This window comes from Theobroma cacao, chromosome 4 (genome assembly GCF_053813885.1).
Source record: "Theobroma cacao isolate CCN51 chromosome 4, ASM5381388v1, whole genome shotgun sequence".
In the NCBI taxonomy this organism is placed as follows: Eukaryota; Viridiplantae; Streptophyta; class Magnoliopsida; order Malvales; family Malvaceae; genus Theobroma; species Theobroma cacao.
This window is the reverse complement of record NC_142642.1, coordinates 29,499,946-29,642,240: the sequence shown is the minus strand read 5'-3', so window position 1 is coordinate 29,642,240 and position 142,295 is coordinate 29,499,946. Positions and strand designations below refer to the sequence as shown.

Genomic DNA, 142,295 nt, shown 5'->3' with positions numbered 1-142,295 from the left:
ATTTGGTCGTTTATAGCACTAGGAATTAAAGGCTGATGGAAATCCTTAAAGAAAAATTGGGTCTTGATTCTGAAAATGTGACTTACCTAAAAAGCAGAAACAAGGGAGGTCACCTTCCATGTTACAACATATATGGTGCTTTGAGGAACAAGCAAATGCTCTAGAAAATACTTGGTTCAAAAGAAAATTCCAAAAGTTCTTAAGATAGAGAGTTCAATGCATCAGTCATGATCAAGAACATGTTATTAAGGAATGAAACAGATCCTTTATAGCAAATAAAAAAAATGAAAGGAGAAAAAGATTCAAAATACTATTATTTATTTCAAGAAAATTGATGAGAAAAAAATAAAAAAAAGGTGTGGCATCCTTTGCACGAGACCCACATTTAAAGACCCATAAATAAATTTGGTTAATTTCCTAAATCCTTTAAAGATCACGTTTTACAGTAACCCTTCATTTTATTGTCTAAATTTCTACAAAATATGAATTTTCTTGTCTATTTTTAATTTATTTTTCATTGTTAATTTTACTAGGAAAATAAATGAGAAACGACGATGACAGAACGATGATAATGAAGCAAAATAGCCTCCATAAATGACCAAATCTGGGTTCTCTCTTCCAACAATCTAATCCTTCTTTGTTTTCTATAAGCAGCAACGTTATCATTGAAAAGGAGTTTCCTGATCGTAAAAGCAATGCCTCTTTAGCTAGCCTGAGGTATTACAACAGCCCAATGACTAGCGGCGAGGGTTTTATATATAATACTATTAGTTAGCCTAGTACCGTTTAGTTCTACCACCGTTAAGTAACTTTTATCATTCAAGGACACTTGGCATTAAATTAAAGAAGGGGTACCAATGGGGGCACTAGTTAGGGGCAGGAGATTTCCATTTGCTAAATAGTGAATGGAAATCCCCTGCCCCTAATTAGTGCCCCCATTGGTGTGAGAGTTTTATAACACTATTAGCTAACCTAGTACCTTTAAGGTTTAACACCGTTACCTAACTTTTATCATTCAATGAAAACTTAAAAGGCACTTGGTATTAAATTAAAGAAGGGGCACCAATGGGGGCACTAACTAGGGGCAGGGGATTTCCATACTTAACACCGTTACCTAACTTTTATCATTCAATTAAAACTTAAAAGGCACTTAGCATTAAATTAAAGAAGGGGAACCAATAGGGGCACTAACTAGGGGCAGGGGATTCCCATTCCTATTTGGCACATGCATGTGGTGGTGTGCTAGCCCTGATACGTCTCACATTTGGAAAATTTTAAATGACATTTGGGCCAAATCTTAGGTCATGTCTCGCCCGAAATAGTTTGAAACCGATAGTAATATATATTTTTTTTATAAGCCTGATAATAATATATTAAAGTTACATTTTTATTAGTGCATATAATTTTCATAACTACATTTTAATTATAATGGTAATACTGATAAAAATTTGTACAAGGCATTCAAATTTAAAAGTGTTACAAAAAATATATAAAAAATGTTACTAAAAGTATTTTAAATAATATATTTTAAAAATACATAATATTTAAAAAAATTTAAACTATTCAAAAAAATTTAAATAATTTTTTATTCTTTTATTGCATTTAATCAAGTTTTTATATTTTTATTTTGAATCAAATAGGTCCTTATAACTAATGGTTGATTAACTTTTATTAGTTAAAACGTTTTTTGTCATTTTATGTCATATAATGCTGATATTGTAGCTAAGGGTGTGTAAATGCAAATCTAACTGAAAAATCAAACCGAATTGAAGTGAGTTCGGTTTTTTCGATTCAATTAATTTGGTTCTTCAGGTAGTTCGGTTAGGGTAGTTTCAGTTATAAATTTTCTTAATCGAACTAACCGAATTTGAATAAGGGTATAATGGGATTTTCGAATAGGAAATAAATAATAACCTATTTGTTGTCATTTTTATTCATGTTTTTTAATTATTTGTTGTTTGTATGAGTATCCATCTTATTTATTCTAATTGTTTATCATCATTTTTAATATTTTTGTAGTATTGATTTATAAAAAAAAGCAACATAAATAAATATATACAAATTTATTTATAACCCTAATTGATTTTTGAAAACCGAACTGAACTAACCAAATTAATTTGGTTTCGGTTAGTTTGGTTATTTATAAAATTTGGTTCGGTTTCAATTATTTTTAAACATGAGTTCAGTTAATTTGGTTATTAGATATCGAAAATTGAACTAACTGAAATAACTGTTTGCTCTACCCTAATTGCAGCATTAAGCTCGCCTTCACTATCACCTCCATTTTCTTTTGTTTATACCATGATTTGATATTTCGTTATAACTTTAAAGAGATGTCAGTTTTGATGTTGTCTGCATGATTTGGTATTTCGTTATAACTTTAAAGAGATGTCGGTTTTGATGTTGTCTACATGATTTGGTATTTCGTTATAACTTTAAAGCGATGTTGGTTTTGATGTTGTCCGCATGATTTGTTATAACTTTAAAGAAGAAGCTCTTGTTGCTGTGAGGTTAATATTATTATTACTAAAGGTAAACTTGTGCGTTGCACACGACCCGATGCAGCCCACCCAGCAAACATATCACAACTCTCCTCCTCTAGGGTCCACATTAAGAGTCGTATTGAAAACCTTGTTCAAGCTTCACAATCCCTCTTAAAACCTCCACCTGACCAAATGTGAAAGTCTCGTTGAAACTTCTTTTTATATATAGTATAATTTTTTTTTTCTCAATCAAATCTGGTCATTCATTAATAGATAGTGAAGTATACATCTTCTTAAGGGTTCATTTTAAAAATACACCTCATATATAAGGTGTTTTTGAAAATAGTTTTCTCTATAATTTTGACTATTTTTAGCCAAGAGAAATTAATTTTGGATAAAATTACCCTTAATAAAACTGACCCATATATTTAGATTCGTGCCTCAAACCGACTCATATCCTTTGACCTTTACTCACCAGACCATTCATTTTTAGAATATTCCTTGTCAGAAAGAAAAACTTGTAAGCATTTTGAGCATTTTGATGTTGGTATTTCGTTATAACTTTAAAGAGATGTTGGTTTTGATGTTGTCCGCATGATTTGTTATAACTTTAAAGAAGAAGCTCTTGTTGCTGTGAGGTTAATATTATTATTACTAAAGGTAAACTTGTGCGTTGCACACGACCCGCCCAACTTATACTTCTCAAGATGCAACCCACCCATCAAACATATCACAACTTTCCTCCTCTAGGGTCCACATTAAGAGTCATATTGAAAGCCTTGTTCAAGCTTCACAATCCCTCTTAAAACCTCCACATGACCAAATGTGAAAGTCTCATTGAAACTTCCTTTTATATATAGTATAAATTTTTTTTCTTAGTCAAATCTGGTCATTCATTAATAGATAGTGAAGTATACATCTTCTTAAGGGTTCGTTTTAAAAATACACCTCATATATAAGGTGTTTTTGAAAATAGTGTTCTCTATAATTTTAACTATTTTTAGCCAAGAGAAATTAATTTTGGACAAAATTACCTTTAATAAAACCGACCCATATATTTAGATCCACACCTTAAACCGACTCATATCCTTTGACCTTTACTCACCAGACCATTCATTTCTAGAGTATTCCTTGTCAGAAAGAAAAACTTGTAAGCATTTTAAGCATTTTGATGTTGGTATTTCGTTATAACTTTAAAGAGATATTGGATTTGATGCTGTCCACATGATTTGTTATAACTTTAAAGAAGAAGCTCTTGTTGCTGTGAGGTTAATATTATTATTACTAAAGGTAAACTTGTGCGTTGCACACAACCCGCCCAACTTATACTTCTCAGGATGCAGCCCACCCATCAAACATATCACAACTCTCCTCCTCTAGGGTCCACGTTAAGAGTCGTATTGAAAGCCTTGTTCAAGCTTCACAATCCGTCTTAAAACCTCCATGTGACCAAATGTGAAAGTCTCGTTGAAACTTCCTTTTATGTATAGTATAATTTTTTTTTCTTAGTCAAATTTGATCATTCATTAATAGATAGTGAAGTATACATCTTTTTAAGGATTCATTTTAAAAATACACCCATATATAAGGTGTTTTTGAAAATAGTTTTCTCTATAATTTTAACTATTTTTAGTCAAGAAAAATTAATTTTGAAAAAAATTACCCTTAATGAAACCGACCCATATATTTAGATCCGCGCCTCAAACCGACTCATATCCTTTGACCTTTACTCACCAGACCATTCACTTCTAGAGTATTTCTTGTCAGAAAGAATAACTTGTAAGCATTTTGAGTAGTTTGGAGTGATTTTTGATACACGAAGAAAAACTTTTAAACATTTTGAGCATTTTAAGTATTTTGGAGTGATTTTTGATACATTAAGAAAAACCTTTAAGAATTTTAAGCATTCTTTCTCAAATAAGCACATTCGTTGATTATATTATTAAATGGAATATGGTATGTTATTTGAAGTTATTGATTTTGTTAAATGGAATTCAATAGTTTTAGTGGTTTTTAAGCATTGCGTAAATGGTTTTTAGGTATTGCGTAACTAATTTTTAGGTATTGCGTGACTAATTTTTAAGTATTGCGTGACTAGTTGATAGGTATTGCATGATTAGTTAGTGAGGCATTGTGTGACTAGTTTTTCAACACTGTGTGACTTAGGCATTACCTAAAAATCAGTCACACAATGCCTACAACCTAGTCACGCAATGCCTAAAAATCAGTCGCGTAATGCCTAAAAACCAGTCATACAATGTCTAAAAACTAGAGACGCAACGATTAAGTCACGCAATACTTAAAAACCAATATCACAATACTTAAAAACCAATGACATAATGTCCAAAAACCAGTAATGCAATACCTAATAACTAATTCATTTGCTTGCTCGTAATCAATTTTAAATTACCCAAATCATACAGTGTTCTAATTTACAGATATGTCTAATCAATTTCAATCCCTCAACTTTGGAGTTCTATGAATATAAACCAATAAATCCAAGAACCTAAAACATATATCTTAATACCATCTCTACTCTTTGGGATTGCAAGAAAGAGCTGGATGGTGAGACAGACAATATTTGGTAAGAGTGAGAAATTTAGATTTAATTTTAAAATTTTTATCTGGATGATGGAATAGAGAAAACCGAAATCATTTTAATTTGTCTGAAATTGTTTAAAGGGTATTGTTGTCAAGCATGTCAAAAATTGACTAAAAATAGTTAAAATTATAGTGAGTAATATTTTTAAATTGGACTTATGAAAAATATTATCTCTCATAATTTTCTCTCTTCTTAAATATAGCCAAGAAAAGAAAGAAGCCAAGGCTGCTGTACGAAATAGCACCATCCGGCTAGCCATTGGCATCCATAGACCCGAACAAGGCCTCAACTAACAAGAAAAACACACACACACACGCCAGATTCTGACTCTCACATACAATCTAGATACAGAAATAAATAAAAGGCCATAACTGATAAAGAAACCTCCTCCAAAAATAGCCGACAGCAGTGCCGAAAAAATCTCCATTCAATTGTAAAAAAATCACCCATTATAGCAACTGAGCAGAGTTGGGCACCCAATCAAAACAACCATGACAACAGAATCTACCACCAAGGAAAAACACTTCATTATGATCAACACCAAACCTGGCTAGTGAAGTCTGCCATAGTATTAACCTCCTTGAAAAAAAAATGACTTAATGTGACGCTCCCCATAGTATAGGTTGTCAATTTCATTAAGTATACGCCATAGTTTTCATGGTCTTCCTCTTCCGTTTGTTTTCACACCCAAGAGATAGCAACAATGGAGTCTGACACAACAACGAAGTTCTAAATCCACTCACTGCACTGTTATCCTTTCCTGTAACATAATCAACTCCACCATATTCATTTGGATAAGCTTCCTTACCACACGTGTTTAAATGCAGCTTCCCAAACCACGCCCGTTGGATGAAGTTGTCCTCGTAGCCGTAGCTTTTACTTGTAATGGTGTTCAAAACTTTAAAGCCATAGCTTCGTCATCTGTTCTCGACCAAAGATCGTAAGACATTGATTACAACCAGCAGTTACAGGCCATTTTCAATGCCTAATGCAGATAGACGAATGCAACAAGTTAGCTACCAAACCATTGCACCGTTAATACGTTGTCTAATAATTATGATTGGTTGAGATTTTAATTTCATAAAGTCATTGACTTAATTCTCTTATTTCTAGAAGTTTGCAAAGAGGTCTTTTGCCGCTTTGAGTTAGGCTGCCATTTGGTTTTGTAGGGCAGAGACACCTTAAGAGCAAGTGTACATAACTCTGTTTATCCAAAACCAGGAGTCTTTTATGCCATTAAAAGTCTTAAGTCAGACAGGCTTAAGACTGATTTTGGCATGCTGGCTGTATCGATTTAATGAAAACAAAGCTCTCCAGAAAAAAAAAAAAAAAACTCTTACTATCTCTCGTGTATCCTTCAATAATTTTTTTTTCATATTCACATTAACAATGTTAATTTATATAAAACAGTTGTCGATTTAACATCTTCAAACTCAAAATATAAGATATGCAAAAACTGGTTCAAGATAGTAATACTTAAAAATTAATAATACCACAAAATTTTTAGATGACTTTAATAAATAAAAATAATACACACCTTTGGAATTTCTTATAAATAGGGTGTATAATGTACTTAGATATGTATTTACTTGAAGTTTTCTTCAAGCTTATGCTTTCTTCCTAAATTTTCAGTTGTCACATATTTACTTTACAAAGTGAAATGAGAACTGGTAATGTACATGCATGTCTAATCCCTGAACAAGGAAACAAATTTTAGCCATATATTAATACTATAAATGCAAATATATATAACTCCATAGGGCCAAAAACTATCGTTTATTGAATCAGATTGTTAGAGTATTACTATATATCCAAGGTAGAAACATATTTTTAGGCCCAATTCGAGGAAAAAATGGAAAAGAAACAATCTTAGCTTAGCAAACAATTTGTATAAAGTTATAAAACAATTGAAACTGGAACTGCCAGAAAACACAAGATTAAACCTAATTAAAAGTAATGCCTCCGGTGGATGGAATAATTAAATTTGTGTAAAGTTAGGAAAAATTATAAAATCATGTCACACTAGCTTATTACTATACAAATTAACAAGAGTTAATTGGTAAATAATTTGTGGATTTCATTTTAGGACTTAATGGGTCATTTTGATACGTTTAAGACTATATTGCATATTATGATGAAGTTAGAAGTAAAACTATATTTATCGCTTCTATGAGTAAATTACTAGTTATTCCATTCTATTAGAACTTGAGATTAATTAATATCTGGAAAAATTTGAAGCAAATGCCCCAAGAAACGAGGGAAACGGCAGTGAAACACTCAAAAAATGTCTATAAAAAATTCAATTTAAAGTATTTAAAGATAGGTGGATAGTGGTTCAACCGTGTCCATGTGACTTTTCAAAAAAAAAAAAACTGTGTCCATCTGAAGGACGATCTTTTAATAATGAGAAAGTCACAGTTGATGAAATCAAATTCCCTTTCTATACCTGGAGGAGTAATAATTGATTGATATAGCTTACTATCACCTTTGCTTTTTCTTATATAGCTTCAGCCAACGAATGGAAGAGATGGAAAAAGGGACCATTTTATTTTTACTCTTAAAAAATAAGTTATTTTTAAAAATAATTATTTTTTTAATTTTAATTATTTATAATCAAGAGAAAAATTTTTTGAATAAAATTGTTTTTAATGAAATCTCTTTATACTCAAATTACACGATATGTAATTTGAGTCAACTTAGAAATGGCAACTAGAGTAGCTCCACCAAGAAGAAGTGTAGCCGCAGCTGCAGGCATGAGGAGGAGGAGAACAACAAGCAATGCGGCCTACGGAGGGATTGCCGGGACTATGCTTCAATTTTACACAGATGATGGAGTAGGGCTCAGGATCACCCCAAATGTCATGCTTGTCATGAGCATTGATTTCATTGCTTTTGTTGCTATTCTCCATATCATGGGCAAGTTGTACTTTGTTTGTAAAGAGGCTTGAAAAGGGTATTAACATTAGCAAAATTAAGTTCCAATTTGCTGATTTTCAATTGTGCTCTAATGGATTCAATTTCTCTCTCCTTTTTTATAATATCAGTATATTTTAATTTTTTTACCTAAAAAAACAAATAAAATAAACAAAAACTTAATTATCCAAATTAAAGGATTTTGAATAATATCTTTTTATCTAAATTCATTTCATCTGTTAAATAATTTTTCAATACATATTCATATTCTTGTCAAATTCCTTTTTGATTCTAGATGTGAAAGTATTTAACTTCAAAAGTTTATGTCTCGGTGAAATACAACGATAGAGAACAAGTTACATGCTATGTTTAAAAAAATAATGTTACAGTTGAAAAAAACTTGTTACACGTTTTAATTCCAAGAGTTTATATTGCAGTGAAATACAAAAGAACAAGTTATACGTCATATTTAATAACAAAAAAGAAAAACAAAACAACATTGCAACCTAAGCAGATGTTACATGCTTCAGCAGAAGATGTTACACACCAAAACTTTAGTAGCAAATGTTATACGTCAAGATCAAAACTTTAGCACCAAATGTTACATGCCAAGGGCAAAGTTTTATCACTAGATATTACACATCAAAGCCAAAGTAGAAGATGTTACACACCAAAACTTCAACGGTAAATGTTACGCGCCAAGGTCAAAGCTTTAGTACCAAATGTTACATGCCAAGACCAAAGCTTGAGCACCAAATGTTACACGCACCAAAGCCAAAGTGAAAAATTTTACATGCCAAGGTCAAAGCTTCAGTACCAGATGTTACATGTCAAGACCAAAACTTTAGCATCAAGCGTTGCACACCAAAGCATGAATCACTTTGTTACATGCTAAGGCATATTCTACCAGACTTGAATAACTAAAAAACTCAACACCAATAAATCCAAGAACCTGTTATTACTAACCATGCCATGCTTTTTAGTCTGTAGATAGACGATAAGGTTTTGTGAATGTAAACTAATAAATCTAAGAATATGTTATTACTTTTCATATTATACTCTTTGATTTGTAAATCAATAACGATTTGGCAAAATGACGAGAGATATAAAGACATGATCATGGTGGTAAAATTAGAGAGAGCTAGATGACGAGAGAGAAAAATAAAGAGCACAGTAGAATGGGGAGTACAACAAACGAATGATGGGAGAGAAAAATTAAGAGTATTTAATTTGTTTGAAATAGTTTTAAGCACATTTTATCATCTTATAACGAATTTTGACTAAGAACAGTTAAATTCATTTTGATGATGACTTTTAAAATCGTTTTATCAAGAGGGTTATTCCTCATAATTTTCTCATGAAAAAATCATGTGCTTCTTAAACATGGACTGTGTATTATGTGTTCAGTAGTAAAACATTAACTTCATAGCTATTATCCATTTTAAATTGTTTTTATTAATTGGGATAGATTAGAGTTATTTTTAATTAATTTAATATACCTAGTCTATCATCTTGGAATATAGACATTCAATTCAAATAGAAACTAGTTGTTCAACAAAAAGTATTTGTTCTTTTTCACAATTTCCCAAATCATCAAGTGCCCTGAAACGGTGACAAGTTAAATATAGGAAGGTGATAACATAGGATTTTAAGGTTGTCGAATGTTAGTTGCTTTAAAGAAAAGGATAGTTATGAACCTTTATATTTTCTAATATATATATCTAAGAAAGGAAAGAGGGAGTCATGGAGGGAAGCGTTGTTTTTTTCTGCTCCATTTGTATTTCTTTTTTATGAATTTTTTATTTCATAATATAAATATCTTTTTCTGAAAAAAAAAATGTGTAGAAAAACATGATAGAAGAAATGAGGGCTATAGTTGAAAATTGTTTCACGGTAAAATATAAAATAAATTGAGACTAATGTATCTCGCACTAAATTAATTTAAAAGTGATTTGAACGGCACAACTTCTAGGGACCATAATGAAAATTGTGGTGTCCATTTTTTTAATATTTTTTCTTTAACATGCATGGACCGTCCATTCATTCGCTTTCAAATGTCACATGATATATCTCATCTATTTATTTGACGAAAATTATTCTATACATTGATATTAAAATTTTTAAATTTTACAAACAAGATTAGAGGACTTGTCATATGTCCATTGGATTATATTTACAAAAATTAATCTATTTATATAATGATTAAATGAACACTTGATTGGTATAACAAAACTAAAAAGAGAAGAAAAAACTTGACAATTATTGTGAAAAATATATGTTTGTATGTTTAAAAACTCCACAACGTTATATATAATAATAATATATTTTATCTATCAATCAATTTCTTAACCAGATTGATAAACTATTGTAAAATAGCTTGTATAATAGTACAATAATAATATAATACTACTGAAAAATTAAAGCACGTGTTAAGATAGATAAATTTATAGAGTTTATGCTAATCAATTTTTTTAACAAATTTTAACATTTTATTACCTAATCATATGTTTTTTTAAAAATCGATAGTTTATTGAGATCTCACAAGCTAGTGTGTCATCATAAATCTTGAATCACGATGATGGAAGACTTCTAGTAACATAAGAAGACTAGCTTTGTAGCCCAATTTTCCCCTCCATTTTTCCATCTTGAAGTTCCCCTATTTGGCACCCAATTTTTCCTATTTTATTCGGCACAAAGTGCTCCATTTCTATTTCTCAACCAATCTCCTGTTTTGTTCCCTTAGGACTATTCTTCACAAGGCTTTGCCCATCATCAATTTCTTGATTTGGGTATTCGTCTTCAGATATAATCTCTGAACCTTTAAGTTCTCGGCCCAGACCCTTTCCTTTAATTTTAGAACTACCCATATCATTACTCTTATTGAATTCATTTCCTAATTTATGTTGAATTGGGCTTGGCCTTTTTAACTCACTTCCCTTCAGCGGGCTCCACTTTAAATTCCATCTTTTCTTGTCTTGGGCTTGGAGTAATAAAGGCCACCTCATCATCCATGGATCCCACTTGACCCCCCGTTTGACCACCGACTTGCTTTTTCTTCTTGCTTTTGTGAACACGTCTTTTGCCCACTCTTCTTCTCTGTTTTCATCATTCAATAAACCACTCGCAGGTCTCGCCTTGGACCCACCCAAATCCCTCATATTTCTTTCTTTCCCACTGACCCTATCAGCTTTCGGTTCGTTTTTACTTGACCTGCAGCCTCCCTTGTCAGTCATCTGCTTTTGTAATTTCTTGTCCCTTGTTTCCGCTGCATTGTCCCCCTGTTCTAGCTTTAATTTGAAAAGGTCTGAAGTGGCCAGCTTGTCTAAACCTCGATTTTGATCGCCACGGTTAATGGTTAACCTGTCTCGCTCACTTTCCATTACCGTCATCCTTTCTCTTTCATCCTTTCTCTTTCCTCATCGTGGCTTCCTCCCTTCCTTTCCATCGACAGCCATCTAACCTCTTTTGCCATTATTATCTCGTTGCCTTTGCCGTAGCATTCAAGTGGGCAACAACCTTCCAAACCTTCTATGCTCATTACAATGGTGAATGTTTTTCCTTCAACTTCAACAAAAGCTTTGCTTGGGATGTGAGCTTTAGATTTTGCTTTAATCAGCATGAAGGCCTAATCAAATCTTTCACTTGTAAAGGTTCTCTTATCCACCCCCACAAAATCACCCCAACATTCACCAGTGGCCCTGAAAGTATTTGGGTGCCAAACCTGTACTGGAACCTCATGATGTTTGGTGCAAACTCCTTTCTCCCTTTTCTGGGCAGAAGCTAAAGAAGTCACATTCACGGACCAAGTGGCCAAAACCTCCATGTAGTGTTCCAAGGTAGCCTCCATATATTCCCGTTCATCAAAAATAAGTAAGACGTTCATTACATCAAGGAGTCTAACCTGTGCTTCAAGTCCTTCCTTGGCAAGTTCCCTTCGAATAACAGCATATGATGTCGCCCTTCTAAGTCTCCTAACTACGCATGACTTAACGCACACCATTTTCTCATCCGGGATGATGGTTTTGATTGACACGAATTGGTTACCTTTGTGCTGTCCTCTTTCCTTCTCATAGAGCGTCTATGGTTTGGGAAACTTTGCCTTCTCTTCTGGGTTCCTTGAGATGTGCTCATTTAAATTCTTCCTTGTTCCCTCCCCTGTTCAAATTGGTACACCAGTGACCCCTTCTTTAAATGATCTACCATCATTTCTCATCTTCTCAAGTACTGGCAGAACCTTTGTTTGCTTTGTTTAACCATTAAAAGTCCTATTATAATCGAGGAATCCTCATGAAGAGAAGGTATTGCCTAATCATATGCTTACCTTACTTATCTTTAAGTCTCATTTTTTTCTTATAAAAAAAAATTCATGCATGTAATGTCACTATAATTATATAGTTACCCACGTAGTGAATCTTGAAAGATATGAGTCCAATGGTATAGTGTTTGGAGAATTGCATAGATGGTCAGTGAAGGGTTGAGTAGATTTTGATTATCACTTGTTACAACTTCATATTTCTAACTCAATAGTTATATTTATCAGGTGAGAGGAGAATTTACTTACAAGTTCAAAATCTCTTTTGATGTGGGATACATCACACACAGACACATATATATATCATTAAACAAATACTTATGTGTGTATGTATATAAACATCTACATTTCCACACAAAGATAAGTATATGTATAAATCCAAGGTGAGAAAATGGACTATTGAGGACTATCCGATATCTGGAAACTGTTTTGCCTACAGATTGGGCAAGGAAAGCTTTGGTAGGGATTCTGACTTTCTTATGATATGTCAATGGGCTTTATGGTTAGGTCCTGTGTCTTCTGAAATGGTCCTGTGTTGGTTCTTTGTTCTATGACTTCCCCTGTTTTCCGAGCTTCCTCTGAAAATTTATGTGTTGGCAGTTCATTGAAACCATTGGATTGCTTTGTCTTCCAGCTTGGTAAGCTTCAGCTGTGCTTTGCTTTTTGGATTCTGGGTTGGTCTGTTGTTTATATTGCTCGAAAGAGTTGGGAACGGTAAGGCACGATAAGGAGGGCCTTCTGACTAATGATCTTTCTAATGCGCTAGTTTTTTGATGCGTGATGAGGTTCATTAAAGCGCTTTTTGAATTTCTGGGTGCGTCTGTTGTTTGCCCCGGATGTTTGAGTGGTGCTCTGATGGACGGACCTTTTTTTTTTTTTTTAACCATGCTGCGTATCTGTACAGAATACATTTTAGTAACTAGTCCAATCAAATAAATAATAAATTTAAAAATTGACATTTAACATTTTTAGTAATATTAATATCATACGTTCCAATAATGAAACCTAAAAAATTGCCAACAAATTTAATTGATTGTCACATATTCATTTAACAAAAAATAAGTCAATATTAAATAAAATTATTGACATGTAATAAATGGATATATACGTGACAATCAGTTAAACATATTTTTACAATTTCAATGTTTCATAGATGATGTATGAAAAAAATAATTATCATATGTATATAGTTGCAAATCTTTTTGTGGTTCCCAAGCCATAATTTGAATCCATACTTCCATCGCTAATTTTATGAAAATCTAAAATGCTGGTATTATTGAATTACAGCTTGACTCACTAAAATGTTCTAAAATGGAAAATATAAAAGTGTTTGACAATTTGATAATTGAACCACTCATAACAAAAAATATAATTAAATGTTATAAATTTGTTATTTATTTTATCAAACACTATTTGGGAATTGTTAAATAAACCCAAAAAGGAACAAAAATAGCTCTATATATTTGTCCTGAAATAAGGAGAAGAGTACTTAAGTTGATCGGACGTGATTCACAGATGGCTATCCATCAGGTGATCGAGTCTTACAATTGCAGATGGCTGATGGCTCGTGAAACAACTGGTGGTCCAGGCAACGGTGGTTGTGTATTTCATGGAGAAACATCAAATCATAATTCACAACATAGAATGTAAATACCAAATATCATTCTTATATTATTAATAAAGACTCTAGACTATATATGAGCTTTTTCCACTTTATACAAGTAGGAATATTGCCCTCATCTCATCATTATTCGCTTATTTAGAACACTACTTTCGAGGCTCGAGCTACACAATCTTATGCTGCCAACACATGCTATAATTAAGCAAGGTTTTTAACACTGAGGGTATGTCACGCCGCAAGTGCTAGCAACCTTTCTGGCGTTGGGATTGTTAACAAACTGCTTGAGATTGGGGTTCTGAAGGTACCCGCAAAGGCATGGCTTCTGCTCCCTCAGCTTGCTGCAACAAGTGGTTGAGGGAGGCGACGACGACGTGATAGCCGGCAAGCATGAGGTGAGCTCCGAGGGGCTGCAATTCACTGCCTCCACCGTGCGTGTTTCACCTGAAAGCAGCACCACCACCAGTGCCACCACACACAAGGCAACAACCGAAACCACCTTCATTTTCTCCCACCAAAGTGCTAATACTCGTGAAAATACAATAAAGAAAGCTAATGGTGTTTGGTGCATTTTGAGAATGAGCTTCGGCCCAATTTATAGAGGATGGAAATGGTAACTGCTGAGACTTTAGGGCATGATTTACGGGTGTCAGTGACTCAAGCTTTCCGGGTTTAAAGATCCTTTGTGGAATTGAAGAAGGTGGACCCCACATCTACAAATCTTGAAGTGGACGGACATGTGTTAAAATGATGCCACGTGTACTATTTCTTGCCTAAGAGACCAGCACGGTCGGTAGAAATCAAAAACATAAATAATGATATTATGTGTAAATAATATAAAATTAAAAGACAAAGATTTAATGTCTATTGATTTGGATATTTTAAGTGCATGTTTGGCTTAATTTTTTTTTAATCTATGTATTTTTTAAAAGTAAAAGTCAGGTCAAATATATTTTTTTGATAAGCTTTTAAAAAAAATAATTTTTTAAGAACAAAATTTAAAAAAAAAGAGTTTAAATATAATTTTCTCTTCTTTTAAAAACATATTAATTTTCAATAAATACTCATCTCTTAATTAATCTCCCTCTCCTCTCCTTCATTTTACAAATTATCATTTTTCAACATAAATAATGATTTCTCTCTTTTCTACCTCTCTTTACAAAAATCAATAAAAAAACAAAAGACCTAACAACAAAATATCCAAATTTAGAATTTTTTTTGTTCTTAAAAAGATTAAGAGAAAAAAAATTTAAAATTCAAAACTGCATTCAAATACTATTTAAAGATTTTTTCTCTTTTTCACCAAAAAGGATTTTAATATTAAATATATCGTTTTCTCTTTTCTCTTCTTTTTTGAGAATTGAAGTATTATGATCCGATTGCTTGTTAAATCAACAAAAATCTAATACTATTACTACTATACAAGTTTGAAAATTATTTTTTTTTATTGATTTTTTTATTTTAACATCTGAAATTATATACAAACTTGAAGCATTACATTATCGCTTATTAGGTGATTAAAGATAACATGAATACCCTTTATGATAATTTTAACCAAAATTAAAGCTTATATAATTTATTTTGTTAAACAGTTTACCAAACAGTTTTAACTTAATTTTAAAAGTTATTATTTTTCATAAGAGCTTAATAATAGTTTTTAAGTTGAAAAAAAACTAGACCAAACAGGCTCTAAGTAATACTTTTCAAACTCTACAACATTTTTTCTTTAAACTATATCATATAGCAAAAAGGAATATATAGGCATATAGTACAATAAAATATGCTTCAAGCCAATATATATAATGCAGGTATACTATAAAAGCACAAAACATGGCTTATAAATAGAAAATTTCTGCATCTTTCAAATCAAATTAGAAATGTTTTACTTATGTAAAATTTTTACATATGAATAAAAAGACATTGAAAAAAAAAAGAAAGAAAGGAAATAAATTAATGTGGTGTCTCCTTATAGGCTAAAGGGATGATGGATACCAAGAAAGCATTAAATAAGGTGAATTACGATGTATCAAAATATCGTTGGGAAGCAGCATAATTGCAAATGGTGATGGTCCATTTTGCATTATTTATCTGGTTTTACTCTGGATATCCATATTGCATTTATATGCTTTACTTGCCAACCACCAAAACTTAAATGCAAAGTGCATAGTATGTTTTAGAGCCTTCTGAAAGGTTTTTTTTTTTTTTTTTTGAAATTGAAAGAATATAGATTCGAATTTTATTATTTAAACAGGGAGATCAAGTGTCAATCAATGAGCCAAATACTTTCAAAAATTTTGAACATGATCCAACTGCAACATTAACTTCAAAATTTTTTTTGACAAATAAAAAGCACTAAGTGATACAAGCATAAAATTAAAATAATTTTAAAAAACTATAATGAACAAGATCATCCTCATGTAAAATTTCTTCGAAAATTGAAAAACTTTTTATCAATTTTATAAAAATAATGTTGAACTTTTCATATAATGTACTATACCTTTGCTTTGATTTTATTTATTTTGAGTAAATAAGTAGGTGAAAGGTGAGAAGAGTAGAAATAACTCTTCCCATCCTTATTTAGGAGTAAATGGGAGAATTAAGGGAGTGAAGAGGAAGAGCAGATTAGCAATTAGTTTATTTGTAATTAGCCTTATGTCCCTATTTCTATTTGGAAAAAGTTATGCTTCTTTAGTGAAAAATAAAATAAAAAGAAAAACACCAAATAAGGTTGAGGAAAGTGAACTCGCTTTTGCTACTTATAGGCCTTTGAGCCAAAAACAAATTTAAAACAAGCTTGAGATTCTTTCTATAATTCTTTTTTTTTAACACAATTGTCATTATCATTTATTAAATATGTGTAGGATTCAATTATTGATTGTGGTTGTCACATAGATACCTCATTAGTGCTAAAAGATGCATTGAATAATAATGAAAAGAAATCTAATATTTATTCAAAGATAGGTGTAAAATCTTTCTATTTAAAAAAATTAAATTCTAATTTTTTTCGCTACAAAATCTAACTTCATTGAAAATGTTGACTCTCTATCAAATCAAAGATGTTCTGGATAGAACCTCATGTCCAAATGCCAGATAATGATGTCTTAGAAATACATGATCTAGAATCGATGGATACTGATTTATTGCCAAACCAGCAACAACATCACTATTAGCATTATACATCCTCAAGATTCTCAAGATATTTCTCTCTTAAAGATATCCCTCCGAAAAAATGGAACTTGCATTTTCAAGAACTCCATGCATGGCCAAGCATAACTGTCCAACAAGTACTTGTTGCCTACTCCACCAGATTAACTAGAATCCTTATAGAATGTTGGGATAATCTCGTTGAATATCGACAACAGATGTTCTACAACTACCCATTTTTTACAACAGCTATGAATGAATTTACAGCATTATTTTGCGTTCATCAGGGTCACAAGCTTGACAAAATCAGAGAGCAATTCTTCAAGCTAAAATGTTATTCCTTAATGTCAAAAGATCTTAACAAACATTACCAAACCTTCTACAAATATTTCTACCGGCTGAGTGGACTAGATGATGTCAACCTAAAACAAGCCTTCTTAAATTCAGCTCCATAAGAACTACACCATCAGATGCAATTACAAATGAATGCAAGAAGACTTGAATTGAATAGCCTCCCACTTGGTGATATCTACATAATGCCCTTCACAAGATTTGTAATGAGCACAAGTATATTGCCAATATATAATCTAGACTTTTAAGAAGCTTAAAGCTCCATGTGTTTAACAATCAGGACTACGAATCAAATGCTCATTGACACACTCCTCTTGATTTTGCAAATCCAAAAGGAGAGTTACTTCAAAAGACCTCTCAGAAAACAAAACTGTTCATCCTACTTAAACTAGTCTATGAGAACTAAAAAGTTCCCAAGAAAAAAGTAACTTAAAAGATTCAAGTATGGAAGAAAGAAAGTACTACCATGAATTGCATGGCAAACAAGAGACAATATTAGAATGGTAAATTCAACCATACGTTATATGTATGCAAATCTCAAACCATCCTAATCACTTTGGTTAAGTCCATTTAACTATGATTATATACTATTTTCACCAAACTATCAAATTTAAATATTTATTTCTAGCCCATTGATTAACTATATTGTATTTTTAAGTTTTAAGGAGATTAAAAAGATAAAAGTGGAAAATAATACGTTTAATGCTCAAATAAGTTCTTAAATTATTTAAGAAAATTCAAATAAGTCGTTATTCTTTTATTACGTTCAATCAAGTCCATTTTAAGTCAAATAAACCCTCATGATTAATGATTGACTAATTGTTATTAGTCAAAATGCAACTTGTCATTTTGTATCCACATGGCATTGACATAATGTTGATGTGGAGGGTGAGAAATGCCACATTGTCATGTTATCATGCTCAATTAACATGTCATATCATCATCAATTATGATATGTCAGCATGCTATATAATCATCAATTATAATATGTTAACATGCCATGTCAACGATACATGACATTAAATAATAAATGACATCTTGACTAAGTCAATCATTAGTTATAAGAACTTATTTGATTCAAAATAAAAGTATAAAGGTTTATGCAAGCCCCTACTTTCATTTCTTGGGAAAATTGAACAATCAACTTGGTGAGCTTAAGAAATGCTTTTGTTGATGTAAAAACCTTCATTTCATCCTTGAGAATTCATAACTAAAGGTCATGGAGGTTGTGGAAAAGAGTTAGAATGTAATTAAGCTTAAAAATGGGCATTTTTCGCAAGTCTGGACCTAAAGGTTAACCCCATTACATAAAAGGTCGACCTTGTGAAGGAAAAACAAAAGAAGTACATGCATTTTGGTTTAAGGTCGACCCTAGAATGCCTAGACAGCTTCAAATAGGCTTAAAACCCTAAAAACTCAAGCCTTACTCATTTATTTCATTTCTCTTTGTTCTTCCACCCATTTTCTCTCAAATTTCACACTTTTAAAGACCCACAAAATCCATTATCAAATCTTGGATTCTAAGTGCTAAAGGTAAGGGTTTTCACTCCCAAAACTTAGTTTTTTTTTTATCTTTTTTCTCTAAAAACTAGAAACTTTTTCTAAGTTTTTAAGATTTGACTAGATCCCTATGTTATAAGTTCACCAAGAAGGAAAAAATAGGCAAAGTAAGTTGTTTACTTAACGAGTATGATGTTTGGATGAAAGATTGATGGAAATAAATGAAGATTAAATACAATTAGAAATGGGCATCCAATGTATTACGAAATTATTATGGGTTTTTGAAAATATTGATGATTAAACATCATTTAGGTGCTGTTGGAGGAGTTTGAGTTTTTGAGGAAGTCAAGCTTTTGATGAAAGGTGCTAAGAGGAAAGGCACGCTACAACAAGGTGGGTAGATATAACGTTTTTAATTATTTTAATATAATTAAGCATGCCTATTCTACGACCTTGCATTAAAGTGAAGTTCGACGATTTGTGATGTGAATGATGGTTTCAAGTTGTTTGATGAAAGCTAAATATATTATGTAAATATGCTATTATTTATTTAATTTTGAACATGGGAACAACCCTTCAATTGATTGATACCTCAAAATTGATATTTGTCTATGACTTGTTGAATTATTGATGATTTGGAAATTTGGAATGAAAAATAAATAGTTTTGCATAGACTCTAGCATTGAGTCAATTTGTCTTTAAAAGATTTGTATGATTGATGACTTTGATTAATCTTTTGTTTCGATCTTTGATTTTGTTCATGATTGGATTTATCCTTTGTTTGGAAATGAGCTGTGGATACTTTGACTTAGTTTTGTTTCAACCCTTTTGATTTTAGATGGTAAATGGATTCACTCTTCATTTGGAAGCGAACGTTTAAATATGTGGGAATATATATAACGAAAATGTTCTAATGGAGTCTACTTGAGTTTTGGACTTGTAGCTAGCGACACTAGCCATTAGTCATTGTGCACAATGCTTAGTTTTATTTTGTTCAGTAGTTGATACGATCTTTCCTTGTTTTGATTTATGGTCAATGACTATGTTCCGGACCATTTTGGTGCTTCTACATACTTTGTTTTGATTGTTCATACTATCTAGTGCTCTACGATTTTGTAACACCCTTAATTTTTTATGTAGACTAAGAATGATTTATGAAATACGTGGAGTCTTTAGGATTTTGATGATAAGATATGTATGCCAAGTGTTTAAGAGTGTATATATTGACACTTAGGCAAAACTTTGAGGCAATATGTAATAAATCCCATAATTTGAGGTTTTGATCAATGCTTGATGTTATGTTTATGAATTTATGTGTATGGGATTAATTTAAACAGATGATTTGAGGTGTAATATCAATCGAGAATAATATTGGAGTATCAAACTTGGATTTTTGAAGTTTTTGGGAAGCTTAGAATTGCCTACAGGGGTGAAAGTATCAATACATACCCTAATGTATTGATACATTCATGGCAGGATAAACAATAAAGGCCCCAAGAAGAATACTTTATCAATACATTTAAGAATGTATCGATAGATTTGGCTAAAGATGAACATGTATCGATACATTGTCCAAATGTATCAATACATTTGAAGTAGAGAGCACCCAAGGGGAAAGAATCAATACAATTCACACTTGTATCGATATATGTTGGGCAGGATACATTCATTCAAAATTAAGGCAGATGTATACATACATTTTGGCTCGATTTATTGCCAAAATATATCAATACATCAGTAAGGAAAGGAAAAAATAAAAAGGGATTTCGAATCATTCTACCCAACCTTTTCTCTCAACTCCTTCTTTCTCTTTTTCTCTCTAAAAACTTGAGATCTTAAGGGCCTAAATGGATTTTTAAAGTGATTTGAAGCTATTTAAAGCTTGGAAAACCATTCTGGAGGTAAGATTTAACGTTTTTACTAATTATTTTCCAATTTAATCCGTTAAATGCTAAGAAATTCGATTTTCTCTAGATTTGGTAATTTTTCCCTTTAGCTTGGATTGAGGAATTTTGGAGCTAAGACTTGTGCAATCCAACTTCTAAAGTATGGGTTTAGCTCATTAATGAAGAATTTGAACTTAAATAGTTAGATTGCTAAGATTTGGTTAATTATGCAAAAGCTGACATTTTTTGAAAGTTAAGAATAATTAATATTTTGATGTTCTGATGTGTTTGAAGGGGGAATAGAGTTAAATCAACTCATTAGCAAGCTAGACAACAATTGGAGGCTAAGGATCAAAGCTTGGCAAGGAGTGCCTCCTATTGTCACTATAAGTGGGTTTAAATAAAATGCATGTAATGCATAACACATGATAGATACGCTGCCATGGTATTAGAATGATATATGTATGCCTAGACGAATGAACCTAGGCTAGAGAACAATATATGTGAAGTGTGTGTGATTGTGTATTGTGATGTGAGCCACATGGGTGGCCTATGTTGTGTGTGCCTAGACTAAGATGTCTAAAGGCTATGATGAATCCTTAAGAGTAAATTACCCTAGGTGAATGATATGTTGAGATGATTTGATTAACTGATGCTTTGGAAACTTAAAGGCACCTAGAAACTTAATCGAGGTTAAGATGATTGAAGCTTAAAGAATGTGATTTGTGGTTTGATGAGAAAAGATGTGGACGATAAAGGCGTGATAGCCTTATTTGTATATTTATGTTTCCATCTGAGAGATGAATTCTAGACGCTGATTTGATTTGTGGTTGAGTGGATTTTTGTCCCCCTGTGACTATATGTGTGCTTGTAAGGATAGTGGTAAGCAAGTACAGTGGCACTAATCCCGTTTGTGACTTCTCACTTACAGTGTTTTAATGCCATCCATTGAGATTACTTCAGGTGATGTCGATGTTAGAAGATTTATCCGATTGATGATTTGTTTTCTGCCCATTGCTTCGACACGCACGTGATCTGTTTCTCCTCCAACGGCTTTGCCCTAAGCGTGATCTGATTCTCCGCTGGTTGGGCATCGAGTGTAATCTGATTATGTCCAAAGGAGGATCACTGGTTGATTTGATTTGCATATGACGTGAGATAGCTGTGGAGAGGCTTAGATAAATGTGATATGATTTTGATGTGATACTCCGACGACTAGAGTGTGTCGTGGAGAATGATTTGACTAACTTTGATCGGCTTCGAAGATAAGCTTAACGATATGTGTAATGATCTTTGAAAACATTGAGGATAATGATATGCCCTCATATAGGAGATTTAGGAAAAATGATGTGTCTTGTATTTGGAGATGTTTGTTTGAACATCTAGTAGTACAAAAGGTGTATATATTTTATATATGTATTTTATATAAATATATATGATTTTGTTTATCTGCATTACTCACTGAGTATTATAGTACTCACCCATTTGTATACCATGTGTTGATAATTAGGCCATAGGGTTATGTGGTAAATGTTGTCTAACAACAGACCTATTTTGGGCATCCAGTAGGTTCTCTGTTTTGGTCACTTTACTGAATAAGTTAAAGCCTTCCACTGTGGATAATGTGTGTAGGCACTGAGTGCGATGTTATATTGTGTATTAAGGGTTAATATGTATGAACTCATTTTGGATGGCCATCGTATGGCCCTATTATTATTTGTATGGATATTAAGCTAGTGATATTGTATTTTATTTGAATTTATTATGAATATTTGATAATCGAATCCCTTGGCCTATGTATGTTTGAAAACAAACTTTGAGGTTTGCTTAAGTCTAGTGGACTTAACTGTTAGGCTTGTGTGCCAGTTGTGGCCCCCAGATTTAAGTCGTGACAGATCTATTTGAAATGATGCTTTGACACATTAGTTTTTGGATTTGATATTTGTTTCAACTTTAATATTTGGATTTGATATTTGTTTCGATCTTGGTGTTTGAATTTGATAGTTGTTTCAATTCTGACATTTAGATTTGGTATTAGTTTCAACCTTAAACTTTGGATTGGATATTTGCTTCTACTTTGGTGTTTGGACTTGGTTTATTTGATTTAGTATGTATTATGTTATTTTTGAAATCCATTAGTTTTCCAAGGGTTTTTTAAATGTAATAAAATTGTTTTTTTCTAGAACTAAACTTTTGTATTCTTCAACATTTACTACAAAGCTTTTAAACCCAATATTTAATATTTGTTCTCTTGGCAATACTTGAACATTTTACAAATTACTATTTTCATTTCAAAGGCTTATGAATGAGTTTTCAAACAAAACCTTATAAAAACATTTTAGACAAATTTGTATTCGTTGAAATGAAGATTTGAGATTCCTTGAAGGAATGAATGTGCTAGTCATGCAACTTGCACCTTAGGATATTTGATCTTGCTTGGGAATTGGATTCTCAAACTCTTTGGGTATTTGATATGTCTGAAAGGCAACCTTTGATATTATTTGAAAATAGATTACTTGCATTATTTTGAAAGTATCTTTGATAAACACTCTCCCGCTTAGCTTGTTTTCTCTCCCCATATTTGCTTAAAGAGTTATTTATAACTAACATATATAAAATGCATTTGTTGTTGCAGATCAATAGTTTGCTTGGCTTGCTGTCCTTTAAAAAGAGCTATTACTTACTTCGATTAGTTTGATAGGTGATTGACAAGACATCTAGTAGGTGTTAGCCCTTTGCTTTGAGTCGAACTTTGTTAGTTTGTCCGTTTTATTTGTCTATCATGTATATTAGACTTGTCTATATTTTTGTAATAAATGCCATACCTTGAGATTTGTCATGGAATGGCTTACACTTTAAATTACAAAAGGTAGCTTATAATTTGAACTTTGTATTTGTTATGTTTCCACATTTTGAGCATGAAATTGTGCAAATTGATATTTTGCTGTTGATATGAATTCGATTATACATACATTGTATATGCTTTCATGGTTCCCTGATCTTCATTTGAGTAATTCGATATTTGTTTTTAGGCTTGTTTAGGTTAAGAGGGTCACTTCCATTGATACCCTTATGTCAGTCATGGTCCCCGAATTTGAGTTGTGACAACTTATTTAGTTTAAATAAAAATATAAAAAATTATTTAAATTTTTGTAAATAATTTAAGAGTTTTTCTAGATATTATACCAAGATAATACTATAATATATTTATAGGGCAAGTGGCAGAGCACTTTAATTTTGAGATAAATGACATGTTTTGAGTAATTCAATCAAAGAGTTAGTATTATAACATCATACCATTTACATGTATTATTATTTCCCCTTTTTATTACTTTACATGCACACACTAATACATAAACATTTTTTTAATAATAAATGTAATTTAATCTAATAGAAAATAGAGAAAGAAAAAATCGATTTCATGTGATGATTAACATCTTTTGCTCACAAAAACTTTTAAGCATGATACAGAAGTAATTCCTAATGGTAGTTAGAATATCATTTCATTGGCATGAAGACCAAATCAACAAATAACAATAATTACTTACAAGACAAAAATTTTCGGACGGTTGTAATTAGTCAGAATGTCAAATCTTTTTCATAAAGGCCAAATCAAGCGCCAATACTCATGGCAACAAAATTTGTGCTTCATTTGGTTGGAAATACATACAACTAATTTGGGATTGTTGTAGATAAATAAAATTAATTAATTTTACAAAAAGAAAATAATATTATGTGCTTTTTTTAAAAAAAAAAAAAAGAAACGATATTACGTTAAACAAAAAAAGAGGCATCACCTTGATGTTAAGAAAGAAGGCGTGAAATCTTTACGTTTCAAAATCAGCTTCACATGTTGATTCCGTAGTCTAAGATTATGTTAATTATTTCATTGTTTAAATGATTATAATTCAGGGAAAAAAATGCAAAGTACCCCACTCTGAAGAAATTGGCCTTGGGTCATTCATTTCCATTGTACAATGACTTGGATTTGAAAAGCTTGGTCGATGGTAATACATTCAAAAGTTTTCACTCGTTTTCAACAGTTAAGTTAGCGAAAAAGATGTCACCAATGGGATATTCTAATTGTTGGAGCTTAATCATTTCAATTGAGTGATCTTAATTAATTATGAAGGTTAGAATTTTATAAAATGGAAAAATGCTAATTCAAGTCCATTGACTTTTATGTCTACAATAAAAAAAAAAGTTGGAGAAACAGGATTTAAATCCGATATATTGTTTATAGTACTAATTAAGATGTTTGTATTAAAATGTTATAGTAACCACTTTAGCACATAATAAAAGAATGGGTTTAAGTCTAATTATTGAGATAAATTATGATTATCCAGCTCCAAGATGTTTCTTTACGGCTTGATGATTAGAAATCCATAGATTCCGATTAGAGGTGTCCATGCCATTGCCTGCCACTACATTTAAATTTTATTTAGTATTAAAATATTTTAAAAAATTATATTAATATTTTAATATTGTTAAATATATTCTAAAATTGAAATTAAAGGAAATCATTTCAGGAACCTAATTGAGAAAATTTTATCCAGGGTTCAGACTAAAACGAGGAAGCTTACAGACCTGACAAGTCGCCCCATCCGTAAATAGATCTAATGCCACTCACTTAGTTAAAATAAAAGACCTTCATTCCACCGATTAGGCTTGAAGTTGGGTTATTTCACTGGATAGTTGTTGATATCTATAAGTACTTAATGATCAGGTAGCTTCCATTATTCGATGCGATAAAGTAAAATTAAAATATCTTATAATTGAATTCAAATAGTAAAATTATTATCTGTTATGAGTTTAGATAATGATTTTAAGATATCACCATTAAAATTTAATTATATTTGCATGGAGTTTAAGTAACAATTTCGAATAATAGGTTTGAAGTAAGATATTTCAAAAATAGTGAATACTTTATCTATTGATATACCTATTTCAAATAATATCTAATAAATATTTATTTTATTTGTTTATTATACTCATATTGGATTAACAAAAATTTAACAATTTAATAAAATATAAAATAAAATTTTCGTGATCGAATATTTACTCTTTCAATATCTATTTCAATAGTCAAAACCTCTCAAAATCAGAATAAAAAAAATGAAGGTTTCTGGTGTTTTCGTCATCCTACTTGATAAATCATTAGGATTCATTTTCAATAAAATCCTTTGCATTCACAAGTTCCATTATCACCATTGTTTCTTAATTAATGTTGGTATAAGTTGTTCTTTGTGCATATATCTTATTTTATATGGATTTTTACACACTTGTAATTTAGAGGAGTGATAGATTGATCTATATCATATCTACTTGAACTTATACTCGAATATTTTAAACACTATATGTTACTGAAAAAAAAAAAACTACCCATTAAATAATTAATTGAAATAAATTTAAAATAATTTATCTATATATATTATTAACAAAAATTAAATTAATAAATAAAAAATAAATTAAATTTTAAGATTATATTTAAAATAATTAATAAATTTTAGTATTTTAATTATAACAAATTTAAAAATAAAACAAATACAATATTAAAAATTATTATTTATAATTGACTTGCAGGAATATATTTCCACGCTTCTTTTCGAGACAAATTACAAATATTTGTCACTTGCACTTGAATGTTGCACCTATCTATGTATGTTAAAACTTGTGTTGAGAGAGGCAATTACATGTGTCACCTTTTGTTTGTTTGCTTTTTTTTATTATTATTATTTTGTTGTAATTGGAACTACGTTTGATGGTGCGTTTGACCTACCGTACTGGCCTACTTGTTGCGGTCTTTAATGGGGATGACCCACAAGCCAATGACGTATACAACGAAAATGCTTTTCAAATCACAACGATGCTGAATTGACGCCGATATAAGAACAATTGAAAGATGAATACATTTGAGTCATAATTGTGCAACTAACCATCTTAATTACCACATACGCAATCAATGATAAAAATATCTCAAATTGGAGGCCTGTGGTCATTTTTAGCAGCAGGTTTGCTTGATGAACCAACATTAATTCATAAATCTTGTCGAATACTTTCTTCTTCAGCATTTATTATAGACTCTCCGTGTTTACAGCCAGGTAAAAGATCATTGAAAGAGCAAAAGAAATTGCTTGAAATTTAAGACTCAAACATTTGACTTAACAATAAGAGTGTATAAATCCTTTGTTTAAAGAATTGAGTTGCAATATCCTTTCTTCTAAATTTGTACATTGAATTAGTAAACGTTAACATTTGCAGAGGATAACAGTAAATTAGGGTCATTGCTTAAAAAAGCTAGAAGCACAAGAGCCAAGTGAAAACTGTGTGATTTTAAGCCTGAATTTAACATGTTCAGGGTGATGTCATGAAAAGTTCTCCAGCAATGGACATGCTTACACTACTGCAAAGTCTGTAATATATATATACCGGTACAATCCAGCAATCATACTTTTATTATCTACTTGTTGAAATCTATGCTTAAATAGACTTCATCTTGTATACATTACAGAATCCTTAAATATAAAAGTAGATATTCAGTTGTTCATACAGATAGTGGCCAAAGGATGGAGAAGAGTACCCTAGATACTTGGAAACTGATCAGGGCTGATTGTCATGCTGGTTAATCTTTTAATATAATTTTGTTGAAGCAAGGGACAGACCAGCAAAATTTCTAATTCATTCCTTTGTGAGAGCATAACCAGTCAATTTCTGCAGGATGTAAGATATTGGTCAAACCAAAGAGGCTAAAACATAGTTTGTACTGATTCCTAACATCACCCAGCAGTTTGAATCTTAGTGAACAAATAATTCTAAATAAAGGATACAAAATCAACAGAATTAAGCTTCTAGTTGTAGACAAATCACTCTCTTTTCTCACAAACGCACACAAATGAGAAAATGTGAAAATAATCACTTGAATATTTAAGGTGCGCCCATCAGCCTAAGGCTATAAAAGTTCAGAAACATTTGATTACAAGAGACTCCAGTAATGCCTATTTGTGAAATCAATGAACAATGGCGTGGAACCATGGACCAGAGAAGAAGTAGCAACTATGATACCAGTCAGTTTGTTGGCAAGTTTCTTATCTATTTGCTTGTAGAAGCTCATTTCTGAATCATAGTTTAACTTCAGTGCAACTGAAGTTAAGAGTTCTAGGTAACACAAAAGATATCGGGCAAAGGAGTAGAGATTAAAGGATAAACAGATTATTCACCTTCATTAATTTTGACTAATCTATGTTTTCATACACCACAGATGGATACTACATATTAGGTGGCATGAGCAGATGCATGGTAACTCCTTAAGAATCAGTAAAATGGCTAAACTATATTTAAACAAGTTGGTTAATTTTTTTATAAACAAGGTTTAAACTATATTTATACATATTAGCACATGGTAAGATTTGTGGACCGTCATGCAGCTTCTCAGGACTTTGTTATTCTTCTATTGCAATCTCAAGGCTTCATTATCAACTAGTTCTGACTTTCTGCAACACCACCAACGTTCCTCTCACAAGCAATTATCAAATGCCTAAAGGAAATCATCCCAAAATATTGTATATGATCGCCAAAGACCACAAGTAAGAATTACAGCTCTCTCCCCTTCACCCCTTCTTCTAGAATTTCTTTCAGCCTCCTCAAAAAACTTCATCATTCTAATGGCTTTTGTTTAAGTTTACATCCTAAACAAAGGATCGTCAAACACCTCATGTCCTGAACCACTTTTTCTCACTCTTTCCTATTTTGATTTTAAAGAACTGGCTTTACAGAGCTAGTACTTGCATTATAGCTGCCACGTCTTGCATGCAAGATGATCAAGGGTATGCTGTAGAAGGTGCCAAATGATTTCTTATCGATCCTTTAGATTTTTCAGTACTGTCAACTTAGTCATCAGGAACATTGCAAGTACAAGATAAAATTTGAATGTGTAACTAATTTAGTTCCTTTGATTTGAATTTGATTCACTAGGCATTCGGCTCATGAGTTAACAGTTAACTGGAATCTGTGGGTGAAGTCAGTGGAACTAATAAGATTATCTTCCAAATAGATATTTCACATGTAAAAGTTTACCATCCAAACTCTAAAACTGGGATCAGATGAACTAGGGAAGTATGCAACGGCATGTTTAGTTTTCAGTTTAACCAATATTAGTCTTCAGGTTTGCGATTTGAAGATCATGAGAATCAGCTTTTTCTTCATCCTAAGCAATTCTGCCCTTGGCACACTCCTAAAAACAGTATGATGATTCTTCCCTATAGTATGTATGAACTACATAGCATTGCTTCACAAGATTTGTGTCCTTAAAACTCCTCTATTCAGCAGTTAAAAATCCTGTGCCATAACAACCAGGACCGGAGATGTTTACAGTGACAAACAGAACCATAGGCCTCAGCAGTAGAACTAAGTCATAAAACACATGTTATATTGAGCATCAGATTTATAAGGAGAGATCAATTACACTGAAGTATTCACCGTTCCCTGCCTAAATGCTTAATTAGACCATGATCAGGTACACAGAGTCTACAAGGCCTTGACTAGAATGAGGCTATTGAATTGATTTGCGCTATGCAACTTACATGGAAGAAAAGATTCTAATATAGGCTGTTTCCGAAAGTTTAAAGCTAGCATTGTATCTTCCTCTATTTCCTCCCCACCCTTGCCCCTCCACTCTGTCCAATATCAATCCACAGACACATGCAAATAAATAATCTCTGCACGAAGATGGGACAAATACACTATTGCTGCTTCTTGCATTACACATTCTAGCATAGTATGGTAAAAAACTAAAGCATGCACAGAGATCATTAAATTATTATTTTGACCATGGAAATCTGTTTTAAAGTAAAGGAAAGGCTCACCATGAGGCAATATCCCATTTGAGAAAACCTCCTTGCCCTCTGCTATTAACAAACTTGTGATTGGAACCAGAAACTAGCACAAGAAAATTGAATATGTTAATGTGTTCTTTAAAGCTCCAAACCACAAACCTTGCATACAACTAGAAAAGATACAAATTCCAAAGAGATGTAAGATTTAGAGCAATTCTACCTTCATAGCCTCCCACAACTGGATCTTCCGATAGCAAAATGGGCGCACTAAGATTAACATATCTGCAAACAAAGTTGCATCAAAACTTAAACCTTTGATTTGTTAAACTTTCACCAGATTGAGTTCAAACTGCCAGACACAAGAAATAGATAATATTAAACTCAAGTTGCTAATTCACAGAAAAAAAATTTAAGGCATTTAATAGATAAATGGAAAGAAGAGGCATAAATACTTGAAGCAACCAAGTCCAGCCGCTAAATGACCAGCAACACCTGCGGCAAGTCTAGTTTCAGCCACGCTATCTATCATAAGGTTCAATTTTGATTTTTTAACCATCTCAACAATTTCAAGGGTCCCAAGAACCCCAAATTTGGATAACTTAATGTTGATGACATCCACAATATTTTCCTGTATAAGTTTTTGAATATCAACCAAATTCCTGCAACTTTCATCTGCTGCAACAGATATCCCATACTTCTCTCTAGCAACAGTACTCACTTCACTAAGACCTCTCCAGTCATCTCTGTGAACTGGTTGCTCAAAAAGAACAGGAGTTGCTCCTTTTTCTGCAATAAAATGAATGATAAAAGACTTCTTTAATCAGTGAAACAAATTAAGTTGACAAAAAACCTAACAAGGTTAATTACAATTCAACTAAGTCCTTTGTATAACAACAAAAAGTTATCTTTATCTGCTTTTAAGCCCACTTCTCATGTGTAAAATACCTTACCATTTAGCTTTTCAAGAACTTCGATAGCTTCCTTTGAAGTGTACTGCTCATTTGCATCCAAGATAAATAAGCAATGAGGGTGTGCTGCTCGTACTGCTTGAAGAACTTCAATATCAGCATTTAGGTCTCTTCCCACTCTAAGCTCCAATATCTTAAATCCTAGTTTGCAATACTTAGCAGCCAGGTCAAAAGCTTTAACCAGGGAAGCTGTTGGAATCTGCAAATATGCTATAAATAATAAGAGAGTCTTCATCTCAACCATGAAACGGATCATTTGACTACAATTATTAATAGTTAGACATTCATTAAAATATGCTTGTAGCTTTGGGACTTAACTGTAGCAGCAGTCGACAAGGTATTTGACACACCACCAAATAATCTCCATAGGGGGACACCAATGCTGTTAGCAGCTGCATCAATTAATGCCATTTCCAGTCCAGCCCTAACCTTCATATACAGATACAGCTTATAAGGATCGGAATGCATAGTGAGCTTCAAGCCTATTAGTTCAATAAAAGGGGAAGAAGCAACCTAAAGGAGGACCATTAGTAAGCTAAATCTATGACGGCTTAAATTTTGAAGTCGCTGATTTGTCATAACTGGCATTTGATGATTACTGATATAATGCAGAAGTGACAACAATATAATGTGTTGATATTGTTCTTCTAAGAAACAGAAAGAGATATTGAAACCAGTAAGTAACTGACTAAATCATACCACTCGATAAACACAAAAACCTAAGAACTTTTGTCATGCACTTAGTGTCAGGGAAGAACATAAGATCTAAGAATTGCAAGATATCACTCAATAAATACTAAGGATTACACTCGTACTTATTAAATGAACACATTCGCAAGTTTGTTCATAACTTGTTTCCTTTAATTATGAAGAGATATATAAAGATTATTAAAAAATTCTTGTAAGAGGAATTCATTACATCAGAACTTTTCTGAACAGGAAAACCAAAAAGAAGAAGAAGAAGAGAAAAGAAGTTCTTTTCTATTAGGAATTTGGGAATGCTGTGCTCAGAGGGAAAAAGTCCAAGAAATCAGGAAGCTCCACAGAATATATAAAAGAAAATACACACAAGTCCGCAGGACTAGATTTTTGTTCACAACCATCAATGCAACAAATAAATTTGAAAAAGAGGGGAAAAGAAAAACAAAAGGAAGGTATCAAAGAAAAGGACAGGGTCGTAGTATACTCACAGAAGCAAATTCTCTACCAGGAACATTCTCTGAAATCTTATCTAAGACCAAATTCAAAGTCAATGGGGGACCCTGCCCCAGAAACTTGCATGCCTCTTTCACTTTCTCAAGAGCCATAGCCTGATTCCAGTTACCCAAAGGAAGCACCGGCACCTCACCCCACCCAACACACCCGTTCCTCAGTTCAACTCTTATTACCACACTCTCAACCTTTTCAAGCTTTGAAGATGCAAAGGTCAACGATTCATTAAGCCTAACACTCAATGGCCTCCCTTCAGCTCTATGTACATCAACCCAGAAAGTCTCAGTCAAGTTCTTGAACCCAAAGCTTGTTCTTTCACTTTCAGTCTTAGTAACTGCTGCTTCAGTCGTCAGCTCACTGCCGCCAGTACTGGAGCTGGCAATGACACTAAACTGGGAGATGTTCTGTTTAGTTTGCAGGTATATTGGAAGCCTATGCACACATGGAGGCAAAAGCAAAGAGTTTGTGGAAAAAAGAGCAGAGTAAAAAGCAAAAGAAGCCATTGGAGGAGATGGTTGAAGTCAGCTTCTTCCTTTGTTTCTTTGTACTCACTAATCTCCTGGTGAGGCAACGCTTGATATGTCAACGGATCGGGTCTCAAATCTTAACCTTATAAAAAATTAATTATTTTAATTTTATTAATTATTTAAATAATTTTAAAATTACTATCTTATCCTTAACTCTATTACATTTTTATTACCTTATAATTACCCTAATCTGTTTAAAAATTCGATTAAATTAAAAAAATTATTAAAATCTTCTTTATAGATACCCAATTACCTAAACTCGTATACATATATAATAATATTTCTTTACGTATTTTATAAAATTAACTACTAATTAAATTAATAAAAATAAAAATAATAAAATTTAAATTTAAATAATCAAAAACAAAAATCTTAAACATAAACTTAAATAACTAAAAATAAATATACATACAACGATATAAATTTAAATAACTATACATAAATATCCAAATAACAACATAAACTTAAATAACTAAACACAAATATCCAAACAAATAACATAAACTTAAATAAAAAAATATAATTTTTATAATGTTAACACAAAATAAAAATAAATATATTTATATTTAAAGTATATATACTAAAAATATTATAGTGTATATACAAAATAGTAATTATATTCTTTATAAATGAACCTAATGTATATAAAGTATAGATATTAAAAGTCATTGCAATTTAATTAATAATCATAATTTTATTAATTAATTTAATTAATTATATGAATTTGTCCTTAGTTACATAAAATTTTAAAAAATTAACTAAGTTTCAAGACTATTCTAATCTCACAACTTCTTTTTAGGTAATTAAGTTTATATATTATAAATTTATATAAACAAAGGTATATATATTATTTAGTAATTAATTTATATAATAGTAATTATATTTTTTATAAATGAACATAATATATAACATAAAGTGTATGTGTTAAAAGACATTACAAGTTATATACTATAAAGTGTATATATATATATATATATATATATATATATATATATATATATATATTACAATTAATAATTTTATAAGTTATAATTTTTATAATGTTAACACAAAATAAAAAATAAATATATTTATATTTAAAGTATATATATACTAAAAGTATTAGTATATATATAATATAGTAATTATATTTCTTATAATATTACTCAATATATATAATATATATTTAAAAACATTTTCAGTTAATTAATAATCATAATTAATGAATTAATTTAATAAACTATATGAGTTTGTCTTTAATTACATGAAATTAAAAAAAATAGTTAGATTCCAAAACTATTCTAAACTCAAATACTCTTTTTAAGTATGTATATTATAAGTTATAATTTTTGAAATCTTAACCCAAAATAAAAAATAAATACATTTTTATCAAAAATATATATAATAGTAATTATATTCTTTTGTAATATGACATGATATTCATATTATTTAAACATAATTAATAATCTAATAATATTTTTATTTATATATATTCATATCATCACATTAGTGATTTAACTAACTATATTTTCAACATATTTGTCAACATTTAACAAAAAAAATTATTGATCAAAATGATACAGACTTTGGATGTCTTTATTCCTTACTTGGGTTCGAATCAAATCACATTCGGGGTGGGTACCCACCGAACCCAATTTGGGTAATGAAATCCTTACCCGAATCTATTTATTGGATACCCAACCCGGTTGGCATCCCTAAATGTCATGCGTTCTGTTATTAGAAAAAAAATATGTTGCGGCTAGACACTGTCTTATATTTGTTTGATTATTAGATAGATACTCTTTTGTAAGAGCATATTTTGGTGATTGGTGACTCTTGGAAGTAGGAGTAACATGCCAAAATGCGTCTCCATGATTATCAGTTCCCATTAGTTAAATTCGCTTTCCCAAAGATTTATATGCAATCATTATACTATATTATATTCAAGAAAGAGCTTTAAAAAATTTATGTATTGTCACAACATTTGAAATCAAAGAGAGACATTGTCAATATCTTCAACAATCCCTTTGCTTCAATAATTTGCCATGTCTGATTGGAATTCACACTAGCTTTTATAATTACACCCAATAAATTATTGAACTAAATTACATGCTTAAAAATCACTCATCAAGTTGTTTATTTCACATGATCTCGGAATGAATTCATCTACCTTTGGAAGGGTTCTTGATTTCTTTCATGAATGTTACCACTCTGATTAGCTTTGGTAGAGTTTCCAAGGGATTAGTTGTTGGAGGAAATGTGTATAATCATAGAACAAAAGCATAGTAACTTCTTCTTACATTTTGTTTTCTGATGAAGTAGCAATTCATGACATGGGTTGAGAAGAATTTAGCAGCAAGATTCCTTCAAACGATACTAAAATGCATCACTTCGTTCTCGAAATCCGTCTACGGTCTCTAAATCCTAATAATTGATTTTACTTCTCAAATAACTATAAATATTACACATAAGAAGCAGAATCATTCTAAAAACTCGCTTGTCAAGATGGCCGAGTTGGTCTAAGGCGCCAGTTTCAGGTACTGGTCCGAAAGGGCATGGGTTCGAATCCCATTCTTGACAGAGAAAAAGGTTTTTTAGCTGAAGAGAACGAGAGAGACAGATAAGCTTACATATATTATTCATCAAGTTGTTTGTTTCACATAATCTCCGAATGAACTCATCTACTTTTGGAAGGGTTCTTGAATTCCTTCATGAATGTTACCACTTTGGTTAGCTTTGGTAGAGTTTCCAAGGGATTAGTTGTTGTTGCATCTGTTGCGAATGAATCTCTCACTTGGTGTCGAGAACATCCTCCCATAGGTGACGATTTAGTGGCTGCTTCGATCTCTTCTGGTCGAAAGTGTGCCCAATCAAACTTGACTTAGAGTTGTGTTGTCTGTTTGCTGTGGTGTTGTGGTATTGTGTTGTTTGTTGCTTGAGGTCCAACAACTAGTATCATAGCAAGTTACTGGTTTAAACCATGGAGAGTGATTTGGGTTCCATGATAAAGTTCAGTCTCAAATTAATCAAATTGAAAGTTAATGAAGGAAGATCATCTATTTTGCAAGGATTTATTTAATATGATATTGGGTGATTAATTCCACTAAGCCAAAGGATATGTTTGGTGATGGATTGCATAATGTTAGACTAAAAAATATTGGACACTATCTTGCGGAAGTTCTAGCCATAAGGGAGGCCATGGTCCTTTTCGCAGCATCCTCATGGGCTAAGATTGGTGGCATCATCGTAGAGTGTAACTCCATGAATTCGGTGACTTGGCTTACCAAACCCCCTAACGCTCCATGGAGAATAAGACAACTTATTTTTCAGATCGGTGCACTCAGAGACAAAGTGCTGAACTGGCAGATTCGTTACATACCCGGGTCGGGTAATGAAGTGGCTGATAATCTCGCCAAAACAGGGATTGAGAGGCCTAACGATCTCATAAGAATCGTTCTGTAGCTTTTCAGTGATGCTGGTATGTTGCGGCTCCCCTGTTCTGCAGTGTTGTTATGTCTTTAATACGGGACTCAAGGAGGGCCCCTCTCGCTGTCCCTTCCCCTGCTTTTGGTCTCGTTCTATGGATGGGCTGTGTCTGTCATGTTGATCTTTTGGGTCTGTTTTGTTGACAGTCACTTTGTTGTGAATGATGTCTGAAATCAGTAAGGAACTGAAACAGTTCATTGCTGATGTTTCCATTCCTTACTGGCGGTCCTCTTTTCTTTTTGTGGCTCAAGTGCATGAAACTGTTGTACAGATGAGATTCTTGTGCTTGCACTGACTAGTCTGACATTTTTTGTAAGCCAGTAATGTCTCATGAGACCTGATTTCCATCATCAGATCTCTCTTTTGTTCTCTACAGGGATTCCCTGCTTTATAATACAATTAACTTTCAAAAAAAAAAAAAATATTGGACACTATTAGAAAATGGATTGATATAAGTGTTTTTCACCACGTAGCAAAAGAAACATGCCCATAGTATTTGAGTAAAGTTTGCTACATAGCATAAGAAAAAGACTCCCAAAATAAATCTTTTGCTATTAAAAACTTTGTTAATTTGAAATACAAGGAGGGAAGATCAATGGCTAAGTGCTTGAGTGACTCTCAAGATTTAGTGAATCACCTTACTAGTATAGGTATTGACCTGGATGACGAATTACAAGTGTTGTTTCTTTTGAATTTTTTTTTAGATAATTGAGAAATATTGATTGTGATTTTCAATAATTTGACCCCAAATGGCAAATTGACCTTGGGAATGGTAAAAGATAATATGTTTAATGAAGGGGTAAGACGAAATGATATGGAATTTGGGACTAATCAAACTCTTATCACAAAGAGCATGAGCAAAACTAAGAATAGAGGTAAAGACTTTAGAGGTTTTTTTAAGTTCAAGAACAGGTCAAAGATCAAGGATTTGGTGAAGTGATAGCATTGTGGCAAGGTTGGTCACATCAAGTGAAATTATAAGATATTGAAGTAAGAGACAAAAGATGAAAAAGCAAAAAGAGTTTAGATGACAACAATGTTGCAGTAATAAATTTTGATGATGATACAGTTACTTTGTTCTGTACACATGGTGATTATATCCTAGTTGGTATTTAAGGCATTGAATGGATAGTTGATACTAGTGCCACATATGATTGTGTTCACGATCTACTAAGATGGGAAACAAGAGTGTGTCGCAGATTGTAAGAATCGATAATATTATTGTTGAAACAAGTATTGGCCGCACATTGGCTTTGAAGGATGTGAGACGCATTCTAGATTTGAGGATGAGCTTGCTTGCAGTGAATGCCCTTGACAAGAAAGTATATGAAAGTTAAAAATGGGCAATTGGAGCTTCTCAAGAGGTCTGTGCTAGTTGCGAAAAGAAAACTAAGTTGTACCATGTACAAGACTTGGTTGAAATTGTGCAATTGAGGACGATATTTCACCAAACTTGTGGTGTAAAATGAAGGTGCAGATGAGTGAGAAAGGCTTGCTACTTTTGACGAAAGAGTCCTTTATTCCTCCGACCAAAGTATATCTGTAAACTTTTGTGCTCATTGTTTATATAATAAGAATGGAAGAGTTTCTTTCTATATATGCATCTTTTAAAAGGAAAAAAAATTCAAATTAATTTATTTTAATGGATATTGTTATAACGGTTGAGTTCGTAAATTCAACTATTCGACATGAAAGAGAAATTTGCACCAATCTTTTTTGTTTAGTTATCATCTAAGTGAATCTATATTCTTTAATGAGGTTATTTAAAAGGATAAGTTTCGCTCTAGGAAACAAACTAAGTCTCTCACAAGACCTACCAATGTGGTATCTAATTAATTATATGTTATTCTTTTAGTCTTAATAAATCAACTTTAAATTCAATATCTCATTTTTTTAAAATTATTTTTATATTTTATTATTTTACAACAAATAAAAATATTTTGATATTAAAATGTCTTTTGAATACTCCAATACTTATGGCTGAATTTAAGAAAAATTTCTTACCTCAAAATTTATTGATTAAAACTTTCACGAAATACTATCATCGGAGAATTTTTACTTACTCATTTATTTATATTTATTTTTATTTTTTTCAAATAAATAAAAAAACCCTTGAAATTGAAATGTCTCTTGAATGCTCCAATACTTATGGCAAAATTCAAGAAAAATTTCTCCCTTAGAAATTTTCAAGAAAATTATCCTTTATAACATTCTTGAAATTCTATCATCGGAGAATTTTTATTTACTCATTTATTTCTTTGTTTACTTATGTTAAACTTATTTTATCTGTTTATTTCAAATTTATTTTTTTTATTATTTTGAAATAAATAAAAATCTTTTAGTATTGAAATTTCTCCAAAATTCTCCAACCCTTTTGATAAAATTTTCAAGAAAATTATCCCTTATAGCATTCTTAAAATTCCATCATCAAAGAGTTTTTATTTACTCATTTATTTATGTTAAAGCTGTTTTATATGTTTATTTCACATTTATAAAAAAGAAACTAAGAATAAAAAATAAATACCAAAATAAAATAAAACCAAAAGTAAATAAATCCAGACCTTTTATGTGGAAAATGGCCCGTCTCTTTTAGAGTTTACTACTTCAAATAAGCCATGAGCTAAAATTGGATTGAAATGGGCCTCGATCTATGCGGGTAAATGGTCAATTTTTTTTTTTAAACTGTTCTATTGGTGGGACTCAAACACCAAACCTCCCACTGACCAAACTATAATCTAAATAATCAAAACTAGGGTGCAAGCAACCATTTGTTTTCCTATGCTGATTTAAATAGGGTCGTTTAATGCTCTCATTATATAAACCCAAAATAAAACTCTAACACCATTTTTATACCTAAGCTTTTCTCTCTCTTTATCTAGGATTCAACTTTGCCTAGATTCAGGCCATCGGATCGCCACTGTCCACCACTTTTTCTGTCTTTGATCAAAGAAAGCGGCCGGTGACGGAATCTCTCCAAATTTTACCCAGAAATTCTTCTCGACTTGACCTAACACTTAATCGGAATTTTTTTTCAAAATCAACCAAATTTCCCTAGATCTAACTTTGAAATCTCAAAACCCAAAAACCCAAAAACTTAAAAAAGCTTTTTCTCTGCTGAGTTTTTATCTTTCCTTCCCCATTCCGTCCTCGTGTTTTGATTTTGGCTGATTAAGGGGTATTTATACTCATTTTTGTATCAATCTTATCTTAGATTAAGATTTTCCTTTCTAAAAGTTAAATTTTGAATTAGTTGATTAGGATCTTAATCTTGTTATTTTCAATTTCTTTTTGGTTTTGTTCATTATCTTTTTTTCTTTTCTTTTCTTTTTAAATTTCCTTTATATTTATTTTTATTTTTTTTTCTCTTTTTTAGATTTTTTATTATTATTTTTCTTAGTTTTGTTGGTGAGACACCTCGATCAAAATGAAGTGTCTACACATATGGTCCTATGGAGTTTGAGAGTAATGGATGCTCTCTTACTTTTATTGATGATACTTCACAAAAACTTTGGGTATTTTTGTTGAAAAACAAAAGTTAGGTACTGCATTATTTCTGGAAATTTCATGCAATGGTGGAAAGGATGACAAGATTATCCTTGAAATTTCTTCATGTTGACAACGGTGGTGTGTACACTTCTAATGACTTTGAAGAATACTGTTCAAAGCATGGGAGAAGACATAAGAAGACACAACCTAAAACACCACAACACAATGGTGTAATTGAAAGGATGAATTGTACCACTGTGGAGAAAGTTAGATGCATGTTGGGGATCACTAAATTGCCAAAGTCATTCTGGGGTGAAGTGATTGGCATAGCGAGCTATCTAATCAACAAATCACCACAATTCCTTTGGGATTTGACATTCCAAAAGGGGTGTGGACAAGAAAGATTCTTCGTACTCACACTTGAAAGGGTTTTTCTGTAAAGCATTTATGCACGTAAAAGATATCAAAACTTGATTGTAAAGCCACTTCATGTGTGTTTGTTGGTTATGGTGATGGAGGATTTGATTACTAGTTGTGGGATTTTAAGAAGAAACAGTGGTTAAAAGAAAATATGTGATTTTTAATGGATAAAAAACCATAGCATGCTTTTGATAAGAATGTGAAGACTAAGCAAGTCGTTGAATTTGATGACTTGACATTGGTGATGATTCCACCTAGAAGAGCCACAAATGATAAAAATGCACAGGAAATAAAACTTGCAAATACAGATGAGCCAACCACCGTTAGTGATGAGTTAGATGTTAGTTTTAACATTGCACAACCAAATCTAGTGAGTGTTAAGTAGAGGGAGCAACCTTTTCTACAAGAGAACATAGAGTCTTAACTTAGGAGATTTACTAGACAGAATCGATCATCAACTAGGTATTTTGCTTTTTATTATATTTTTATTATTGATGAGGGTAAGTTAGAGAGCTCTCAGGATTTGCAGTCTCATTTTATTGCATTCAATTAAACTTATGTATTTTTATTTTGGATCTAATAAGCCTTTATTACTAATTGTTGACTAATTAACATTAGTTAAAATACCATTTGTCATTTTATGCTCACGTTGTGTTGATATAGAAGGTGAAAAATGCTACATGACCAAGTTATCATGTTATATCAGTATATCACATTATCATCTATTATGACATCTCAACATGCATGTTTGCACCACGTGACATAGAATGACACAAATGATATTTTGGCTAAGTCAACCATTTGTCATAAGGACTTATTTAGCTCAATATAAAATATAAGGACTTGATTGAATGCAATAAAATGATAAGGACTTATTTAAATTTTTTTGAATAATTTAGAAACTTTTTTAAATATTATGCATACTCTTGTCTATTAACTTTAACTATAACTACCAGCTTTTTCTCTTTCTTTTTTTTTATTAAAAAGGTGATTTTAGAGAGAAAATTAATAATCAATGAAAGTCAAAAATCAAATGGAAAGATTTTAAACTTTGTGCAAAGTTTGAATTAAATGCGATATATGAGACAGAAGAATTAATATATATTATATTCCAAAAAAGTGAAACAAGTTTGTGTGTCATATAAGCCTATGAACTAATATATATTATATTAATCATCAATTCATAACATAGCATATCATAGAAAGTCAACGAGGCTAGAAGGATTCTAATGAGACGCGGAGTCCAATTCCTATGGGCCGTCAAGGTTGAGAGGGAACCACTCTGACACACAGAGCACCACGAAACAATGATTCTTTTAACCTTCTTGGGAGGTGAGAGTTATTCAATGGAGTGTCGAATTCAAGCCTCGGACAAAGAGGTGTCCTATGTAATAATTGTGGTAAAGTGCATGGTGGACCATACCTTAGATCGACAAGGTTATGTTTCTGATGCGAGCAGATAGGACACATGATGAAAGATTGTCTAAGGCCCAGACAGTCAATGGGAGATAACCGTGGCTATGTGCAATTGATGGAAACTACACCGTCCAAGGTAACGCCCTTTGCAAGAGATGCTATGAAAGATAAAGGCAAAGGAATAGCCACATCATCTCAAGGCAGGATAAAGCAACAATGTAGCATTAGAAGTGGTCAAGCAAGAGTGTTTACTCTGATACTGTGCGATGCTCAGGCCTCTAATGCAGTGGTTACAGGTATGCTCTATGTTTATGGTATCGAAGTTCTAGTATTGTTTGACCCCAAATCAACACACTCATTTGTATCACCCCCGTTTGTGTCGAGATTGAATCTATGTTATTATGAAATGAAAAAACCTTTAATTGTGAACTAGACGTCAAGCAGTAAGTTTTCAGTCAACTTATTTTGTAAGATGTTTATGAACAGGGACAAGGTGGTAGGTGACCATTGGAGGAGAATTTGGATGGGGTTTCACCTTATAAAGTGAAAATTCTCTACTAGAAGGTGCTTATGTGTAGGATTGTGTTGAAAATGGAGTTAGTCAAAAGAGGTTTTTGAGAGTTGATTTATCTAGTTGTGCACTTTATAGAGAAAAAGAGAGAGGAAATGGTGGATCACCTCTTTGAGTCTTTGAAAGTTGGCAAGTTTGGATAGGTATTGCAAGATTATGGGGAGTTCATTGGATAACTCATGCTAAAGCTATTAATTTTTTTCTTGAATGCAATGATCTTATCCGGATAAAGGACTTGAAGGTTTAGAGGTTGGCTTTCTTTGCAGTCATTTGGACAATATGGGTGATGAGGAATAAATTGATTTTTCAGGGAAAGATTTGGGACAGAGAATAATGCCTAGACCTTGTCAAGGTTAAATTAGCATGATGGGCCAAGGCAAAATGATCGAATTTTTTATAATAGGTTGAGAGATGTCCTTAGTTGTCCATTAATTGTTAAGAACAATAAAAAGGCGAATATAATAAACCAATGCTTAAAGTGGCAACCGCCATGCGAAGGGTTCTTTAAATTCAATGTTGATAGGCAATTTGTAAGGACACGGGACATGCAAGTATAGGAAGAGTGTTGAGTGATAGGGAGGAGTGTAATCAAAATCAAATTTTCTAAAGTGGTAATGGCTACAAATGCTGACATGGCTAAATTCCTAGCCATCAAGGAAGCCTTTAGGATCTTTGGTGGCTTTAAGTGGGTAGGGAACCTAAGCTTGGAAGTGGAAAGCAATATTTTAGATCTTGAGAAATGGAAAAGATTGTTAAGAAAGTGAAAAATTTTAAAGATCCTTAAGGAGATTAATGAGAAAGCATATGAACTCATCAAGGGAAATGTGCAAAGAAGTGATGATTTTTTTATGATATCGGATTAAGAGGATGTTGTGAAGGGGATGGGCGCGTAGATTGGCTTTTCTATTTTAGTGAATCTTTTTATGCTACTTGGAGGTTTTATTTCATCTTTTGCAATTTTAACTTGTTTCTTTTTGAAGGGCTATTTCATTTGTGTAGATGTTGAAGTTTTTCTCAAGCCAATGAGCATGATGCATGATGATGAGGAGAAGGTATTTAGTTTCATTAACAATAAAAAAAAGGAAGAAATAACAAAAAATGAGGAAAAAAAGAAAAAAAAAGATGGAATAGCAATGAATGAATTTTGAGAGAAAAGAAAGGATTTTTTCTTGTCTTTTTTATTTTGTTTCATGATTTCGAGTGATGGTTTCTTTGGGGTGTTGTGTATGTCTTTTTGTTTCATGATTTTGTGTGGTGATTTTTTCCAGTTGTGTTAGTTTAGGGGAGGTTGATTGTGGGCAGTTGGGATTAAGCCTATGTAATTGGAGAGTTCATGAATTAGGTTCATATGGGTAATAACAAATTATTTGTTGATAAATTGATGCAATATTAAAATTATTGTCCTTCCTAAGTGTGTGAATGTTGCAAAAGAGATTGAGTTAAAGTCTTAACGAATTCCATATCCTTTATGGGTAGTGTATTAAACTGCAGTATACACTTGATGGAATCATTTATATAAGTGTGGAATGGGGTCGTTACTATGCAAATTATGGCAAATTCTCTAGAGCACTTATGAATAACTAGGCACATGCATGGCCTATTCGCGTAAAACCAAGTTGAACAGCATAAAATTGTGAGGTGTAATGTAATTGATGAAAACTATATTTCACATAAAGAATTTTTGGTTCATATATGTTATAAATTTCACCAAAATTCTATGATTTATATTTCATTCTCTCTAGGGCTGGTTCATAGCTTAAAAAGCACTAGTCACAATGCACTACACTCAAATAAAATTTGACCCAACAAAACTTCCCATGAAACCTTATGAAATATATGGAGAATTGTTGAAAAAATAGTGTATTTCATAAGGTTCAAACATCCACATTACTAAATTACATAAAGATAAAAGTGCTTTAAATAGGCAAACCCATTATGTGCTTGTTGCAAGGAAGGAAAAAAGAATAGGTTCTCACACACACGATATCAGGCCAGGTCTTGAAAAAATTCAAATTTTCCCCCTTACATGTGAGTATACACGTCAGGTAGACCCAAGTGAATTTTTGTACCTTGGCTTTAATTTTTTCTTCAACTTTTTCAACCTTTGATTGAATTAGACTCAAACTCTACCATGCTGACTGAGTTTTCTTAAGTCTCCTGATTTCTCTTGATTTGGTGCAACGCCTTTCTACAAGTTAATTGGGTTTTATTTTTCTCAACTCTCCTAATTCGGTGCAACGTTCACTTCATTCTTTGCCTATAAATACAACCTCCCTACCTCAGTCACAACACACACCTAGCCACTCATCTTCTCTATAGCTTCTATGCATATTTCTTCCTCTAGAAAAGTTTTTTTGATGTTCCTATTATCCCTTACTAGTTTGTGCAAACTATAAAAAAAAGTATGTTAAATCTAGGAGGATAACCGCTATAGTCTTTTTGCAACGAGTTTTGTACTCCAAAAGAGCTGAAATTATCCTCAAGGATAGTGATACCATGCCTCAAACTTTTTACTATTTTTACTTGTTTCATTATATTTTCATTTGTTTCCCAAATTTTCTAACTCCTCTTTCATAAGGAACCACCTTGTGGGGTTTTGATGATTGGAGTGGAGGTTGGCTTCGATTCCTTTAAGCCATGCTTGCTAATGGTCTGAGGGTAGAGGTGTTTGGTTTTCTTCTTTGTTTTGGCATTGGCAAGGAGAATGGTTGGATTGAAGTCCGAAGAACCTATGAGGGGAAGGTCTTCTTTGCAAAACGTTATGTTGTTCTTCCCTTTTCCTCTTCATGCATTGCTAGCTTCTTTATGGCGGGCTTTTTCGTGTGAAGTTATGTTGAGGAAGAGTTGGAGAAGTTTTGCGCTTGGAACACAGTTGTTCTTGGCCTTCTGCTAATGGTCTGCTTGCGGCTTTCCTTGATTCATGCCCTTTGTTCTACTTTGTGAGGATCTTCTTACCTGATCGTTCTGAGGAGACATCAGGGGTTGCTTTGGTTTCTCCTTAGGCTTTTCACAGCTGATTGATGTTAAACTTTGCTCCATGGGGTAAGCTTAGTTATATGGTTTTTGAGTGTGGCCTTTGTAGAGTTTAGTTCTTTAATGGCAGGATTCTTGAGGTGTTTCTAGTGGCTTTTCTAGCGATTCTGATTTTTGAGTGGTAGAGCGTTTTGTTTTCATTCTACCAAGTGATGGTTTATGAGACAAAACTCATGTTTTTATTTTTTGACATGGGTTTGAAGTCTCGATCCTTTAGCTTTTGATGTTACAGTAACATTTTATAAGTAGTTGGGTCCTTTTGACAATTGTACAGGTGCTCTCATCCTCACAATTTCATTTATGCCATTAAAGTCTTCTGTCTTTCAAGTTAGAGACTTAAAATGGCATGCATGTGATGAGATTAATAAAAACTATCTTTCCAAAAAGCAAAAAGAAACATGTTTACCATTGAGAAAGTTGATCATGTCATTCAACTTTGATGAGGTATATATTTCAAGAAACAAAGCTGCCAATGGTTTAACTAGGCTGGTTATCAAAGAATTTCAAGCAGTCTATACATTAATTATTGAGGAAATTGTGAGAAATGACATTTCTTGATAAAGACATTTTAAAAGTAACCATCAAAATAAATTTAACTGTTTTTAGCCATATTTAGTCATGACTTAACGAAAATATCCTTTAAACTATTTTAAATAAATTAAACCATTCATCACAATTTCTCCATATTTATCCCTATTTGTGCTTCGGATTTCTCTCTCACATCCTACTCTCTCAAATTTTATCAATTTCTCTGTTCGGTATTCGTCTGCTATGCTTCCGATTTGTCTCTCCCGCGTTTTTAGATTTCTTTTTTTTACGCTTTTAATACATCAAGCAATGGTTTTGACATGCTTGGGTGGGTGACTATTTGGAAAATTTGATTTTTAGGTATTTTGGATAAAACTAAAACGGTAGAAATAATCACAAATGTATGAAATAGCTTTTAATTGAATCAATTCAAGACCTAGATACCAATAAACTCAAAATTTTGAAATTTATAAATCTAGGCTTTCAAAGAATATTTTTTTAGTCAAAGTAGGTGTTTTAGATAAAAAACATTTGTATTTTAATTTATGAAAACTTGTTAAAAACACTTTAATCTGTGTCAAATTGTAAAAAAAATAAAACAAAAAAAAAGAAAAAAGTTGAGAGGATTTGAAGTTTTGGTTCGTAAGTAACAACATTTTAGACATTAAAGTGTAATAAAATGTTTTTGAATATGTCGTGTAACAACAATATTTTTTCAACATAACGTGTAACAACAATATTGTTTTTTCAACATGGCATGTAACAACTTTTTTTAACCATGACATGTAACATGTTTTTGTACATGGCATGTAACAATAATATTTTTTTCAACATGACGTGTAACAACCTAATCATAACTTGTCATAGGTTTTTGTACATGGCTTGTCACATATTTTTGTACATGACGTGTAACAGGTTAACTATGACTTGTCATAGGTTTTTGTATATGGCATGTAACATGCTAACTATGGCTTGGCACAGGTTTTTGTACATGACGTGTCACAAGTTTTTGTACATGACATGTAAAACGCTAACCATAACTTGTCACAAGTTTTTATACATGACGTGTAATATCATAACGTGTAACTTCATTAAAGATAATTTTGTCTAATTTAATTAAAAATAATTAAAATTATAAATAAGATTATTTTTAAAAACATCTTATCATTAAGGATTATTTTTTAAAATATCTCTTAGTTATTTTTCAATAAAAACATTGACTAATGGGTGACGAAGGAATTGGTGTATGTAGCTGACTCTCGGGCTAAACTATTCTGTATTAAAGTACCAGTCCCACTATATAAAAGTTTTAAAATCAGCTCCCAAAATAACGGTGATGAGGAGTAGAGAAGGCTTGTTTGGTATTTTTCGACAACCAAACAACTTGCGGATCGTGGAGCATGTCCAGTTACAGGACAAAGTCATTTGGTTTCACTCCCTGGGTTTAGGGTTGGTGGAAGTCCCGCTTATATTTGTCATCATTCTCTTCGTACCATTCATTTTCTTTTGTTGGAATTTTCTGATTAATATGGATAATTTTATGTTCTCCTCTTTATAGGATATAGTGGAATTCATGCTTGCTGTCTGTTAAGGCCTAAAGTCATGTCCACTAAGTAATTTCTATGTGTTTTTTTTTTTTTTTCTGAATTTTAATTTTCTTTCCCTGCTTGACTCTATCCATGACATTGCTATGTTCATATCCGGGTAAAAATTTCATGTCATCAACTCAACTTTGACCGTATAATGAACTTTAATATGTAATCATAATTATAATTAGATCGATAAAGTTTTGTAATGCACCCCAAACCAATGATCCTAACAATTTCTGTTAATAAGATTGGCCAACACTTTTGCATACAATCGTTGCATGGGAACGGTTGAACTTAAAACTTAATTTTCCTCTCCTAGGATCAGCCTGAATAAATTTCTCAAATATGACTATTTATCTCGACAGCAAAGTGGTCAGCATTTTTCCATTCAGTTATTTCAGTCACTAATATAAACAAATTCATTAGTTTCGTCAAAGAATGAACGTTCAACAACTAAAAGAACAATGCGTTGCAGTTTAGAAATAGCAATAGCTACAAATTTCAAAAGATTATATTGCCTTGCTTATGACAAAAAGATCATGCTTAGCCTCTACAAAGACAAATTTGAAGATAAGTAAGTGCCGTGACACAACCTCATCTCTTTCTTTTCTTCCTTCGTATGCGATTAGGAACACCTTAAAAAAACAATTTTAATGAAAAAAATGACCGCATGCTACTAGGTAACATCCTCATATATGACATGAAAAAAGTTTTAAAATATATATATATATATATATATATATTCATCTCATATAGGAGTAAGGAAAGAACAGTCTCACTTGATTTCACTGGGACTGGTGTGTTTCTTCTTGGTTCTTTGCTTTGCCTCTAAGCATGTCAGTGACTCTCATGATCCGCATGAATCTGGTATCCTCTGCTGGTGCAGGTGCCACCACAGCTTTTGGGGATTCAACTGCCTCTGTTGGTGGTTCAGTACTTTCTTTTTTACCTAGCAGCCCACCTTCACCAAAGAAACTAGTCACTGATGATGCAATCCCGAGGTGAGTTCCCATCACCTTACTCAAAGCCTCAAAAGTCCCACCCGACCTTTCTTTCAATATTATTTCAAGGGCTTCTTTGTGTGCTGGATCTAATGCATCAGGGTCTTTTAACAAGTTTTGTATGGTGGGTAGGAGGAAATCCCGAATGCTATTTGCAGAAACATCTGCATAAAAAAAATTGAGATAGCCCAAAATACATCAAACAGAAACCTTTGTGGATGCAAATATATAATTACACAACTGAACCATTTGGGGGGAAACCACAAATAAATTATCACAGATTAACAGCAGCAATATTTTATGTTTCCTTAGTGCTATAGGACAGTGAAGCTTGGCAATTCCATTAAAAAAGGAAAAAAAACCTTGTGGCATAAAAGATGAAACTTCTGCTGAGCTTTTGCTGAAGAAATAATTGATCTAATAAAGAGATTTTTAAAGGTTTTAATAATTTAACTCCCAGACACCTTTCCCCCTTCAATCTTGAGTTTACTAATTTCTATCAAGAAGGGTGGAGAGCGATTCGAATCCTATTCTTCCCATCCCACCCTTTCGAAAGGCAGGATGACCAATTGGCCTGCGGTTCTGCACAAACTTATATATAATCAGTGATTAATATAATGGCAGTTCATCTGAGTTCATTCATTGTAAACTGAGGAAAGTTCAATACAGGCTGGTACTAACAAAAGTGATGTGAATACAGCATGGGTATAAGAAGGGAGCATGTGATGTTTGTCCGACATCAAAGAAAAATATGGGGAAACTTATTCTTACTACAAGCAAAATACCAACCTAATACAGTGATTCTATTATAAAAAGGAAGAACCTTTTTAAGGAAACATACAAACAATGATGAAAGTGTAATCATTTAAATTCCTCTTGATTTGCCTACCAGGCAAGCCAATAAAAAATGTACGATGTACATGGACTTAAACTGAGATTTATCAAAATCAATAGTGAACAGAAATGAAACCATCAACTTACAGATGGTCAAACCACAAATAAAACACAGACATCTTAACCCCCCTTCTCCCCCCCCTTCTCTCTTTTTCTGCAATGACAAAGTGAAATAATGGAGAATGGAGAATGTAGAAGGCAGAGGAAAGATGTCTACAGTTACTTAGAGAAGCAAACCTGTTGCATCCACAGCACGAATGGCTTCACAAAACGCATTAGCTCTCTGTCGACGACGCATCACATCAGTAGCAGAAACAGGCATGCTTGTCAGTTGGAAAATCTTAGATAATAGATGTAAATCATGTTAAGGAAAAATGGCTTCACATAATAATTTGACAGTAGCAATCACTAAAATGGCTATATCACAATGCATAACTCAATGAATAAAGTCCTAAAAATTAATTTTCCCATGAAAGTCAAGGATATAATCCCTAAGTCTCTCTGTTGTATGCGGAACTGCTATCACTAATGAACGGACCACAGCAATGGTTGCTTCATGTGATCCATCTTCAAGAAAAGCATCCATTTGAACACGTATTTTATCAACAATCTGCAACATGATGAGTTTGTGAGTATAATGTAAGGGGACTTCATTAGCATGAATCAAAATAAAAACCCTGTACCATGTCATTTTTAAAATGTTGTGCCACAGCTCCAAATGCATCTATGCTTGCATACTTCACATTCAGATTTTGGTCAGAGCCAAGAGTAATCAAGGCTGGCAGCACATGTGTAGAGGCAACTTTTGCATCAATATATGGCACCTGTTAAGTGTACTAAGTTAATAACTTAGTATCAGGTATAGCAGGATATATTTGTTTCAAAGGAAAGAGAAACACACAATGACTTTCAATATATTGGCAGCACCGATCTTCATTTCTATATTAGAGCTTACGACCATTTCCCACAAAATATTGAATATCATGCCATGATGTTCTTCAAATGTGCTGCATTTTTTAAGAAGATTCTTTGTTAAATATTGAGCAATAAATAGCAAATAGTTAGGACTAAAGGTTTTTAATTACAAACCAAAGGAAGCGGACTGCATTAACAACATCAATGTTGTGTGATGTAGACTGATTCTCTTTCATGGCACCTTCAACTAATAGCTTTCTCAAGTAGTCTGCTAACTGTTCGCGCTTACCAGGACCTCCTAGAACACCAGCCAAGAGAAGTGGCAGGATACATAGAGCAGCAAGTCTCTCAGCCACAGCTGTTCTTGGGCGCAAACCTGCAACCAAGCAACAAGTAATGAACAAGCAATGATTAAAGGTTAACAAAATTCTAAGAATCCAATACCTTTGATTCTCAAATGAATGTTGGGAGGGAAAAATGTCAAATCAGCATCATCCCCAACCGCAACCAAGAATACAGGCAGTATTATGTGCGTCAAATAAGTGTCCCCAAAATGTTCAGACACAGCTAACAAAATCTGCAATATCATGATATAGATTAGCAACAACAGCAATAGCATTGTTTTCAATAGAACAAGCAATGGAGAAATCAGAAAATCCCTTAAAAAATGCAATATTGACAAAAGTACCTTTGTAGTTCGGTTTCTTAAATTATCCTCTTTCTGGGGTAACAAGCAAGCCAGCTGTATCAAACCAGAAAAGCAATCGACATGCATCCATTCAAATGCAGGCCATTCAACATGTCCCCTAGTAGAATATTAAAATATATCAAAATCAAATTTGCTCATAACTAAGCTATCAAGTATCATACCATATTCTCTTCTGAAAATTCAGATATAAAAGGAAATAGAAATCTGGAAAATTAAACAACAAAGGAAAAGCAAGCTTACCCTGCATACAGTTCAAGCAGAGAGCTGGAGAATATTGTCCCATTCGGCTCTGAAACAGAGGAAAACGGGCATGTCTCGATTGCTTTCTGATGCACATAAGGAAGCAATTCAGCCAGCATTCTTAACAAAACATCAAGATTCCAGCGCTCCCGTTCACCTAAAACACGCAGGTGGAACTCCACTGACCCTTCAACTCCAGAAAGAGGTGGGCAACGCTGACATTATTGGGGGAATAATATTAAAAGGGAGAAGTATTGCAAACTGGAAATGTCAGTGCCTGCATGAGAAACCAACGGGCGAAAAGTTACCTGAGCACAGCCTAAGATATGAGAGAGTAGAACTCGCAAAATATGATCTAACTTGTTTCCCCAATTTATTATTGCAGGAAGTAGTTCTTTTATTGTAGTTTCCACCACCACTCCAGACGGATCACAGGCCAATTGAAACATCAACTCCTCAACCTATCAACAAACAAATAAAGGCGTTGGAGAATCGTTATGTATTATTTTATTATACTTTCTCTACTTCCTCCAAGTCATGATATTTTGCTAAGGGCAAGAGGCTCCATCCCCGTAGACCATGGGTCATCAACCTATTCTAGAGCTTACATTGTAGCCAATTCTGTCAAGTCAGAATTCCTCTCCATGATTGCCTCGAAGCATATTTAGTGAGGCTGACCTTGAAATATTTATCCATAAGCGGAAAGAGTGGAAGCAGCAAGGCCAGGTTGTGTGCAGCAGCTTCTCGAACAACAGTTGCAGGATCTTCGATCAGTTGTTGCACAATAGATAAAATAAGAGAATCACGAATCTCAGGTCGGACAAATTCAGCAAGCTCTCCACACGATTGAGCAACCAGCAACCTGCGCTCCTCGTACATGTGATTTATCTCCATTAAAAAAAAAATCAAATCAGGCCACTACAAATATAACTGACAAAACAAGAAAGCAGTGCAGAAACTCACTTGTTCCCAGCACTGGGGAAGCAATTCTGTTTCCGTTCTCATCTCCCCTACATTTTTAGCAAGGCTAACACATGCCTGAAATGAAGTTGAAAAGATTTAGCACCATATTCATACTTGTAGCTATTGAACACGTAATGTGATTCTCAGAACAGTAACATACATCCATTATAATTCGCCTCTGCTGTTCATCTGGTCGTTTAATCAAATTGAAGAGTGTGTGTGTCAATGAGTCTCGAGTGCCATTATCTGGATGCCGCTCAATAGCACACATTATCAGTGGAAGAAGTTCCTGCAGATAAATAAAATAAATTTATAAGAATATTATATAATATTGATGTCAGAGTAAAAACTAATGTAGTCAGAAAGTGAACCTCCCGATGGTTGATCAATACATAAGGAACAATCTTAGGCAAGGCATCTGCAAGGATTTGAATCGTCCCCAAACCCTGTCAAAATAAAAACTCTGCTTCAGATATGATACATAGACTTAAATTTCGGTTATGGGAAACACAAGGAAAGAACAGACAGAGGGAGAACAGCCACGAGTGTGGTGGTTGTGGAGTGAGAGGAAAGAAAGGTTTTCAAGTAAGTGACATAATGCTATTCAATAGGAAACACCTATAAAAATTGTAAACAGACCCAACAGCAATCATACTGCTAAGAGCCCCAATCCACCCCAACCTCCCCACAAAATCCTGAGACAGAGAAACCCCTGCTTCCACCCTTGAGGGTAAGGATATAATGTCATAACGCAGAAATAAAAACTTGCCATGTTCTCAGGAGCAGGTCCACTGCCAAGGATTTCCGATTTTAAATGGAACCCATTACGTTCTGGTGGTGTTTTCTCATCTTGTTCGGATAGGACTCCACCATCTGGGAAACCATCAATATTGTTCGAAGGATTGGTAACTGATTCTGGCAAATTTTCTTCAGGCTTGTGAGTGTTGTTATCAAATGTTTGGACTGGCAGTGACTGTGCATTGCTGTCTATATCTCCTGAAGGTTCAATTGGAGAGATTAGAGTTTTATTTTCATCCATCTCAACAACTTTCTCCTCAGTCTGTATTGATTCTCTCTCAGCAAAGCTGGAATCATCTAAATCTGGAATATTTGTTTTCTTTGCCTTTAATCTTTCAATTTCCATCTGCAAAGACTTTATTTCTTCTTTGTAACTTTCTAAGGCACCTGAATGAGCAGGGTTGACATTAGAATCCGCTGAACTTTGTACAGAACGAGATCCTTCGATGTGCATTTTCAGAGAAGTGATTTCAGCCCTGCAATCATTCAGTTCCTTCCTTTGGTGCTCCCAGGCATGCTTCAGATCTTGTATCTGAAGAAATAAGAACCGGTGTAGTAATTATCATTTTAGCATTATCAAGGAGCTGCTCCAAAAGCAATTAAGTTAGAGAGAATTACCAGCTTTTCCTTGTCCTTCAGATCCTTCTGAGCAGCTTCCAAGGATTTAGTTAATGCATTCATTTGACCTTCAGCCAAATTTTTGTTTTTCATCAAGCATTTGTTCTCATGATTTAAACTTTCATTTGCTTTTTGTAATAACTCGTTTTCTCGAATCATAGAAATTTTCTCCTGCAACAAAAGAAACATTACCATCTTCAATGATAGGAAATTCAATGCAAGAGGAATGATGTACATCAACTGTGACGGCAGCTATTGTTGAAACATTGATCCTTCTTAATCATATCTCAACTTCTTAAATGCCAAAGATACATTAAGTCAAGCAACATATGTCCACAAACAACATGGAGAAGAAGCATCTATGACAAGCAATGTCAGCCACTTCCAAATGTAAAAAGAAAAGGGCATGTGGGCAAGATTTTAGGTCAAGGCTCTGTTCTTATCTCTGATCGATATCTACAGATCATAGATATTTTCTCAATGAAATAATTCCATAAACATAATAATACAAGCAACACTTTTATTAACCAAACTACAATAGATTCAGATTAAGTTGCACTGAATATCATAAACAACAGTACAAATTGATTCTATCACCCAGGGCTTGATAAGATAAGTACAAACACAACACAACAAATGCAAGAAAGAAAAAGCAGGTGACAAAAATGATGCTGTTTCACATGAAGCTAAGTAAACCATACTAAAGGATAGGAGCTATCAAGTACAAATATGAAAAGTATTTAGTATGATTCGATATGAATAGTAAAAAAAAACAGCTTGCCCACCTCAGCAGCTTCTGAAGTTGATGACAGATACTGATAATAATAATGGCGTAAGGCATCAGGTACACATGCTGGTGAGTTTTCCCAAACATCTAAGTTCTGGTCTATAGCCTGAGGTTAAACCATGAACCAGCTATCATAAGTTTTAAAAACTAGCCGTACAATATGCACATTCACCAGATTAGACTGCTTCATACCCTTTCAAGGGCCTAAAAGCCCACTTGTGTAAGAAAAATAAGACATACTGCAAAGAAAAGATGAAAATTAAATTATAAAGACTCAATAAATTATTACAGCTTCTTTCTCCCTCTCTCTGTTTTTCTGGGTTTTTTTTTTTTGGGGGGGGGGGGGAAGAGGTGGGGGAGGGGAGGCGGGGTGGTTGTAGATTTTACCATTCAAAAAGGTGCCAGGGCATCCCTAGGGAAAAGACGATAACTTAGGTTCTAACATTGTATCAAAAGCTGGACCAGCCCCTGCCTGCATTTTTCTGTTTTTCAAAATACCTTCATGTTTAGAAAATTTCTCCTCTAAGATGTTATAGGGCAAGTATTTTGCACCTCTTGTAGTTTCCAATAATAATTTAAAATTTCCTAAAATTTCAGTTTATTGACTTTTCCATGAAGCTTTGAGCAGATGAATTGGCAGGACAACTGCAGCCAAACCAATCACAACAAAAAGTTTGGGTCCTCTAATGCTGGTTGGTGTAGATTTAGAGAATTAAAAAGCACACATATCTCTTTTACTGAGATATTAATTGTCTCTCTTCACATTGTACTAATCCCCCCAAAAAATAAAGAAAAGAAAAGAAAAACCAAAATGCAAGAATAAAGGAAAAGAAATTGTCCTTGCAGTAACAAGAAGAAAGCGCTACCAATAGTTGTATGTACCTCCTCATAAAATGTCATTGCAGTTAGTCGATATCCAGCTATCAGCAAATATTCCTTTACTGCGCAATTAAGATCTTTACGCTCATTAGCCTTCAATGGGCCTAAATCTGAGAAGGGAGCATCTCTTTTTTGCCGACTGATTCCCGGTGTATGATTTACAGAATTGCTTGCGCTTGACTCTACATGTGCATCCAATATAAAAACAATTTACAAATGCCAGAAGCATGATGGCTAACTATAAATGCTGATATTTACCATCGGCGATCATACAAAGCCCACCAAAGATAGTTGTATCTTCTATGCAAAACAGTTGCCAACGAAAAGCAACTGCTGCAAAAATTTGGGTGCCATTCCCAAACAATAATATGAATATCTAGGATGATAAGCAGAAAACCATATGTCCTTCTATGCATAGGCTTAGTCATGGAAGGTGGCCAACCTCATGGAATGCAAAAGAGCCCAAAAAGTATAATTTTCCTATAAATTTCCTTTAGCACAAGCAACTTGCCTATGGTGTACCTATACGATATACGTAGCCACTATTGACCATTTTGGTGCTTCTAATGATTCTTGGAGGCATAAATAGGGACTCTTTCAATTCAGCAACCTACTAAAAGATGTGCCATACAAAGAGATTAAAATTTTTATTTAAAAATAACATTTACAAAAGCCAAGTGCATCAATTCAGATTACCACTCAATTTATCCTGAGGGAGATCTGCTTTCCTCTGTAATTCTGTCTTGAGTTTCATAATGTCTTCTTGAGCTAAACGCAGTTCATAGTCACTAAGTGCTAATTTTTCTTCCATTGCTTCTTTCTCTTCTAGCAAACTCTGAGGGTCTACAACTGCATTTCAAGAAATAAAGGATAGAGTAAAGCACCAGTAAGGTTCATGAGCTCCAGTTATAAATAGAAAATGGACTTTTATATATATATAATTCAAGTTTCTTTTCAAACATAAGTTGGACTTGGACTACACCACTTGTCTAAAACTAAATTTGAGGGGGCTTGGAGAAAAGACATGAAGAATGGTAGCAAATTGGAATCATCAAGGTTTAGATATCTACTTAGCAAGCACTAAATAAGGGGTATATTACATATATGACAACAACAGCAACCCTTACAAATCAGCAACTCAGATGCATTATGCCTTTAAGCAGAATACGATAAGCATACAATATCACTGGAAGCCACAAACTCATACCATAAGCATAATTAGTTAATTACTCATTACTATCTTGTTGAAGCTGATGCCCTTGTTGCTAAGGCAAAATCAAAACAGAACTGCCAACTTTGACAAATTTTAATTAATTCTTACATGAAAATGAAATTATAAATTTCATTCTTCCAAAAAAGATTAAAATTTTTATTTGTTATATATCCAAACTTTGCATTTCAAAAATCTTAAAACTCTGTTCCGTTAGTTACTTTTGCCACTTGCTTTCCCTAAAACACTTTCGGCATCAATGTTTTCTATGTTTTTCACTTGTCATATTGGGCTACATAACGAGAGGTAACCCTCTTACGTCCCATAAATCCCACTATGCCCATTCCAAGATTCGAACTCCAAAATCCAAGATGGAGCTTTAAGCTCTAACCACCAGAGGGATTTTCCGTCGGAAACTTTGACCAGCTAGACTAAAACGGAGTTAAATTTTCTCTACAATTTGATCTAACAATAACTAACACTTAAAAAGGTTCACAATTTTAAAAAAAAAAGAATAAGAAAAAATATAATTGACAATGGTTAAACCATTCCAGATTTCATGCTTGAAAAAGAAATTAAAAAAAATACCTCGCAGAGAGTTGTAGCGAGAGATCTGATCAGCAGGAAAATGAGAAGGATCGGTGAAAAATTCCTTAAGACGAATAGCTTGAGCGTCACGGCCATCGTCAAGAAGCTCGTGGAGTAATTCAAATGCCGTTAACAAGTAATTTTCTTCTAGTAGAAAATTCACTACGCAATTGCACAGCGATGATCTCTCTACATCCATCATCTGATCTTTCCTTTTTGTTTTTCTTTTTCAATCAATTAATTAATCTCCTCCATTTATAAACATCAGGAACTCATCAGTTATATCTCCCAAAACAAATCTAGATTTTTGTTTTTTTTTTTTTTTTACGAAATGGTTGCAGAGGTCGTGGTTTTTTTGTAAGTCTTTGGAGGTTCGAGCTGGAATGAAAGGGGAGGTTTGATTTGGTGCGACGGAGATGTAATAAGGTTTCGTACGGTTTAGCTAATGTGGCTGTTCGATCTGCTGAGTTTTAAGATTTGAATATGGGTCAGGTCAGAGGTGGGGTGTGGGATCTGTTGGATTGAGCACATGCGTTGGTGCATGAGAGTTTGGAGTAGAATCAGTGAAGTCAACGGTAAAACTGCAAGCGCTTTGCCTAAAAGGCTTTTTTTTTTCGTTGTTATTTGGATTTAGATTTTTTTTATATATTTTTAATACATTGTATCATCATCTTAAAAAAAATTAAAATATCTTGATTTTTTTAAAGTTTGATTATAATTTTACACAGATATATTAATATTAAAAATAACAATTCATCTTAAAAGAACATCTTTCACTAGACATATAAATTCAACTTTTAATTAATTATTAATATTTTTATTAATTTAATAACGTAATAATATTTTAATATAATTTTACTTTTATTAATTTTAAAAATTATTATTATATAAATTATAATTTTTTATTTTTAAATTTTTTTCTCTTTTCTTCAAAAAAATTTTCTTTATACTAACTAGCCATCCCACGATCAAATCTAGTGGGGAACGCCAAATTCGATTGGATGATTGGCACTTCCTTTGAGAACACCAGTCTAGTGCTCCTTTAGAGAGCTGATCTGACATTCCATGACCAGATTAGATTATAAGGTGGTCGATTGATGTAAAGAAGTGCAATCAACCAACTTGGAAAAAGACTGAAAAAGAATAAAGGTATTTTAAACATTTCATATTTAAATATTAACATTGTTTACACGTTTAGGATGGAGTGTTCATTTTAAAAACTAATAAATTCAAATGGAGTTATGATCAAAATTTAGAGAGGTCAAAGTATTTTACCCTTTATAAAAATATTTTATTTTTTATTTATTTTAATAAATTAAAAAAGTATCAAAATTAATAAAGAAAATTGTATGAATTTTGTAGTGCTTGGACTAAATTATTTATATTTATTAAATGAAACCTAAAATAAAAAGTTCAATGTCTTTCTAATTGAGTTAAGAAAACTTTAGAAAAATAAGAAATTAAAGGCATTAAGAGAGTTGTTAACAGAGTCTGCCCTTGGGTGAAGCCACCTAAGCAAGGGTTTTAGGTCCTCAATTCGGAGAGGTCCAAATTTAGGGACGATTTATTATTTTATAATAATTATAATATAATTAATTATATTAAAAATATATAAAATTAAAAAATATATATAAAAGTAAAAAATAATTAATAAAATTATTTGTTTCCTCACTTTTCTAATTATGTGCCTAATAAATCTTAATTTTCTATCACTTCTTTATTTCTAAAATGCTTTTAATTTCAACTATATTCTTTTTTTTTTCAAACAACTAACGATCAAATATATTTAATCATCTTCAACAACTATTTTTTTCTCACTTATTTCTCTTATTTCTAATCAACTCATTTAATGGTTTTCAACCGTTTTTTCTTATATATAAAACCAATTATATTTTTAGTTTTCTATATAACGGTAAAAAGTTGAAGTCATTAGATGATAATAGTTTGAAAGAATATTGCCTTAATCTTCAATATTCCTTAAAATATAATAATTATTCTGATATTGATGGTTTAGATTTATTTTCAGAGGTAAAAATTTCAAAAAAAATTATACAAGAAGAAAACAATCCAATTAACATACTTAATCATATAAGAAGACTTGATTCTTTTCCAAATGTTTATATTACTTTTAGAATAATGTTAACAATTCTAGTAAGTGTTATTTTAAGAGAAAGAAGTTTTTCAAAACTAAAATTAATAAAATCTTATTTAAGATCAATAATGTCTCAAGAAAGATTAAATGGATTGGTTATATCATCAATTGAAAAAGAAATATTAGAAAAACTTAATTATAAAAGTTTAATTAAAAATTTTGCATATCAAAAAGTTAGAAGAATAAAATTTTAATAATTTTTTTTAATTTCAATTAAAAAAATCTCATTTGAATATTTCGTTTTAGGGTTTTGAATTTATTGGGCCGTCTCTGTTGGAGATAATTAAATACATATGACCGTTAGTTGATTGGAAATAAAATAATATAGTTGAGAATTAATACCATTTTAGAAATAAGAAAGTGATAGAAAATTGAGATTTGTTAGGCACATAATTAGAAAAGTGAGAGAATAAATAATTTTATTAATTATTTTTTACTTTTATATATTTTTTATATAATTAATTATAATATAATTATTATAAAATTATAAATCTTCTCAAAATTTAGGGCCTCCCCAAATTGGAGGCTTAAAGCCTTCGCTTAGGTGGCTTCACCCAAGGGCCGGCTCTAATCTCCAACAACTATTTTTTTCTCACTTATTTCTCTTATTTTCAATCAATTCATTTAATGATTTTCAACAGTTATTTTTTCTTATATATAAAACTAATTATTTTTTTGTTTTCTATATAGCGGTAAAAAGTTAAAGTCATTAGATGATTATAGTTTGAAAGTATATTGCCTTAATCTTAAATATTCCTTAAAATATAATAACTGTTCTAATATTGATGGTTTAAATTTATTTTTAGAGTTAAACGTTTTAAAAGAAATTATACAGGAAGAAAATAGTCAAATTGGCATACTTAATTATATAAGAAGACTCGATTGTTTTCCAAATGCATATATTGCTTTTAGAATAATGTTAACAATTCCAGCAAGTGTTGCTTTAGGAGAAAAAAGTTTTTAAAAATTAAAATTAATAAAATCTTATTTAAAATCAATAATGTCTTAAGAAAGATTAAATGAATTAGTTATATTATTAATTGAAAAAGAAATATTAGAAGAACTTGATTATAAAAGTTTAATTAAAAATTTTATATCTCAAAAAGTTAGAAGAATAAAATTTTAATAAAAAAAGTTTTATTCGAATATTTCACTTTAAGTTTTTAAATTTATTGAGCCGCTTCTATCTTTTAATTTTTGTGGAAGTGAAGGAATGCTTTTGTTTTGAAGGTAAAGTATTAGAGTGAGGGGTCGTATAAATTCGATATTCAGCTTTGCTCGAGCTATACAAAATGCCTTTAGAATGCATTGGTGAGAAATAGCTTCATCCATGACTGGACGTGAGGAAATTCTTATAGGTTGGTCCCCTCCATCAGATAATTGGATTGTATTGAATTTTGAGGGTACGTATAAAAAATCTGTTGGACAAGCAACTGCTAGTGGTGTACTACGTGACTCAACTGGCCAATCATGTGATGGCTTTACTACTAGATTGGGTGTTTGCCCGGCATACCGAGCAGAGTTCTAGGATGTTTATAGAGGTTTGAATCTTGCATGGGATTTGAGCTTTCACAAGATTATTTTACAAGCGGATGGTCAACTTGTAGCTCGGGCTATTGCTCCTTATCCTTGTCATAACTCAAATTTAATAAATGCAATTCATAGCTTGATGGGGAGACAGTGGGAGATTATTATGCAATATATTTATCGAGAGGTAATCAATTAGTCGACTTTATGGTTAATTAAGGTTTTAGTTATCTTGCAAAAAAAAAAATTAAAGTTTTAGTTCAAATGAGGTGTTTTTTTTATCTTCATTCTCCACCTGTGGGTGTTAAGGAATTTATGATGAATGATAATTTGGAAATACGTTTTCATCATTTGATTAAACTATAAAATTATTTATTTTAAAAAAAATTATGTTAATAATATTGTAATCGTATCGTAATCTAACACTATTATAATCTTATTGTAATTTAATCTCAGTGATTTAACTTATAATTTATACAACTACTAAAATTATGTTAACACGTGAATTGGACAAAATACTCGTTCTTTTTTGCTTTTCCCAATTTATACAGAATCACTTCCAAGTCAGTACTACTCCCAACTAACAAAATTAATTATTTTACTCAATTAAACAAATAATAAAAGTAAACCAACCTGCTTAATCAAAATTAAATAAGGGGCCTAACATGTTCAATCCGAAATAGTCCATGAGCTAAAATCCTTTTTTTACTATAAGGAAAATGACTTAAGCTTAAGTAGTAAAAATGACCTGGATTTTGAATAAAAATTTTAAATTTGAACCGTAATAATATATCTTCTTTTGCCAAAAAAAAAAAAAAGATTGGTGGAATTACCAACAAGGTACAAATAAAATTGAGTGGCTTTGGCTCCTCCGGCCGGTCATGTGGATTAGCTTCTAAAAACGTGGCTGCTCATTTACCTTTGATTGCTGCCACAGTTTCAGCTCTGTCGTTAGCTCCAAACACATAAAATTGCCTTTTGCTCTTTCACCTGATGACAAACCCTTTCTGTGTGTCTGGTTTGTCGTTTTTGCTCATTTGTACCTTTGGATTTTTTTGGGTAAAAAATTTGAATCCATCATTGGCTATGCTGCAAAACTTACCCACATATGTACTATTACTGTTTGGTCCTCCACAGCGTCTTCAATTTATAACATTTCCACTGCCTTAGGATTCATTAATTGGCATCATTGAATTCGGTTAATGCATGTTAATGGTATAGAAATCATTGAAGAAAATTAATTCGTCCAAAAAACAGAATAAAAAAAAATACAATGATTTTCCAGACAATATCATGTGTCTTTATTGTTTGTCCCATCTTCTGGAGTTGCCTCCAACTCCTAGATGCCAAGGTTCCTGGGTTAGATCTTTTATTTATTTCCCTGAATATTCACCTGTGGCCAAAAAGCAGTCTCATTTCTATAGCAAAATATTAAAGCTTTGACAAATAATTGGAGCCAAAAAGGGTAATAAATGGCAACCAAAAAAAAAATGATGGCTACCGTTGCATCCAAGAATATTAACCAACCATCAGGATTCACCCTATTTTCTCTCTGTGTCTGTCCGCCGTTTCATATTTTATTCCATTTCCTTGGTATTTGCCTTATAGAACGTAACGACCTTTGTAACTTAATCCCAACACCTCTTCTTCCTGCAAACTACAATATTATTACAAGTTTCCAGGAACCATTCGCTTTGTTGTAATTCAACTTAAAGTTTCTTGGTATGTTCTCAGTCTACTTCTCTTAAACTCTACATCTCTTGCTACTTAGTTTAACTCTCTGTTGCAGTTTCAATTTGGCAATTTTTTTGACCTGTTTACAGTTGATGGGAAGTTAATAATGTGTAGTTTTGATGGGAAGAAGCATACCAAGATTCTGCTTTATGGGAATTCCAGGCATTTGGTTTAGTATTTATACTTCTTTTTTTTGGTTCAACAAATGGAACAGGTTAAAAATGGATAGGACAAGGTACGAAGGTAGAAGAAGAAATGGGACAGTTAAAGCTGCTGTTAATATTTATGGAGAGAGGATTCTTGATGGTAATTTTTCACTGAAGAAACCCCAGGAGGATTTTCCAGAGGTACGATTTTCCTACTCCTGTGAAAAACCTCTTGCTTTTATGCAATTCAATTTATTTTTCAATTTGACTGACAAAGTTGTCATCATGGGATAACTCTGTTAAGAAGCCTTCTTCAAGAGCAAGAGAGCTTCATATGGCAAGAAGGGATATGAGTCGATACAAAGAGAGTAGAAGAGCTGCAGAATCGGCAAAGTCTAAAGCAGAATCTGAACTCTTCAGTGCAACGAAGACAGTTAAGGATCTTGCTTCTATGATTGAGGAATCAAATTTTAAGGCCAAGGCAAGGATGAGAGATATTGAATCTTTAAGGAAGAGTGGAAACCGTGAAGAGAAGGCATTGGCTGTGAGGAGTATTGAAAGTTATCACTACGCAGAAGTGATGAGAGAATTGGATTTGGTAAAACAAGAATTGAGTAAACTTAAGCTTGATATGGCTTCTGTTAAGGGAGAGAAAGCACGGGCAGAGAAGGAATTTGAAGACTCAAGCTTGAAAATGTGGTCTAATTCTAGCTCAGTTGAGGCGCTTAGGAAGCAAATTGAGGCAGCTAATGAGGAACATGTGTTAGTTGAGTTGGCCCGGATTGAGGCCTTGAAAGAAGTTGGAGAACTTGAAGCTCAAAGAGAAAAAGAGTTTGGTGGATTCTCATTTAGTATGGAGGAAACAAAGGAGAAAATGAAGGAAATAATTGAAGAGATTGATCAATCTAAGGAGTTGGAAAAAAAATTGGCTGTCACTTTGTCTGACGTTAATCTCTTAGAAAATAAGCTAAAGCAAGTTAAGAAACTAGACAAACGGGTTCAGAGAAGCGATGACTTGAAGCAATCTGGACACAGTTTTCGAAGTGCTGCAGAAGTGGAAGGTTCACCTTCGTTACAGTCAATCACAAAAGAGTTGGAGGTAGCTAAGAAAGAATTGGCTTCAATTAGAGAAGAAGGGTTTCAGTATATGTCCTCTATGGATATCATAAGAAATGAGCTGAAACATGTAAGAGAAGAAACAGCAAGGTCAAAGAAAACAGGAGAGAAGGCAGATTTGAAAGTTCAAAATCTCAATTCAAAGCTGCTCAGAGCAAAATCCAAGTTGGAAGCAGTAACTGCAGCTGGAGAAAAGGCTGAATCTATTGTGACCAATCTTTCCCTCACTCTTGAACAGTTAAAGACAGAAGCAGAGGCAGCAAGGAAAGAGAAGGCGCTTATTACTGAAGACACTGCAACTATCAAGGCAGAAATCCAGAAAACTGAGTCTGAAATAGACTTAACTGAGGAAAGGCTGAAGGCAGCTGTGCAAGAACTTGAGGCAGTTAAGGCATCAGAAGCTTCAGCTCTAGAAAAGTTAAGATCTCTAATAGAGACTACAATGCAATCTAGAGCTTCAGCATCTAACCAGAGTTACACAATCACTATCTCAAAGTTTGAGTATGAGTATTTAACTGGACGCGCAGTTGGAGCAGAAGAAATTGCAGATAAAAAGGTTGCTGCAACTCAGGCATGGATTGAAGCTTTAAAGGCTAGTGAGAGGGAGATATTGATGAAAACTGAAATAGCTAACAGAGATCTTAGAGACATGAGAGTAGAGGAGGAGCATGAGGTGCACAGAACGGAGTGGTCACTTTCAGCAAAGAAAATGGTAGAGACAGAATTACGCAACCGGAGACAGACTCATGAGAAAAATGCGGAAGCACAAAACAGGCAATCACCGTTTCGCAGAAGATCCATGAAAAGCAATGGAAATTTAACACCATCACGACAAGCAAAGTTTCGTAAGTCTGCCCCACCTGCAATACGAGCTGGTGGATCGACTCCATTCATCATTAAGAAGAAAAGAAAAGTGATGCCAAATTTGGCCAAGTTCTTTCTTGGTAAGAAAGTTGAAAAGCACGTGTAAAGCTGCTAGTGAATCATTATGGTAAATAAAGGAAAACGTTGCATACTACGAGCATTTGTTGCTAACAGTTCGGGTGGTGTTTTGTCAATAACCGCTTGTTTTCCAATTTCATGTGGCCTTGCTTTTTTTAAAAACTTGAATTTGATCAGATTGAATGAGGCATTTTCAAATGTAATTGTGGGTGAGTTTCTGTGAAGCAGTCATGTCAATGAATGCAGACTATTTGTCTGCAGCAAAAAATAACTTCTCAATCCCAATTATTGATATTTACATGTTCTTTATTACTGTGTTTAATTGTTGATGCGGCTTCTTGGTTTATACTATTCTTCTTTGACTTGCATTTCGGTTTCCAACGTTGCATGGTTCATTTGTCAGGTCAAGAAGTTTATTCCCTGCCAGACCAAATATTATCCCATTTTAGTGGCCTTTGTAGACTGAAATATGGGGGGTTCAATTCTGGCTAGCCTGATTGTACCCTCTTTTTGGATGAAACTGGAAAGGATCCAACTCAGAAATTAGGGGGAAAATGTTTATAAATTTATATGTGCACTAAATTCCAGCATTATGGTTTTGGTTGGTGTGACGCTTGCTGGGGTGTGCACTCCCTATTGTGGCCACTGACTGTAAATAGTGAAAACTACATCTATGCTAGATTTGTGCCATACTGACATTAAATTTTTTTTTTATTTTGTTCCTGGTTACATTCTTTTTCTTTTTCTTTATTTTTCCTGATCCGCAGTTTCATTCCAGAAAGAAAATGTATACTTTAAACATCATTCCAGCCATGAGATGTCAACACAGCAAACTGCAAAAACACTTCAAAGGAATGTGTAATTCTGTTTCATCCTTTACTCTTCAAGTTTCATAATATTTTCTCCGGTTAACTGTTCAGGAAAGAATTTTATTTTTCAGATTTATATGTACTGAACATGGCAGGTAGTTTCTCTGTTGCAGTTGCATGATCATGGATGCCAGTTTCATAGAAATTTACTTTCAACCAGGTGGTACCCCTTCACAAATGAAGGTAGCATGTACAATGATGTCAATGAAAGAAGCCTCTTTGAAGTTTTCTTCTCAATACATACAGACTCAGATATGAAGGTTTGCATCATTTATTTCACAATGCACACAACCATAAGCAATCATATATGTAGCATTAGTCTTGCTGAACATTAAAAAAATTGAATGTTGAAACAGAGAAATGATTAGAAAACAGAACTGTGTTTATGTTAGAGTTCTGCGGTTTCAAGTAGTATCTAGTAAACTGTTCCTAAGGAACTCCTTTTCTTTCTTCTTTTAAGTATGATAGCCAATTCCTGAAAATCTCAATATATTGCTACCTCCACAGTCTCTATGCAATCAAACTAGTTGGAGCATAAGCAAAATATTCCATTCTTTGATTTTTTTTGGAAGTCTCCTATAAGGTTGTAAGAAAAGGATAATTAAATCATTCATCTATACCAAGAATGCTGTCCAGTGGATTAATGCACCCGAAAAAGCCCCATGGAGGTTGAGAGAGTGGATCCTTGACATCGAGATGTTAAAAAGAAAAGTTTTCCAATGGGAGGTTCAACATATCTACAGGGAAGCCAACCAACAAGCTGACAACTTGGCGAAAACAGGGATAAGAAGGGTTGAAAATCTGCTCAACGTTTGGGGGGAGGCATCTAATAATAACGCTAGTGCCTGAGGAGAGTTTTTTCAATGTCCCTCCTTTTTCTCCAGGTATAGCTGCCGAGGATCTATCTAGAGGGGTGATTTCATCTTCCATCTTTCGACTGCAGGTGTTTATTGGTTGAATAGGATTTTTGGCTAAAAGGGGATCGGCTCTTTTTTTCCTAAGCCTTAGGACTTGGAGGAGGTGATTGGGTTATGCTGGTTGTTTTTTTGGTCTTTTGTTCATTATGGCAGGTGTACAGGATCTTTTTGCTGGTGTTGTTTTTGATCACCTGGGAGTAGAAAAGGATTTTGTGTGGGTATGCCCCTTTATTTTGTACAGGGCATAACTTGACAAAATCTTTGTAAAGAGGAGAAATATTGTTCCCGTTGATAAATACAAATGAAATTTCAAAAAAAAAAAATCATTCATCTATAAGTAGTGAACAGTTCAGAATTGAGATTGAAAGAATAGCTAGTAGAAAACAAAAGAAGGGCTCATGATGACATCAAAGTACATGGAATGCAATTGTTGTTCACTATTCAGTAAGTAAGCAGGAGGTTAACATTAAAATTCTATCCAAAAATCTGTCCCTGGCTATTTCTTTACCCCCAGTTGTAGCTATAGCTAACTATCTCGATGCAATCAAAACTTACTTGACAAATTAGGGAAACTCTGACTAATAAACTCACCATGTGCCATGATTCAAGCAAGCATACAGGCAGACAGTTAAAACTTCAAAAAGTTAGACAGGCAATATCTGAATTAAAAAATTTAGAAGAACAAGTTTACTGAAAATTACAGTTATCTAAGTCTGCTACCCTGCTACCGGAACATAAAGAGACAGAACGTAGAAGAACCCTGCCGTAAAATTAATTAAAACCATCTCTCTGGTTACTATAATTTTAAAAAAGTTAAATTATACAATTATTTTCTGTATTCTATAAAAAATATAAATTTAATCCCTATATAATAATTTGTGTAAATTTGATTTTTATATTTTGTTAATTTTAGTTTCTAATTTTAATATTAATAGTTAAGTATATTGACATGACGTTGATTATGTATTGATGTGATGTGATAATACTGATGCGTTGATTATAGTTAAATTGACTGGACAGATCACAATTGTGTGCTGATGTGGTAGATGTTGATGTGGCAATTGTTGATGAGAAAAAAAATTTAATTTGGAAACATTTCAAAATTTAACTTAAAAACACCTTAATTTTATATTTAAATTAAACCATATTGATAAAAATAATTGAGAGAGTAAAAAAACAACATAAGAGGGAGAATCCAGAGAGAGAGAGAATCGTTTTAATCGACAATTGAAGATCGGGAAAAGTATTAGAAGGAATAATCGAGAAGCAATTTTTTTTTTTTGGCAGGCAAGGATTGAACATTTGACAGGGAAAAGAATTAATAGAGGGAATCAACAGGTTTGTTCAAAAAATATGGTGTAATTTAACTTATTTGATATAAAAATTGGTGTTTGTGGCTCCTTTGGAGTTTGCTTTGTCTACCACTAACATTTTTATTTTTGGGTTTTACTGTTGTGTTGAGAGAAGTTTGATTATGTGTTGAGTTTTAAGGGAAAGATTGGTCACTCTTTTGTATAGATTGTGTATAGTTAGTTGTTGGTTTCCTTTCGCGTGTAGATAGGTTGCTAATGAAGGTTAGGTAGAGATTGATGAATTGTGATTTTCTTTTTTTATAAAATGTTGATTGTAATGTTGACATTTAAGTGAAAAGCCATACATGGGATTAGAGAGATTCCTGAGCATGAAGTCAGAAATTGCAGATCAACAAAAAATACGCATGCGATGCAACAATTTAACCACTAGGATTGACAATATAGAACCCAACAGTCACTCTCGTTTGTTTATGTTTAATTAGGCTTTACTTGGTAAATTACTATTTTATTTGTTGTAGTTGCTTAGGATTAATTTAGGTATATATTCTCTCCTTTTCTTTTTCCTGCACTTTGAACAATTAATTTTTACATTTTATTACAGTAGAAAATGGCTGCTTCAATTGCTTTCTGTTTATAAAATTTATTAATATATGTTATAGTTTCATAGCTGTCACGTGATCAAAATAAATGTATTTTAAATGTTATAAGGAGGTAACAACAAGCTTTAATTATTTTATACTTAGTGCATCAAATATTCATTTTTGAATCCTTTTAGCATATATTAGATGAACAATTAAATGTATTTGCTGAAGAATAAATTACTGGTTTTAACATATAATTTGTTAGAATTGCAAGGTATAGAATTTGAACAATTGGTAGCTTTGCAAGGACAAGAGCAAAGAAAAAAGAGGTACATGTGAAAATATTATGAAATTGATTCAACAGATGCTAACTTTTGAATTTTTAATACAAAATTTCAATTCTTTATTTATAAAGATAGAATCCCCATTTTAGTTGATTTTATCTCCGGAAGTGACATCTTGATGATATATTATTCATTTTAACTCTAGTTTGTGTTCTTTTTCTTCTTCCAACAACCCTTTTCTTCCTCACTGCAAAGAAACCCATCACAACAATAATTGCTATTACAAAGATAGTAGATATAGCTAACCATCCCAATACAACAGCTATGTTCCCCATTTTGAAATTTCTATTTTGGGAATAATAACGACAACCCTTACACACACAATATATCATCAAGTATGATTTTTCATTTTGCTAAGCCAATATTTTTTACATATGTATTCAATAAATGAAATGTTTACAAAAATTTATCTACTAAAAACAACTTGTTTATTTAAGGAAAAAATTTAAAATCTCAAGTAAAGAGTAAGTTGACTAAATATCTAGATAGAAGGAAAAATTTTGATAATGATCTACTATTATTTACAAAAATTGGCATTATATGTTTTAATGCCGTTAATTTTATTTTTTAGGACTAGGTTAGCTACAATTAAAGTGAAATGATTACCGAGAGGAGAGTCATGAGGTCTAGTTTATGCATTACTACGAATCAATTGCCGGTAACTACTAGGATTGTTTTTGTTTTCTTTTATCCTACCTTAATTACAATTTTGAATCTCTTATATTATTACTATCTTTGTTTTCAAGCACAAAGAAAGAAAAAAATTGATAAAAAAAAAACATAAGAAAGCAAATGTGACATCTACACTAATCTCAACACAAGAAAGTGTTGCAACTAGAACTTAAAAAGGAAAACAAAAAGATTGATCATGAGAATGTTATCACCAAATGCACTAATACTGTTATGTTTTTTAATTTTTAGCATTTCAATCTTGAAAATTATGAATTTTTTATTTTTTGACATCTCATAGATTTAGCTGAGGGCCATTTTCTTGGTTTTTGTTTTAATGCCTTTTAAAATGCATTGACCAATTGTTACCGGTGTTATTACACATCATGAACCGTGTTTAGAGGAAAAATGTGGCTTGGCATGTGGTCCATCTCTTATGATTCTTGGGGTCCTCTTATTTCCCACATTTAATTACACTCTTGGCACTACCTTTGATTTTGTTATTGACTCGTAAAAACTATTTGCTACCACGTAAAAAAAGTTTGACCATTTTGAACACAGAGAGCAACAAGTTGAATAGAACAGTCGTTATTTAATTTATTAAGCGTAGTCACTAGGCTGATTATCATAATCTTGATTCTAAGTTCAGTTCAATCTAAAATAGAATGGAAATTTTTGAAAGAAAAAAAATGATGATTTTTAATTCAGCAATTGCCACATCAATTTTTACCATGTTAGTTTTTTGCCATGTCAGCCTTTTGCCACGTCAACACATAGTCAATACCACGTAAGTAGAAAGTGTCACATCAATTTAGTCAAAATGTCATGTTAGCATATCTAAGTGTTAAATTTAACGAGATTAGAGTTAAGTATTTAAATTAACAAATTGACAAAATATAAGGATTCAATTTACATAAATTATTATACAAAAACTAAATTCATACTTTGTATAAAATACGAGAATTAATTGTATAATTTAATCTTTTAAATATTATAATTTTATAATAATTTTTTTATTTAACATTTAGTGTTAATTTTAAAGATATAGTAATTCTCTTTAGCTGCTATTCTAATCAAATCTATATAAGTGCTATTAAAGCTTTTAAAAAATGCTACTAAAATGATTTTTAATTGCAAAAGTAGAAAACACAAATTGAGGTCAAATAAGACTTAAATATACTTGTAATTTACTGTCCTTTCTCCTTCATTAAATAGCCAGCTGCTCATCCATCAAACAGTTGATCAACTGATCAGTATCCTTCACCAGAGGACAGGTCCCTTGAGGCGATGAAACTAGACTTTCCTTGCAACCACAAATAGCTATAACAAAATTTTTAATTCATGATCCTTAATTTGTTGGCTCTGCATATCATATGAAACAAGTCTTCAAACTTTTAATTTAATGAATTTAAGTTAAATTAAATTTTTTATTAAAAAAAATAGATTTAATTAGTTGATCAATCACACTTAAATAAAAAAATATTAATAATGATACTTTATTTACATCTGATAATCATGTTCCCGAACTTGTATTCTTTGGTCCAAAATTGATAACTACAAAATACTCTTTCATTTTTGTCCATATAAAAGAATTATCTATATAATAACTGAATAGAAAAACATTATTATACAAATCATCAAATATATAAAATTTTATTTAAATAGATATCTTTACTAAAAATTATGATAAAATTTTCACCATTCAATAGTTATTAATTATTCACACATTATTGATTTATTAATTGAACTCTAGTAATTCATCAATTTTGATTTATAAATTTATTTTTCTAATTATTTTTAATCAAAGTTTTACAAACTTGAATTAAATACCTTATAAAATTTGTCATTTTCCATATATTGCACAAGGTAGGAACCTTCGTGAAAATGACTACATTGGTCCTTCAGTAAATTACAATAATTCATGTGAACTAGTATTATCAACGAATATCTTGTACATGAATACTTAATTTTAATTTAACTTTAAATGAAAATTATATAAAATACAAATATTTCCAAATTGTAAAATTAATTGTTTTTATAAAAGATAATTATAATTGAAAGACAATATATAATATACAAAAATAATTAATATATCAATTATATATAAATAAAATCATTGTACAATTAATCTATGTAGTTATCAATTTCTAATAAAAAAAATTGTACAAAGTTACAAAAGTTGGTTTGTTACTAATTGAATTTGAGATATATAAAGTTAATTGTCTGTTTAAAAGAATATTTTTAATCACACTAAATTGTTATTAATTAATATTATTACATTTTGTAGTGTGACTAATATATATTAATCTATAACCTTGTAATTATCAATTTTGGGCTAAATATGTTCTTAATAACATCTCTCATAATTTTACTTAGAAGGTTATGCCCTTGGGAAGTTGTAAAAAATCTGCACAACAGCAATCGTGCAAAAATCACAGTGATGATGAGCAGGTAGGGCTGAGAAGCTCATCGTAGTTTGTCATGAAAGCTTGGGTTTTAATTAGTTAGTCTTTTCAAACAAAATAATCCAAAAATCTAGCCACGATCTGATGCTTGACCGATGTGCTTAATTTGTTCATTTGCTCCAAGCTGGAGTGCTGCCGCACGAGATGTAGGAGAAAAAGGTGAAAGTCATGAAGCCGTCGTCCCTACCATAACGACTTTCTCATGAACTTGTAAACCACATTCAGCGGCATTGTCATGGAACCATCATCGCCCCTAATCACGCTTGCCCCTCCTACTTGTACCTATTGGTCAACCCATCTCTTGACCTTTTCTTCATTACTTTGATCAAATGATTAAACATGTCTAAATCAAGACCACATATTAGTCAATTAATTAATAAAGCTCAAGTACTTCAGTTTCAAGTTTGCCCCCAGTACAAGAAAGCGGTGAATCTCCCCTGGTTTAGTTTTGGGTTCCAAATACTCGACCAGACTAGAAAACAGTCGGTAGTTTGATATATTGGTATTGATGATTGAGAAAATTGAAGTATATGCTTGATGTTTTCCCCGCCATTTTTTTTCCATTGGAAACCTGAAAAGCTTAGTGAAAGCTTTCCTTATCCTTTACTCTCAAAGTGGGATTGCTACCATTACTAGACCTACTTCCGCAGTCAACACTTCAAAAAATCACAGCTCATCTTCTTTCATAAAAGGGAGGTATTTAACATCACATGAAGTAGTGGAAAGATATACCCAATCTCTGTTTCCTTTTCCGGATTACAACACTTCTTCTACCTAGTAGCATACAAAGCGATGCACATGGAACTTACTTTTCTTCTGTAAATATCTCTCAACCATCCATTTTCCTGAGATGACTTCGCCGTTGCTTTTATTGATTCTCCTTGTATGCAACTACACGGCTCACCTAGGTGCTCTAAATGATGAAGGTCGTGCTCTTCTATCCTTCAAACAGTCCATAGAGAATAGCACAGAAGGCTATTATCTGACCAACTGGAACTCATCCGATGTGAATCCATGCTCGTGGCATGGAGTTACATGCAGAAAAGAAAAAGTTACTGCTCTCATCATTCCAAATATGGGAGTAGCTGGTTTTCTGTCTCCTGCGCTTGCAAATCTCCCCGCAATTCGTCATGTTAACCTCAAGAACAACTCATTTCGTGGAAGCTTGCCTATCCAGCTCTTCACTGCAACTAGGCTGAAGAGCTTGGTCCTTTCAGGTAATTCATTGTCTGGAGCTCTTCCGCCTCCCGTGGGGAACCTCAAGAACCTACAAACTTTAGATCTGTCACAAAATTCATTCAATGGCTCGATTCCTGCATCTATAGTTCAGTGCAGGAACCTAACGACGCTTCTTCTCAGTGAAAATAATTTCACTGGCTCTGTCCCTGTTGGACTTGGAAACAGTTTGATTAGCCTTCAGAAACTCAATCTTTCCTACAACAGCTTAGGCAGTTCAATCCCCAGTGACATTGGCAACTTATCAAATTTGCAAGGTACTCTTGATTTGTCTCACAACTTCTTCACCGGTAATATTCCTGCTAGCCTAGGAAGCCTCCCTGAGAAAGTTTATATTGATCTCGGTTACAATAATCTTAGTGGTCCTATACCGCAGAATGGTGCTTTAGTAAATGCAGGACCAACAGCTTTCGTAGGCAATCCTTTGCTTTGCGGATCCCCTTTGAAACTTTCATGTCCCTCGGGCAGTCCAACTGCAGATTATCAATCAAATATTCATAATCCATTTCAGAGTTCAGGTGGAAGTTCCATGAAGAGTGGGAAAGACAGTCATTCCAGCTCATGGCATCAGGTGATTGAAATTATTGCCGGTGTGATGGTAGGAGTCTGCCTCATTGGGTTTTTGTTCTCTTATCGGTACAAGAAGGCCTCTGTCTGCAAAGGAGTTCAAAAAGTCACTGGTTATCGTCTTGAAGAAAAACTGATGATTGGGAGGGACATTTTCTGCTTTGCAAAGAAAGACATCGACACTCCATCAGAAAATATGGAGCAATGCAACTTTGTGCCATTGGACTCAGAGGTTAACTTTGATCTAGATCAACTGCTTAAAGCATCTGCTTTCCTTCTGGGTAAGAGTGCAAGCGGGATTCTCTATAAAGTGGTGCTTGACAATGGACAAACTGTGGCAGTGAGAAGACTGGGAGACGGAAGTGGGCAAAGACTCAAGGAGTTTCAAATTGAAGTTGAAGCAATCGGAAAAATTAGGCATCCTAACATCGTTAACCTTTGCGCTTATTGCTGGTCCGATGATGAGAAGCTGCTCATCTATGATTATATAACTAATGGAGATCTTACTGCAGCAATTCATGGTAAATTACTAAATTCTGTCTATGGAAACCAAAAGTTACTCTTCATGTACTGTAAATTGTTCACAACTATTCTTTATTTGTCTAGATTTATCCTCTATGCAAAATATATTTTCCATTTTCTAGGAGTTACCATGCTAATCATTCTAATTTTCTAAATATAACCAGGAAAAGCTGGATACATACCCTTTAAACCTCTTTCATGGTCTGTTCGTGTAAAAATCATGAAAGGAATAGCCAAAGGCTTGGCCTACTTACATGAACTCAGTCCGAAAAGGTATGTCCATGGAAATCTGAAGCCAAGCAATATTCTTCTTGGAGAGGACATGGAGCCTCATATTTCTGACTTTGGACTTGGCCGCCTTGCCAACATAGCCGAGGAATCACCAACATTTCAGGTGGAACAGATGACAAGCTGGACACCGCAGCATGGTTCTCCATATGAGCTTACACCAATAAATTCTTCTCTGAATGGATCGTATTATCAAGCTCCTGAAGCCTCAAAAGACACGAAGCCATCACAGAAGTGGGATGTTTACTCATTTGGAGTGATTTTACTGGAGATGATCTCTGGAAAGTTACCAAGCATCCAGGTTGGTTCTTTGGAGATGGATATGGTGCAATGGATTCAACTCAGCATTGAGGAAAGGAAGCCACTCTCTTCTATCATAGATCCCTCCTTAACTCATAATTGGGGTGAAGAGGACAATATAGCTGCTATATTAAAACTCGCTTTAGCCTGCATTCACAAGAGTCCTGATAGGAGACCTACAATGAGGTGTGTGAGTTATAGCTTCGACAAATTGACCTCGTACTCCTAAGGAGAGTTCATGATTGGTGAAAACCAGACGTTTGGTCCGCTAAACCATTAAGTAAATCTAAGCAGAGTGATAGCTGAATTGGTTTTTGTACTCATTTCCGGATGAAGCAGCTGAATATGTTGCAGCCTGGCATTGAAGATGTCAAGATAACAAGTCTTTTCCCTTGCAAATTTCAGTATACATAAAACGATTCAACATGCTAATATTCATTTCAGTTCTCTGACTATGAATTTGACGGCATGTAGCAGAATAAAAATCTTTATTTCTTAATGTCCCAAGCTGAGTTTATTCATTTGAGGCAAATTAGATTTCATTAGTTGGAATTCTTCCTTCTGTCATATTGTCAATGTTTCCCTCTATCTTTAACGACATGTAATTTGATCACATCATTTGTTGCCCCACTATAATAACTGGCTAGCATCAAGAACTATTATATCCACTACCAGCATTATGTCCGTTTACCTTTATTGAATGCTTTTTCGACATAGAACATCAGACAAAATCAAGTAATCTCTTCAGCTCCAACATCTTTTACGTTGTCAAAAGTGAAAGGGTGTTTGTACTGTACTTTGGATGGTGACACCTTGATTAACATTTGTACTCTACATTTTCACTAGTCCTAACAATCATAGAGAACAAATTTCAGGAGTGCAAAATTCACCCAAAAAAACAGGAATGCAAAGTCAAGCAAGCTAAGTGGTCTATGTTGACTATGTTTGAAAAGTTCAAAGCTTGAAAGAGTGTTAAGAGACTGCAAATCAGCAAATACTTAGAAGGATAATCTGCAATTTGATCAATGAACGGAACTGCAAAGGCTAAGGACAGAGATCAAAGACAAGAACCTCGATAAGAACAGCAGGCCAAATGGTCAATCACCAAATCCTCCCATACATTTTTGTGTCATTCATAACACTGCATGTTTCTGTGAAAGACCAACGACGAACAACCAACATTCAGATGCACTTGATTCATGTAGAGTAATACCAGTTTTCAGGACTTCTTACAATCAAACAAGACAGAATCCCCAGAGCTTGTATCTTGAGTTACAGAAAAGCTTGCAACATAAACATTCTCTGAAGGTCTAAAGACTGTCAATCAAACCTGTTTTCATGAGGAAATAGCAGACAAATGCTGATTTCGAATTATGAAAAGCAGAGTTTATGAAAAATCAGAGTTTGAGCAAGGCCAATTTGGGAGTGCTCTATATAGACAAAGATTAATATTAGCTATCCTCTTGTAATGTCCAGCTTGCATCATGTGAAAGAAAGCATCATAAGCAGCACTAAGAGACATTTTATTTCTGGGACTTTAACTCCCATATATAAAACTGATTAAAGTCGTGGCTGCAGTATGTCTGCTGGGATTGATCAGGGACCATAATAGTATCTTGAGTACAAAAGCTCCAATCTGATGAAGCTTCTTTAGGTTACAATGCAAAACATCAGAACAAAAGAGTCAATTACCAGGGTTGGAATCTAGACCCATAGATGCAGTAATTAAAAAAAAAAATGATACTTCCCACAAAATAGTTTGAGAAGATAAAACTCAACAAAGAATAGATAAGAGAGCCAGAAACTGCCGTTCAATAAAATACTAAGCTGACCACAACATCCACCAAGGAGTTTTAACTTCTAAAACAATAAAACACTAAACATTAAATTAGGTGACATTTATCATGTACATGGAACCAGGTGCAAGCTAGCATGAAAAGTGAATCCTGTACTGAGAAGCTATGAAGGGCTAATTAAGCAAGCATTACTTTGCTCTTCCCACTGAATCACGCATTACCCATTCAGAAGTTGCAAGAAATCAGCTCATCCCTGATTAGTCTTCTCAATCAAGTTTTCATGCAAGGATAATTCCTTTCGCTAAAATAAGACAAAAAATTCCCACAGTTCACCCAGAGTTTCTTTCCAAAAGAAAAATTAAGAAGATTTGGGAAGGGGCAAATGATTCTACCAACGAAAGATGTCATGTTTATAGCTACAAACATAAACATTCAGTTTATTTATTTATTTTTTGTACTTAGAAAGAGGCTACAATTCCAAATTGAGAAATTTGAACGCCAAAAAAAGGACAAATGCATGAATCGATAGAACATCATGTTTTATTTTCAAAAATAAAAAGGAAACATTGTGTTTTACATTGTGAATTGAGCAAAATTTTCATAGCTTGGAAAAATAAACTTTGAAAGTCCACAATAGTGTAGCATCAGAGCAGAGAGAAGGACATTCTTTCTAGAACAAATGATAGGATTCTTTTCTTCATCCAAGCAGTACCAAAACTTTCAAAAGACATTAATATAGGACCATGAAAAGTACAATGACATTCTAACAATATGAACCATGGATTAATTAGAGAATCCCTGAAAACCAAATCCCCAAGAAACAAGGCCAATCTTTGTTTCCTTTTATCTGCAGCATTAGTGCCTGAAACTAAAGCATAGTCTGTAAGATAAGCTGAAATGATTCAAGTAAATAAAATCTTAAAAAATGGTCAACTAAAGTGCTTTTAATACTCAAACAGCATTAAGGCTGGAGAAGTCTGCAAAGATAATAAAAAAAGGAATGAAAATAAAAATACTAAAATGGGCAGTCTGAAATGACAGAGAAAAAAGAACAGCATATTTGAAGAAAAGTTATACGACAAACTTAAAATAATCAAATCACAATGGAACCAACTTTGGTTACTTAACTTTGAAAAAATATACTTCTTTGCCTCAAGGATTTAAGTTTTGTCCTGACAAGACTATGTCAAAACCACTAAAATGCCAAAGGACACGAAGCTGAGAAAGATAAACTAATGTTTAATAAGAAGAGGTTGTAGAGGTGAAAGCAGCAAATGCAGACAGCAAGAAAATCTGCATCACCAGAAGATCAAACCCAAGACGAGTGTAAGCCAAAACAATGAGAACAAACAGCTGTAGACCCACAATCAAGAACAACTGACAAAATCATGGCAGATGTAGAGATTGATGGCCTTCATGAGCGACTAATCACAGTTTTAGCTAGCAATAAACTGAGATAGAGGTAAAGATTTCCACCAACAGTAGACCTGTAGTAAACTCCACATGCAAACATCGTGAATAATGGCTGTTAGTTGAATAGTTAACCACATATAGACAAAAATTTCTCACTTGCTTTCTCTTAAGTGTCAGATGTAAATGCTTGTACTTATAGAAAAGAAACACGCAAATATTCACCATCAATGATCAGAATCTCCATTCCGTTAGTAAGATTACATAACCAAGGTTCTATTTCTCCGAAAAGGGATGTTTAAACCCTCATTTACTAACAACATGATCAGGAGAGAGACAACTCAACCATACAATACATTTTGTAAAATACTATAATCTCAAGAACATTCAAGAAAACAAACAAACAAGTAAATGAACAAACAAACAGTAAGAGGAATAAAACATACAAAGCAAAAAGAAGAAAGGCCAAATCATCTGTTTATATGTTAGGCAGGCTACACATACCACTACAAAAATCAGGACCAAGGTAGAACAACCCAAAAGTAACGAAGACACCACTACCAAAATTGTGTTCCCTGTTGGAGAGTAGGATCATTGTGGTTCTGATGTTCTAATCTGTTGCTTTGCATCGTCTGTATGCAATTGCCCTAAAGCCTCAGACAAAAGTAATGTTGTGGCTTTGGTCATGGTTTGGTACTGCGAAGGCAACATGGGTGGTGGAGGCTGAGATTTGTATATTTGAACACGAGCAGGGTCATCATCAAGTTTGCTAGTGCAATTAGCTGTTTCACCAGCAGCAACACCAAATGCTTGAGGGCTGTGCTGAATTTGAGCACCAACAGGCCTTGTTTCTGTTTCATTATAAGGTAAATGAATAAGTGGGTGCCCTGGAACATTTTTGTATGTCTGTGAGGTTAAGTCAGCTACAGGTTGAAGTAATGCTGCAACCTCCTTGATAACCCGTTGAGGTGGAATCAATGAAGCGTTTGGATGGATTTGGGGCTGACCAGAGCCAATAGAGGAAGAGGATGCCTGAACCATCCCACATTGCATAGGTATACTGTAAGACTGAGTTGGCACAACTGGCAAGTAATACAGTGGGTAAGGTTGATTTGACTGGTAATGGAGGTGCTGTTGCTGTGGTGGCAGTGGATGATAAACTGGGTAATATGATGTAACTGGCTGTACTCCAGGCATGTTCTGTGGTATGTAATGGGTACCCTCAAGAACAAATTGTGTTTGTTGCTGCGGTAGATCCACTAGATTTATTGGAGACCCAGACGCCTGAATTGGTTTATGCAGCTCTATCCCAGAGGAAGGATCAGCAACTTTATTGTCTGGTTCAAATGGGTTCGAAGAGGCCTTATTCTTCATTGCAGCAAAGGGGGCAACTTGGTCTTGACAAGTTCCAGTCCGCACATTAGAAACAGCACTCCCAACACGATCATCACTGTAAAAAGAAGGAAAAAATGGTAAAATCAAATAACCAAAACAGCAAAATAAAACAGCATCAGAGGAATCAATAAGTATGAAATTATTGAACTTGAACAGATATGGTATTAAACTTTACAGGTCAATCTAAAGCAACGAGCAGAGCCCTTTCAGTTCTATCAAAACAAACTAATTAAAATAAAAATTGTTCCCTACCACAACATTTTTAAGTAGAAACAATTGAAGTTAGAAGTTTGATTCACAAGTTTTCATCCCTTCTAATCGAATTCAAACATAACATCCGAGACATCTCCTAATAGATTAAGCTTTTGGAATAACTGTTCGCCCAATTATCTATCTAAAAAACTTCAGTTTTCTATCATATTGTTCTCTCCTCATTAACCAAGGCAAATAAAAACTATACAAATCACCAACATCTCTCCAAACCATCAAAATTTTCCTATACAATCCACTTAAAAAATATGCTTTTCTGGGTTTTATTTTGTCCAAAATACTCAAGCAATATGGCTCTCTTGGTACCTGGAAGCGAAATAGGAAGCAAAAACAAAGAAACCAAAAAGTTGCACATTTACACTGTAAAATTCCTTTCCTTCCATATATGGAAAAAGCCCAAAAATAAGTTGTACCTTGGTATTGAATCTGATGAGGGTTTAATTGGAGGCAGATTCGACAAAGAATGCGAAGAAGAAGTGGAGCCAAAAGAAGACGAAGTTTCCAAAACAATAGACTCTTGTTCACTACTAATTTCCCCTCCAAACCCCACTCTTGCACTCCTCAAAGCATCAACAAACCAACTCTCCCTTTTCGGATGACTCAACTCAGCGTTGACGCTATTGACAACTGGAAAAATAAATAATCTGACACGTGAAGGAGTACCAGTGGAAGAGAGTCTGCTGCGCTCTTCTAACATGATTTGGAGATCATCATCCGTTGAGATGGAAATGAGGGAGTTAAGGTCGTGATGGGGAAGTTGGTATTTGAGAACAAATGGGGTGCCGAGGTGGAGGAAGGTGGAGAGGTGGGTGGTGAGAGAAGAGAGAGTAAGGGTGGGAGCGGTGGTGGGGGGGATGGTGATTATGCGGTTTTCTCCTCCGGAGTAGTAGAGTGATTTAGTTTGTGGACGTGGGATGATGTGGCCGCCGTAGCTACACATCAGTCGTAGCTTTGGGGGGGTGGTGGTGGGTGGTGGATCCATGGCGGTGGGCAAAGGGAGGATCTTGGGTCTGGGGCGGCTGAGACGGTGGGGGTTCTTCTTTGGTGTTCAGTTAAGTAAAGATGTTAAATGAGTGGGTGGCTGTGTTTTTGGCTACGATTGTTACAGATGTGGCCGACCTTTAAGAAAAGAAAAGTATTTTTGGAAAGAGAGAGAGTTGCATGGAGAGTGACAAGTGGTGTAAGCATGCACGGGGACAGTGACCCATGTCATCAATTCGCGGTTACCTCTTTTAATTACATTAGTTAGTTATAATAATATTTATATTGTGAAAGACTTTACATTTTGTATGTCAATTAAGTAATTAAACTACATTAATGATAATGGAAATGGAGATTACTGTGGCTGTGCTTGCCTTAGATGCAAGCTTGGAGGAACCAAAACCAGTTCCACTTTTGGACTCCAAAAAATAATATTACTACCATAGGAATTAGATCAAAGTAATTATTTTTTTTGTCCCATAATTAGTATCGGAGTTCTTTTTTTTGTTAATTTTTTTTTCAAATTTCCTCATTATTTATTTATAAATTATGAGAAATTAAAATTAAAAAAAATTTATTTAAAAAAGTTCCGTATAAAATTTGTACTTAGTTTTTTTCAAATACCAATTTTTATATTTTTCTCAAAATTCGACTACTAATTATGTAAATAACTTAAAATGGAACAATTGAAAAAGATTGTTCTTGTTCCTTACCTCCTTAGTTATTAATACTACTTTTTTTGGCTCGTTCTGTTTCACTCTTCAACATAAAATTCCAACCGCGAAAAGTCAGAAATTGAAAGCAGGAATGAAAGAGAGTGTACCCAACAGCGGTTGCGTTTGGCGCTCTGGAATAGCCCTTTTTCAAACGTCTCTTGTCGCCGTCCCTACGAACAGGCCCTTTCTCATAACCCCACTTGGGTCCCAACTCCCATCATGACAATTAACAGACCAACAACTTTGAAAAAAAAGAAGAAAAACCCAAGGCTCTCAGGTAAATTCTTTCTTTATATCCATTCATTTTTGTCATTACTAGTTCGCGTTTACTATTACTACTACTTTGTTGTTTTATCAGAATTATTGAGATAGGGGTCTTCTGTTTATACCGGAGTGTGTGAATAGAACAAGCACTTTGGTTCCTTTCAGTTTTTGTTGCGTTCTCTTCTGCGTTTCAGGGCATATATTTATTATTATGTAAACAACCCATTACGTTATCTGCTTTTGTGTGTTTTCGATTGGTTTAAGCCATGCCTTCCTGGAACACAGGTTTTCTTTCTTGGTCTGAGAATTTCTGTAACTCTTTTCAGGTTTGTGGGATGTATTGATTTGAATATTGCAACTTTGTTTTGTCATTTATTTGGTCACTGATGTTGGAATTCATATCATAAAACATAGTATAACATAGATATGCTTTGTGGGTATTCTTGTTTATTTCCTCTTTGTTGTACTTGACGTCAAATCGTCGCTAGCTATATTCGGAAAATGGTTTTCTTTCCTTTCACAGCTTTTGGTTCTTAGTCATCACTCTGTTATTAACATTGGGTATTGTAAATTATTTGAAGCGCTTTTGTTAAATTTTTTTATTATGTTGGTTGCTAAACTTCGAAGTTGGAAATTTTATCTAGAATAACATTTCTTGGTTCTAGAGTGAATGTCTTGTATGCATTAATCCAAATCCTGGTATCTGTTATGTTATATTGATGTTTTCTAAGAGCATTAAACTAACCAAGGATTGATAATTTACCAGTTATGCACATCATAATAACCTCATACTGCATGTCTTTCCCTCACTTAGTCCATGGAATGAAATGAGTTTTAATAATTTAAATAGTAATAATGTGATCTGAACTACTTGGAATGGCATTTGGTTTCTTTTCACCATTGGCTGTATATAGAATTTTATTCACCTACATTAAGTTGATGGAATACTATATCAGTTTTGGGCTTTTGGTTTGTCGATGGACAGTTGATCACCAAGGTTTTTTATTACTGTTTTGCAAGTCTGATTTTGTTGCTTGTAATGCATTCAAATTTCAGTTAGTTTAAATGTATTGGTTTCATGTAGGATTAACACTTTATGACCTACTATCTGCTGTTTTCAGCTAAGACTGAAGGAAAATATCTTACTTTTAGGATTTAAATGCACATCGCTGTCAAATTCTTAAGATGAATTATTAAGATGATGACATACATCACTCGTTACCAGGGTGGATGACATTTACTATTTTAAACCTTGGCTACCGTCAATGATAGTGACATATTACTTTTTGTCTATATGTATTGAGGATCCCCTAGTGATCAGTGACGGTGTAGGTGATTATTTACTATGGGGATTTTGGTTTTTGATTGTCTCAGGGTACATTCATGCCTCCACTGGCCTGAGCATTTTAATTTTGTTCTGTTTTGGGGATGCATAGTGTTTGACTTTAGGATATTGGTCTTTTCCAAGGGTTAAGGCATCATAGCTCATGAATTTGAAGCAGTCAGGGCATAGGAAAAGTATGGTCGGATTAAGATAGTTATTCATGCTTCATATTTTCATCTATAGGGTTCATCATTACTCTTTTAGTCTCTAAAACATAAATCCATCATTTCTTCTGGGCTTCTGCTAGTAAATTAAATATCTCCAATATGGAACCTAACTAAACAATATACGCAATAGAGATAAAATTTGATTGTTTTTATCTTCCACTTGTTTATTTATTGTTAGTTCTCTTAGCTTGGGGCTAATTCGTGGTTATTAGATAACTGTTGTTTAAAGGTGCATGCTTGCTAGGCTTTGCTGAGCCATCCTCTACAATCTTCTCTTAAGCTTAAAACCTATTAGAAGTTAGATGCAATGAAACTATAGATCGGAACATGAAGTTTACTATCTGGGTAGTGGGGGGGGGGGGGGGGAGGGTGGTTTATTTCATTCCTGAAGATTGGTTGGTTGGAATTGGTTAGGATTTGTCAAGCTGGAGATTGGAGAATTCTGCAAATGCTAGTCATTCTTTGTCATCCATTGACCTTCCATTGATAGAACCCAGGAATAAAGAGGTATTTTTTTTCTTTTTTCTTTGTTTTTTTCCACATTGGAACAAGAATGGCTGATTTGTTGAGCTTAATATTCTATTGGGATGTTTTAACATGCAAAGTTGGTAGCTATATACTACAAAAATCTCCTTCTGAGAAAGTGATGAATATTACGTTTCCTTGGTTTGAACTGAATATAGTAGGGAAGATCAAGAGGTATTGGTGTTGTCTGTTATTGTCTCGGATGTTGGAGTTGCCAAGTTAACTCTCACTTTTCTTGGCATGCTTTTTATCATCTTTTTGCTTGGAGAGTGGGATGCAATGGATGTAAATGCCATATTCCTGTGAGAGTTTCATAATGATGCATTTAGAGGCATCAAGATCCTTCTGTTCTCAGTTATTTCTTTAGGCTTAAGGTGTTGCTGATGCTGCTATTTTAGTATCCATACGGAAAAAAGTATCAACTGTAAATCCTTTGGCTAAAATTTAGAATATCGAAATGCAAATGTTTGGCTATCGGAGCTAGTCCAGTCATGTGTTTACCTTGGGATTTTACTTAAATTGGCATTCAATGGTTTTTAGGAGATTTTTTTTGTTTGTTTGTCTTGTTTACTGGTGATTTTGCAACCTATGATGGCTGTGGTCATAGTTTTCCTTCTTATGGAGCCTTTAAGAGGATCCTTTGGTACATAATCTGAACAGTACTCTGACATTCATAGATGTTAAACAGTGCAGAATGAGGGAAGTCCAGCTCGGTTCACATACTGTAAGGTCCCATGGTGTCAAAGTTGCAAGGACACATATGCATGATTGGCTTATACTACTCTTGCTCGTGGTGATAGAGGTTGTCCTCTATATCATTCATCCATTTTATCGCTTTGTTGGGAAGGATATGATGGAGGACCTAAAATACCCCTTAAAGAGTAACACGGTGCCTGGTTGGGCTGTCCCGGTAAATTTCCTCTGCCTTGCTCACAGAGTAAAATTCTTAAAATTTTCCATAAGCATAACAGCATTCTAATTTATTTCCCATATGTGTATTAATATCCTTAAAATTGACTGCATGAGCTCTATTTCTCTCTCTCCCTGCTTTTTGCATTTAGGTGTATGCAGTTCTGTTGCCAATGATGATTTTTCTCCTTGTGTACATCCGTAGGAGGGATGTCTATGATCTTCATCATGCCATACTAGGTGATCATATCATTTGGATAGTTTACTGTTTTATGAACAAAGTGTTCTTTTGAATAAGCTCAATAATTATATCATAATTGTTGAAGTGACGATGGGAAATTTGTTTGCTAATGCAGGCCTCTTATTCTCTGTTCTAGTGACAGCGGTTATCACAGAATCAATTAAAAATGCAGTTGGCCGACCTCGGCCAGACTTTTTTTGGCGCTGTTTTCCAGATGGAAAGGATGTATGCTTCTCTATTCCTGCTATTATGGGAATAAATCTGGCTTTTTCTCGTGCCAATTTTTTGATCATGGAACTTAACTTCATTGCTTCACAGGCTTATGATAAATGGGGAAATGTCATCTGTCATGGTGATAAAAGTGTCATTAAGGAAGGGCATAAAAGCTTTCCTAGTGGGCATACCTCAGGTAATGTATTAATTGATGTTTATTTTTCATTGAGATAATGAAAGATTACAGATGGTTATGTATTCTTATCAATTGTTCTATTCATTTTCACATTCTAAGTTTTAAAGGATAATTGGATTCAATTTTAGGGTCGTTTGCGGGTCTGGGTTTTCTTTCACTATATTTGTCTGGAAAAGTCAAAGCATTTGACCACAGAGGACATGTTGCAAAACTATGCATTGTCTTCCTTCCTCTATTGGTTGCATCGCTTGTGGGCATTTCTCGAGTGGATGATTATTGGCACCATTGGCAGGATGTCTTTGCTGGAGGTCTCCTAGGTTGGTTCCTCAAACATTGTTTTCATTCATGACTTTATATATAACCTCCCTTAGATATGCTATCTTTTGCAGGGCTTGTAGTTGCTACATTTTGCTATTTGCAGTTCTTCCCGCCACCTTATCAGGCTGATGGTAAGCTCCACAATCCATTTGGTCTTATCGAAAAGTTGATTCTACATAGTGTCATACCCTACAGCAAAATGCTTTACTGAATGAGACTCCTAAAAGCATGGCAGGAATGTTGGTAGCAACATCTTTTCTGATTTAGGAGTAAAAGGGGAACAGATTTACTTAGGAATCTCAGACTATGCAAAATTTTCAACACGGTTTCTATTAAATTTCAGTAATATCTACCTTTTCTAGAGGATTTTTTTATTTTAGTTTCCTTTGCTTTGATTCACTCCATCCTCCATGTTATCAGACAAAGCCTATCTTTCATTTCATGGATCTCTGCTTTAAGTGAGAGAACTCTGCTGGTGGTGATCTTTAAGTGGTTGTAGGGCTGATTCTTGCTTTTTATCGCTTTTGTTTTTTAAATTTGCTGCTTTGTTTGTTATGTCTGGAATCTTCTTCTTTTGTCAATTAGCTGATTTAACTAACTAAGAGAGACAAAAAACTAACGATGATCCTTCTTTTTTGCAATAAAAACTAGGAATGCTGATAGAAACATTTAATCTGAATGTTTTCTCAATAGATTTAGATCCAAAAACAAATATAAATCTTCATTGAGGATTTTATTTTCAAGTTTTAGTGTGTGGTTGGAAGTTTGAAGTATGAAGATTGTTCATTGTAGGAAAGCTGCTTCCTCTCTCACGTAGATGGCTCCTTCCCACCCTTTCCTTCTGCCAACTTCTAGTTTGGTAGCTAACGGAAGCTTGCTTGTCCACTTATGATGCGGTGCCTGTGTCACTCTTGACATTGATACTTGATGCATTATTTTTTTATCACTTAGCTTTTGATTATATATTCCTGTATAATAGCAAACAATATTAAGTTGAAAAGCTGGTTAATAATCAAGTTAATGGAGTTAATCATACTTCCTGATTGGAATGTCCAAGTTATCTGAACTTGTGGACAAAAATGCTTGTAGGTTGGGGTCCATACGCTTATTTTCAGGTATTGGAGGAGTCACTTGTAAGTACACAAGCAACCAATGTTGAGAATCAACAAGATGCAACAGCCGAGGAGGTTCAGATGGCAAACCAAGAAGAAGAAAGAAGTGATAATGTGGGAATGCATTTAGCATGCAATGCTAGTTCAACGCTGGAAGATATGGAATCTGGGAAGAGGTAGCTTTGTTAATTTCTTATTCCTAAGATTAGGAATCTGTATATGCACGTATCTCATGAGCTGCAGAGTTTTGAACGTGTTTTGAGCAGTTTGAGATCTTGCTGGAACATTATCGTAAGTTGTGTAGGTAGCTAACAGCACTGCTGTTAGGGAGCGGAGTTTACCTTTGAATAGTTAGAAAGTTTGTTAACCAAAACCCTCCATTTCTCATATCAAGATGTTTAAAGAGAGCTAATAAAAGTGTCTGAACAAATATTAACGGAGAAAATTAATTGATCTATTTTAACTAATTGTTGTACCTCTTTGGTATAAAAAAAAATTATTATACAAATTGTTTTTCCCACTTCAAATCATAGATTCAACAAATAAGTATGCCATGCATATGAGTGAGTTAAGGACTTATAATAGTTGTTGTAACTATAATAATAATAGTAATAATAATTGTTATGCGTGTATTTGTAAATTAATAAAATTTCATTAAGTGATTTATAAAATATCATTTTCATTCAAATTTAGACTCACCAATTCATTCAAATTTAGCTGTATTGACGTCTTAAATTGATTTATTATAACTGTACTATATGGTTTTCCTCGTGCATTAATGTATGATATATACTTTCAAACATGTCTTAATTCTTTTTAATGGTTAAATTACTTGAGTTTTTTTGAACATATACCTTGTCACAAATATAAGGTTCTGATCTCACGAATTTAGTTCATGAGAGTTATTACGGAATCTTGACACCTCTCTCAATTACCGTAACAAAACCTAGAACTTAAGTTTATTAAGAAAAAAACGAAATTTATTCAATTGAAATATTTAAAATAATTTCTATGAATTTATTATACCAGAGGATTTTAGGGGTTATGGTTAAACCATATCAAAATTCTACGATAACTCTCACGGAACCAAGTCCGAGGGATCAAAGCTCACAAACACAAGGAGGAATGAATAAACCAAAAAAAAAAAAAAAAGGAAAGAAAAGAAATTATAGCAAGATTAATATAATTAAGAAAGGTGAGGAGTGATAAAAAAAGATAAATGTTTGGGGTTTTAAAAGGATTTTCCGCATTTAGAATTTAGTTTAATAACTAAAAGGAAACCAAAACATAAAAACCAACGTCAAATTTAACTGGCTTGATGATGAAGTCTTTCAATGTCCTTTATCGAAAACTGTTAAATCCAAATACCAATTTCTTTTTTTTCTTAATTAAGAATATCAGAAATTTAGATTTTCTTGCCATAAAAGTAAGGGAGAAAGATCACTAAAGAAAGACGTCTGATCTCCCAAATTAGGGCTGCAAACCCATTCTTCCATCTATAAAAAACCTACGTGACAACTGATCTTTGCTTTTGTATATTGAACCTCAGAGAAGTTGCTTGCTACTACCCATTACAGCAAACAAGGTAATTAACTACTTTCTTCTTTTAAATTCTCCTTCAAGCCTGCAATACATATTTGCCTTGTTTTTCTTTCTTCTTCGAAGCTATCAATAGAAACCCTTGCTTTCTGTGTGTGCATATGTAAAAAGCGTTACTTCTTTGTTTAGTTTCTTTATCATGTACAATGCATTCAAAGTTGAACTAATGGAGGTTTTTCTGTTACATTACTGAAATTTTGTTCATGTGTTCTCCCCTAGGTTTCTCTTTTTCCTCTCTCTCTTTTCTTGCCCTTGTCTCTGTTTAAAGCTTGGGAGGTTTTATACAGGGAGTTTTTATTGTTTGATAGAAGCCAAGTTATAAATATGTAGTTGTTGGGAGTGGGTTTTTCCTGTTTTCTGCTTTTGTTGTTTTTCTTTTATCAATTGGTTGTTTGAGAATTGATGTGGATGATGCATGCTAAATTGATGAATTTGAGGGCTTGCTTTCTTTTAAACTTTTGTTTTTCCTTTTGTTGGATGAATGTATAGACTTATTGTGCCTCTAGATGTACTTTGAGATTGCTGTTTGCATCAACTTTTTTATGTTGATATGTTACTTGGGACTTGAGACTGATCAAGAGTTTAACTGTTTTCATATTCTTAATTCCAATGATTTTACACTCTCTTTCCTTTTGATTTCATTTCAATATTATTATGAGTTTATATGTAATTTTTTTCTTTACAATTATTTTACTTTATATATATATGTATTTATAATTTATAATTTATCATATGATCAGAACAGATGGGCAAACGTAAGATGGAGATGAAAGTAATAGAGAATGAGAAAGCTCGGAAGAGGGTTTTTGAAAAAAGAAGGAATAATTTGTTAAAGAAGGCTAAGGAGTTATCAATTCTTTGTGACATTAAGATTTTGGTCATCATCTTTGAACTAGGTATACCAAAGGCTCAGATTTGGCCTGATAATGATGAGGAAGCTACACAAATCATCAACAGATTCAAGCAGCAGCCTGTTAAAGGTGATAGCAAAAAAGCTTACTATGATAGTTTTGCAAGTAAGAAGAAAAATTTTGGCGAGAAATTTCCTATATCAGAATATAAGACTATGATCAATCACTTCTCTGAGAATCAGCTTCAAAATTTGTGTTATGAATTGGATGCCAAGATTGCTGCTATGATGAATGCAATTAATTCAAAACAGGACTTGACAGAAGGACCTATGCCGAAGATGTTAGCTGCTGAGTGTCAAGGAAAAGGATTCTTAAACAAGGGGAGGGGAAAGGAAGTTGATATTTACCAAGAGCCTATTCCTATCCAACAAGACCAGAGTTTTGAGATGCTTTACCATAAACCAAATTTCATGGAAAGTCCAATGATGATGCAGAATGATATCAGCTATCCTCAGTTTGATGGCAGTACTAGTAGTAGCAATATTCCTTATGTTCCATTACCGATTCATCATGTTGATCCATCTTGGATGCAACCAGCTTACATGAGCTACTATGACCCAACCATCCACCGTATTCCACCAGGCATTTATTATCCTGTGATGCCAAGTTTTCCCTCTCTGACGAACGAGTCAGGCTAACAAGTTGTCTGCTATTCGTCACTGACAAAGGGCCTTAAGGCTTAAGCCCTGCCTTATCTTCCATTTTACACAAGTCTACTTTTGGCTGTTAAAGACCAATAAACTTTGGATATGTTTGATGTTTTTTTTATTTACCAGCATTTCTAGAAATTCGTTATATTCTCGGATAATTGACATTTTATTTTCATTAACTAAGATATTGTTGGCCAAGTCTCTTGTACATGCTTATTTTTCCCTTCGTCGAAGAAATAAGTTGATTAATAGATGGATACAAAATACAGTACGAAACCCTGATAGCAACAAACGAATATTAGAAATCATAGGCCAAAATAGCAACGTTGGCTATTTTGGCAATATATCAAACACCTGGCATAGTAAAGTTGAGAAACTATAACAGCCTCATCAAATTATTGCTCATTGCTCAAAGACAATTGAAACATAACCCAACAACATTTCCACATTCCCTAGGCAATTAAAAATTTTTCTGCTGGAATCTCAACTGTCCTCAGACAGCATGTAGGATTCCAAGGATTCTAAACTAAAACCATAACCAATCCCTTGCCCAAATCCAAACCCCAACCCAACCCCACAACCAGCCCCGACCCCAAACGCAAGCTTCAAATGGTTCCAAGGCCACCCTCCATACCCAATTCCCCCAACCAAACCAAACCCAACTCCAATGCCGCAACCAATCCCAGCACCGCCTCCAGGTCCCAATACGTTCTCCTCCACTTTCTGGCGGCTTTCACGGAGGAATTCCGACACTGGAAATTGCTTGCCGTTCTTTTTCTTGTTCATGTTTCCTTTCCATTTCCATAAGGAATTTGTGTCCTTGGATTTTGTTTTCATGGGATTTGACCAAAGGGAAGTGTAGAGCGGAAAGGAGGTTTGGGTTGGGACGTGGGGAGCTGAAAACTCTTATCAGTTGCGTTGGATAATGGTTAATGCCTGTACATATGTGTTCACACTTGTCGGCTTCTTTGTTTTCTGTTTGGAAGCTATGCATGAATTGAAGGTACTCGGTGGGCCCACTAATCTATCTCTTTGCAATTGTAAATAGTAGTTAAGTAGTTATATATTAAAGTATTATTTATATACCCTAAATGGAGTTTTTAAATTTTTATAATTGTTCCTATATATTTATTTAATAATTAATTAATTAATTAGATTTTACAAATATACTTTAATGAAACACATGTAAAGTATTTATACATCTTAAATTTTTCACTACTATGTATATGGTAAATTTTCTTGTAGGTTAAAAAGTTTCTTCTTATTTTTGTTTTTATTAAATGTCCACTACTCAAGTTTCAATGTTTTGAAGTTATCACAATATACACTAACAAAACAATTTATCCAACAAATCTATTCAAAAGACAAAAGTTTCCTCTATTGCTGTCCATTTCATGAATGTTTTACCTTTCGAATATCCATTTAGTGACTTATTGTGTATATCTGACAAACAAGTGACATATATGGTTTTGAATCTTTTGACCCCTTTGCTGATATTGACATTTGTCATTGTTGAATAAATAAAATAAATACAATCTTTTATCAGAAGACTATAAATATGATTGATTTGGAAATTGATATTATCATATGTATACATACATATATATGGACAGGGGTGAGCAATTTTCGATTAAAATGAATTAATTAAATTTATTAAAAAATGATTTTAAGATTCGGTTAATTCAATTAATAAATTAATCAATTGGATTATTTCAATTGATTTTGATTGTAAAAATTTGTTCAATTAATCAAATTAACCGTTCTATTAATGAGCAATAAAAAAGTGTAGTCCATAGGAACTATGTAATTTAAAGCCAAATGCTCTACCGGCTAAGTTAGATAGATAGGTTGTTTAACTTAATTTGCTGTAGTTTAGACTTTATAATTAATTAAACATCAAAGTAAATTTTCAATTAAGGAATAAAGATTTTATTATATTTAATTAATAAAAATTTAAGATAGTTTTTTCTATAATTAGTTCTTAATTACAAGTAATTGTAATTTTATTTCTATAATTAGTTCTTAATTACAAGTAATTGTAATTTTATTACATTTATCTTGTAATTGAAATACAACATAACCTCAATAAATTAATGCTTGATAAATTAATAATCTTGATAAAATAATATTTGAGATTGATTCCAAGTTAAATTAATAATTCGCTAAATTTATAAGAAAATAAATTTTAAAAAAAAATACATAGGTCCCACTTGATATATAAATTAATAATCTTCTTATTTATTAAAATTATATACATGACTCAATTAGGACGCTTTTGTAAAATATGACTCAAATGTTATTTGTTTCCTTTTGAAATTGATGTCTCATTGAACTTCATCTCTAACTTTTCTTAGTGCATTTTTTAAAAGTAATTTTTCTTAGTGCATCAAGAAGTTTTGGTGTAATATTCTCATATTGCAAGAGAAAAGTATGCACAATACATATATTAAGTTCAATGCTTTGAAAAAAAATAAAAAAATACCTTTTTTTTAATTGAAAAAAAAAGGATTTGAATCTTATTCTTTAGATAAGAGATCATGTATTAATCAATGAGTCAAATACTTAGGTGCAAATAAAAAATATCATAATAAGTTAATTTAATTTTTTATTAATTGATGTATAAATTAATAAATTATTAATTATCGATTAATAATATCTCGATTAATTAATAAATTTTCATGGTCCCAAGGGTATTAATTTATAAAGATTTAATTTTAATTGATATATGTTTTTTATTTAAACATCTTGAAAGAAATATAAAAAAGTTATAGCTTTAGTAAATATGTAATTTAAAGTAAAATAAGAAAAAGAAAAGCAAAAATGATAATAGGAATATAAACTCTGGATGACCTTTAAAGTAGATTAAATAAAAGATTAATCATTTAAAAATCTAAAATATATATCTTATTAAGCTTGATACCAAATCAAATCCTAACATCTTAAACAAATTAGAATGAGTAATCATGATAAAAAAACTTGTTTATTAATTTGTACTTGTATTATAGAAAATCTTGTAGTGAAATTGTTGATGGAAATTATCAAAACAAGTTCTAGAAATCCAATTAGTGTCATATATATTTTGTATTTTAATTTTAAGGTAGATTATCTAGCATTACTATTTTTTTTAAAAAAATTGAGTTTGATAAGAGAGGAATGAAAAAATATAAAAAAAATTAAAGAGACAATTTTAATATTTAAGTGAGGATTAAGATTTTTCTTGACAGCTAGAAGAGAGAAACATGGAGAAAGAAGGCAATCGTGGAAGGCGAAAAATTAATCTTCCTAGGCAGAGCATCACTGGAAATCGAGATTGTTCTCAGTTTACATTGGCAACTTGAGTCCCCTAGCAACATGGGATCAATTGTACGAGATCTTTCAAAAGTTTGGTGTGGTCGTTGACATCTACATTTAGAAGTCAAAGCTGGCTGAACTAGGAAACTGACCTATCTTCATTTTTGTAAGGAATCGCCACACTCAAGAAATGTGCAAAGCAATTGAGTTGGGGATGGTATGATTATTGAGAATAAGAGGATTGTGGTCAATAGGGCCATCTTTACAAAGCTAGGTCAAAGCACATGCAGTTCGGGTACATAGGTGATAGGTAAAAGGTCTTATAGAAAAGCCCTCATATAGATGAAGGATAAGGTAAAATGAGGTTAATCAAATGTGTACTACACCTCATAATCGTTTGGTAAGGCCACAAAAGGAATTACTCCACATTAAGGTTGATATTCCTGATCAGGAAATTGAATGGGTATTTGGAAATGTAGTGGCAATGATATGTGAAAAATTTTCCCCCAAAGCTATTCAAGCCATATTTTTACAAGAGGGCTTTTTAGTCATGGTCCAATGTCTTATTGATTTTAAAGTGTTGGTTATGTTCAATGAGGTTTTTGAGATGAAGGTTGTTTTAGATGCTTATCATGATTTGTTCTCCACTTGGTTTTCATCCATTTCTTTATATTTCATGGCTTTGGAGAAATTTGAAAAACCGAAATGGGTTCGACTTTAGAATTTATCTATCCATCTTTGGAGCAAGGCTACCTTTAGGAGGTTAAGCGGCTTATGGGGAAGAGTTATCAAGGTTAGTAGCTCCACTTGTAATTTGAAAAGATTGGATTTTGCTAAGGTCTTTATATTGGTTAATGAAGGTGTTTCTCTCTCGGAATGAAAGGAGGTTGTTGTTGAAAATTCAATAATTCCAACTGGTAAAAGTTGAAGAAGAATGAATTTGGGCTCGAAGTAGCTACTGGCTAAAGGAAAGAAGGAAGGAAGGATACTATGTCGTTTTTGTTCTTTACTTAATAACTCAATGAAATGTTTTGCTGTTATATCATTTTAATTCTTCAGTTTTTTGTAATGGCTTAAACGCTAGTCCTTCTGTCATTTTTGTCTAGTCTATTAAAGCTTTCAGTCACGTTTTTTTTTCTCTTTCTTATAGCCATTGGGCTTAATTGTTGTAGTGCACAAGATCCAATGTCTGGAATTCTGTGCACAACTATGTGGTACAGCGAGGTTCTTTCTCCAATGTTGAATCTTAAGGCATGGTTACCTCGATGATTATATATATGAATATAGAGATATAAATCGATGGTTTTTTCCCAAATATTTCTTTAGATGCTTTTACCTTTCCTCTGTTTTTCTGGGTTTTATTGGCTGAGTTCTTATGTGAGCTTAAACTTTCTCATTCTTCAAAAAACTCTACATGGTATCAGAGCTGGTTTTCTTAAGGTGCTTGTGAATTGTTTCTTAGTTTTTGGTGATTTAGTGAGTGATTAAGATGGCCACAACCAGCTTCAATGCAATAACTCCTCTAATCTTTTCAGGAGAGAACTACCTATTCTGGGCAATTAAAATGCGCACTTATTTAAAGGTATTTGATTTATGGGATGCTGTTGAGATTGGTGAAATCCCTGTGCAGAGGCATGTTAATCCCACTATTGCTCAGATCAAGCAGCATAGTGAGGAGGTTGCTAAGCGGTGTAAAGCTTTCAATTGTCTTCAAATAGCAGTGTCAAAATCCATCTTTGCTAAGATCATGAATTATGAGGATCTAAAGCAAGTTTGGGATAGCTTAAGGGAGGAATATCAGGGCAGTGACGGGGACAAAGTCTATGCAGGTGCTGAATCTATCCAAAAAGTTTGAATTACTAAAGATGAATAATGATGAAGGTATTCAAGATTATACTGACAAGTGCTTAGGCTTGTTAATTAGCTCAAGCAACTTGGGGAAGAGGTAAGTGATAAACGGATAGTCAATAAAATACTAGTCAGCATCCTTGAAAGGTTTAAAGCTAAGATCTCCTCTCTAGAGGACTCAAAAGACCTGACAAGGATCTCTATCACTGAGCTCATCAGTGCCTTGTTAGCTCAGGAGCAGAGGAGAGCTCTGAGGGGAGAAAATTTGGTTAAAAATGCTTTAGTGGCTAAGATAAAGGGATTGAAGAACAAAGGAAGCAGTTCTAAGAAGAATGATGGAAAAAGAAGTAAGACTGATGAAGGGAAGAAGGGCAAAATTGTGGACAAATATCCTTTTTGTCCTAATTGCAAGAAGAGGAATCACATTGCCAAGTTTTGTTGGTATTGACCTAATGTCAAGTGCAAAGCCTGTCATCAAATGGGTCATGTTGAGAAGGTGTGTAAGTTAAAGAAATCTAAAGCTTCTGATTAAGCAGATGTGGCAGAGCAGGCTGATGAAGCAAAAAAAGTGTTGTTTGTGACTCAAATGGGAAGACATTCTGAGAAGTCAAATGTCTGGCTGCTGATAGTGCCTGTTCACACAATCTTACAGGTAACAAATCCCTATATTCTGATCTAGATACTAGCTTCAATTCTAAGGTTAAAATTGAAAATGGTGAATTCTTGAAAATTGTTTGAATTAGAACTGTGTCTGTGAATACTGCATTAGGAGTTAAACACATAGCCAGTGTGCATTATGTTCCTGAGGCAAGTCAGAATTTACTTAATGTGGGACAATTAACTGAAAACAAGTATGCTTTGTTGTTTAGAGGTTGACAATGTACTGTATTTGATCCGTGGGGTTCTAAAATGTTCACAGTGGAGATTCACAATAACTGTTATCCCCTCAATTTGGCTAATACTGATCAAGTAGCTTTATATAGTGAGTCTGATGTTTTAGATCTCTGGCACAAACGTTTTGGACATGTGAACTATGGTTCACTGTCACTCATGCATTCAAGTAAAGTTGTGGAAGGCCTACCTCAGATTGTGAAACCAGAAAAATTGTGTGAAACCTGTCAGCTGGGTAAGCAGGTTAGGAAACCATTCCCTAAAGTAAGTCAAAGGAAGACTACTCAGAAGCTAGAGATAATCCACACTGACATATGTGGACCTATGAAGACTCCATCATTTAGTGGAAGTAAATACTATATTGTATTCATTGATGACCTCACAAGGTATTGCTGGATATACTTTATGAAGTTAAAATCCGAAGCTTTGAAGTATTTCAAGATATTCAAGGCATTTGCAGAGAATTATTCTGGCATGAAAATTAAGTTTTTAAAAAGTGATAATGGCAGGGAGTATACATCAGAAGAGTTTGAGGATTTATTGTCCGAGTGTGGAGTGCAACATCAACTTACTGTCACCTATAGTCCACCACAGAATGGGAAAGCTGAAAGAAAGAATAGAACACTTGCAGAGATGGGTAGATGTTTACTGTATTAGGGGAGTTTGCCTAAAGAATTCTGGGTTGAGGTAGTTAACACTGCTAATTACTTGTTGAACAAATCATCTACCAAGGTACTAAGTGATAAAACTCCATATGAAATGTGGTTTGGATACAAACCATTAGTGTCACACTTTAAAATATTTAGCTGTGTGTGTTATGCCAAAGTTCTAGATGAAAGGAGAGCAATGTTTGATGCCAAGGCAGTTATGGCTGTGATGATTGGGTACAGTGAAGTGACAAAGGGCTACAGACTCTATAATCTTGAGTCCAGGAAGATATTTATCTGTAGAGATGTTAATTTTGAAGAAAGGCATTTTTGGAACTCGAAAAATGCTACTGTTTAAGGTTTAAGGAATGAAGGAGGAACTGATGAATAACAGCTTCAGAAACAAATTGATGATAATTTAGATATCGAAAATAAGTCCAAAGCTGTCAGGGAAACTAGGACTCTAGAATAAATCTATAGCAGGTGCAATTTAGCCATGACAAAACCAGTCAACTACATGGAAGCTAGTGTTGACAGCAATTGGAAATGTGCTTTGGATGCTGAATTCAACATGATTAAGAAGAATAAGACCTGGGTGCTGGTAGATAGACCTAAAGATCATAATGTTATTAGTGTGAAATGGATCTGTAGAACAAAATTAAACCCAGATGGATCTGTTAACAAATATAAAGCCAGACTAGTAGTGAAGGGCTTTGCACAGATTTATGGGAAAGACTATCTGGAGACATTTGCTCTAGTGGCTAGACATGATACAATCAGATTGCTGGCAGCCTTGTTTGCAAGAGAATGATGGAAAATTTATCAACTAGACATGAAGTCTGCTTTTTTAAATGGCTACTTGAAGGAAGACATTTATGTAGAACAACTTGAAGGTTATGTGGAAAAAAAGGTCTGAAAACAAAGTCTGCAAACTGTTGAAAGCCCTGTATGGTCTTAAGAAAGCACCAAGGGCTTGGTATGAAAGGATGGATGCTCATTTACTGGATCAAGGGTTTAACAGGAGCAGTACTGAAGCAACTCTTTATATAAAAAGGGTAAATGAGTCTGCTGAGCTTATAGTTGCCTTGTATGTTGTTGACTTGCTTGTAACTGGTCCTAAGTCTGAATGTTTGGCTGAATTCAAGTCTCAGATGTTGAGAGTCGTTTGAAATGACTAACTTAGGACTAATGTCCTATTTTCTTGGGATGGAATTTATTCAGTCTTCAAGCTGCATTATGATTCATCAAACAAAGTATGCTCATGACTTGCTAAAGAAATTTCAAATGGATCAGTGTAAGGCTGTTAGGACTCCATTGGCTACAGGAAGCAAGTTTTGCAATCAAGATGAGTCATCAGAGGCTGATGAAAAGTTGTACAAGAGTATCATTGGATCCTTATTGTATCTTGCTACAACCAGACCAGATTTGATGTATGCAATGAGTCTCTTGTCCAGGTATATGCAAGATCCAAAAACAACTCATCTTATTGCTACTAAACGAATCCTTAGGTATGTAAAAGGTACTATAGATTTTGATGTGAAGTATTTGAAGACTGAAAGCAGTGAACTTCAGGGTTTCTCAGATAGTGATTGGGCAGGTTCTTGTGATGACTTGAAAAGTACAAGTGGCTACTATTTTTCTTTTGGAAGTGGGGTATTCTCTTAGAGCTCAAAGAAGCAGGAGGTGGTAGCTCAATCATCTGCAGAAGTTAAGTACATTGCAACTACTTCAGTAGCAAATCAAGCACTGTGGTTAAGGAAGATTTTAAGTGAATTAGGTTTCTCTCATAATAGAGGAACATTATTTTATGTTGACAATCAATCAACTATGGCTATAGCTAAGAATCCAGTACAACACAGTCGTATTAAGCATATCAAGGTGAAGTATCATTCACTCAGAGATGCAATGAAAGAGTGTGAAATAGAACTTGAATACTGTCCTACCAAGGAGCAACTAGCTGATGTCTTCACCAAGGGATTAAGTGTAGATCATTTTGAGCTTCTGAGGGACAATTGGGAGTTCACTCAATTGGAATCAAGGAAGTGTGTTAAAGATTCAGTAATTCCAACTGGTAAAAGTTGAAGAAGAATGAATTCGGGCGTGAAGTTGTTACTGACTGAAGGAAATAATGAAGGAATGATACTATGTCGTTTTGGTTCTTTACTTAATAACTCAATGAAATGTTTTGCTATTATGTTGTTTTAATTCTTTAGTTTTTTGTAATAGCTTAAATGCTAGTCCTTGTGTCGTTTTTGTCTAGTCTATTAAGGCTTTCAGTCACATTTTTTAGTTCTCTTTCTCATAGTTGTTGGGCTTAATTGTTGCAATGCACAGGATCCAATGTTTGGAATTCTGTGCACAGCTATGTGGTACAGCGAGGTTCTTTCTCCAATGCCAAATCTTAAGGCACGGTTACCTCGATGCTTATATATATGAATATAGAGATATAAATTGATGGTTTTTTCTCAAATATTTCTTTAGATGTTTTTGCCTTTCCTCTGTTTTTCTGGGTTTTATTGACTGAGTTCTTAGGTGAGCTTGAACTTTCTCATTCTTCAGAAAACTCTACAGTTGTCAATAATGGGCAATAGGGTGGTTATCAAACTCACAGTGGATGATCAGGAGCCTCTCCTGGTTGAGGAAGTTAATAAGGCTATTTCATCCGATAATGGAGCCAAATCCTTTAATGTGCAAGTCGATACTAGGGACTTTTCGAGGTCATTTGAGATAAAGGCACTTTTGTCTTTACAACAATTTGATTTAAATTTCAAACATCAATAATGCAGTGCATCGTACAGAGGTAACTAACATGCTATAAGTGAACCTCAAGTTTTGGTTAGCAATCCTAAATCCGCATCTAGAATAGCTTCTTTTTCAAACTTCCAAAGGAGTCATTCAAGTGGTGGGTCAATGATTTTGAAGAGGCCTACAGATCTTGGGAAGGCTAATGATGTCCCAAGTGAGTATAGGCATTGATTCAAGCATCCAAGGTCTAGGCTAATTGTAATGGGGGGTTTCTAGAGCCTAGGCTTCAGATGATTTAGGGAATAAAAAGAGCTTAAGCTTAGTCCAAGAAGTATTGGGTAGAAAAGAGGAATTCAGGCATAAATCTTTAAGTTTCAACGAGCTTGAAGAATTTAGGAAGGTATGAGGGCTTGGGGACCACAACATGTTCTTTGAAGAGGAGAGATCCAATTTGAATACCTCTATGTGGGAACACTTGGTAGAAGGAGTGAATCCATACTTGGGTCGTTTGGCTCAACTACGGAGGGTGGAACTTCTCCTTCAATTAGGGCAAATGAGATGATGATTGTTGTAGTGCCGGTTAGTGATGGTGCTTTCATTCCCCCCTAGAGTAACAGGAGTTAGTAATGTTGAAATTGGATCTCATAGAGGTACCAAGCATAGGGAGATGACAGTGTCACGGCAAGGCAGGGGGAGAGGAGGAGGCAAAAACTCATTTTGGACTCAACAAAGAGTAGATGAGATCTTTCATTTAATGTTTGATGATCGAGTAACAAATGGTGATATAGCTAAGCACAATGCTTTCATTCTAAGGGAGGTCAAAGCCACTATTGCGATTGGCAAGGAGGTTGGAATGGATTTTGACTTGAGCAACAACGAAATGGTCAATGTTTTTGTAGCCATCGAAGAAGAGGAGTAGACTCATCTATTCAACAGGAGGTAGGAGTGAGTTTTCTTTTATGCTTTGATTTTTCTCATGTTTATTGTTTCTTGGAATATACGAGAGAAATGGGGGAGACCAAAAAAAAAGGGATGCGTGTCATCTGTCTTCGAATCATAAGCTGATGTTTTTGTTGTTGCAAGAGACTAAAATTTAGGAGATGAGTTCAAGAGTTATTGAAACTGTATGAGGTAGAGGCTCTTGCAAATGGTTAGCTATTGATTTTATGGGAGCTTTTGGTGGGTTACTTGTTGGTATGAAAATTCCTTTAAAGTTGAGCATATTATTGTGAGGAGAAGATACATTATGATTATTGGTAAACCGAACGAGTTGGATACATTGTTTGGTTTTGGCGATATTTATGGCCCGAATGATTGTGAGGAAAGACTCACTTTTCTTGAGGAACTTCTAAAGGTGATTAGGACATGGGATGTGGCACGGTGCATTGTTGAGGACTTCAATGTGATTAGAAATATTGAAGAAAGATCTGGCTGTGAAAGAGTTGATAGTTCGATGCCTTATTTTAATAATTTTATAGAGGAAGCTGGGTTGATGGATCTCCTTATAATAGGCAGTAATTTCACTTGGTGTGGTTCACATGATAATGCCACTTTTAGTAGGCTTGACTATTTCTTGATTGTGATGGAGATGGTGAAATGTTGGCCTAACCTGGTTCTGTCGGCATTGATTTCAGACCATTTTCTGGTTATCCTATGTTGGCAAGAGGTCAGGTGAGGCTTGAAGTCATCTAAATTTTATAATCATTGGTTGGATAGAGAGAGTTTTGGGGTTATGTTTTTTAATGCTTGGCAAGCTACTACGAATCTGAGCAATAGAAAGGTTGCGGTTTGGCATATACTAAAGGGCACAAAGCATAGCATAACATCAAGAAATGGCAGCAGACTGTTTTTAGGGATGTGAAAGATAAAATAAGCAAATTGGAAATGGAAATGCACCAACTTATTGTGTAAGTGCAACAGGAGGGGCTTGATGTGATCAATTGTAGATCACTTGCTAGAATGAAAAGGGATCTTTGGAAGTTATTGAGAATTGAAGGACGATGGTGGCATCAAAATCCTGGGTGCATTGGTTTTTGGAAAGAAACTGGAATACGAGATACTTTTATAATATGACTTAAACTAGAAGTAGAACTAATTTTATTGGGAGAATTTCTAATGGTAGTTACACTTTTGAAAAGCCAAGAGAGATCAAATAAGATAGTTTCAAACATTTTCAAGAAAGGTATGACCTAAAGCCGGTTGTCAAATTAAGGTGTCTTAGTTGTAGGCTTATGAAACTTGAGAAACAAACAGCTTCTTTTTTTGAACGACCATTCAACGAGCAAGAAATTCGAGAGGCTATTAAAAGCTACGAGGGGAACAAGGCCCCAAGGTTGGACGGGTTCAACTTTAACTTCCTCAAAAAGAAATGGGGTACCATTAAAGATGATATTGTGAGAATTGTTCTAGATTTTGAGAATACTGGGATTATGGCGAAAGAGGTGAATTCATCCTTTGTGACTTTTTATTCTGAAGTGTGAATCTCCCTGTTCACCTGATGACTATCATCTCATACGTCTAGTGGGTTGTCTTTACAAGGTAATCTCCAAAAGCCTTGCTTTTAAGTTGAAGAAATTCATTGATCAAGTGGCTGGCATCAATTATTTTGTGTTCATTCAAGGGAGACAGCTTCTTATTTCTGTTTTTATTACAAACAAAATGCTTGATCTCATGAAAAAGAATAAAAAGGGAAGAGTTTTTTTTAAAGTTGACTTCGAAAAAGCCTTCGACAGCATTGCTTGTGATTTTTTGGAATTAACAATGAAACTTATGAGCTTTGGAGAGAAATGGCACAAATGGGTAATGGCTTGTGTTACAACTGCTAGTGTCTTGTTTCTAGTGAACGGTACTCCGATAGGAGAAATTTGACTGGGCAGAGGCCTAAAACAAGGTTATCCTCTCTCTCCCCTCCTCTTCAACCTTGTTGTGGAAGTTTTCAGCTCTCTCATGTACAATGCAGTGGACAAACAGCTTGTTAAAGGTGTGGAAGTGGGTGCTTTGGGGGCCTATGTCTCACATCTTCAATTTGTCGATGATATGATAATTCTCTAGGATCCCGATGTCAACTTCTTGCTTAATATTAAACATGTGTTGAAACGTTTCCAGGTGGTCTCGAGACTAAAAAAAGCTTCTTTTACAGGGTTGGTAGTGATGATCATATTATTAATGAGTGGGCAAGTTTGATTAAGTGCAAGGTAAGTAAAACTCCTACCACCTATCTTCGGCTTCCACTAGGTTTCGGGCAAACTTCTATCAACATGTGACAACTGGTTGTATAGAGTATGGAATCCAAACTAGCCTCCTGGAAAGCTAAGTCCTTATCAATGGGTGGGCGGGTCACTCTCTTAAGGTAAGTCCGAAGCAACCTCCTTCTATATGTCACTCTTTAAGATGCCGATTCTGGTTAACAATAACATTGAAAAGATCTTTAAAAAGTTCCTTTGGGGTGGCCCTAATTTGATTAATTTGATTATTAACTTAATTAACTAATCTAATTTGATTAAAATAGATTTTCAGTCGATTCAATTAATTTTTACAGCCCATTCAATTAATTTGGTTTGATTAAAAAAAATTTTTAATCCAATTAACCAAATACACACCTTGACTATTAAATTCAACAAATAAAATTTTTTGCAAAAGAAAAATCGACAGAAGATTACAAAATTATTTTATCATATATGTCAATCTGTCTTGAATTCTACTCAATGTATAAATATTATTACATCCTATCAAAGTAACCAATGCCTTGTTTGATTTCGTTGGCCATTGGTTGCATATCATTATATACCAGAACAGGACTGGCAGGCAGTCCCCAATTACTAAAGCCAATTTGAATAGCATCCAGAGGAAATTTTGTTTTCATTCATCATAGTCAAGGCCTCTACAGTATTCGGCGTACACGTGCTAGAAATATCAGAAACAGGTAAGCAGGATAAAAAAAATACTAAAATCTTGGCAAAACCTACTTTTTCTTTAAAGTATTTAAATGTTGGTGTATGGTCAAACATTTCTAGATGAATTCAGCCTTATATTCCTTTTACTTATCTCATGCCTTGCGTACCTCCATACCTCATCTCTCCCTACAATAATATTCAACGAGCAGTGTTGGTTTGATTCAATTATAGGTTGTTGATAACATTTTTTATTATGCTTCTCATTTTTTTTTCTAAAAACATTATATATCAATCAAATAATCTTTAATAAATATGGCATCACTATTAATTACATTCAATATATAAAATTAATTAATAAATTAATAAACTGACGTAAAATTAAACCAAATATACTCATGAAAAGTAAAACTTAAAATGTAATGATTTTAGGACCTCTTCATTGGTGTTGAAATCAAACCTTATCAACTACTCAAAAATTATTTTTACATACTTGTTCATTCCACGTTGAGTTGAACCTGAATTTGAGGATGTTAGTAACCGACTTGAACAGATAGCTAGCTCAAGCCTGCTCATCTCATTTTTTTTTTTATATTTGCTTATGTCAAAATTTAATAGCACAAAAGAATTAGAATAAATTACCCTTTCAGTCAATTAACTTTTCTTGAATTTTTTTTTACTCACCAAATTTTGAAAAATCACATTTTATTAACTAATGTTTATAAAAGTTAACATTATGGTCACTCACCCGTTAGAAGCTAATGACTGTCTAACGTGACCTTTTATATCAATTGATCTTGGTCATGTGGATAATAGATATGTCAAATGAGCTAATATGAATATACCACATAATTAAAGTTAGTTGACATGAAGAAATCATGTCAGAAAATCGTTAGCATCAATGATTGAGTAACCAAAATATTAACTTTCATAAATACTAATGATCACAACGTAATTTTTCAAAATTGAGTAATTAAAATAGAAATTCTAAATAAGTTAACTGACCAAAAGAGCCATTTATCCAAAAAATTATTTCACAAAAGTTCAATTCCATTATTTTGGTTCCTATATCTTTGATTTAATTAAATAATATAGTTGTTTAATTCTGTTATATTTAGTGTTTTTGATGATTAATTAGAGAATATAATTTTTAAAGTTATGGGGTTCGACTTTTAAGATAAAAAATGTGAGATTTATGAAATATGAGAAAATTATTTTTTTTGTATATCTCAAAATTATATGTACACAAAATATTTTTCATTATAATTAGTTTCAATGTTTATATTATAATTTTTTTTATACAGGAAGGAGCACCACTAGGACTAGAATCTAAAATTTATATCTAAATTCCGTTCCACCTTGTATCACTCAAGCTTAAGCCAAGTGGCATAAATTATTGCGTACAAATTACTCAAATTTTAGCTTGATTATATTTACTCGGATCAACTATAAACAACTAGGAATGAAGTTGGGTATAAAATTAAAGTCTGATCACTTAAGCATTCAAAAATCAATTAATGGTCTCATTAGATGTAACTACGATAACATCCATGCATTTATGTTACTAATTGGTGCATGTACCTCCTGTTCAAGAAGCTGAATTTAAATTTCCAAATCTATATATATATATATAAACTATGGTTAGAATTTCCATTGTTGATGCCATTATATGTATCCTTTTATTTAACTCGTATATATTCAATTGAGTTGAATCCAGTTCAACTCTAACCCTTTTCCATGAAGATGAAATAAATTGATTGAATCAATCCTCCCAAAATTGAATTTATTAGTCAAACCCGACTTTGCTGACCTCAAAAGTACTTGACTTCTTTGCCCTTACAACATTCAATATCTTTCCATTGAAGTCACTACACCAACCATGATGTATAACCCAATGTGTATAAGAAAGGCTCGTCATGGATTAGCCTTCTCACAGTTCTCTTTTTCTTTCCTTACTCTCTGAAAATGGAGTTACTGCAAAAAACATTTCCTGGGACCTTGAAGAGATACTGGAGAAGAAGGCAATACCAAAGACTCAACGGCGAGGTGGTCAAGAGCAGAAAGAACGTCAAAGTCACAAGGATTGGAGCGGGATCGCGAAGGTTTTGGAGGGTCAAGGCGATACCGAAGCTGCGTTGGAAGATTGCTTCGCCTGTAAAGCTTTTGACGAAGCTCAAAAATGCTTATGTGAACATGATGATCAGTTTGGCTGGGAACGTGGGCTCCTTGAATACCGAGAATACGTTTGGAGGAAAACGGATTCCCAAAGCTCGACAAGTTCCTGTTGTTTATTCTAGCAATGAATTTGACCAAAGGTTGGTTTATGAGATTTACAAGGCTCTAGTAGCTACTCGAGAATTATCTGCGGGGTAAATTAAACAACTTAATTATATCCCTAAGTGCAGGTCATTTTTTCATAACTTAATGGTGGTGCATTCACTCAGTATGAGATTCCTCAAAGTTAAATTAGTTTCAACTTATCCTTTTCAATGAGGTATTAATTCTGTTAAGATTTTTTTTTTCTTTCATTAATTTCTTCTTCTTGTGATTTTTTCGATCTTGTGACTTTGTTTTTCCCCATTGCCAAGTGTACTTTGTATGTACATATCTATCGGTTTGAATTTTATAGGAAAACCTCAAAATAACATTCAATGGTTTGACATTTCGGATTTGAATTTTAACACGAGAAGAGGAAATTGAATTGAAGAGCATTGTTCCTCCATTTTCGTCATACAACTTGGTCAGGATTAATTACAAGGAAAAAAAAATTGGTCACAGTTCCCCTGTTAATTTTGACAATTACGTGCATTGAATATTGATCACACCTATTGTTCAATGTCCATTTGTATTTTGCATCCCTACCAACTTCCCCTCCTCAGTTACTCTTCTGTTAGTTTTTACAGGGTTGTTCTTAGTCCAACGATAAGGAAAGTTGAAATATTGTACGAAATAGCCATTTGAACTTTAATAACAGAAAAACTAGGCCTGATAATGAACAAGTATAAATTTTGCTATGGTCAATTTAACCTTCTGGTCTGCTTTTCAAAAAAAAAATTTAACCTTCTGAAATGGCCTCGACCCTCAATTATAAGGTAAACTGATGAATTCTCAGAAGGTATTTTGGGTCAATCCAGGCTGTTACAATTAAATTAGACTCGTGCATTGTCAAAGTTGAGCAATGCCATAAGGCTTGAAAAAAATTTTTAATTGACTTTGGGATACAATTTTTAGTTAAGAAACTTAAATTTAAGTCTATTATTTAAGTAAGAAATACATATACTTACTAATAAATCAAATGTTTTATAACTTGAGTATTAGTATTCACATGTAAACTACATAACCGAAGAACTAATTAAAAAATCTAAAAACTGAGTAATCATTTTAAAAAAGAAAAATTAATTATCACTTACAGATGATCATAAGTTTAATTTTGAAATTGAGATCTTTGCAATTTCTAAAAAAGAAAAGGGAAGAGCGGGGTCGGAGGGAATTGAATTTCTTTCACATTGACATTAATGAAGTATTGATAGAGCTATCGGCAGGTTTGGTCCATAATTTATTATCCTCAAGTGTTTGACATGTTGTTTCCTTCGTAATCACATCTTTATTGTAAAAATTCTTCAATTCCAATTCCACGAGTTAAAGTTCCATTTATAATTTTTTTTGAAGAAAAAGTTGGTCTACAAAATAGTATCTCCTCACCCTATAAGAAGACAACTAATTACAAGGTTTGTAGACTAAGCTCCATGGAGCTACTTCTAAGCTAATATCTAATATATTTTCTCACTTAAAAATTTTCGCTTCTATTATTGGTATGAAATTTGCTAGAGTAAATGTATTAAAATATTTGAGATATGAGTATAATTGTTAAAATTGTTTTAAGTTAATTTGTTTCATTCGTCTAAACCTTGCTCTCAATTACATTGTTGAATCCATAATGTCATGAGCCAATCTTGTATAGGGCTATCACAAGGTAAAATTCTTTAGGAGATTAAGTCTTTTGTACTTCGAAGGGAGATGTCCCTATTTTTAAACTGTGACATTCCCACCGGGAGACCCACTCCATGGTATTGTTACGTCTGGTCGAGTCATCACATTCCCAGTTCGCTTGCAGCTGTAATGGTTAAAGGCGTTCCCTTCGGGGGAAACAAAAAGTCTGGGGTTTGAGTCCCAAGATCGGAGGGTCGCTGCAGCGAACTAGGAATGTGATGACTCGACCAGACGTAACAATACCTTAGAGTGGGTCCCCCGGTGGGAATGCCACATAAACATTATAATGTCTCTTGGTGATAGTTATAGAAATACTTGTTAAGTCTTTTCGAAGAAGACCTTTTAAGAAAGAAATGTTCTTATCTCAAACATTGTAATAACTATTAATATAATACTTGTAAAATCTTGTAAACTTTTTATAAGAGGTGAGAAGTCGACAAGTTGTTGGGTTGTCTCACTAGTTCAAGTGCGTTTGTAGCTAACCATTTAGGGCTGCTCCTATGGCTTGATGATGATGCGTTCCTTCTCTTGGTCACTTTGTACTTATTTACAATATTAATAAAACATTTTCTTTTATATAACACCAGTAGTTGCATATATGACATTTGATATGTCCTTTGATTTTAGTATTGCTCTCCATGACTTAACTTTTGGTTATTATTCATATTGTTAAGATATAATCGAGCAATTGATTGGCTTGAGTGAAAGTGTCTACTCGAGCACCGCATGGACTATCATGTACTTAAGCAAAAAGAATGTGGTCAGTGACACATAAAGCACCTTCGACCTTAAAACCCATTCAAGTTTCCAAAGTGCAAAGAACATCCCCGCATTTCTATTTTGATCAAATCGTATTTTCAATATTTTTAAACAACAAAAATTAATTTTTAAAAATTATTATTATTTCATACAACAATATTAAAACTTTTAAAATTTATAAACAAAATTAAATAATTATCATATATTCAATTAATGACTAATTTATTTTATCAAATTAATTTATTTATTTAATGCTCATAATTATATCTTAATAAGACACGCATAATTTTTAATTTTACGTATGAACTTTAACAACTTCAGTACAATGTCAATTTTTTAACTTGTAAAGTATAACAACTTCACTACAACGTATAAGGTAATAATATTTAAATTAAATACCTATATAAGTTCCTCAACTATATAAAAAAAGTCAATTTAGTCCTTATCCTTTTATTGAATACAAATAAGTCTCTGAATTTTTATTTCAAATCAAATAAGCTCTTCTCTCTAACCATGGATTAACTTCCGTTAGTCAACGATACGCGTGGTACTTTTATACTATGTCATTTGCCACGTGGTAATTTGATGTGGCATTTTGATGACATCACTGTCAGATGACGTGACATTAAAAATTGTTGATTAAGATTTGTGTACTTACCTTTTTGTCCAAACATATGTCCAAAAATAATTGGTTAAGAATTTTAAAAAAAAACTAATTACCTTTTTTTCATAATCTAAAATAAGACAAACTTTTTGTGTTTAATAAAATAAATCATCTTATTTAAGATTTAAACCCAAAACTTACTAAATTATTGTAAAAACAAACAGTCAAATAAATCTTTCTAGCTAATTGAAGCTATTCTATTCAAAAAACAGAGGCCAAAAAGAGGAAAACTTCAAATTTTAATTAAAAACTCTATGTGGCAAATCCACCAACCAAATCTTGCTTTACAATCTTTTTTTTATTCTCTTGGCCTAATTTCTCTCATTCTTTCTCAAAATTCAAGCCCCAGTAACCCAATTCCTTTAAGGCTTGCAACAGAGAATATCATGGAAAGAGGCCCAAGATACTGAGTACATACAGAATTGAGGGAAACAAAATTGAGGATGAAGAGTGTGAAGCAACAAGAAAGTGAAGAAATTTAATTTAAACGAACCCCAACCAAGAAACAAGTGTAGTTTATTTTAAGTTTGGGGAGCTCTAGGAAAGGGTCCTCTATTTTGGCTCAATCAATGCCTGATTTTTCAGCAACTTTGAGGAAAGAGAATAGAAAGCTTGTTACGAGTGGGATTGACACCACCAACATCCAAGAATTGGTCGAAAGGGAATGGGGTTTCGTTGTCGAATTCATCCAAAGCCATGATCTTTTTCTCTTTGTGTTTCGAATTGCATCCAAAGCCATGATCTCTTTCTCTATGTTCCAAATTGAAAGGGGAAGTACCTAAAAATTGTAAGGGGATTGAGAGGGAGGAGAGAAGCCTCGATTGCATCTAAAGCCACGATCTCTTTCTCTTTGTGTTTCAAAGTGTTGCGTTTTTGTCGACCAACTCAAAATGTTTAGTCTAAACTTTAGCTTAAAATTCAAAAAAATTGAAAGTTGAAAAAACCCTAAATTATTTTAAATTCAATTTGTTCTTATTTATTTTTTCTTAAACCCAAAATCAAATGGTTAAATTTGTTTAGGAACATAATGTTTCTTCAATAGATTAGGATGAAGGCAATTAGTCTTTTTTTTTAAAAATTTTTTGTTTTAAATTCTTAATCAATTATTTTTGGAAATGTGTTTGGGTAAAAAAATGAAGTGTACAAATCTTAATAACAATATTTAATGCCACATGTTATTTGTCATGTGGCAATGATGTCACATCTAATTACCACGTGGTAGATGACATAGTGTAAAAATGTCATGTTATAAAAATACCATATGTACCATTAATTAATAAAAATTAGTTAATGGTTAGAGAAAGTGACTTATTTGATTCAAAATAAAAATTTAGAGATTTATTTGAATACAATAAAAGAATATGGATTGAATTAACTTTTTTGACATAGTTTAGAGACTTATTTGGATATTTAACCTAATTTTTAATTTATTAAATTTTTTTATTGCAAAGAAGTAAGACAATCCTAGGTTCTAACTAATCTAAACATGCAAATACCCATATTAATTTATTAGTTTTTTACCGGACATGTTATTAACTCTCCAACAAAACCAAAAGTACATTTTGCCTCGATCATAAAACCAAACGGGAGCCCATGAGAGGAGAGCATGATAAGCAGCAGGTCCATGGGCTTTGGCCAGCTAGTCCATGGCTCTTTGTACATAAGTGTCAAAATATTACGACACAAGTTCAATATAAGATATGAACATAAATATTCTTAGAGTAAATAAACCATTATTATAAGTAATATATTTCGAGAATGATATTATATTATTGTTTGAAATTGAAACCAGCATTACATTTTAGCCTAAAAAAAGGCACGTAAACTGTAATGCAGCTTGGCGGATGTGATCATTTCTCTCGTGTATTTGGGTTTTCTTCTATCGGTCTTCAGGAAAGGGAAGCAAGAAGAAATAAATGTACGTTTTACCAAGACCATTAGCTTGCAATGATCAACTTATCAATATCTAGCAAAGGCAACTTATCTATACATAACACAAACCTTTGCACCGATCGACCACAATAGGATATTGAGTCAAGACAGTATTCAACATGTGCGCTAAGTCAAGACAGTATCCAACTTATTTTTGTCATATCTCTACCTCTCTTCCATTTCTATTTTGGTCTCCAATATTCTTTCTCTGCCTTCTCCATATACTTTTTTTCAATGGCTCGATCAACGTATCCCTATCCCTATCCCTTAACCTTGAATATTGGCAAATTTGTATCCATTCACCTGAATCAATCCATATGTAGAATCCATCCCAAGATTCTACGCACCAAACACTCCCCTACTTTACGCAAGGATCTTTTTTTCTTTTTCATAAATACTTTATTTACATTATGTATAAAGGAATCTTTAATATTTTTTTATTTTCTTATTTCTGATTAAGTTATCGATTATAATGTAAAGTGTGCAAGTGATTCTTGTGGCATTTTTCTCTATTAAAAAAAAAAAAAAGGTTTGTTGTTGACGGCTACAGACGCAAGAAATGACCCACCAACGCCTTTTCTCAAGAAAACAATTTAACTTGATCAATTTAATAACATGTGATAACAACGCAGCAATTGTCATTAACAAGACAAATAATAGTGCAAAAGAAATATGATTTTTTCATGTGATCCTCCAATTAAATCAAGACACTATTTAGCGTAATAAAAAAGATACTAATATCATGTGCATTCATCTCTATAATTCGACTTTTGTAATACTTATCTTTTTGTTTTTCTTATTGTGGTTTTTTATTTTTTTTCATATAAATGTGACATTTTAACTCTAATTCCTTTTACAATCATTACAAAAAGGTTAATAGGTATAATAAAGTAAAAAAGAATCTTTTAACGATCAATAATAACAATAAACAATGCAAAATTTAAACTTTAAAGTTTCACATTTAAGTGCTAATTGAGATTGGAATAATATAATATTTGTATTCTTTTTTTGTATGAAAACAATAGATGGAAATTCAACTTTTGACCCTTTCTTTTAAGTTTTTATTTTGATTTTAGTGAGATCAATATAGAAAAATACCAAATTTTTTCATAAAAATGTACATATATTTATAATCTTTCAAAGTTGAGTGGGGTCACCCTTGATAGTTGAGTAAGTAGGTTAAGCCTTGATTATTGTACTACAATTGTCATTAATCAAAAAGGTAATCAAAGAGAAATCTGAACTTGTAATTTTATGTCAAACCTAGAGAAGATGAAGGAAAGAAAAAAAAAAGATAAAAACTTAGAATAGTGGTAGTGGTTGTTGGTTATATAACAAGTTATTAGGCAATATATCTTGATTGAGGAGGGGCCATGGTTAGTTAAAGCTGTGAAATAGAAGCAACAAACATACAGAAAAAAAAAAGAAATAATAATTATTAACCTTACTTAAAAAAAGACTTTGAAAAAGCATCTCTTAATCTAACTCATGATAGAGAACAAATAAGGAAAAAATTCCACCCCCATCTCTTCTCCAACTCACATTCTTTCATACCACGCCAAAACATTCCCCCCAACCAAACACTTTCTTCCCCACTCACCTCTCCAACTGAACTCCCATATAAATATATATATATATATATATATATATATATATGTTTTTATTTTATTCCCCCATTTATTATTTGTAACCTTTTCTTCCTTCTACGGCAACTGTTTCACATTTCTTTTATTTAAGACTATAACGGAATTACAAGGTTCCTTGCGGGGGAGCAAAATTTTCTCTCCAATTTCAGCCATTTTCAAGTGCTCCTTCTGATTGGGAAATCCTTGGTACAATGTTTTGGATTTGTTTAAACCCAAATCTGAAATTCTAAATTGATGTTTTGTACTATTATTTATTATAATGTGTCACATTTTATTCAATTTTCTCTTGTCTAGAATCTTATGGTCTAATTTATTTTCTATTTTGATGCTTGCTTTTGATGTTTACCTAGTGCAGCAAGATACTCATCATGGAGAAACCAAGATCTCCATCTTCTAATCAAAATACCACCGTCTACAACCAAAACTACGTATCAGTATCACCACCATCGTCTCCGCTTCAAAACCACCACCGTTACCGCCAAGATATAGCTACCGACTTCTCTTCTATGTACAACTCCATTTTCCCACCAAACTCTCCTCTCCCTCATTCCCTGTCCCTCACGCCTTCCTCTTGCTCTTCCTCGGATGACCTCCACCTTAATCTCAAGCTCACGTCAGACGCCATAGCCACCGAGCACCGCCTCAACCAGGCTCGTCTCATCCTCGAGTATCGGCGACTATGTGACCACTACGACCTTTGCTTTACTCGCCTCCAAGCTCTCATTAGAGAGCTAGAATCTCTGCGAAGAGAGAATACCGATCTTAGGACGGCCAACACTGAGTTGATCAAGCTGTTGAGCCTGCACTCGTCGTCCCAAGCTGCCATGAACAGAAACCTGCAACACGAAGAGGTATCGGATTTGAACGTGAAAAGATGGGAGAGGAGGAGTAGTAATGGTCAGAGGAATTCGCTGCCGAAGAGCGTTTCAGTCAGGTCTAGTAGTTATCTTAAGGTCAACCAACAGCAAGGTTCGAGCAACCAGCAGCGAGTCGTCAACCCATCGGTGAGTTACTGTTTTTCCATTTCCTGAGGGGGAGAATTTATTTGTTATCTTTACATTTATCATGACAAATTATATGTATTTTCTTTTTGGTAATATGAGAAGTTTAAGGAGCGAGATTGGGAATTTGAGCCTTAGGCTCAACCCTCCTGAAGAGAAGAAACAATCAACAAACTAAGTCTTGTTATTCTCTTAATTGTTATATTGGTGTGAATTAAATTAAGTACTTGCCACCCTTGAATTTATTAACTATAATTAAGAGAGTACACCCAAATACCTTTACATATATACCAGACATAAAGAGATTGAATTGCTTACATACTGTGAGTGACGTATAAGGTTTATTTTCGGTCATATTGCTGATATTCTCCATCTCTACTTTCTATCCTACATTAATAAATTGTCAATTGGAAGCTAAAAGATATATATAAAAAATTAAATATCATTATTTATAAACTACTGCAAAAAGTTATTTAATTATGTACATATAGATAGTTTTAAAACTTTATAATTGTAGTATAGTTAAGAAAATATTGAACCATATTTAAGCATTTGCTTTTTCTACAAATAATGGTTTATATATTTGAAAGTTTTAATATATGTCGAAAAGATGTTTTGGTAGCTTTAAATTTCTTTCATATAATTAATGATATTATTTTTCAAGATTAAAGATCATAAACATAAATACTAATGTAATATCCTTTTTAAACATAATTTATCTTGCATGCACTCGAGTCATTGGTTTAATGATGAATGCATATTGTTCTTCTTCCAAAAAACTAGATTCGAATTCTCTCCTTTTTTTGAATAAAAAAATAATAATGTATCATTAGGATTTTTCTTGTATTTTAGTGTATATAATACACATGTAACTTGCACTTTGTCTTTCTTCTGGATTTAGCCATGATAATACTCTATTAATCAGTATTTGCAAAGGTTTAAGAGGAATATCATAACTTTCTCAAATATGCAGCGGCGAATGTATGTGCCATCTGAAGCAAAAAGAGAGTTAGAGAAGGCAATGGAATTGGAGGTATACAATCAAGGAACCGTTAAGACGGAGCTGTGCAACAAATGGCAGGAGACAGGCACATGCCCCTACGGCGACCAATGCCAGTTTGCTCATGGAATCACCGAGCTACGTCCAGTTATCAGGCATCCCAAATACAAGACCGAGGTTTGTAGGGTGGTCCTCGCCGGTCAGACATGTCCCTACGGCCACAGGTGCCACTTCCGTCACTCTCTTACCGAGCAAGAGCGACTACTAATTCCACGTTAATTCAAATTATTCGGCTCAAAGAAAAAAGTGTAAATAACCCTGATGCTAATAAAACCAGAAATGTCAGCATGAAAAGAACAGTATCCAAAGTCATAATTATGATATAATAATTTGTAGTGTTAAATGAGTTTATATAAATTCAGAGTGTGTGATAGTTTTCATTGAACTTTATATATGAAAATTTTTCATAAAAAAAAGTGATGATAAATGTACCGTATGCGAAAAAGAAGGGTTTTTCATTTTTTTTTGTACATATAATTTTGAGTTATAAAATGAGAAATAATTCTCTCCTACGTCACACTTTCCTCGTCTATTTCAGAATTTAAGAGAGTGTACGACATACAATTCAAATCTAAAATGTTAATGTACAACTCCACTCGACACATGCAACCAGAACTGAGTCTAAGTACTGATAAAAAAAAGTCCATGAAAAAGAAATGATGTACAAGCATAAGTTTATAAGAAGACCAACCAAAACAACAAACTTGAACTTTTGCAATGATGGTGTTTTAGTTTGGTGGTACTAGGCAACTTTCAGTTCAAGTTAGTTAAAAGTATATATATACTATTCAAATCTGTGGTCAATTACAAATGCCTTAAGATGAAAGTGTATACAGAGACGTATGTGATGAAGGTGTTGTCTTAGTTCAATGTGTTTGCTGTGTTTCGGTTGGATTAACATGATTGCTAGCTATAAGTAATTAATATCTACTTGCTATGCCATATCAACTCCTAGCTATGAGGTGCCTTGGCATTTGGCAATTGGGATTCTATTCATTTGTCGTTTCACAGCCCATAGTTTGGAAGGGCTAATTTAGACAAAAGCTGGGCCACATGAATTCTGGGATCAGGCTTGGGCAGCTGGGTCGGATACTTTTTCTTCTACATTTTAATCAAAGTTTTCTTTATATTAGTTTTTGTTTATAACATAATTATATTTAAATAAAAAAAATATACAGTTTACTAGTAATAGGGAAGTAGGGATATAAATCTTGGACCTTAATCTTTTTAAAGAAGTTAAGAACCACTAAATCAAAGTCACATTAGTTGTTTATAAAATTCATTGACTATGGTAAAAATATGAGCTCTAGCAATTATTTTCAAAGTGAAGTTTTCTTACTCATTAACTTTTACTCAAATTAATATTTTAGGATCTTTTACTTTGTTAACCTTATTATTTTTAAGTTTATTTTCAGATTGTTATGTCTTAAAAGAGATTTTGGAAGAAATTAAGAATATTGTTGGTTACGTTGCTGATATCTTCTTGTTTGCCTTTACTTGTTTTGGGGAGAGGAGGCAAAAATTAGCACACGAACAAATCCATTTGTGTAAAAAGTACTTGGATCAGTTGCATTTCTGATGTAAAGGGTCCTCAATCTAATAAAAATTTATATAGGAACTGGAATTGTTTCTTTGAATACTTTAGGAAGGATGATCCTGACTCATGAAAAGCAAGTTCTGCCTTAAAATGGACTGCAAATTGGTGTTGCTTGTTCTTGATCAGACATGTACACTAGAAAGTTCAGGGAGGGAAATCCCTCTTTTTCCCTTCTTATCTTTTAGAAGTAAAATGGACCAAAATTCAAACAATTTCTTGGAATGTCTAACTGAAAGGAAAATCCTTTGCTGAAACATTTACTACATCTAAAAGTAGAGCAATATATGAGAAGCACAAAACTGTAGCTCTTATCTAGAAATTGTTATTTGAAGTAGCAGCAGGTGTTAGAGCATGCTTGGAAAGTCTTTCCATTGCAGTTGATAAAAATCTGAATGGATATCTCTCGTGGAAGTTGGGGCATGGATTTGAGGATCTTAGCAAGTTGATTTAGCTATAATTTCCGGTTTGTTTCTATTGTATCAGGTTCTTCCTGCTTCTTTTGGCTGAATGGAGAACTACATTTATTGAAAGCAGATACTTTAATTATTGAGAAAATCAAGAATGGTGGAATCATCTTTCTGGATGTATACAAAAGAAAGTAAAATGAACTGGTATTTTAACTGCTTCTGGTTTGGCCGCACACAGTGTCCAAATCCCAGAAAGAGAAGGTAAATGGAAAAGTAAACCTTCAAACCATTTAGCAGAAAACAGGTTTTGTTTTCTCACTAGTCTAACATACCATACAAGTAAAACAACATGCATTTAAACTTGTGATATCCACTCAGATGCCTTTTTCCTTTAAAAATCTATCAGGATAACTTTTTATTTGAACAAGTCTTCTATGGTAACAGTGTATGACTTAGGAGGCCTTATAAAGGTTCTTAAACTGAAGTTTACTCAAAAAGATGCTCAACGTTTCCAGGCCAACTCAGATTAATGACTCCAGGGAGGTTTAGAAGAATCAGATTCTCTGCCATTCAATAATAAATGACTAGCAAACAACATCACATTAATCAGACCAGAAAGGAAAAAACCAGTAATAATAATTGCTAATAAGAATTTATGACAATGTTCAAAAGCCTCAACTGCCTGTTTTGCTCAACACCATGAAAACATTCCACCTCCCATTTCAACCTGAATCTGACGTTACCTTCTGTGCACGTGCCTTGTCCTGTTTTTTGAATAAAAAATTTTGTTCCTCTGACAAATTTTGAGTTAAAGCAATTAAACTAATTGATTATACGCGATTTAAAAATAGTTAAGAATGCTCTTTTAAAGGAGATTGAAATTATAACAAGTGCCTTTAATGATTATCAGTGAGTTCAGACTTCAAATTTTGAGTATGAAAAAAAAAATGCTGTTATACATACAGATTTGTAGCGCGTGATGTGATATGTAGGCTATAAATATCCTTTGCCGGCAAATAATTCATTACAACTTTCCAAGAGAAGTACTGTTTAATTACCTTTTCCTCTACACTTCCCTTTCTTATTTTAAGGTGACACTACATACTAAAATTAGCTCAAGATTCCTACAAACTTAATGCTAATTGCTCAGCCTTGCCCTAAAAGTTATTGTTCTTTGGTCAGCCTGACCCTAAAACTTATTGCTTATTGCCTTAAGTATTCACTTTCCTTTCCACTTCCCTTTTATTTATCGCCCACAACCACTATTTAAAGAACTATCCCTTGGGGTCTTGACATGAAGAGGCCTATGGCAGAAAGGTTAACCATGGACTTGAATCAGTCAATGGAGTTCACACCTTCTTCAACCTCTTCTCCACAGATTCATAACTTCCTGCCAATGACTTCTTTCATGTTGTCTTTTCACCAGGCTTCCAAGGAGGTGAAGCTCATAGTACCCCTCATGAATTCTGTTTATGTATATAATCCCTTTTTTTCCTATATATAGGAAGATTTTACTTGCTTTTTGTACACTATGCACATTATTCATCACAATCTCCTTGCATTCTTCATGTGAAGGACGGTGAAGAAGTGAAGCATTCCCATCTTCTGATTCAGAAGCGCAATTTAGAGTTATTCTGGTACCAACAAATGATGGAGATTCATAACATTACAGGTCCCTTATTTATCAATCTATCTTCGACTGTGCATGTTTAGTATGTAGTGGTGGTTAAAATGACTGGAAAGTATCATAAAATTATATATAGATTTGTCAGATATGCAATGTATATATTTGGTTTTTCTGATATATATATGACTAAGAACAGGACAGAAGTAAGAAACCCTCACCATAGTTTTATTTGACGAATGATTTTATGCTATGCAGAATTGCGTTCAATGCCAGTTTTTATACCTATTAATTGAGCTGATTCCCTGGTTGAGGGTGAAATGAATGAATGACATCTATATATATACTGTATTATATCTTTGGTTGCAGTAAATCTTTATTTACCAATTTTTCCTTTCTCTTTTGTTCTGTTTTTACTTTGTCATTGATTGTTGTGTCTGTTTGCTTTCATGCTGAATTATAGCCTTCAAGAGCCACCATCAGCTACCTCTAGCAAGGATCAAGCGGATTATGAAATCTGATAAAGATGTGAAGGTTTAGCATAAGTTGATCTGATTTTACCCTACATTTTCAATTTTGATGGATATATTGTTCTCTTGATTTTAGGATGTTATGTAATACTAAGGCATTACATCTTGATATCGGGATTTTATATAATTTTTTCAGTATTATTCTTCATACCAAGCCATAATTTTCCTGTAGTGATTTCAGTAGCCTACAAATTAGATGTACTTTATTGTAAAATAAAATGGCCTGCCTTCTAAAGATAAATCTCTTGTGCATGATTGCATTGCCTACATCGTCAAGTAGTTTACATATTAATATCGTTCATGTTCAAATCCTCTAAACATCTAATTCTGTACAGATATTGAATCAGTTTATTACATACACAGAGAAGAAGAATTGCAAACAAAATAAAGCAGAGAGAAAAGGTTGAAAAAGGCACTTTACTAGACTTCACACATCAATGATCAAACAATTTACAAAAGAAAGAGAAAAAACCAAAGGGAATTTAATTTGATTTTGATGATGGCAGATAAGTTATATTTAACCAAGACCTTAAAGAAGCAAATGCCAACATTTTGTTATATTTTATACAATTTGTGGACCTTGTTACTTACATATTTAACATGTTGCACTAGATGATCAGTGCAGACGCTCCTGTCTTGTTCTCCAAGGCCTGTGAGCTCTTCATTCTGGAGCTCACTTTGCGTGCGTGGCTGGAAACGGAAGAAGGTAAGCGCCGGACCCTGCAACGCTCAGACATTGCCAGGGCTATAAGGCAAGAGGAGGCACTTGATTTCTTGGTTGACGTTGTCCCATTGATTAACCAAAAGGTCTTTTTTCTTTCATTTCCCTTGCATAGTTGCAGCATTTTATATCAGCAAGGAAACTGATTCATTAAGTACAACATAGGCTCACAATGCTACAAACTATAGATGCAATTGGTGAAAGTTGCATGGTTTTGAATCTTTTATTTCAAATGCTTTGGAGGGGGAAAAATTAAAGATTGTGATTTCAATACTATGAATTGTTATAGGATGATGATGTAAAATTTGCAGAGGAAAATGAGTGTGATCCTATAAATCAACTGCAGTTTCCTGTGTTGGATACGAATGCTGTAAGTATGAGAGCTCAAATATAATCAGCTGAGTCATTGTTCATTTCCTATTGAGTTAGATAACCGTGGGTTGAATCTACTTACAACATGCCTGTTTTTCCATCTCCTTTGTAGGATCTGGTTATGAGGAGCCCAGAAGTTCAGCATCTCATGATCAAGACACCCATGTCCTCTGATGAGTTTAATTATGAATCTGCTACCAGGGTATAAGAGATTTGATATGAAATATAGAATTTATACATAAGAACCAGATTCATGCACCCTAAATTTGATGGTACCTTCTCAGTTTGTATAGGACATTATTTGTTTGACACTTAATTTGATGGTACACAGTATAGACTACATTTATTTATATTTGCATGCATGACTTATTCACTGCTATTTGTTTATGCAGTGAATGAAGGCAGCTGAAAGAAAGAAAAAACAATGGCAATTATGGAACATGAAGCAGCTGTAACCAGAGAAAAAGAAAAGAAAATAGGCTAGTATAAGGATATCCTACATTATCTTTCCTATCTTACAATCATAAATGAGTAATTGGAGACTTGTCTTTTGTATAAGATGCTCTGAATTTTCCTTCATTTAATAATAGATGTCCTATATATGAGTTCAAAATATTACCTTCAAATGTAAATAGATGTGCTTGAAGTCCAATATGAATATAACAAAAATGCAGGTGGGTGTGAAGCAAAACACTCAAACATAAAGGACCAACTTGCAAAAGATCAAAAGGAATCATTGCTCATTGATTGTCGTATTTAGACCTCTCTTCATCATTCTAAACCAAACTATAATCATCTGCGTTTTGGTGTTCTAAGAACAGGAATGGGGGGGGGGGGGGGGGGGGGGGGGGTGGGAAGAAATTAGTAGCTCAGAGAAGAGGGGGAAGGGAGATTGGAGCTACTGGAAATTATAGGAATGGGCTCTTTGGGATGAAGGATCAAAGCTCAGTTTTCATCGTTTTAGGCAGTAATTCTTCCAAAGGCGGCCCGTTCCGGTGATTTCCAGAGGCTTCCCCCTTTCCCTTACATCTCTCCCAAGTTTCTTTATCTATGGAGCAAGGTATCTCTTTGCAATTCTTCTTTTTGTGGGAGTCTTTAATTTCATCACATTGTTGGTTCTGTTATAATTATTATTTTGGAGCTGTTGTTCATCTCATCTGTTGTGTTAGTATACAAAATCCGGGCTGCTTATTGTTTTTAAGGGATCCAAAGGAAAAGTGAAGAATAAAATGCCCAATTAATGTTGAGCCATTTTGTTCTTTTTTGTGTGTTAAGTTTTTGGTTATGTTTGAGTTGATTGCACAAGTCCATCCATACCAACTCCTTTACAGAACTTGTTCAAATAAAAGAAAAAGAAAAAGAGAAAACTCCTTTCACAGAGAAAGCAATGATGATGATGATGATGCCTAAGATTTAAGCTGTTAAGACAATCCATTAGGGATGACAACTCTCTAATGGTAGAATTGTTTTATATATATATCCATTCCCCTTGTCGTTCAATTTTTTTTTTTTTTTTAAATTGTTGTTTCATTTCAAAACAGAGGGTACCAAAGGTTCACCTGGAAGAAGTACATACTTGATTAAAGTCTGTTACTCTCCTATTTGAGGGTAACAGACCTTAATCATCAACATTACTAATCCCCACAGGCTGAAAACAAAGAGAACACCAACACACACATCCTACAGTACCCTTCCTTGAAATAACAACAGAGCCCTTCCTATACCTTTCCAAAAGCCAAACAAAAGCAAATCCCACCACCCTCTTAGCAAATTAGGTGAGCAGGGTCAAAAACTGTACACGACCTTCCAAGTCAACACCTCTCTAGCAATCTAACATAGCTATGGAGAAGCCATACGAAACTAGCCTACCCCATAACTTACCCAGAGTCCCCCAGGTGGTTGCAACAAAAGGAACCCCTGAGTCAAAAGCCTGGTCGTTCAATTAATCAATGTGCTTCCTTCTATCTTTATTGTATAGTTGAAAGAATGATACAATTGTTAATAAAACTGCCATTAGAGCTTTGTCTAAGTCTTCTATAAATACTGATCAATTACTACTTTAAGATTCCAATTTGAATGCTTTTCAAATTTCCCAATAAGAGCAATTGCCCTCACAAGTTTATATGTGGACTGTCAATAATCCTATGAATTCCATTTGATAAATGTTATTATTAACACTAGATGTGTGAAATCATCAAATTTTAGACATCTATAACTATATTTAAAGGAAGCCCCAAAGGCTTCCTTACTTGACACTTGACTCCATCTAAGTAAATCTGTCTAACCAATTTTATTATGAGGAAAGGGAGTAAAGATAACGCCATTGATCATTGCCACTCCTCTCCCTTGCGCGTCATCTTCATGCTCCCCTACCACGTCAATTACAATCTCATGTTGTTTCAATTCAACTTTTCCTTTTTGTCTTTTTCTCCATCCAATTTAAATCTAACTACAACCACATCTATCTAAAGTTTATTACAATTATTAACATGTTCGAAATTGTAAGATTTTAAAGATTGAAATAAAAGCTCAAATCCAAAAGTCAATTATTCACTTCTAGATGAAATGGCCTTTATACTGATATAACTATTTGACAAGACTAGTTGCTCTGTCAATCTCATTTCACAAATTTATTAATAATATAAAAAATTTCCTGACAATCAAATAAATAAAAATCAACTAAATTTAAAATATGAGCTTACTTACTTACATGTGAGTATTTTTTTTATGATAGCCGTATAAAAGTATACGAATCTCATAAATTTTAAAAAATGAATGTTTTTAAAGTTTTTTACTTCATTCAATAGTTAAAAAATATATTTGCTCTTAAACATACATAAAATTTGACATTATTAGAATACCTCATTTCAAGTCTATTTTATCATTTAAAATTTATGAACATAAACAAAAGAAAAAAGTTAAAAGAAAAATAAATAGTAAAATAGAAGTAATATAGTTTGTACAATTATACTCTTTTGCTTCATCATCAGCAAACAAGCACATAACTAATTATATAGCTTAGATCACTAAATCAACTCACATTAGAGATTTTATTTAAAGTTGTGTTTTGTCATGAGGTTATTTATAGGTGTATTTTTTATGAAAGTACCACCACAAATACCACAATGATAGCTACAATAACAACAATTATATATTTTGTACATATCAATTTATATCAACAATTATATATGATAATATAATTACTATTATATATTTATTTCATAAAGTATTTTTAACTCAATTAAAAAAAATTTTACCATCTGAATGCATCACATGGGTAACAGACTAGTTATATACATAAATTAAACACACACTCATTTGCTTTGTTTTCACTTGGTAAATATGGTAAAGAATCCAGTTCTGATCGGAAATGATGCGTTACTACAGACAAAACAAGCCCAAATTGGGTCCCAAAGAATTTACCCAACTTAGTAAGCAACGCACCCAAAGGAAAAAAAAAATTTAAATGGACTAAACCCATGAGCCCAATAAACAGTAACTAGAATAATAATCCTGACTCAGAACTCAGCCCAGTTGTGAGAAAGAATCAAAATGGTTACAAATGAGACACTATACTAATTGATCAATGGAATTTCTTTTGATACATACGGTTACAAATGTTCTTCATTTTATACATATTAATAAAATCAAAATGAATATTTTTGTTTTATTGAAAGAAAAGATAGCATAAATAACAATAAAAGCAAAAACAATTTCTCATATTCAGACAGGGTTTGGGGTTAATTTGGGATAATGGGGTTCGATTGATGTGAAGGTATAGATTTGTAATTTGATTCCTTACGCATGAGGTTTGGGCTTGAATAATATTTGACACTGATACCACACTACTCCATGTAAAAGCATGATTAGTTCTAACTTAGTTGAGGCCGACAACGTTCCATCCTAAATCCTGCTCCTATTAATTTGGACATGATTTAAACAAACAAATAGTGAAGATTTTTCTATCTCTCCATATGTGGATGCAGCATTTATATCTTGCATTAATCTCATAGAACCATTTGAACCAAAACTTATTTGAGAATTAATTGAGAACTCAATATTGTGTTTGTTCAATAATTTAATTAATAAACTGACCATACATAAATTAAATTTGAGGTATTCTTGTAAAGTAAATCACACATCAGTTTTATTGTAGAGGATTATTTTCGCTCATTTCTTTCGTTTCAATATGTATAACTAGCTAGTGAGAAGAATATAAAGTCAATCAATTTGATCAAAAATCTCCCACATTATTGTGATGAATGTCTTTAAGTTATCAACAACTTGGCCATGTGAAGAATATATATCACAACTTCATCCAGCAAGACATATAAATTCTCCGGCAATTGGATCATGGGTAGCCATACATGTACATGTGGGTAGATTATACACGAAGGGAGAAAAGAAAAAGTACTAAAGGAGGAAAAGCTGCATTGCCTTGGAATTTTTTGAACCAAAATAATTAACCATCAATTATTTGACTAAATGTGGTTACATACAGTTGACGTTTACGTCATAGATGGATGAGTAGTTGATTCTTTTTCTCTCCGTCGTAATCTCCCTTAGATTCGAAAAAAGAAACGCTGAATGATTTTAATGGAGAGGAGGTCCCTCCATTGAGGGAAAGGTAAAAGACTAGGGATAGCAAAGTGCTTGGGGGACTCATACCGAAAAGGGGTCAAAAAATGAGGCTATGCCAAGGGCTTAAATTATAGAAGAAAGGATAGGAACAAAGATAGACCAATCAATGCTGAAAATGATTCTTTCCCAACCCCCTCTCTGGAGAATTCTCCATTATAGCTAGTTTGTCAAATCCTCCAGCCAATCAGGCAGAAACTTTGGGAACAATTCAATCTCTCTAACTCCATGCAATTGCTTGCATATGGTGATTCTAATTCTAGACCAACAGAAGTAGCAGAGAGAGTGGTAGTGTCAAGAAAAGGCAGCAACTAATGCTTTATGAACTGACCTTATTGAGAACTTTTTTGTGCTGAAATGGTATAGGAATCACATTTTCCAGTGCACTTGTAAGATCCCTTTCTTTTTCGATGTTGGATTGACAACAGAATATTGTTGGTACACATAAAGTATCATAATATATATCTAGTAGAATTGCCTTATTTAATTTCACGTATAATTTTTTTAAGTAAATCAATCACATTTATTAATACGTGAGTCTTACTTTTTTACTCATATAATAATCGACATTTGTATACAAGAAGGCAAATCATTCATGGCATTCTGTCTTATATTGTAGTGAAAAGGTTGAGGATAGAAATAAAATTTTGAAATAAGTCAAGAAACTTCAATTTAGTTTTCTTAAGCTTGATTTTGATAGAATATTTAGATATGCATTTTGAGGTTTCAAGATAATATCTTAATAGTTAAAACTTGAAACTTGGGAGGTCCATATATCCAAAGTTTGAGAATGAAGAAGATAAGATTTATGAAGTAGGAAAGATATCACTCCTCCCTTAACTGTGTAACTCGAGTTCTTGGATATTCTTAAGGGGGGGTTTTGGGTTAACCAAATAGGGCAGGTTTTGGCTTAATAACCAAATAGGGAAAGCACAATCTTCTATAGAAATGTACTATAAAAATCCAATCATCTCGAGAAATATGCCGTGCTTATGGAAGGGATAAAGCCATAAATTAAATTGGGCGGCATCTTTATTGCAATCAGATAGGGAGACAGTGCTCAAGGTAGCAAAAGTTAATTATAGATTTGTTCTTTGACCACTAGTGAATGATCTTCGTTTTAGCATCTTCTACTCCATCCCCACCATAATGCTAATGTCATGCAATTTACCACAAAGAACGATAGAATTTTTTCAATGAAATTGATTGCCTCAATCACCTTGTATAAGACAGCACCAAACAAAAAGAACACTCAATTAATAACCTCTGATTTTACGTGCCAAATTTATGGGAAAAACTCTGACTACTTACCCTTGTGAAAATATTAGTAGTTGGGACTGAAACATAGGTTGATCAGGTTTTATTACCAGGTTAAAAGGATTTTAACAATAAAAGTTTGACCAAAAGAGTGTTATGCCTCCTTGAAGGGAGTTAAAAATTGAGAAGGCTTTTGAGTCGTAATATAAAATTAAACACTAATGATCAAATATCAAACTAACTACTCTCTTAAACTCAAAAAATAAATTTTAATAAAGTTGATTTATTAGAAGGAAAGAAGGACAGGATCCATGTAAAAATGTACAAGAGAACAATATAAGAGGGAAAAGGTATAAATACATAAAGAAGTATTGTGTATGAGATTTTTACTTCAATTTTCTCTTATATGCCAAGTACATGATTTGATTTTTCATTATCTTGTATATTTCAAAAATAAAAAATAAAAAAAAAATCATTCCAATCCCAACTTTATCACTTTTATATTAGTTGTGTTTCACTATTCATATTTTAACCACAGCTTAATCATTCATACTTCAGCTAGAGTAGGCCACAGTTGTAATGCTTATTTAAGGGTAGAGTCAATCTCCTCACATAAAGTTTAGAGATAAACTCCCTATGTAAAGTTATGAGTTCTTCTTTGACCGTATACAACAATGTGAAGTGTAAAAAGTATGCAACATGCATATAACAATATTATTGTAAAAAAAAAAAAATTGAGATATGATATATTAATAACGAAATGCTAGCTCAAGTGAGCTTACAAGATAGACAAAAAAAAAAAAATTAAAGCCACATCAGAAACCTAGCCAACTACTAATCTCATACAGAAGAGTCACTATTCTTAAAATTGACAAAAGCATCTAATTTCCCTTGCACTTCGACCTCACGGTTTCTTAGTGAAGCCATCTTTGCTACAATATCATTTAGCTCAGCTTCCAACAGAGACTTGTCAACCTCAACTTCTAAAAGAAATTTGGCTTTAGACATGCAACCACTGAGGCACTCGAATCTGGATCCAACATTACGAACATCTTTTTTAATTGTAACATAAATTTCAACTCCTCTTATGAGGAACTCATTCATGGAATATGAGCAATCACTAAAACTTTACCTAAAGTCTCCATCATGAAAGAATGACATCTATGTTCTTAAAAATGCAATAACTCCAAAATTCCTCTCAATACTATAAATACCCTTTAAATATTCCACATCCTGCAATGAAACTAGAAAGTCATGGAATTTGACTTTTGCACCACTTTGCACAGTACGTGCTATATTAATGCTAGAAGCACTACTAACACTTTGTACTTTGACACTAGGGAGGAAAAACAAATCAGAAATATAAAAAAGAAAAAAGCAAGAGGATTTAGGTCCTTACGATTTTGGATCAAAAGAAAACAATTTAAAATTTTCTTATAATCTTGTCAAATAAGAAAAGAGAAGAAGAAGAAAAACTTACTACTTTGCTATGAACTTCGTGTTACTTTAAATCCCAAAAATTGCTTTAGTTTGAATGAAAAAAAAAAATTCATAACTTTGTATTTATAGAGATCAGAGAATCAAGGTTTCTATGAAAAATATTAACTTTTATCTTAAAATCTTATTTTATCTTATGATTGGAGAATATATTATTCTTTTTGAATGGCATGGAAAATATATATATTATTAGGAAATCAATCGATTATTACGCAAGATATTAACATAACACATTACACAAGATATTAGCATAATACTGCCTAAGGTGTACATATAAGTTGAATCCCTAAATCCATGTGTAAATATTACAACACTAAAAGCATCAATTATTTATTATGTAGCTATTTTGGTCATAAAGGTAGCCATTGCTCGCAACCGGAAAAGTAGAGAATTTCTAGTTCTACTAAACCTTCCTTTTCACACTTTTCTTTTATTTACGACAACTTTCAATGGACAAATACTGTACGTTAGAAAAGGAAGAAAGGACCTAGCCAGATATACACATAGTAAAAACCTCACCATTAAAGGCTTATTGGGTCAAGGCCTACACACCCGCCAAACCAATAACTCAATTAGACTATTATGTATAATATTAATTAGGCTATCATTATTTATCTCACAAAATTAATTGGCTTGGGCTATCATGCTTTATCTCACAATATTAATCGGGCTACCATACTTTATCTCATTATGTATAATAAGACTATTACTTAAATGACCACAGTATGAGTTACAGTAACTATTACTCATTATATTCATTAAAGCTCTTCTTAATATTGTTACTCATTAAGTGCATTAAAGCTTTTTTTTGAGTAACTATTTCCTCTGGTGGCTTTATATATATAAAACTTTGACAATTCATTTTGAAAGAAAATTTCTAGAGCTAGTGCAAACATATTTTCACTCTTAGTTTCTCTTTCTAATTCTCTTCTCTTTAGTCCTTCCTTATACTATTCTCAGTCTTACTCTAGTGCTTTGATAATACAGTACTCTTCCGTCACTTATTCTCAGCCCTTATTCTACTTCTCACCTATTCTCTTTTACTTGTTATAACACTAAGTATGCTTGGTTCACTGGAAAGAATAGAATGAAAATATAATAGTCATTCCAAAAGAATAGAATAGAGGAAGAATAGTTATTATGTAGATTGGTTCATGGGAATGAAATAGGATAGAAATTGCTATTATTACTTATTCTATTATTTGGTTGGCAGGAATAATTTTAAGAATGGTTAAGGAATAATGGGTAAATGATAAAAATACATTTTATTAAAATTTTAAGATTTTTTAATTAAAAGACAAAAAGACAATGATGAGAAATAAATACTCTTTATTCAAATTAAAAAATTTATTTTATTCAAAGATAAAAATATTCTGAGCAATAAAATCAAAATAACTTTTACTATAATTAATAATATTTTTACCAAAATACAAACATATTTTTATTATAATTTAATAATATTTTTATTAGAAGTTAATTAAACCTTTTATTATAATTAAATAATATTTAATATTAAAAGATAAAATATATTCTTCATTAAATTTAAATAATACTAAATAATATTCTTTATTACATTTATTATATTCAAATAATAATATTAAATAATATGCTTTATAATATTTATTATAGTGAAACAATATTAATATATTAAATAATATTTAAATATTTTTATTTTCTTTTTTTTGAAAATGAAGTAAAAAATTTTGTGTCTTTTGTGCTTTAGAGAGAGAAGAAGTGAGGACGAGAGAGAAAAAATAGGTTTAGTATTTTTTTTATAAGGTAATTTTTAAAATTATAAAAAGGTATATTTGTCTAATCAATTTTTTTTTATTCCTAACAATTTGAAATAGCTATTACTAAGGGGGCTTTAGTAATGGCTATTCAGGCTTCTTTTGGAATGATTATTCTGAAGAATAGCTATTCCATTGAACCAAATGCAGCTTTATCTTAAAAATGAGAATAGGGGAGGAATGGCTATTCCATTTTCTCCAACCAAGCATGCCCTAAATACTTTAGGGATAGTTCCAATCTTTTTCTCCGTCGCCTCCATTATATCTTTTACTTATTTGTAACACTTCCTTTATTCCTATCACAATAACCTCATATGTTTTCACCACTTCACTAGAGAAATTATTATTCAATAGAAATAACTGTTAATAACTTTTTCCATCAATCTACCGAATTGTAAGTTAATGTCACTCTTCATTTTTCCGCCAACAAACACTAACCTTCTTAAATTATTTTTTACATTCAAATTTTGATTGAGTAGCATAAGTTGTAATTATTCTTTGTTAAAAAGATAGAAAATGTCAACAAGTGCGTATAGGTACCAACTAAGGTACTTATAAAAAAAATTATAATTGATGTATATTTATTTTTGAATTTGATGAAATTAGTGTATTAAATAAAAAATATTTTAAGTAATTAAACTTATCAAATGTCTACAAACACTGTAGATAAGAAAAAGTAAAATAGATCCATGAAGTGAGTTAATTACCGAATACAAAGTAAATGCTTGGATCTGGATGAGTCGATGCGGGGGCAAGCATGTGTTGGTTTGGTTGTGAGAATCGAATATTTAGAGAAAAGAAGAAGAGAGGGTGGAGGGGGTAATGCCATGTGGAATGATGAATGCCCACCGCCCCAGTTTATACTTGTCAAAAGGCGACAGATGAGAGTTAGCAGGATAAGGCTTTAATATTGCGACGGGGATGCTCAAGGCTATCTATCCCGTTCTCTGCTTTCTTCTCAACTTGCATGCACGCCAAATCCCTCACGCACCCCACCCTACCCCACTCCATCTCTCTTTCTAGTGTCACCCAATGTGTATTTCGTGTTCAGTTCTTGGCTCACCAACTACGGATGTCATGCCATTTAGTTTTCTTCTCAGCATTTGTCCATGTGAATTGAAGTTAATTTCCACTAGTTTTCAGCGTGACATTGGTTGGTAGTCACAAATTTACAAAAGTTTAACTGTACAAGTAGATACACCCACTTTTTTTTCTTTTGTAACTTCTTTTTTATGCAAAATTTTACAAACATACATCCACCACGTATATAATCTATATTAATATAAAATATAACTTATCACATCATCACCCATATTAATTTAGGATAGACATTCTGTATCTAACAAATTCAAAATTTAATTGATGTTGAATAATAAAATGAACAACTTATATAACATTTTTCTCTAATTGTAACCTTAAGAGATTTGATTGAATATATAAAATAATTTAAAAAACTTAAACTGACATGATATAGTTAATACTAATTAACTATTAATATTAAAAATCATTTTATAAATTGTTGATGAGTTGACAAAGTGTAATCCACTCCCATTGAATTTATATCTATGTACAAATAATCCATCAGTTGTAATATGCATGATATGCGTTTTGTTGCCGAAAAAATTGGCATGATGGCCTAGTATTAAGTCTAGAGATCACCACCAGTAATCCCCTTCTAAATTAAAGAAATTAATCATAGAAACCGCCGAGCCATCAATTTCGAATTAATTACAGTCTTCTTTCTATATATGTTAGATTCCCCCCTCCCTAATAGGTGAGATAAATTACGCATTGATTAGGTTTAAGGAGCATATGTATGTTTACTGACCCTTGAAAACAAGAGAGTCTCCTTACTTGCAACTAATTGTTGTCGGTTACAATGTGTTGTCTATTCCTTCTCCTCCTCCTCTCTCTCTCTCTCCCTCTTTTAACTTTTACATTGATCTATAAGACATGTTTATCCCTTATTTCTATGGTATATGTATCTATCCAAGTCTTGTGTTATCGCAAACAAGAATGAAGTATATGCCATCTGATCCTAAAATGATTTGCAAGACTAATGCTGACATGTACAAATATTATTCAAAGGAGTCTCGTGTGACATCAAAACCAAGTAATAGTGAGGGAGAAAGGAGGTAGAGTTTCACTATAAATAGGGATGTAGAAATCATCTTAGGTCATCCATAGCTCTCAAAAGCACAACTCTTCTTTCTACCTCCCTCCAGAAAAGTATCAACAGTAGTATTCTACTTTCTCTCCATTGAAGAGATCAGAGGTAGCCAGAGTCTCCAAGTATCTCCCTCCTATCTGTCTATCTCTACAATTACTTTTAACTGATTCTTTTTGTGACTATAGATGAGGAGGAACTGGTGATGTTGTTGACAGAAGATAGAGAGCACAGATGATGAGATGCATGGAGCCTGCATTTCACTCCTTTGTGCTCTCTATTCTTCTGTCATCACCTTTCATCCCCTCACTTAATGTAGCATGTCTGAGTAGCTATAATTATGAATGCCGTGCACTTGCATAACAAATAGTAATATTGTTATTCTTATTCTTATTTCCATCATATAATCTAACATATATTCCAATAGTTGTAATATTGGATTTGTTGTTGCTTTTCCGTCTTTGGAATAATTTATATTATGGATATATATATATATAATCAATGATTTATCCAAAAAAATGAAATAAAAGTAAAATAGTATATAATAACACTAGATTGAAATACTATTATAATATAATTAGAAATAATATTGTATAAATTTCTTTTAATTAATAAAAAAATCAATTTCAAATTTTATAATTCATATTAGATGTAGAAAGAATTGAATAGAAAGTTGAAGTCTCAATGTAAAAAAAGAAAAATTCAAAGCCTAACTGCTAACTAAAAGAGGTCTAGGAGAATAATCTTTAGAGAAAATTAAATGCATAATTAATTATTTACAAGGATTTAATGATTTAAATTTCTTTAATTATTTTCTTTCTATTATTAACATACAAAGAAACTTTTTGACACAATAATTAATTATTAGTTAAATTAAAAAGGAAATTATTCGGTTAAATGCTTTGATCTCTTCGCTAATTAAAACAGGATTTCCGATGGTAATTAGACTCTCTATGAAGAATAGCTTTTTAAAGATAAAAATAAATTGAAGCGTTGGATTGGACGAAATAGAAAAAGAAAGCCTCTCTTTGAAAATGCTTGACTGCAAAGAGATACGACCCACAACCTTGGATAGTTGGATTGTAAGCCCAAACCGATTGGGCCATGACATATCTCTCCTGCCACATTTTCATTTTGTTGGGAACTTTACTGTTTATGTACTTTAATATGAAAATGCCTCTTGCCTTTCTTTCTTCTTCTTTTTTTATTTTTTTGTTAAAAAAATTATGACAATATATATAGTGTAATAAGGTCTCCAATCTCAACCCTTCGTGGCTAAGAAATTGGACTAAGTTGGATCTCCCATTGGCAGTTGAGTCTTCAGTTCAATCGAAAATGACCACGGTTTTGGACTTTTGGTAGGTCGAATAGTTTCATCAAATATGACTTGCCATGAAATCATCACGAGTCAATGTTAATCGCACCTGGATAGATTTCTGACGTCTCTGTTTTTATCAAATTCCTTATGGGACAAGCATTAAATGATTTTGAACCACAGTTTTTCCATATTTTGCCTGTTTTTGCAACTTGTAATTGAACCGATATTCTTAGTTTCACGATTCAACTACTAGTCATATACACTATATTTCTGGTTTCTACATCCTTCTATAATATCTATATAAACAAGTCCAGCCCCAAGCCACAAACATTCATTTACTCAACTACTTCCTCACGAGCATGACTCACCACAGGCATCCCCCACCACCTCCACCAGACCCCTTTGCACCACCACCCGGGCCACCTGGACCGCCGCCACCCGCATTTTCTCACCCTCCACCACCTCCACCTAATCCTTTTGCACCACCTCCGTTCAATCCACACCGTCCACCACCTCCTTTGTTTGAGCACACGCCACCTCCTCCAGGTCCACCAGGACCTCCTCCACCTCCTGCCCCAGGGCCTCATCATCCTCCGCAGCCCCCTTACTAGCTTAGAGCATACCAATTTGAATAGATTCTCATAGAATTAGTATTGTATCAACAAATAAATGAATATATTGTTATGCTCAATGATAGATGATGGCTTCATTTTACATTATTGTAAGAATGACACTGCAGTCATAATAATCTTTAGTGCATCATGAGCAAATTCTTGTGCAATTTTTATTTTTTTATAACTTGGCATGGCAGTGCTATTCTTTATTTTCCTATGCTTCAATCAGTCATTATAGCTCATAATAATTTAGCTATCGTTTTGGCTTATTTCTGAATCAATCTCATGTATTTTCTTGTTGGTATACAAATATATGTTCAAATTCTTGAACAGATACAGAAACATTTGTTGAGAAAATTTAGCCAGCATCCTACTATTGACAGATATAATAGCACACTACAAATAATCATAACTAATTAATTCATATAGTTTCGACCAATATACAAAGTACATTGATAAATGCATACGGAGATTCTCATTATTCATAATTATCATCAATTTCATATTATTATTATGCCAACCGTGGTTCGCATCTTATTTCATCAAAAATCCATAAATATTACTTTCAAGTGTTTGAGCTTTATTATAAATTATAATTAAGAACTTATTATATATATTGTAAGAAAATTATTTCATGGCTTTTTATTTATTATATTAATTAATTAAAATTTTTAAATATATTTTAATGAAGTATATGATAATTTTTTTTTATAATTAGGGAAAGAGATTTGAACTCTATTCTTTAGGGAAAGGATAATGCACCAATTAACGAGTCAAATGATCGGGTGCAAGTATATGACAATCTTCTAAAATATTCGATGAAATTTTTAAATTCTATTGATGATATATTACATAATGTTTTTTATAATTAAGTACTCGTGCGTTGTTGTTGGATTTGTTCAACAAATAAATTTGAAACGTCATTGGTGTACTTTACTTTTTAAAAAAAATTATATTTTTTTTTTAGAATAACTGGGAAATGAATTTAATTTCAAGGATGTTAAATGATGTTAAATTGAAATTGACTATCAATCGACTATATCATGTTGTCTTAAGACAATTCAACACTTGAAGTTTTACTGGGAATAATAGAATAATTACTTTAAAGTAAATAACTTGTTAAAAATAAAGCACATTATATGTTTAAACAACATGTGTATTTTGTTTAAAATCTAAAAATAAGATAAATTCAATATTTATATCATTAATTAACTTTCAAAAAAAATATTTATATCGTTAATTAAAATTTTTTATTGAATTTATCTACGAATTTATTTATAACTCTTTTGAAAACTATAGTTAATTTAAATTTCAATTTCTAACTTCCAAAAATGAATTTCTAATTTAATAAAAATTGTTTTTCAAAATTCGTATATGACCCAACTTTTAGCTTAAAAAAATAAGGAAAGAAAAAACCTACGCATAAGCTGCGTGAAACGGCTAGTCATTAGATATCTTTCTGCTCACATTTAGTTGAATTTTCAATCGAAATATTTAAATTATTTTTTTGGTTTGAGAAATAATTTTATAATTCGATACGTGGCTATTGTGAGCCTTACCAGTAGAAAATGCTCATACCACCTAACCTTGACAAAGACAAGCAAAAAATTGAGAGCTCCACACCTGTAAAAGAAAATTGATATTATTGAGCAATGGAATTCTTTCCTGGAAAAGAAAAATGTGCACACGTTTAATCTGCCAGTAATCCAACTAACAGTCTCAAATGAATTAATTACATCTGGAAACTTCCTTTTCAAGTCCTTCAATTCCATTCTATATGAGCAAATCCAATCCAGATCCTGACTAACATCAGCATTTAGTGGATGAATAGGTTTTTCTATCACAACAATGGCATTCCGTAGGCACCCACCACACCCTTCTGCACCGCCGCCGCCTCCACAAGACCCTTTTGCACCACCACCTCCCCCATGGGACCCTTTTGCACCACCACCACCACCACCACACGTGTATGGTGCACCGCCACCACCTCCGCCACCTCGTCCTGAGTACTATGCGCCACCTCCTCCACCACCACATCACCATCATCCACCAGCTGGTCCACCACCACCACCGCCTCCTCATGCTTTTCCACCACCTCCCGGCCCTCCTGGACCCCCTCCACCACCATATTTTGATTCATATAGACCACCTCCGCCTTGGAATGGCCCTCCTCCACCATACTAGTGTACTTAAGATGTTACAGGTAATTGCCTTTGGAGTTTATATACCAGCACTACAGCCCACAAGCAAAGCTGCCAGTCGAGGAAAATAAGGAACTTTATTGTCTCTCTTTGAAGCACTTGGAGGTTATGTCGCTTTTCCTTCCCTATTCCCCCTGCTCTGTGTGTGATTTCTCTTGTTTTTAGAAGTGTCATAAATTTTTATATGAATCTATTGCTTGTTGCATAAATTAAAATTTTCTTCCCATTTAAATTTTTTTGTAATTATAATTTTGATTCCTGATGAGATGGTTAGTATTTGGATGTAAAGTTTCCAACCCAATGATTTTTTTTTTCTTTTTAACAAAAAAAAAAAAATCATCGAGGTAATGAATATTGTAATTTTTAATTATATGAGAAACTGAATACCCAAAATTTACTACAAGTAAATTGATTAGAGGAAATTGCTCAGGGAAGCTGCATTTGGCGCTAGCAACTAGTAGTTTTTTCAACTTTAGAGGAATGCAATAAGTTCTTCCAATTAAGGTAGTGGCATAGGTGATGTGTTTTCTCAATCAAAATATTCTTATCCATGAAGCTCCTCAAAGCCAAAAGACAAATCAAAATATTCTAACTTGAAATGATTTTTAAGGTATCCGTCTTGTCGTTGAAACAAGACTTCATCCGCAAGAAATAATATATAGTAAACTTTATACTATTAGATTTCTCTTCTTATGATGAAACTCAAAATGGACTGAAACGATTTTGGGATTGCTCACTTGCTTAGTACTCCATGCATGGCTGAAAGGGTAGATTTGAAATCTGTTGAGGGCAAAGGTCAACAGACAAACTGGGGTTGCAACTAAAATTAGGAATGACATATTTCTCTTTTTACGTATCATCGCCTTTCCTTTCCTCTGTTTTCTGCTTGTTCAAGCCGATTCATTGTTGGCTGGGACACTCCCCTCCAACATTCTCTCCCTTGCATTGCTTGCCTGCAATTTTCAACAAAGTTATGCTTTGTCTGCAGAATTAAGCTACTCTCTACATATATTACATCGACCATTTTATAACAGAAAACCTGTTTTTGCCAATTTGTTAAGCCAGTAACGAGAGCAAGGAGCGATGCTTGAACCGTAGACCCTGCCAATATTCCAATCCAAAGCCCCTTCCCTCTCAAATTTAGAGCAAAACACAACACCACAGCTACTGGAACTCCTAAAAGGTAATATGCACCAAGATTCACATAGGCTCCGATGTGCTGCCACCCAGTTCCTCTGGCAACACCTAATTAACACAAAAAAGCAAGAATTATATGGCTGATTTCATCTCTAAAAGCTAAGCAACATTTTTTATCTAATTCGTAAGCACTGACCAGAAAGTACTGCTTGTACGCTGTCCATTATAACCCAGATGCAAAGTAGCGGAATCATTTCTCTAACATAATTGACAACTTCCTTTTCGTTGCTAAATAAGTATCCATAAACGTAGCGGCAACAAAAGAGAGTAATTGCCACCATGATTGGCTCTATCGCTGCAAGTACCATTGCCGCACTTACAGATAGTCTAGCTGCTTGTGGATTTCCAGCTCCTAGTTCATTTGAGACCCGAGTGCTGTCAGGTAGCTGAGGCATATATTCCATTAAAGTCATAAAGATCATACATTTTAGAGTAAAAAAACATGTTTATTGCTAATATATTGGCACAATTGTATAGAAGGAAAAATTATGGATTTAACCTTGCAGCAGCACTAATCCCATATGGTACGAGGTAGTGAAATGAAGTGGTTGTAAGGCTTCTCATAGCAAAAGTCGAGAGAGATTAGCATCCTTCTTTTTGAAACCCTTACATAGAAATTAAAAACTGAACAGAAGATTTAAGTTTTTAAACACAAACTTACTGGTTTAGAAGTTTACCATATGGAAAGAACTGATGTCTCAAACACTGAATCTGGTAAAAGTCCTGATAGCAGTTTAAGTACCTCAAATGACCACCACTCAAGACTACAATTACCATTATGAAAGAGAATATTACTAGAAACTGCAAACAAAATAAAACCCAAAAGCGATAAAACGCAGAATACCCAAAAATGATTTGTACATTACCAAACCATCACAGCAGAAGGGAGTGCAAAGCTAAAAAACTCCTTGATGCTTAAGAAAATGTCGTTGAAGATGAGGGCACGGGACCTGTCACATGATGAAGAGTATCTCATGTAAATCCCAAGCAATACTACATTAAACCAGAAAGATAATCCGGTTGATAAAGGCGCCCCAATAATTCCTAGATTTGTTTTGTGTAGTAGAATCCAGCAGACGGGTATATGGAGACATAGAGCTGCACAAGAGCTCAAGAACATGGGAGGGATCAAGCCCTGACACTGGAAATAGCGAATTAATGACTGGAGAAATGGATAGGCAAACAATCCAGGTATAAGCCAGATTGAATAACTGCAAGCTACCATTGCAACTTCAAAGTCCTGACCCAACAATACTAACAGCTGGTCCATGAATATCCAGAGAAAACATATTGGATTACAAACTGGAATGATAGAAACCATTGAACAGTTAGTGTAAGTTCCAAGCTTTTGATATTGTTGTGCTCCATAAGCTTGTCCACATAGAGTTTCCAGTGCACCAGCCATTCCAAACTATTTGGCACATGAAGATAATGTCACTAATTTCATATTGAGAATGAAGACTTTGCTAATACAAAAAATTCCAAAAATTAAGCATAAATAAGTAATAAAATAAACATTTTAAATATCTAAATAAATTTTAAAGATTTTTTTTTGTTGTCTCCAATGTGCTATGAAATGAAAGTAATGGAGAAAAAGCTGCCAGTACCATAAAAAATATACACTTCATTATTCAAAAGTCCTAACAAATTTGAGATAATAATTGGGCCTATAATTTATGGGCTAGACCATGCAGTGGAATTATTAGCCTCCATGACCTACTAGCGAAATTGTAACACCAAACTTTTGCCATAATTAAAAACCAGGTCCCAAAATGAAGTAGACCTTTATTTATGGCCTGCACTGGAATTATTAGCCTCCATGCGTTTTTGCCATAATTAAAAACCAGGTCCCAAAATGGGAAAAAGACCTTTATTTATGGCCTGTGGGACCAAACTTTAACAAAATGTCTCGAGTCTTCGACAAATGATTTAGGCTTTGGGCGAAGACTTTGCCCATAAAAATTGTATAAGATCTTTAGGGAAGATTTATGAGCCATGTTTTCTTTTAAATGAAGAAAATCAAAGTTGACACTTTCTTATTATGCATAAAATAAAAATCTCTTAGATAAAAAATTCAACAAAATCTTCAGGGAACTTAAAATTAGGTGTCTAACAGAGTGTTTAGGTTTCTTTAATTTAATAATCAAGTCTTAAATAAGCCGAACACATTTTTTTTTGACAAACCATTTCATGAGTTAGGCTAATTAAATGCAGTTAGAGCAATTGCTAAATCTATTGCTTAATCGGTTGCTTGGGGAGAAAAGAATACAGAAAACTTTTCATAAGAGTTGATTTTTTGAGCTGTGCATGTTACGTGAGCTCTTCATTTTACTTTAATATGCTGGCGTGATACAGTTTGAACTATACTCTGCTACAAATTAATATATGTGTTCACCAGTTTCAACGTCTATCCAGACTAAGATGCTTACGCCTGCAAATTTGCAACTGAACAACACAAAGAGCTAGAAAGGGAGAGAGAGAACATTACTACAAAGCTGAAGCCAGTGACATTAGTGACGGAGGAAGCTATGGCAATCCCGGAAAGAGCAAGCTCCCCAAGGTGTCCAACCATCATCAACGATATGACCTGCGAAAGGTACTGCGACACCATCACCGCCACCATCGGCACCGCAATATAGCTCACCATCTTTAGCTCCTCCCAAAAGGCACTCCACGTTGCCCTCCATTTTTCTTCCTCTCTTCCACCTAGCAATGCCTCTTCCATTTCCTTTCCTTGAACAAGTCTTTATCTGAGGGCACTGATTGGGCTTGCCTAATTCCGTTAATTATTGTACGGGAATAACGTGAATATGTGGTGAAGTTTTCTTTTCGTTTATTTATTCTTTTAGTCATTTTTTATTTGTCTCGTCAAAGTCCGAGGATCATTCAATAAAGATAATATTAAACTTTAAAAGTTGTATTTAACAGTTAAATCAGTCCCACTTTAATTATTGGACTTTAGTTATTGGGAACGATGTAGGATTGACGAACCTAAAAAAAAAAAAAAGAAAAAAGAAAGAAAATTATCGACAGGGGCAATTAAATAATTAATGCTGGTTGTTGATGTTTCACCTGCCACTCCTATTTTAATTCATTTAATAATATATTCAATAACCATTTTTTGCTATTTCATCTTACAATTTAGATTTTCATTCGATTAAAGGGTGTTTGCTGATTAACCTCCTGCTCTTGCAATATTTTATATAAATTTTCATGGGTTTTTTTTTTAATTTCAATGTAAAAACTCTGAAATTAAGAATTTGTTATTTCAATAAGTTTTTTTTACTCTATTTTATGAAAGTACTAGATTTAAACTCATACCATGCAGAAGAATGATTTCTTTTATAATAATTTTTTATATTTAAAATAAAAATAGCAGCATAAAATAGAGTGAAAAAAGTTAAGTTGGAAGCACGCGTGTTAAAAAACAATGTCATAACGATTTTGACAATTAGAAGGATAATTGATTTTGATGAAAATTTATTGATATGAATGCAGTAAAACAATTTACATAAGAAAATAAAAAATAAAATAATTCATCAAGCTGTTGAAATACAAAAATACAAATAAGAATAGATCAAAGAAGCAAAGTACATATATAAACTAAATCGAATAATTCAAAGAGATATAAAAATAAGAAACCAAACTTTTGATAATAGAAATTGGGATTAGGAGTAATCATATAATATAAAATTTTGAATTTTGAATGTGAATTGTTGATTGATAATTAAATTAATTAGTAATAAGTATCAAAAAATTAGATTAATAGTAATAATAGTCTGTAATGATCCAAGTCCAAGTACTTGCTTACTAACATTTCGGGTCAAAATCACGTGACTCTCAAAAGCTTAAACTTAAGTTGCTAATAGTAATGGACCTGAATTGTTAAATCAGTGCTTGGACATAGATTGTTAAAAATGATATCAAAGCTTGTGTTAGTCTGATGTGGACTTTCACATTGTTTTAGTAAGATCTTGGACTTGGGCTTTAATTAGGACATCAAGGATTTGAGCTGGTGAGATTGTGATATCTCACATCTCACATGTGATGTGAATGTGATTGTTAAGATCTATGTAACAATCCAAATCCATTACTATTAGTAGCTTGAACTTTTAAGATCACGTGATTTAAGTCCAAAAAATTACTAGGTCAATGCTTAAACTTGAGCCATTACATAGTCATTAAACATTATGTGAAACAATCTGCAAACCAAAATGTTAGTATTATAAAGTTTTCCTCTTCTTTGGGTTATGCTAGCAAATATATTTTTTGAATTTGAATTTTGATCATGAAATGACCACTTAATGGTTCATTCAGGCAAGCAATTAGAATATAAATTGAATTTATTAAATGCATAAAATATATAAATGAAAATAATCAAATGTAGTAAATTTAGTTCTTCAGTATCAAAATTAAAATCTTGTACTGATTAAAAAACACATGACATTTATTTGGATCGTACACTTGTTAAAAAGATAAACTATTCATAAGATTATTCCCTTTTTTACCAAAAGCTCTTTTTATATATATATATATTAGTTTATATGTTCAATTAGGTTAACGATTAGAATCTAATTTCAATTTGTATTAGATGTGTAAAATATACTAATAAAAATAAGCAAATGTAATAAATCTAATCTTTCAATGCTATAAATTAAAATTTTAGTTTGATTAATAAATACATGATATTTATTTAAAATATAGACAAATCAAAAATAGACTATTCACACCGAATTAATTTTATTTTTCCAAAAGTTGTTTTTTAATATATTCATATTAGATATTAGTTATGCATGGTGAGAGTGATTCGAAGGACTCCACTTTGTCACTTTTTTTAATCATATATATAAATATTAACGAAAGTAATGTTATATTTTAATTTTTTTTTTTGAAAATTTTTATTGTATTTATTTCAAAAGTGAAATTATTGATTCTTATAGAAAGCTATTATTTTATTTTCAAGTATATCGAAAAAGTATTATAAATAAAGTCAGATTCCCGAACTTTACTTTATGCTTTTACTCGTAAGTTGCAAAGCATATATTTAAAATCTGAAAACTTATTTAAAAAAAAGAAAAAGTTAATACCAAATGCAGTTGCCCTCAGAAAAGTATAATAAACTAATTGTGTGGGTAAACATTCGATTATCGTGCGTATGCCTGGTCATCCTCTGTCATACAAAACTCTCAGTGAAAATATCCTTATTATATGGAAGCTTGCTGATAGATATAACATCGTCGATCTTGACGAGAACAAGTATCTTGTCAAATTTGTAAAACAAGATGATTATTTGAGGGCACTGTTGGGTGGCCCTTGGCTCGTAATGGGGCATTACTTGACTGTTTATCCATGGACCCCTTATTATACTTGGGAAACTCAGGAACTTACAATAGTGGCCACATGGGTGAGATTTTTTGGGATGCCTTTGCACGTTTCACTAGGCAATGCTCGGGAAATGATAAATAAGAACAGTCTAAAGAGACCGGGCTCAAAGTTTAATGTCTTGGATAGTAGTGAGGATAACGAGGATGACATTGTGCAATGTGAGGGTACATCATATGTTGGCCCAGTAGTGAACCATAATAAATCTGACAAAGGTGTCAAATTTTTTGTGAGTCCATATGTTGGGGGTACTGTCGTAACGTGTGGATTCGAAAACTCGACCGTCAGACGCGAATGTGAAAACTCATTAAAAAAAATTAAACTAAAATTAAGAGTCTCCACCAATCTTTTTTTACTAGGTGAGATTGGTCACCTATTGACTCGATTCTAATCGATGAAAATTTAAATTAATTTTAAGCCCACCGAAAAGAACCTTAAACTGGTCTACGATTTTCTAGATCTAGGCTCGGGAGTACGGTTACGTCCGGGAAAGAATTAGCACCCCCGGGACGCCCGTTCCATGAACGGTACTATTATTAGATTATCCTATTAGGCTTTAATTTTTAAATTAGCTATATTTTCTTAGTTATTATTCACTTATTTTTATCTCCTATTTGACCTAAAATGGAATGCAAATGCGAGGCAAGATGCATGGCGTGAAAAAAATGCCGGACGAATAACTTTTTATCGAGGATATTTTCTCGAATTCGCCCATCATACTGGTGGGACTCGGGGTATTCTCTCACCTAGGGAATTATCCGAGAAATTCGCCTTCACAAATTTGATGAATGATTCCCATCATCGGAGTTATCGTACGTTTTTCTTTAAAAATAATGTTTTCGTGCATAATGAACCTAATTCGGGTGAAAGCCTTTTATTAAAGATGTCTCTCGAGCCCTCCCATCATACTGGTGGGATCCAAGGACAACTTTTCACCTAGGAAACTTTTCGAGAAATACTCGCCTTCGCAAGATCCTCGGAAGATCCTATCATCGGGGCTTAAACCCGAAAACAGAAATATTTATATGCAATGATATGCATGATGCAATATATATATATGCTAAGCTAATGCAATTATCTATATATATATATATATTTGTCATTTTTTATTATTTTTATTTTATTTTTTTTATCATGTTTTCTATTTTATGTCTAATTATTATTTTTTATACCTTACATTTTTTATTCTAAATTTCTCCTATATTTTCCTTTTATAATTAGATAAATTATTTATGATTCCATGTTATTTTTAATGAACAAGAATTTTATTATTTTATTTTATATTTTTATATTTTATATAAATATATATATTTTATATTTCTATATTTTTTATTAAATAATCTTTTATCCAAACCTAAAGCCTAAAATCTTATTGTATATATATATATATATATATAATTCTTTTTTCTTTCTTATC

General features: G+C 33.1%; 13 protein-coding genes, 1 non-coding gene and 1 pseudogene across 40 annotated transcripts; 10 read left to right on the top strand and 5 right to left on the bottom strand.

Moving 5' to 3' along the window:
* Positions 1 to 7,787: 7,787 nt before the first annotated feature.
* LOC148763247 (protein transport protein Sec61 subunit beta pseudogene) lies at positions 7,788 to 8,033 on the top strand (annotated as a pseudogene).
* Positions 8,034 to 13,957: 5,924 nt separating this feature from the next.
* Positions 13,958 to 14,548, bottom strand: LOC18601999 (non-specific lipid-transfer protein 2). The gene has a single exon (XM_007033131.3). It carries the CDS (start codon positions 14,497 to 14,499, stop codon positions 14,143 to 14,145), a length of 357 nt encoding a protein of 118 aa, XP_007033193.2. The 5' UTR covers positions 14,500 to 14,548; the 3' UTR covers positions 13,958 to 14,142.
* Positions 14,549 to 27,184: 12,636 nt separating this feature from the next.
* Positions 27,185 to 32,401, bottom strand: LOC18601998 (L-Ala-D/L-amino acid epimerase-like). 5 transcript variants are annotated; one of them, XM_007033128.3, is made up of 7 exons: positions 31,799 to 32,401; positions 30,927 to 31,037; positions 30,591 to 30,807; positions 30,093 to 30,426; positions 29,861 to 29,922; positions 29,671 to 29,743; positions 27,185 to 27,520 (listed from the first exon to the last, which is right to left on the bottom strand). In XM_007033128.3, coding segments are annotated over exons 1-7 (1,323 nt in total). In that variant the 5' UTR covers positions 32,324 to 32,401; the 3' UTR covers positions 27,185 to 27,519. The 5 variants fall into 5 exon arrangements, with proteins under 5 accessions (XP_007033190.2, XP_088662021.1, XP_017975741.1 ...); XM_018120252.2 differs by having other exon boundaries at positions 27,495 to 29,523; XM_018120253.2 differs by having other exon boundaries at positions 27,495 to 29,481.
* Positions 32,402 to 34,825: 2,424 nt separating this feature from the next.
* Positions 34,826 to 34,906, top strand: TRNAL-CAG (transfer RNA leucine (anticodon CAG)). Its single transcript has one exon. It is a non-coding gene; the product is annotated as a tRNA-Leu (tRNA).
* Positions 34,907 to 47,344: 12,438 nt separating this feature from the next.
* Positions 47,345 to 56,922, bottom strand: LOC18601995 (HEAT repeat-containing protein). Its single transcript, XM_018119940.2, has 20 exons — positions 56,458 to 56,922; positions 55,356 to 55,508; positions 54,663 to 54,841; positions 53,779 to 53,886; positions 52,994 to 53,164; positions 52,347 to 52,907; positions 51,949 to 52,023; positions 51,738 to 51,866; positions 51,578 to 51,652; positions 51,293 to 51,502; positions 50,923 to 51,075; positions 50,615 to 50,829; positions 50,354 to 50,471; positions 50,110 to 50,242; positions 49,840 to 50,041; positions 49,652 to 49,757; positions 49,434 to 49,574; positions 49,237 to 49,360; positions 48,988 to 49,104; positions 47,345 to 48,020 (listed from the first exon to the last, which is right to left on the bottom strand). Exons 1-20 carry the CDS (start codon positions 56,657 to 56,659, stop codon positions 47,641 to 47,643), a joined length of 3,552 nt encoding a protein of 1,183 aa, XP_017975429.1. The 5' UTR covers positions 56,660 to 56,922; the 3' UTR covers positions 47,345 to 47,640.
* Positions 56,923 to 61,638: 4,716 nt separating this feature from the next.
* Positions 61,639 to 66,197, top strand: PMI2 (PLASTID MOVEMENT IMPAIRED protein (DUF827)). 6 transcript variants are annotated; one of them, XR_001927657.2, is made up of 5 exons: positions 61,639 to 61,858; positions 62,085 to 62,217; positions 62,321 to 64,076; positions 64,842 to 65,203; positions 65,568 to 66,197. XR_001927657.2 is itself a non-coding variant. In XM_088805569.1 (5 exons), exons 2-5 carry the CDS (start codon positions 62,092 to 62,094, stop codon positions 65,040 to 65,042), a joined length of 1,971 nt encoding a protein of 656 aa, XP_088661695.1. In that variant the 5' UTR covers positions 61,639 to 61,858; positions 62,085 to 62,091; the 3' UTR covers positions 65,043 to 66,197. The 6 variants fall into 6 exon arrangements, 4 of the variants coding, with proteins under 4 accessions (XP_088661695.1, XP_017975649.1, XP_007033181.2 ...); XM_088805569.1 differs by having other exon boundaries at positions 64,842 to 64,927; positions 65,040 to 66,197; XR_016025880.1 differs by having other exon boundaries at positions 61,640 to 61,858; positions 64,853 to 64,927; positions 65,040 to 66,197.
* Positions 66,198 to 71,692: 5,495 nt separating this feature from the next.
* On the top strand, positions 71,693 to 74,758 carry LOC18601993 (receptor protein kinase-like protein ZAR1). Its single transcript, XM_018118883.2, has 2 exons — positions 71,693 to 73,556; positions 73,722 to 74,758. Exons 1-2 carry the CDS (start codon positions 72,083 to 72,085, stop codon positions 74,372 to 74,374), a joined length of 2,127 nt encoding a protein of 708 aa, XP_017974372.1. The 5' UTR covers positions 71,693 to 72,082; the 3' UTR covers positions 74,375 to 74,758.
* Positions 74,705 to 80,117, bottom strand: LOC18601992 (Octicosapeptide/Phox/Bem1p family protein). Of its 4 annotated transcripts, none has more exons than XR_001927354.2 (3): positions 79,430 to 80,117; positions 77,856 to 78,801; positions 74,705 to 75,793 (listed from the first exon to the last, which is right to left on the bottom strand). XR_001927354.2 is itself a non-coding variant. In XM_018118796.2 (2 exons), exons 1-2 carry the CDS (start codon positions 79,996 to 79,998, stop codon positions 77,943 to 77,945), a joined length of 1,428 nt encoding a protein of 475 aa, XP_017974285.1. In that variant the 5' UTR covers positions 79,999 to 80,117; the 3' UTR covers positions 77,572 to 77,942. The 4 variants fall into 4 exon arrangements, 1 of the variants encoding a protein (XP_017974285.1); XR_001927352.2 differs by lacking the exon at positions 74,705 to 75,793 and adding an exon at positions 76,460 to 76,809; XR_001927353.2 differs by lacking the exon at positions 74,705 to 75,793 and adding an exon at positions 76,460 to 76,803.
* Positions 80,118 to 81,034: 917 nt separating this feature from the next.
* Positions 81,035 to 86,487, top strand: LOC18601991 (putative lipid phosphate phosphatase 3, chloroplastic). Of its 10 annotated transcripts, XM_007033110.3 has the most exons (10): positions 81,035 to 81,303; positions 82,943 to 83,035; positions 83,742 to 83,963; positions 84,115 to 84,202; positions 84,319 to 84,428; positions 84,522 to 84,612; positions 84,741 to 84,929; positions 85,002 to 85,061; positions 85,723 to 85,826; positions 86,020 to 86,131. In XM_007033110.3, exons 1-9 carry the CDS (start codon positions 81,244 to 81,246, stop codon positions 85,791 to 85,793), a joined length of 984 nt encoding a protein of 327 aa, XP_007033172.2. In that variant the 5' UTR covers positions 81,035 to 81,243; the 3' UTR covers positions 85,794 to 85,826; positions 86,020 to 86,131. The 10 variants fall into 10 exon arrangements, with proteins under 10 accessions (XP_007033172.2, XP_088661725.1, XP_088661726.1 ...); XM_007033108.3 differs by lacking the exon at positions 85,723 to 85,826 and having other exon boundaries at positions 81,039 to 81,303; positions 86,020 to 86,487; XM_088805599.1 differs by lacking the exon at positions 85,723 to 85,826 and having other exon boundaries at positions 81,036 to 81,303; positions 84,319 to 84,612; positions 86,020 to 86,487.
* An 842-nt stretch (positions 86,488 to 87,329) lies between these two features.
* On the top strand, positions 87,330 to 89,360 carry LOC18601990 (MADS-box protein AGL42-like). 2 transcript variants are annotated; one of them, XM_018118769.2, is made up of 2 exons: positions 87,330 to 87,627; positions 88,382 to 89,360. In XM_018118769.2, exon 2 carries the CDS (start codon positions 88,387 to 88,389, stop codon positions 89,188 to 89,190), a length of 804 nt encoding a protein of 267 aa, XP_017974258.1. In that variant the 5' UTR covers positions 87,330 to 87,627; positions 88,382 to 88,386; the 3' UTR covers positions 89,191 to 89,360. The 2 variants fall into 2 exon arrangements, with proteins under 2 accessions (XP_017974258.1, XP_007033169.2); XM_007033107.3 differs by having other exon boundaries at positions 87,331 to 87,627; positions 88,387 to 89,360.
* A 4,622-nt stretch (positions 89,361 to 93,982) lies between these two features.
* LOC148763246 (uncharacterized) lies at positions 93,983 to 95,889 on the top strand. Its single transcript, XM_088805761.1, has 5 exons — positions 93,983 to 94,342; positions 94,418 to 94,778; positions 94,878 to 94,947; positions 95,085 to 95,152; positions 95,261 to 95,889. The coding sequence occupies exons 1-5, from the start codon at positions 93,983 to 93,985 to the stop codon at positions 95,887 to 95,889; spliced, it is 1,488 nt and encodes a 495-aa protein (XP_088661887.1).
* An 8,550-nt stretch (positions 95,890 to 104,439) lies between these two features.
* Positions 104,440 to 105,176, top strand: LOC18601987 (uncharacterized). Its single transcript, XM_007033104.3, has one exon. It carries the CDS (start codon positions 104,480 to 104,482, stop codon positions 104,885 to 104,887), a length of 408 nt encoding a protein of 135 aa, XP_007033166.1. The 5' UTR covers positions 104,440 to 104,479; the 3' UTR covers positions 104,888 to 105,176.
* Positions 105,177 to 111,547: 6,371 nt separating this feature from the next.
* On the top strand, positions 111,548 to 114,009 carry LOC18601986 (Zinc finger C-x8-C-x5-C-x3-H type family protein). 3 transcript variants are annotated; one of them, XM_007033103.3, is made up of 3 exons: positions 111,548 to 111,691; positions 111,861 to 112,509; positions 113,480 to 114,009. In XM_007033103.3, the coding sequence occupies exons 2-3, from the start codon at positions 111,874 to 111,876 to the stop codon at positions 113,783 to 113,785; spliced, it is 942 nt and encodes a 313-aa protein (XP_007033165.2). In that variant the 5' UTR covers positions 111,548 to 111,691; positions 111,861 to 111,873; the 3' UTR covers positions 113,786 to 114,009. The 3 variants fall into 3 exon arrangements, with proteins under 3 accessions (XP_007033165.2, XP_017974749.1, XP_088661828.1); XM_018119260.2 differs by having other exon boundaries at positions 111,856 to 112,509; XM_088805702.1 differs by lacking the exon at positions 111,548 to 111,691 and having other exon boundaries at positions 111,741 to 112,509.
* A 2,879-nt stretch (positions 114,010 to 116,888) lies between these two features.
* LOC18601985 (nuclear transcription factor Y subunit C-2-like) lies at positions 116,889 to 119,025 on the top strand. The gene is made up of 6 exons (XM_007033100.3): positions 116,889 to 117,008; positions 117,146 to 117,242; positions 117,658 to 117,728; positions 118,337 to 118,531; positions 118,735 to 118,815; positions 118,930 to 119,025. The coding sequence occupies exons 1-6, from the start codon at positions 116,895 to 116,897 to the stop codon at positions 119,023 to 119,025; spliced, it is 654 nt and encodes a 217-aa protein (XP_007033162.2). The 5' UTR covers positions 116,889 to 116,894.
* Positions 119,026 to 134,958: 15,933 nt separating this feature from the next.
* Positions 134,959 to 138,326, bottom strand: LOC18601982 (protein DETOXIFICATION 8-like). Of its 3 annotated transcripts, XM_018120037.2 has the most exons (7): positions 137,985 to 138,326; positions 136,363 to 136,907; positions 136,174 to 136,260; positions 135,996 to 136,052; positions 135,633 to 135,871; positions 135,339 to 135,544; positions 134,959 to 135,252 (listed from the first exon to the last, which is right to left on the bottom strand). In XM_018120037.2, exons 1-7 carry the CDS (start codon positions 138,219 to 138,221, stop codon positions 135,190 to 135,192), a joined length of 1,434 nt encoding a protein of 477 aa, XP_017975526.1. In that variant the 5' UTR covers positions 138,222 to 138,326; the 3' UTR covers positions 134,959 to 135,189. The 3 variants fall into 3 exon arrangements, with proteins under 3 accessions (XP_017975526.1, XP_017975524.1, XP_088661631.1); XM_018120035.2 differs by having other exon boundaries at positions 134,959 to 135,544; XM_088805505.1 differs by having other exon boundaries at positions 134,959 to 135,544; positions 136,363 to 136,798; positions 137,985 to 138,110.
* Between the last annotated feature and the right edge of the window lie 3,969 nt (positions 138,327 to 142,295).

Excerpts from the sequence above, each read along its gene's own strand:
- LOC18601999 (XM_007033131.3), bottom strand. The coding sequence starts at position 14,499 with ATGCACCAAACACCATTAGCTTTCTTTATTGTATTTTCACGAGTATTA.
- LOC18601998 (XM_088805894.1), bottom strand. The coding sequence starts at position 32,323 with ATGGCTTCTTTTGCTTTTTACTCTGCTCTTTTTTCCACAAACTCTTTG. Across the intron at positions 29,923-30,092 it reads GCTGGACTTGGTTGCTTCAA|ATATGTTAATCTTAGTGCGC; the intron begins GTATTTATGCCT and ends CTTTGTTTGCAG. Across the intron at positions 29,744-29,860 it reads AGTTGTGGGAGGCTATGAAG|TTTCTGGTTCCAATCACAAG; the intron begins GTAGAATTGCTC and ends TTCTTGTGCTAG.
- LOC18601995 (XM_018119940.2), bottom strand. The coding sequence starts at position 56,659 with ATGATGGATGTAGAGAGATCATCGCTGTGCAATTGCGTAGTGAATTTT. Across the intron at positions 50,472-50,614 it reads CTGCTTGAACTGTATGCAGG|GGGACATGTTGAATGGCCTG; the intron begins GTAAGCTTGCTT and ends ATATTCTACTAG. Across the intron at positions 49,575-49,651 it reads CCAATATATTGAAAGTCATT|GTGCCATATATTGATGCAAA; the intron begins GTGTGTTTCTCT and ends TACACTTAACAG.
- PMI2 (XM_007033119.3), top strand. The coding sequence starts at position 62,092 with ATGGATAGGACAAGGTACGAAGGTAGAAGAAGAAATGGGACAGTTAAA. Across the intron at positions 62,218-62,320 it reads CCCAGGAGGATTTTCCAGAG|AAGCCTTCTTCAAGAGCAAG; the intron begins GTACGATTTTCC and ends AACTCTGTTAAG. Across the intron at positions 64,077-64,841 it reads TTTGGCCAAGTTCTTTCTTG|TTTCATTCCAGAAAGAAAAT; the intron begins GTAAGAAAGTTG and ends CCTGATCCGCAG.
- LOC18601993 (XM_018118883.2), top strand. The coding sequence starts at position 72,083 with ATGACTTCGCCGTTGCTTTTATTGATTCTCCTTGTATGCAACTACACG. Across the intron at positions 73,557-73,721 it reads TCTTACTGCAGCAATTCATG|GAAAAGCTGGATACATACCC; the intron begins GTAAATTACTAA and ends AAATATAACCAG.
- LOC18601992 (XM_018118796.2), bottom strand. The coding sequence starts at position 79,998 with ATGGATCCACCACCCACCACCACCCCCCCAAAGCTACGACTGATGTGT. Across the intron at positions 78,802-79,429 it reads TCATCAGATTCAATACCAAG|TGATGATCGTGTTGGGAGTG; the intron begins GTACAACTTATT and ends TTCTTTTTACAG.
- LOC18601991 (XM_088805599.1), top strand. The coding sequence starts at position 81,244 with ATGCCTTCCTGGAACACAGGTTTTCTTTCTTGGTCTGAGAATTTCTGT. Across the intron at positions 83,036-83,741 it reads TAGAACCCAGGAATAAAGAG|TGCAGAATGAGGGAAGTCCA; the intron begins GTATTTTTTTTC and ends GATGTTAAACAG. Across the intron at positions 84,613-84,740 it reads TCCTAGTGGGCATACCTCAG|GGTCGTTTGCGGGTCTGGGT; the intron begins GTAATGTATTAA and ends ATTCAATTTTAG.
- LOC18601990 (XM_018118769.2), top strand. The coding sequence starts at position 88,387 with ATGGGCAAACGTAAGATGGAGATGAAAGTAATAGAGAATGAGAAAGCT.
- LOC148763246 (XM_088805761.1), top strand. The coding sequence starts at position 93,983 with ATGGCCACAACCAGCTTCAATGCAATAACTCCTCTAATCTTTTCAGGA. Across the intron at positions 94,779-94,877 it reads GAATCACATTGCCAAGTTTT|ATGTGGCAGAGCAGGCTGAT; the intron begins GTTGGTATTGAC and ends CTGATTAAGCAG. Across the intron at positions 94,948-95,084 it reads ATGGGAAGACATTCTGAGAA|AACTGTGTCTGTGAATACTG; the intron begins GTCAAATGTCTG and ends TGTTTGAATTAG.
- LOC18601987 (XM_007033104.3), top strand. The coding sequence starts at position 104,480 with ATGGAGTTACTGCAAAAAACATTTCCTGGGACCTTGAAGAGATACTGG.
- LOC18601986 (XM_007033103.3), top strand. The coding sequence starts at position 111,874 with ATGGAGAAACCAAGATCTCCATCTTCTAATCAAAATACCACCGTCTAC. Across the intron at positions 112,510-113,479 it reads AGCGAGTCGTCAACCCATCG|CGGCGAATGTATGTGCCATC; the intron begins GTGAGTTACTGT and ends TCAAATATGCAG.
- LOC18601985 (XM_007033100.3), top strand. The coding sequence starts at position 116,895 with ATGGACTTGAATCAGTCAATGGAGTTCACACCTTCTTCAACCTCTTCT. Across the intron at positions 118,532-118,734 it reads TCCCATTGATTAACCAAAAG|GATGATGATGTAAAATTTGC; the intron begins GTCTTTTTTCTT and ends GAATTGTTATAG. Across the intron at positions 118,816-118,929 it reads CTGTGTTGGATACGAATGCT|GATCTGGTTATGAGGAGCCC; the intron begins GTAAGTATGAGA and ends TCTCCTTTGTAG.
- LOC18601982 (XM_018120035.2), bottom strand. The coding sequence starts at position 138,221 with ATGGAAGAGGCATTGCTAGGTGGAAGAGAGGAAGAAAAATGGAGGGCA. Across the intron at positions 136,908-137,984 it reads TCACTGGCTTCAGCTTTGTA|TTTGGAATGGCTGGTGCACT; the intron begins GTAATGTTCTCT and ends TGTGCCAAATAG. Across the intron at positions 135,545-135,632 it reads CGTACAAGCAGTACTTTCTG|GTGTTGCCAGAGGAACTGGG; the intron begins GTCAGTGCTTAC and ends TGTGTTAATTAG.